Source organism: Dasypus novemcinctus, chromosome 23 (genome assembly GCF_030445035.2).
Source record: "Dasypus novemcinctus isolate mDasNov1 chromosome 23, mDasNov1.1.hap2, whole genome shotgun sequence".
NCBI classification, from domain to species: domain Eukaryota; kingdom Metazoa; phylum Chordata; class Mammalia; order Cingulata; family Dasypodidae; genus Dasypus; species Dasypus novemcinctus.
The window spans coordinates 38,298,567-38,442,745 of NC_080695.1; the positions used below are offsets into that span (position 1 = coordinate 38,298,567).

The window sequence follows — 144,179 nt, forward strand, 5'->3', positions numbered from 1 at the left end:
GAAACAGCTTGAGCCCAGTTGTCTGGATCGAAATGCCTGAGGCTATGGAGAGAAGAACCAGAAGTTCAGTAAAGCTAAATTGTAAGTGGAGACTGGAGGACCCAACTCCCCACTCAAGGAATTTGGGAGAGAATCCTGTTTACTGGAGTCTGGGGACTGGTGAAGCCACCCTTCTGGATTGCTGCTTAAGTATACCAGTTATATCTTGGATTTCAGTTACATGCTGGTAGGAAAGGGCAGAAGCTGCAACAAGTTAGTATTGGGTGAGGGGAAGGCATTCAAAAGGATGGGGCGAGCCCTCTTTTGACACTGTCTGGTGGGGTTCAGTCAAGGGAGTCATGCATGGTGATGGGCTCAGTTCTAATTTCTCTGATACACATAACAGCAACTTGACTGTCTTGCTTGCAGAGAAGGACCCTGATCAATGGGGCCATATTCAGGCTGAGATTCCAGTACAGAGAAGAAAAGCAGGGAGGCCAGCTTTCCATTGGACTTGGATTCTGAAAAGCACCCAGAAGGACAGTCATGTGGATATGCCTATTGGTGGAGAAGGATTACTGGTGAAAGTGAGGATGGAACCAGATCTGGACTAATTCCAGATCTGCTGAGGTTTTGAATTTCCCAGTTCTCACTAAAGTAGCTCAGTATCTTAGTTTGGGTTCCCTTAAATCAGAGCCTGAGACCAAGGATCTGGGTGCAGCTTATTTGAGTGTTGATCCTTAGAAAAAGGAGTGAGGAGCAGGGAAGCTTGGGACAGAAAAGGAAGGAAATCCAGAAAAGGTTGCGTTATTGAAATGATTATCATGGAGGGCAAGAAGGGCTCAATCCTGCTGGACTTTGGAGGCTGGGGGTTTGTCCACTGGCTCTTCCTTCCTACTGGTTGGGTGTTGCCCCTGGATGGCAGGGGTTAGGGTAGGTGAGTTGTTAATTAACTTTATCCAGTGAGTTCTCTGGCTTTGGAGGAAACCCTCAGGCAGAAAAGCAGAGACCAACAGGAGGTATTGGACACAGGGGCTGTCACAAAGCATGGAACTGTCCATCCCAGCTGTAGCTGAAATTAGATGGTGGGCTCAGGACAAAACACTTTTACCATGCTCAAATTCCCTCTATTTTTTCATTCAACTAGATATTTATTAGAACTGTGGTCTGTGTTGGGCATCATGTTCAGCAAAACAGGTCTAGTTCCTGCCTTAGAAGCTGGCAGTCTTCTGCAGAATATTTTAAGCAAGTGTGATGGGTGCTATGGACATGTGAGTCCAAAATGGAGAAAAAGGGGAACAAAAAGGAGCAGCAGCTTGCAGAAGCTAACCTCGGGGACTAATTTCCAAATTAGCGTGACATCAGGAGAGATCAGGGCTGGAAGCTTACTTCAACCTCCTAAAAACAAGCAAACTTTTAATATCCTGCCTGGATATTTAACATTTGTTGTTAAACTGCCTAAAATTCCACCAAAATCTATTCACTTTTTGTCCCCCTCCCTTCCACCATGATTTTCATATTTGAAAAACTCAAACAGTGTCTATAAAGGTTGAGGGCAATTGCATTCACACTTTAGTATTAATTATCAGATTGCTTTCTTCCTGATTTCCAGAAAACTCAAGGTGCAGTGAGGAATGAATATTTTCACTAGGAGGTGAAGTGGAGGTGACTTGGGGGCTAGTGCAGAGCACCCTGGGGCATCACCATAAGGTCCTTGATTATTATGGGTGAGAAACAAAAGCCATGCTTTGTAAAGGGAAAGGGCTCTCCCTTCCCGAATTTCTCCCTTCTACAATAATCAGAATTTAGGCTAGTCCTGATAGATGAAAAGGAGAATTGTACAGAGAAGAGGCCACAAACCAGTGGCAGCCCACAGATGGAGTCTGTGTGTGTTGTTTCTTTTTAAAATTGAACTCAACATTTAAAAATAGGATTTCCACCTTTTCCTGAAAAATCAGATCTGACAATATTGGGTCCTCATTCCTGCAAGTGAACTGAGGGCAGAAGCTGAGTGGCAGCCAACTCCATTAGAACAACATTGATTTGCAATTTGCCGTGGTTCCCATCATTCCTTATATTCTCCTCAACACTGAAAGCCAAGTCACTTGAAGTTTTAGTGGGTACATAGGATTCTTTACTCACTGATATGACCTGTCTGGTTTCTGTGACATTTGTGGGTCTGTGACCTCAGGTTTAGGGGTCAAATCTAGAGGCTTTGAATCAGACTTGCTTTTGAATCCTATTACCGCCAATTCTTAGTTGTGTGATCTTAGGAAATTATTTAACCTCTCTAAATCCTGGTTTTCTAATCTGTAAAATGGGTTAAGAGGCATATCAGTGTCAAAGGGGGATGAGTTACATAGCAGCTATTATCTGCATCCACTAGGAGTGTAAGGGCAGGAGGGGAGGCAGAAATCATATTAGTTTCATTCTTTGTAGCGTCCCCAGTGCCTAGTACCATGCCTGGTATAGAGCAGGTGCCCAGCAGCTATTTGTTGAGTGGATGAATGAATGAATGAATAAGCTATGGGTGATCTCAGTGGGGTTTGGTAATTCTGTAAGGTAATTCTGATGACACCGTCTAGCTAGGACTCCAGGTGATCCTCGGGCCGCTTGTTTGCTGGGAAGACACACCCCACCAGAACATGCCAGACACTATGAGGGCGTGCCCTGGTCAGTGGTTGGGACTTGCAAGGTCCCTCGGGAGCAGGGCAGGGCTGGTTTGCCCAGGACCATTCAGGGCCATGTCCACCATCTCTTCAAGGGTCTTCTAAAGGGCGGCATACTGATACCTGCGCATCTCCAAGGTCTTCGCCAGCAGATCAGAAAGACCGGGACCCTGCCCTGGGAGTCCATCACCCCGCGCCAGTCCAGCGCTGGGCGCCAGGCCTGGACCATGCCCACACTAGACATGGCCTTCTCTCGTGCTTCACGCAGGAGGACCGCTCCCGGGCGCGACTTACCGCGGTGGGTGGGAGAGGCAGCTGCGTTCCCATAGTCAACATGGCGGCGGCGGCGGCGTCAGCGAAGGGCTGGCGGCGCCTGGAAGCAGGTCACGTGAGTGGCCTAGCTGGCTGGCTAGCGCGCGCGCGCGCGCCCGTCTGTCTGCCGGTCGCTTCTCGCTCGCTCGCTCCGCGGCGCTTTGAGGTGTGTGGGGCGCGGAGCGCCCCGGCGGGGTGAGGCGCGGTGGGGCGCGGCGCGGCGGTATGCGGCGGCGGCCGTGGCGGGGCCCCTGGCCAGGCGGGCGGGCGCGGTGATGAGCGTCGGCGGCCGCCGCCATGTCCAAGGTAACGGCGCCCGAGCCCGGGCCGCCAGTGGCGGCGGCGGCGGGCGGGAAGGAGAAGCGCTCCTTCAGCAAGCGGCTGTTCCGGAGCGGCCGCGCGGGCGGCGGCGGCGCAGGGGGCCCCGGGGGGCCCGGGCCGGCCGCTCCCGCCTCGCCCTCCTCAGCGCGCTCGGTGGGCAGCTTCATGAGCCGCGTCCTCAAGACGCTTTCCACGCTCTCGCACCTTAGCTCGGAGGGCGCCGCCCCGGAGCGCGGCGGCCTCCGCAGCTGCTTCCCGCCCGGGCCGGCCGCCGCCCCCACGCCGCCGCCCTGCCCGCCGCCGCCCGCCTCGCCCGCGCCGCCCGCCTGCGCCGCCGAGCCGGTGCCTGGGGTGGCGGGGCTCCGCAACCACGGCAACACGTGCTTCATGAACGCCACGCTGCAGTGCCTCAGCAACACCGAGCTGTTCGCCGAGTACCTGGCGCTGGGCCAGTACCGGGCGGGGCGGCCCGAGCCCGAGTCCGAGCCCGAGCCGTCCGCGGGCCGCGGCGCGCAGGGCCGGGGCGAGGTCACCGAGCAGCTGGCGCACCTGGTGCGGGCCCTCTGGACCCTGGAGTACACCCCGCAGCACAGCCGCGACTTCAAGGTGAGCCCCGCGGCGCCGCCCACTCGGCGCGGGGACTCCCGCCCGAGTCCCTGGAGCGGCCGTCTGCCCGAGGCCTCTTTGCCTCCTCCCCTCCCGGCCGGGCAGACCTCCACGTTGGGGCCCGAATCTGGGACAGCACTGATCGAAAGGCGGTTCGTGGGTTCGTTCACTCACGCGTTTGTTCAACGAGTATTTATTGATAGCTTACTACGTGCTAGATTGTGTGATGGGCCCAGGGAGTGAGCAAGTTCGTATGCCTTCACGGAGAGAGATTCTTGGGGTCGCGAGTGTTGAGCCTGGGTTCAAATCCCGGCTCTGCCAGTTGTTCGCAGCGTGACCTCCGGCAAGTTACAACCTCTCTATGCCACCGTTTCCTCGTCTGGTACCCATGTCTCAGGTTTGGTGAGCTTCGAACAAGTTGATCAGTTAGGTTGAATCCTATGACCCAGTTATGACTTGTTTTTGACTTAAAAATCGGCACTTTTATAGGGTTAAGCTAGTATGTAAAATGCTACCACTGTTTGGTACCATGTGGATTTGCTATTATGATTATAATTAACTTAAATGTGTTAACAAAATATTGTCAGTGGCTTGAAGAAAATAAAGCCTGATGATACGATTGATGTGCTGGCAGGCTACTTTAGATTGGTGGAGAGGGGCTGGTGACCTCTCAGCAGAGGGGACATCAGAAATGAGACTTGAGTGACCACAGAACCAGCCTTGGGGAGGATCTGTAGGGAACATTAAGTGAGAAGGCTCTAAGATAGGGATGAGTCTGGTGCACTTGAAGAATAGTGTAGCTCTGGGATGGCAAACTTTTTCTGTAAAGGGCAGGAGAGTAACTGCTTATGGCTTTGCTGGCCGAAGTGCAAAATTGGGAATGTTGTACATTCTTAGATAAGGAGAAGGAAAATACATTTCTACAGGTTTTTTTTACTAAATTCAAAATAGAGTAATTGCATACAATATTTTATAATACAGGTGTACTAATGAGAAGATTGGAATTCTTGTTTTGGGGAGGATAACATTTAGCTTAAATGGGGTTCAAAATTAGTCTTTCTTATCAAGTCGGTTGCAAATATTCATCTGGACAAGTCATTTTTAGCTCTTGGGTCATAGAGAACCGGTGATGGGCTTATATGGCCCTTGGATGGGTTTTTGCTGTTGGCAGGTGTGGCTAGAAGTGTAGTGAGAAGGTGAGAGGGGGAGTGCTGTACTAAAGAATTGGGCTTTTATTGGAAGCAAAAGGGGGAAATGATTTGAGATGGGATGAGAGTTACTTTTAGGTGGGATGTGGATATGGTATTAAATAGAATAAAATCATACAGAGAGATTGTTTTTCTGTCCTGATCATGCTCAGGAGAAAGCCTCACTCAGCTTGGCGTTTTTCTGTCTTCAACATCTTATGTTCAGCATACCCTCACCCTCCCTTTTTTAAACAAAGAACAAGCTTCAAGCCCAAAGGCTTTGGCAGGCAGTGGTAGCTAGACTTTAATAGGGTTGTTATGGTTTTCATGGGATTTGTCTTCTATTTATGGCAATGGTACTTGTTTTCCATAGGTGCTATAAAGTTTCTTTCTAAAATACATTTGTTTAAGTAAACGGAGGTACTTTGATTTAAGTGTAAATCGTTGTCTAGCTGAACAGTGCACTTGGTAAAGGTTCTGCTTTCTTTGCTGAGGAACAACACTGCCAAGGTGCACCCTTCCTTTTAAATACATTTTGTTTGTATTTTATTTATATTGCAGGGTAAGGGTTTTAAGGCTCGACCGTATTTTTCTGAAAAAGGAAAAAAGCTTGCTCTTTAATCACTTGGAAATTTGCATGGGAATACTTGACTGGGATAGGGACTGGAAAAAATTCACATCCACGTCAGAAATCTCAAAATAAGAAAGCAGGAGGAGAATGGCAACCAACTGACTACCAGGAGTCATGTTTTCTCTTTGCTTATAGTTACCTTTAAATTAGCTACAACAACTGCACACTTTTCAAGATTAGAGAATAGTGTTTTAAGTCTCTTTTCCACAATGCAAAAATCAGTTTCTCCAGCATGTTTGTATGTGGACATTTCTATTGCTTTTTAAGAGGTTGGTTCACTTTTTAAAAATCCATTAAGAGACTGTAAACAGAAATGGATCCGTAATTCTAGAGGAGCACAGACTGATTTATATTTTGGCAAAGTTGAACAGATTCTTAGAGGCCCTGTTTTTAAAGAATATAGTCTTCTGTATCTTTAGTAGATTTCATTCTGCATTCTTTTTATTGAAGATTTACTCTATCAGATAGGAATGCATGCAGGTCCAGGAGAAAACTGTCTAATGACAGTGTTGACAGAGAAGGTTCTTGTTCAATAACAGGAAAGAATTCAAAGGACTGAACAAAGCAACTAGACTGTTTATTGAACAGTTAAAGGAAGGAAAACGGGGAGCAAGTGGGTGGGACATGTGCTGAGAAGCACTTGGGTAACCTCCCACTGTAGAGCTACCTCCAGGGGTTGTTAGTTGACATCTTTTAAGTCCTTGGGCAAGGGGTGGGTTACTAGAGAAGTTGAGCCTAACTTGAGGCTTCTGTTTTTTTTGCCCGCAGTCAGATGTCTTTCCCCAAAGGCACATGTCTTTCCCCAAAGGCACGTAGGGGGTCTCTAGATAATTGACTGTCCATCTGCCCTAGGACATGTGATATTTCACATGCCCCAGGTTCCCTGTTCTCCTACCTCAACAGTGCCTTAAGCAGTGATGTTGAATTAACTCACTTGAGTCTAGAGGTAGGCGGTTCTGGGGTGATGCAGTGGTTTGATGAGCCCAGCAAGGACCAAGACCCTTTCTCTGTTTTCCGTGTCTACATGTGTGTCACCTCATGGTTGCCTGCTGATGGCAGCTGCAGCACCAGGCATTCTACTCTGTCAAGTCAAGATTCAGTAGGTAAATAAAAGTTCTTCCAGAAGCCCCTTGTATTAGCCAAAGGGGTGCTGATGCAAAACACCAGAAATTGCTTGGTTTTTATAAAGGGTATTTGGGGTAGGAGCTTACATATACCAGACCATAAAGCATGTTACTTACCTCACCAAAGTCTGTTTTCACGTGTTGGAGCAAGATGGCTGCCGACATCTGTGAGGGTTTGGGCTTCCTTGGTTCCTCTGGGCTCAGCGCCTCAGTTTTCTCGACAAAGTCAGCTGTAGACTATGAGGCTCTCTAGACTTTGCCTTCCTCCACAAGGTCAGCTGTAGCCTATCAGGTGAACGGCTCTGTCTCTCTCCCCGGGTTTCTACTGTGACTAAGGAGCCATCTCTATTCCTCTGTGTTCTTCTCCTGGCTCAAGTCCTCTCTTCCTGGGGCTTGCTTCTTTTTTCCTCTGCATGCTGACTTCTTGGGGCTCAAGCTTAAGACTTCAGCATCAAAACTCCAACATCAGAAAACCCCAACTCTGTCCTTTGCCATGGGTGGGGACTCAGTGCCCTAATGACATGGCCCAATCAAAGCCTTGATCATAACTTAATCATGCCCAGGTATAGATCAGATTACAAACATAATCCAATATCTATTTTTGACATTCATAACCATGTCAAAGTGCTACACCCTTCAATAGGCTTCTGCTTATGTTTTATTGACTATAACCATGTTAGTTTGCCACTTCTGCCATGAAGGCTGGAAGGTGGGTATTTGGGTTTTCTGGCCTTAATAGAGGAGATCAGTGAAGAAGAAGGGGTTTGGGGCCTGCTGTTAGGCAGCCTGCCAACAGTTTATCTCTCCTACCATATGTCAGGCACTTTGCTGCCATGCTGGGGATTCATTTGGGAAAGGCACTGGACCTGCCTCAGAAGAGCTCAGAATTTAGTAGGGAAAACAGAAATGTAAACAAAACTAAACTTGTAAATTTCCTAAGCCTGACTTCTAGTGCTTTAATCATAACTTAATCACCCCCAGGTACAGACCACTGGGGGATTACACAGTAACTCTGGAAGGGCTGGTGTGGTGACTGCGGTTTTATATTTCTAACAAACTCAGGTAATGCTGATGCTCCTGGTCCAAGGACCACACTTTGAATAGCAAGCTCCAAGGGACAAGTACAGCATCACAGAAAAAGGTGACTTTTGAGCCATGTTCAGAAGGATGTATAGAAATTTGTCAGGCAGAGAAGAGGTGGGAGTGGCATGAGAGGACATGTGATTTTGGGGAAATAATGAAACTTTTAGCGGCTGGTTGCAGTGGAGAGCTTTGGGGATGCGAAAACCTGGCAGAAGTTTGTTATAGTTGGATTGTGAAGGGCTTTGTAGACTATGCTGCTTTGGACTTTATTCTCTGGAACTTTAGAATCCTGAGCTGATTTTTAAGCAAGAGAGTGATCACATTTTCTTTTTTCTTCCAATTAGGTAAGCCTTCGGGCATTGTGGAAGACTGCACCCTCCCCCCCCAAAAAAAAACGTTTTATCACAGATGATGGGAATTATTTTGTGCATACTGCAAGTCTACCACCAAGAAGGTGGATTCGAAGCACACTTGTCCCCCATGCCTCTTCACCTGTTTTTTTTTTTTTTTTGCCAGCATTGGGTATTTGATGCCCATACTTTTCTCCTGAGCGTAGATTTAGTCTCCAGATCCTGCCCTATTCTCGTTTCCAGGCAGCCATTACCAGTTGATTGGAGTTGGCAGAGGATATAAAACCCATTTGCCAGCTTGACATAGTTTGCCTTAAGGTCTAGAAGAGCACTTAGTGTATCTTTGAATGTGCTTTCATCTTCTTAAAAATTCCTTAAGTTGCTAATGACTTATAGAAATATAAGTTTTACAATTAGAACTCTTTCTCTTTCAACAACCACATTGATTTGAGCGTTAGGAACTTGCTAAGTAAACAGTTTTTGGTTTTGGATGGGCTAGGTGGTTGTTAAAGATGGATTTTCATTTCAGAATGAAAGTGGCTGACTTGCCCAGCCTTGTTATGCAAGAAATTTCTCTAGATGCTTCTTTTATACTTTCCTCTTTTAACCCATATGCTTTTCTTGTGTTTTTAGAACAGTGGTTCTCAACTAGGGTGATTTTGCTCCCCCAGGGGACATTTGGCAATGTCTGGTTTTCACTCCTGGGGCCAGAGGAATTGCTGCTGGCATCTAGTGGGCAGAGCTCAAGGATGCCGCTAAACGCGATACGTCACATAGGACAACCCCCTATAGCAAAGGATTATCTGGTCCAAAATATTAATAGAATGGAGGGTGAGAAACTCTGTCTTGGAAGAACATTTTGAAACTGTTCAGCCTCAAGTAAAGTTTCTCTTATGTTCCTAACCTTTAGAATGGTTACCTTGTTACTTCATCTCTCTGTGGATTTGTGTCTGCAGTGACCTCTAGGGTAAAAGAAGGACTTCATTGGCAGGACTCTTTCTTCATAAAACAATAAATTGTTTTGAAACCTGAAGGCTCAATGTGCTCTTTTAAGGAGAAATCAGCATAATGCTTTAACTTCAGTAGGACACTACCCTGGGAATTCCAGGTTCCTACAGATACTCTCTGATTTCTAGAACTCTGTGCTCTTTTGCAATAAGTAAAAGACGGCAATCTTTCAAATAAGAAAGATAACTTTTAGAGCAGCAGTTTTAAAAATGTGCTCCCAAAGAAGAGGGTGATCCACTGATAAAAGGGATGTGGGGTTTCCTTCTGTATTTTTAGTAAAATAAAAAGTGACTAATGAATAGAATATTCTCTCCCATGCTTTTTTTTCCCTTTCTTTTCCTTTAACTTTGGTACCAGGTGGTGCTTATTTATTAGTGAGGTTCTCAGGTTACAAAAGGAGAAAAATGTGTTTAAATGAATAAGGGTAAACATCTGAGCATTCAGGGGATTAGGCTTGGTTACTTTTTCGTGAACTCATGCTGGGACATCTGATTTTATGCTATAGACCTATGATACAAGTTTTTCTGCTTTATATGAAGCTGTTTAGTATATTCATATTTCACAGTGTTTTCCATGAAGAGGGTGTCCCTTGAATCCAGTTGAAAAGTAGAAAATGAAATTTTGTAGGTTGCATTTAGATTTATGACAAAGCATTAAGTGGAAAGTAAGTTTCTTCCTGGTCAATTCCTTTGTCTGCCAACACTTTTACTTGATTTTGAGTGAAGTTTCAAATCTCATAAGGAGAAAGGAGGTGACAGAATTAGGAAATTTTGGACTTGAAAGGAGATGTTGCTGTGATCTAGGATAATCCTCAGCCTTCTTGTACAAGGTCACTGAGGTTCTCCCGGTGGCTACAGCCTGAGAGACTTCCTACTCTTTGTCACTGCTCTCTCTCACCACTGCCTTGCTGGTGCACACATTGAGTCCTGGTTCTGTGGCTGCCTTATCAGGACAGTCACTGAAATGACAGGTCTCAACGTAAAGCACAAGCAGTCAGTATGGACATGTTGAAACTTGAAGTATTTTTCTCCTCTGAGATTATGGTGCAGAGTTGTAGTGCAAATAAGGTCAACTATAGCTAGCTTCCCGTATGTGCCATTGCTCCTCAGGCTTAGGGAGTTTTGGAAGTCTTCTTTAAAAAACAGTTCTTTTAGACTGTTCAAATGCCTTTATATACAGATATACCTATTGTACATTGAGGGTTCATACTCTACATATAGTTCTATAACTTACTCCTCCCCCATCCCTGTACTCCCAGTCTTAAAATATGTCATAGGTAGCATAGCTTTCTTTGTTTCTTTTGTTCATCTATCCAAGTCCACCTTATCCTTTTAAATGCCCTATTGATGGATATTTAGGTTGTTTTTAAACTGTTCTTTAACCATTATAGCCTGTGCTGCAGTGAACAGTCTTCAATGTACATCAATTATTTTCTGAAGAATGAGTCTTAGAAGTGGCATTGCTGAGTTAAAATGTTGCTATACCTTGCCAGATTGCTTCTGTGAAAAGTTGCAAGATTTTCTGACCCATTCATGATGTGTGCTAGAGTCTCTCACTCCTTACATTGTGCTCTTAATAGTACTGTCCTTGTTCTACATTTTTCGAACTTAATATTCTTTCAGGTAGGTCAGTTTTGTTTCATCTCTATATGCCTACTTTCCATTCATATATGGATCTCCAGTAAGTGTTGAACCTTTACTGATGTATACAGCTTCTTATTAGGGATAAGGGGAATCAAAAGAGTGTTAAGAAATTGTCCATGAGTGCTAGCTGGGCAATGCAAGTACTCAGGCCAATATGGAACTCTTACGTGTACCTCCCTAAATCACATTTAATGAGGTTTTTTTTTTTTTAAACTTTATTTTGTACATTTAATTGAAAAGATAATAATTAAAAAAGAAAAAATATGGTTGAAAAAACATGCATTTCTCAATTAAATGTACTGGGCACATAGACATTTTATTTGATCCATACAGTATGTTCACAATATATTTGGTTCATAGGAACGCACTCATACAGTATTTGTACTTTTGTGTCTGGCCTGCTCTGCTCAGTATAACGTCCTCCAGGTTCATCCATGTTGTCACATGCTTTACAACTTTATTTCTTCTTACAGCTGCACAACACTCCATCATGTGAATATACCATAGTTTGTCTATCCATTCATCAGCAGATGGGTACCTGGGTTGTTTCCAGTTTTTGGCCATTGTTAGTAATGCTGCTATGAACATTGATGTGCAGGTGTCTGTTTGTGTCACTGCTCTCAGTTCTGGGTATATACCCAGTAGTGGTATAACCAGGTCATGTGGCAAATCTATATTCAACTTTGTTAGGAACTGCCAAACAGCCCTCCACAGTGGCTACACCATTCCACATTCCCACCAACAGTGAATAAGTGTTCCCGTCTCTTCACATTTCCAACACTTATAGTTCCCTGCCTCTTCAGTAGTGGCCATTCTGATGATACCTCACTGCAATTCTGACCTTCACTTCCCCAGTCATTAGTGATGTTGAGCATCTTTTCATGTGTCCCTTTGCCATTTATATTTCTTCTCTGGACAAATGTCCACCCAAGTCTTTTGCCCATTCTTCAGTTGGGTTGCCCATCTTCCTATTGTTGATTGTAACAACTTTTTATATATCTGGATATTAAACCCCTGTCGGACATGCAATTTTCAAATATTTTCTCCCATTGAGTCGGTTGCCCTCTCTTTTGACAAAGTCCTGTGAGGAATAAAAGTGTTTAATTTTGAGGAAGTCCCACTTACCCATCTTCTCTGTTGTGCATGCCCTGGGCATAAATTCTAAGAAACTGCCACCCACCACAAGGTCCTGAAGATGTTTCCCTACACCTCCTTCTCACAGTTTTATGGTCCTGGCTTTTATATTTAGGGCTTCGATTCATTTTGAATCAATTCTTGCACATGGAGTAAGATAGGGGTCCTCCTTTAATCTTTTGGCTGTTGTTATTCGGCTCTCCCAGCACCATTCGCTGAAGAGACAGTTTTGTCCTATTAACATGGACTTCGTAGGTTTGTCAAAAACCAGTTGATTGTATAGGTAAGGGTTATTTTCTGGATTTTCAACTCCATTTCACTGATCGATGTGTCTGTCTTTATGCCAGTACCATGCTATTTTGATCACTGTAGTATTGCAATGTATTTTTAATGAGTTCTTATTGTGTACAAAGGGGTTAGGTAAGGTGAAGGGTTGGGAATGGAGGATTAAGTATGAAGATTTTAGGACAAAGTTCTCAGAGAATTTACCTGCTCTTAAGGAAGCTACTTTAAACTGGACTAGGAAAGTTCAGTGAATGTTCACAGCAGGGTGAGATTATTTGAGCTGAAGCATTAAGAGAAGGTTGTTTCTTTGACCCTCTCTCATTCATTTGCTTCAGATTTATTGACCTAACACCATCGCAGATGTTCTTCTAGTCATGGGGTATAGAACAAAACAGGCCATGTGGTCCCTTCCCTCAGGGAACTTTAATTGCTGTGGTAGAGACAGATATTAGCCAATAAACACTGATAATTAGAAAGTTAAAAATTGTAAGAGAAGGAAAGAGAAGCAACAGATAAACTGTGTGACAGTAAGTAATTTGTGTAGTGGATAGGGGAAGAACATGCTATATTAGTTTCCCAAGGCTGCTATAACAAATTACCATAAATTTGGTGATTTAAGCAACCTCTGGAGGCCAGAAGTTTCAAGGTCTAAACAGGGCTGCTCTCCCTCTGGAGGCTCTAGGGAGATTCCATCCCTTGCCTGTTTAGCTTCTGGTGGCTGTCAGTGTTTGCTGACTTGTGGCGTATTAGTCCAGTCTCTGATCCTGTCTTCACCTGGCCTTGCTCTCTTTCTATGTTTCTCTCTCCTTTTTGTCTCTTATAAGGACCTTGGCATTTTCCGAACTTAATATTCTTTCAGGTAGAAAGAATATTACTACCTGAAAGAATAATAATATTCTATACTAGAATATTACTATTATAATAGTAATATATTACTATTACTATTATATGGCCCAGTTAGATAATCCAAGATCATCTCATCTCAAGAACTTTAACTAAATTACATCTGCAAAGACCCTTTCGCCATATAGTGTCACATTCACAGTTTCTGGTGTATAAGGCATGAATTTACCTTTTTGTGAGTCCTTTTCAACCCACTACATATATGAAAGGCCCTGTGGTGGGAAAGAGCTAGGGGCATATTTGAAGGCCTGAAAGCTAGGAGGAGAATGGGACAAATGAGGCTGGAGACTGGAGCAGGGGCCAGATAGGCAATGACTGGGTTATACTGGGCCTTGTAGGCTGGGATAAGGAGGTTGGATTTTATTCTAAGATCAATAAGAGCTGTTCCAGGTTTTAAGCCTGATTCTGGCATGATCACATTAAAATATAAAATGATCATTTTGTGTGCTGTGTAGTGAGTAGAATGGAAGCAGGATACCCAGCTAGAAGGCTTTTGCAATAGACCAGGTAAGAATGCTGGTGGATGGAGATGGATAACTGAATGGATTAAAGATATATCTGGGAGGTAGAATGAACAGAACTTGCTAATGAGTTGATGTGGGGGAAGATGCTGAGGAAGAGGGAAGCATTAATAACTGGAACTGTAAGATGGCTCATGCTATACTTATTTGGGGAGGAGAAGCCAGGAGTGGTGGTGGTGATTAATCAGGAGTTCAATTGCAGATGTATTAAATAGGATACTCAAGAGATGTCTAGTGGGCAGTTGGATAAGGGGAGTCTGGGAGTTCTGTAGATGGGTACTGGCTGGAGATAAACTGTTGAGAATCATCAGCCTGTAGATAGCATTTAAAATCATGAGTTGCAGACTTAGAATGGGATTTGAAGATAAATAAGACTGGATAATTAAGGGGAAGAGAGATGTCATTCCAGGTTGTTGGGAAAATATTCTGAGCAAAGGCACAAAGATGATGTCATGGTCTAGGGCCAGGGAGTTTCCTGGGCTATCTGCCGTGGAGGCTTGATTTGGAGTAGGGCTTTTCAACCCCTGTTGACAGTTCAGTCCAGATGATTGTTGTGTGTTCTGTCCTGAGCATTTAAAGATATTTAGCAGCATCCTGGACTACCCACTAGATGTCAGTAGCACCTTCCCCTTCTCACACAGATATGACAAGAAAGATTGTCTTCAGATATTATGAAATGTCCCTTGGGTGACAAAATTACCATGGCTGAAAATCATTGATTTGGAGGGAATGGGGAGTAAATGTAGATGGCTGGGGAGAAGGAGAGGAAGCAGATTACAGATGGCCTTGAAAATCTGACAAACATTCTGATCTTGAGTCTGCAATCAGTAGTGATCCAATTGAGGCTTCTTGAACTGTGCAGATTGATGTGACAAAAATGATGTTTTAGAAAAATGGATCTGACTGTGAGCAGAAATGAATCAGGCAGGGAGAGTAAATGCGGTGGCACTCTTCAAGACGAGAAGCACAGAATGGAAAACTGTTTTGGAGGTGGGTGGGATAAGATCAGTTTTGGTAGGCCCACAGTATTTGAAAAATAACAGTCTTAGAAAAGCTTTTATTTTGAAGTTATATTTGTTGACTGTATCACTTATCAGATACTGTACAAAACCAGTCATTTATGTTTTGGTGACCCAGGTAGAAAGGACCTGATCTGGTCTAAACGTGGAAATATCTCTTGATATAGATGTAATAATACAATTGTTTGTCCTGAATTAGTTGTTTCACATCTTTCATTGGGTGGCTTAATGTTTTGCGTTAGATTCTGCCACTTTTGTTCTGCTATTAATGTGCAGTTTGATGGATTTTTCTTGTCCCCATCTTATATACTTGTCACAGTAAGAGGAGTACTAAATAAGGACACTGTTCTCTAGTTGTGTAGTTCTCACAGCTGTTTCCTATAGTAAAGGCTCTGGAAAACAATGACCTCATAGTTTCCGCAAAAGCAAAGCAAAACAAACAAAAAAACCCCACAAGAAACAAAATTAAAATGACAAAAAACTTTTATATATAGTGGTGGAAAAGCATTAAAAATGAGTAATTAAGAGTACTGTCCTCTGTTGCTTCTTCTTCAAAAAATATTGTTTGCTCTTCTAATTAGTTGTTCATTGGTGGTTCCTCAAATGGTCTTTTATGTTTAACAAACAACATTTTTGTAGTGGAGCACATTGAGATATCTTTCTTTCATTTCATTGTGATCTCTTTCTATTTAGAAAGCCTTGTTTTACATTCCCGACTCTGGCACTTCCTAGAGAAATTGGCCAGTCACCCAACATCTGTTGCTTCTTCCCTCCATTGTTGGACTTGGAAGGTAGCAAACAATGCACTGACAAACAAACATTTCACCTTGTAGAAGATTTCATATGACTAGTTAGGAAATACTTTGTTGATGTCTGATTCTACTGTAAGGAAACTTTGTAACCTCATCACCAGCTCATTAGTTTGTTTGACTTTAACTCTTGGTAGTCTTCTGATATTTAAGAGCAATTCAGAGCCATCTGATTCTCAGTAGATTTAAGAAATGGTAATAATCATAATAATGAAAATACCATTTTTGCATGTGGAGCAAGATCATTTACAATTTCATATAGAGAAGCGGACTTGGCCCAATGAATAGGGTGTCTGCCTACCACATGGGAGGTCCATGGTTCAAATCCTGGGTCTCCTTGACCCGTGTGGAGCTGGCCCATGTGCAGTGCTGATGCACGCAAGGAGTGCCCTGCCACGCAGGGGTGTCCCCTGCGTAGGGAAGCCCCACGTGCAAGGAGTGCGCCCTGTAAGGAGATCTGCCCAGCATAAAAGAATGTTCAGCCTGCCCAAGAATAGTGCCGCACACACGGAGAGCTGACACAAGATGACCTAACAAAAGAGAGACACAGATTCCCGGTGCTGCTGATAAGGATAGAAGCGGTCACAGAAGAACACACAGCGAATGGACACACAGAGAGCAGACAACTGGGGGGTGGGGGGGAAGGGGAGAGAAATAAATAAAAAATAAATCAAAAAAAAAAAAAAAGGAAGAACACACAGCAAATGGACACAGAGCAGACAACGGGAGTGGGAGTGGGGGTTGGGGGGAGGGAGAGGAGAGAAATAAATTTTTAAAAAATCCACAATTTCATATACAATTGTTTTCATTTATTCTTCACTATGTTCTGTGAAAAAGGCATTAGCATGCCATTTTTTATACTGACATTAGGATTCAGTGCTAGTAAATAACAGAGCTAGGACTCCAACTGTCTATGGTTTTTGTGAGGATTAAGTGAGGAGATGTAAGGAAAGGTTTAGCATAGAAACTAGCCCATAGTAAGTATTTAAGAAATGGTACGTTGTGATAATAAAATGCTGCTGCTTTAAACCTATGTGTATTTGAATATTCTCCACCTTACCCAGAAGAGCCAAAGCCCAGAGCAAGAAGCAAGCAGTTGATGGCATGTTCCTTGTGAACCAAATGATTCTACAGAGTTCTTTGGCTTTGATACCCTGCCATTCGTTGATGCACATATTTTACTGAACTGCTTGTTTTAGTCCTGTAGTCTAGTGACACTACAGGTTTTGATACTGCCAAGATTTTTTATCTAATGTGCACAGAAGCCAGAACTGAGTCACCAGGATTTCAAGAAAAGGAAGAGTTTATTGCATAGCCAACCAGCAAGGAGACTGGGAGGCAAGCCTCAAATCAGTCTTCCTGAACAAAATGGGTGCTGGGGTTTTATACCATCTGGGGAAGGTCGGCTTAAGGAAATGGGTAAGGATGGGGTGAGATGAGCTGGGCCAGTTCAGTTTGAGAAAGGCAGTTGAGTGGCTTGGTTAAGGATGATGTGGGCCAATCCAGTTTGGAAAGGCAGAGTTAACCAGAGCATGCTCAGTTGCTTGGTCTCAAAATGGAGGCCCACCATGCTCAGTTGGAGCCCAACTTTAGTAGGTACTGCAAAGGGAAGAAGAAAGAGTAACTTTATCTTCAGAGGCAGCAAGCCTCTTATGAATAAACATGAGGAGGTTGGCATTTGGAAAAACGGGAACTAGAAACTTCTAGAAGCTTCTACAAACCAGTAAGGAAAGGGCTACTCTGAAACTGGGTTCGTAAGTGGTGGTTTCAGTTTCATGTTTGGTTTTGTCCCCAACATGTCAATGAATTGGATGAGAATCTAGAAGGCAAATTAATTAAATTTGTGGTTGTCTTGAAGCATACAGTATATATTCTGAGTTACAGAATCCAGATCCATGAAGATCTTTAATTAAAATTAAATAGCTGAAGTTTAACAGAAACTAACATCTTGCATTGGGGTTTGGAAAATGAGCTACCCAGTAGCACATATGTGAAAGATCTAAAGTGTGTTAGTGGCATGTGGGCTCACTTTGATTTAGGCTGATGAAGCATCCAAAAGTGCTTAAGGTTTTATGCTACCTTAAACTAAGTGTCAAGATCCAGGGAAGAGACAGTTCTGTTCCCAGTCAGACCCACACCTAGATTTTATGTTTCTTTCTGGGGACCTAGGGTATTGAATTTTTGGGACACTGACAAACTGGAGTGTCTGGAACTGGTGGTGGGAAGGAGAAAGGACAGGTCCGCTAGAGGAGCCTTTCCATAGAGGTAAGGGGGTTCCTTTCAAAAAGCATCTGATAGCTTCATTGGACACAATTCCAACTCCTCTAGTTCCAGCCCTCTTTATGTCTCAGATAGACAGTTGAAGTAGCCTCTCATGCCCCTCTGCCTATTCTTTCTCTTCCAGTTGATAGTTTTTATTGCTGCTACATTAATTTTCTTAAAGTTTGTCTGCAGTTCTCTTCTCAATCACTCTTACCTTTTCTTTTGTATAAGAAATGTGGTGTAAATTTTTTAGCTTGGTATTTAAACTTTTCCATTTTTTAGTGTAGGGAAGTGGATATGGCTCTATTTTTTAGTGTTTCCTGGAAAGGCAGAACACAGGGGAGAAGCTTTAGAGTCAGAGACTTTTGGTTCAGATCCTGAAGTCTGAGGCAAATAACTTACTTTCTCAGCCACATTTCCTCTTTTATGACATTGGGGTAATAATGCTTTCCTCGTAGGGTTGATATCAGGAATAGATGAAAAATATATGTGAAGTGCCTGGCACAACAGCATCTACTAGTGTTCTTTTTTAAACATTTATTTTTTTTTTTTCTTCTCCTCTCCCTCCCCCACCCTGCTTTTTTTGCTGACTCTGTCCATTTGCTGTGTGATCTTCTGTATCTATTTCTCTTTTTGTCTTCTCTTCTTTCTCCTCTAGGTTTCACCGGAATTCGATCCTGGAGACATCTTACGTGGAGAGAGGTTCCCTGTCAATACTTCAGTTCCTGGTCTCTACTGCACTTCACCTTGACTCTCCTCTTTGTCTCTCTTTTGTTGCATCATCTGTTGCATGACTCACTTGTGCCGGCACCGGCTCGCCACGCGGGCAATGGCTTGCCACGTGGACACTTGGCTCGCTACATGGGGACTTGTGTGGGTACTGGGCTCACCACATGGACACTTGGCTCGTCACCTGGGCACTTGACTCACTGTGTGGGCACTTAGATCACTGCACATGCAGTCAGTCACACGCGGGCACTGACTTGTTGTGCAGGCACGCTTTCTCTTCTTTCTCACTAGGAGGCCCCAGGGATTGAACCCCAGGTCCTTCCATATGGTCGGCAGAGGCCTTATCACTTGAGCCATATCCACTTCCCTACTAGTGTTCTTGTTTCTGTTTTTTCACAGTCACCTGACTTCCTTGCTGTTTCTTATTCAAGCACCATACTTTCCTGCCTGTCTTACTTTTTCTCTTCTCTCTTTCTTGGGTCTGGAGTATGTTCATTCTTCAAGACCCACCTTAAAAGCTACTCTTTTGTTAAAAGCCCCCTTGACCCCTATAGTTGGAAGTAATTGCTCCCTGCTTCCTTTGAACACCTTGTATTAGTCATCCAAAAGGGTGCTGATGCAAAGTACCAGAAATCTTTTGGCTTTTATAAAGGGTGTTTATTTGGGATAGAAGCTTACAGTTACAGGGCCCTAAAGAGTCCAACTCAAGGTACCATAGGAGATACTTTCCTACCCAAAGTCTCTTGCCACGTGTTGACACAAGATGGCGGGTGTCTGTGAGGTATTTGTGAGGGTTCAGCCTTCTTCTTCCCTCTTAAGTCTCCATGGGTCCAGCTTCTTCCTGTCTCTGCTGTAGGCTGACATAGGGCTCATCTGTCTTCCTGGGGCTCCTGTCTTTCTGGACTCACCTGTTTTGTTCTCTTCACAAGGTGTAAAATTATCAGGCATATGTCTCAACTCTACCCAGGGCTTCAGTGTCAAAATCCTCTGCTGTGTCTTTTTTTGCGTATCTACTTCTGTCTTCTCCCTGAGCAAGTGTCCATATATATAGCCCACAGAGGTGCGGCGGGGCGGGGGGACAGGACGGGATGGGACACGGAGGGGAACTCAAATTGAGTTGCCCTACTGATGTGGTCAAATCAAACATAACATTTAATCAAAGGCATCTCAGCTGAATCTAATACAGTCAAAGGGTATCACACCCAGATAAATGAACCAGTTTACAAACATTATCTATATCTCTTTTTGGAATTCATAAATAACATCAAACTTCTACACATCTTTTAAAAAGTTTTGTTTTACTAACTATAGTTGGAGAAAAATCTTAGATTGAATTGAAACATATCAAGAGACCAAAAATAAGACATCCTTGAGTTACTTAATTGGATACATAAGCACATTTTGGTCACTGGAGCCAACTTTCAACTTGGAGCCCACCAGGTTTAGCCCTTTACAGTGTTGCTGGGACAGGTGAAGGTCAGGATTAGTTTCCACCAGCAAAACAGCCTGAGAATGATAAGATGAAGAACCTTCCTCCCTTTACATTACTGAGGAGAGACACATATGGTTCTCCAAAGCCAGATCTTTGTCTTACTTGCTTTTTCTAGATTCCTGGGACACTCAGGCTACCACACAGTCTTTCACATGCAGCAACTTGATCTTCTGATAGTCTGAATTCCTCCTTTTTCCTCAAATAATAGCATCTCAATTAGATAAACTGCATTTTTGTCCCAGGGCCACATTTCAGTCATAGGGAAAAAATTCAAATTACAGAAAAACAAAAGCAGATTAATGGGGATTTATTTAAAAGCAAATAAACTCCCAGGACTTCAGGATTGGTGCAGTTGTAGTTCAATCACCAACACGTTTTATGTCTGTATTGAGAATAGATGTTCAGATTGAAGACTATATAAGGCAAAAAGTTGTTTTAAGAAATTTTATTTATTGAAGAAGAGTTATGGTAAAAAAAAGTTTTAAAATTATTTTAATCAAAGAGATTGAAGAATACTGGTGACTTTGGATGTTATTAATACTTCACTTCTTTGAGCCCAAGGTTTTTCATCTGTAAATAATAATACCTATGGCATAGGGAATTTTGTAAGGGCTAATTTGATTGGAAGTGTAGTGCCTTTAAACAGTCAGTATAATGCCTGGTACATTACAGGCACTCAATAAATATTAACTGTTGTTATTGCTGTTCTTTGTGCCAGGTATTGTGTTGACTAGGTACTGCAGAAATAATACTGAGTAAGACCTTATTTTTGATCTCTGTTTAGTGGAAGATTATATGTCATGGTGATATGAATAAAACACATTGTAATAAAGGATATAATACAATTATGACAAAAGAGCCTCCTCTAAGTTAGTGTTTTTGGAAGCAAAACTTCAGAGCGCTTCCAATTTTGTCATTGGTCTTCAGTCCTGGTTTCACATTAGAAATAAAATAATTTTTAAAAAATCACTTAAAAAAACGTTCATGATGCTCAGTTCCCACTGATTAATTAAATCAGCATCTCAGGGCCCTGCCAGGACAGGGTTTTTATTGTTTTAAATCTTCCCCAGGTGATTCTAATGTCCAGCCACCGTTGAGAGTCAATGTTTTAGATATTTGATCCTTCTCTCTTTGACATTTTTTCTAGACTTTTTGAAACTTACATAAAAGGGTTTTAGAAGTTATCAAATGTTTTTGTGATCTCATTAAAACCACATTGTCATCCTTTTAAAAAAGTAGTATTGTCCCCATTTTGCAGAAAAGATAACCGAGGCTCAGAGAAAATACACATTAGAAATAGGTGGTTGAAAGAGAACTTGAGCCCAGGTATTCGTAATCTAGTCTTTGTCTCTACTACATTTCTAGCAGAAAACTTTCAAACACAGTTTAAATGCTTTGAGGACTTCTCTTGTTACTGTACTTTCCCCTATTTAGCTTTTTGATCTTTTGGGAAAGCTTTGCTCATATTGTTCATCTGGCCAAACAGCCTGTGGTTTATTTTCCTTATTATTTCTCCCTTTTATCCTGGCTCTAATGCTCCCCATTACACTTCCACTTTTAGTTTTACAGTTTTCCATATTGGTTGTAATCTCTAAATACGTGGTAAACATTTCTTATCCCCTTTTATTAAAGTGTTCTCTTTATATAAGATATATATTTCAGCAGTGTTCCTCCTTCCAAGTCATGGTGGTACTACGATTTTGTTAAAATCCAAACTTAGTATTAGTGCACATATCCCTTTACTATCCAAATCTGTTTGGTTCCTCAGTTTGGGTCTGGAAAACTTGGATAGGGAGAACTTGGATACAAGGGACACCTTTACTTGAGTAACCCTATGTTAAGCCCTTCTGTCTGGAAAGATCAGGGACCTCTGTCTACCAGAAATAACTTACTTTTACTTATGACCCAACAAGAACACAAGAGTCTGGTGGTTGTGATAATCTTTACTATTCCCAATAGATTATCCTTGCATCCTGGATGGGCACTTCTTTCCCGTTGCCTCCTTCATTTTCAGTTTTTTTTTCCTTTCCCACCAGGGTCCCATCTTTATTTGCTGAGGATGGAAGGCATTCCATTTACAGGGAAAGTAAGCCTGAAAGTCTGTAGGCCAAATAGTCTCTTTGAAGGGCCCATTGTTGCTAAGGTTTACAAAGTCCACTTCTCTGGCTATCTCTTGCTAATACCGAGGTACTCTAACAGCTTAATTTTGTAGGAAAAAGACTTCCCAACCAGAGGTGATGGAAGAGAAAAGAATGAAGCATCATCTGGCCATGGCTGCATTCTGTACCCTTTTATGGCATACTATTGTATAGATACTTTCTCTAATACAGTTTTTTTATGGGTCATATCTGTTTACACAGTATCCCTGCTATGTAAAAATTTCATCCACTACATTTTAGATTCTTCATCAACTTATGTTTCCTTTAGGACAGATTCTTCTAGATTTCAAAAGTTGACCCTTTCAAAAGTGCTTATTTCCAGCAGCAGTTTGGAAATCACATTTCGCTTTTAGATACTATTTTAGTTTCCTAGCTGCTTAAGGTAGATACCATGAAATTGATTAGCTTGAACAATGGGAATTTTTTAGTTTACAGTTCGAGACCCTGAAAATGTCCTGATGCATGGCGATGTTTGTTGGTCTCTCCCTTCTCTTCCGGGTTTCACTGATTTCATCTTCTTCCTTTGTGGCTCTCTCTCTCTCAGTAATCATTCTGTTTATAAAGCTCTCTAGTAGTAGGATTAAAACCCATCCTGAATGAGGTGGGTCATACCATAACTGAAGTAGCCTTATCAAAAGTTCCTTCTTAGACTGGGTTTACACCCACGGGAATGGATTCACTACAAGAACATGTTTTTCTGGGGGTACATAGAACTCCATACTACCATCTGTGAACCGAGTTGTTCACATCTCACCTATTTCTTTCTCTTAAAATGTAAATTCTGATGTCTACTCAGGTTCTTCTGTTCATTACCCACGATCACTGGAAATAAATTGTTTCTTCTGGCATAGAATCAAGGCTAGTGGTAGATGAGTGAGTCTGATGAATTTTGACAAGCTACCCTCTCTCTAAAAGAGTAGCACAACTTCCAGTTCCCTTTGTCTGACTAATATTGTCATGTCCATCCCGTGGGAGGAAATCACATGACCATTATTTTGTTGTCTTCTTCTGTGTTCAGGAACAAGCTGTCTTGAACCAGCTAGTCTTAGAGCTTTGTATGCTGCTGCCTTTTTACCAAGTGTGTTAGGAACAAAGAACCTCATTTCTAATTTTATAGTTTTGGTAGTGTAGAATTCATTTTTTCCCCCCTTTTCTTTTCTGGGTCATGGCTCCAACTCTTTTTTTTTTTTTTTCTTTAATGGAAAACACTTTCTGTTGTAGCTCTAGGCTTTATTTGGAGAGTGTCTTAGTTTGCCAGGGTTGCTATAACAAAATACCACAAACTGATTGGCTTAAACAATAGGAATTTTTTGGTCACAGTTTGGAGGCTGAAAAGACCAAAATTGAGGTATTGGTGGGCCATGCCTTCTCCAAAGTCTATAGCATTCAGGTGTGGATTGCTGGTGATCAACCTCTGCCTCCTTCATATGGTCAGCTGTCTCTTTCTGTCTCCTTCTGTGGCTTCGGTTTCTGTGTCCAAATTTCCTTTGCTTATAAGGGCACCAGTCATACTGGATTAAGGCACACTCATTCAATTTGACCTCATCCAGATAGGATCTTCAAATATCCTATTTACAGTTGAGTCTGTATCCATAAATCAGGGGGTTAGTACTTGAACATGTCTTTGTGGGAGTCATAACTTAATCTGCCACAAAGTGTAAGTAGAAATTTTAAACTAGAAAGCCCTGTAAGTGTGTTTTGGCTTTTACTTTATTATTTAGTAACTGAATTTTAGGGATCACCCTGAGGGGAAAATTGGAACGATGGCCAAATTTATTTATAGTAGGATATAGAGGATTTAAGTCAATAAAAAGTCAGTTTAATATTTTCCCAAGCAGAAATACCATACCCAGATTCACACAACTCAAGTATGTAAGGCTGGTTTTAAGAAGGTTCACATTTTATTTTTCACAGAAGTGGCAAATAATCAGATTGTATCAGTGGCTCTATTTATAGGTGATATTCCCATGATAATGAGCTTAAAAATATTTTTTTATTAGAGAAGTGAATATACAAAATAATCATGCATAATGTGCAGAATTCCCATACATCACCCCTCCACCAATACCTTACATTGTGGAACATTTGTTACAGATTATGAAAGAACATGATCAGAGACTATTAGCACTAACTGTAGTCCATAGCAGACGCTTGGTATATTTTTTCCATACACTCCCTATTATTAACACTATTTATTAGTGTTGTATATTTGTTATAGTTCATGAGAGAACACTCTCATACTTGTACTGCTAATCACAGTCCGCCTTTTACCACATGGTTCACTGTGTATACAGACCCATGCCTTGTACATTCTATCCAAAGTGGTTCTCATTTTCATCACAGAGTTGTGCAGTCATCACTCCAGTAAGCCTTTGAATGTTTTCTTTAGTCCAAAAGAAAGAAATCCCATAACCCTCTTATTATTGATCCTTAGCATTAATGTAGTACCTTCTTTTTCATTGATGCAAGAATATTACAATATTGTTGTTAACTATAGTCCATAAGTTACATTAATTGTATTTTCCCCATGCATCAGTATATTCTTACCACCTTTTCATAGTGATGTACATTTGTTCTGGTTCATAGAAGAACATTTTGTATTTGTACTATTAACCACATTCCTCATCTACCACTGGGTTCACTATGTTATTCAGTCCTTAGATAATTGATAATGAACTTTATATAAATACATAAAATTTTGTCTCTCTTATGGAAGTACTGGAGATTGAACCTGGGACCTTGTACATGTGAAACAGTGGTCAATCACTGAAGTTACACCTGCCTGCTCCATGGTAATGAACTTTTTTTTTTAGATTTATTTTATTTATTTCTCTGCCCTTCCCCACCGTTGTCTGCTTTGTGTGTCTATTCGCTGTGTGTTCTTCTGTGTCCACCTGCATTCTTGTTATGTGGTACTGGGAAACTGTGTCACTTTTTAAAATTGTTGCATCATCTTGCTGCGTCAGCTCTGCATGTGTACAGCACCACTCCTGGGCAAGCTGCACTTTTTTTGCATGGGGCAGCTCTCCTTACGGGGCGCACTCCTTGTGCGTGGGGCACCCCTACGTGGGGGACACCCCTGCATGGCATGGCACTCCTTGTGTGCAGCAACACTGTGCATGGTCCGGCTCCCCACACAGGTCAGGAGGCCCAGGGTATTGAACCCTGAACCCTCCATATGGTAGGCGGACACTCTATCAGTTGAGCCACAACCACTTCCTGGTAATGAACTTTTAAAAACTGTAAAATTACAGGATTAATTTTAGAATATCCAAGTAAATTAAAGTTTACTAATTTACAAATTAAACTATGAAAAAAATTGTAAAAAAGCAGGTCAGAGTTTTCTGATGTGGTCTTAAACAAAAACTGAAGCACTAGCTAGATGTCGAGAGGAAGAGCTTGGGTTAAAATTTGGGGAGCCAGCGACCCTATTGATGGCCTAACCTACCCGCTTCATTTTATAAACTAGGACTTGCAAGTTGAGTGACTTGCCTAAAATAACCAATATTTTGTGGAGAGCCAGGGCTTGAACTCTGGGTTTTTGACTCCCACTTGTTTTACTCCTGTGACATGAAAGAATTGGTTATTAGATTATTCTTTGTTTTGTTTGTGTGGGGAAGAGGTAAATATGTATGATCCCTGGAGATCTACAGTGGGAAGTCACATATAAAGGGTGGTTTTAGGCAGAGAGAGGAAGTTCACTTTTGTGAAGGGGTGAAAAGAGGCAGAAAGGGAAGCGGACTTGGCACAGTGGTTAGGGCGTCCGTCTACCACATGGGAGGTCCGCGGTTCAAACCCTGGGCCTCCTTGACTGGTGTGCAGCTGGCCCATACGCAGTGCTGATGCGTGCAAGGAGTGCCCTGCCACACGGGTGTCCCCGCGTAGGGGAACCCTACGTGCAAGGAGTGTGCCCCATAAGGAGAGCCGCACAGGGCGAAAGAAAGTGCAGCCTGCCCAGGAATGGTGGCCGCACGCACGGAGAGCTGACACAACAAGATGATGCAACAAAGAGAGACACGGATTCCTGTGCCGCTGACAACAACAGAAGTGGACAAAGAAGACTCAGTAAATAGACACAGAGAACAGACAGCTGGGGTGGGGGGGAAGGGAAGAGAAATAAATAAAATAAACCTTAAAAAAAAAAGAGGCAGAAAGAAGAGGTTCTGTGTTTGCGTATGTTGTGCACTGGGCTTTTCTTTTCTGTATAATTTCCTTTAGTTTGTGATGTAGTGATTTTGGGTGGGGCTGACCCAGAGTAGTTCTTGCCCTAGTTATGGAAACCCTGTTGCTTGTTTAGTTGTGCCCAACAAAAATCTTGTTGAGCAGCCTTAGCACAATGCCTTGTACATGGTGACTGGTGGATAAATGCTGGATGAGTTGAAGTGATAGTGTCAGGAAGTATAAGTCAAATTTATGTAACCCTAATAAAGAAGTGACTATTGTCTGCACCCTGAAATTTGAATGGACATTGTGTATAAAATATCTGCTTGGACACATAATGAAGGATTTGATTTCAGTTAATTTGTTTACTGGATGCCAGTGCTGAAAATTCCACCCCTCACCCTCCCACTGGATGTAAATAAGAGAGAAGATCTGGAACAGAGCTTGTTTGGCTGGCACTTTGAGTAACCCAACTGTGTGCCATGAAATTTGTCATTACCCCTGCCTAGACTTCCTCTTGGCAGTTGACCCTTACTTCCTCTGCAAAATAAACAATATAGAACAAACAGGATCCCCTGCCTTCTGGTCTGCTACTTAACCTGAATCCATAACTACCTTCTCTTCTTTCCCTCCTCCTACCTTTTGTTTAAGGCTAATTCCTCTGCCTCTTTTTCTGAACCCCTCCTTCTTCAGGTATTTCCTTTCTCTTAGCTCCTTCTCTCAGCACATAAATATGTACAGGCCTCCCTCTGCTTTGTAAGTCCTCCGATCAGAGAATTACAGCTTATTTCCTCCTTCCTTTTATAGCTAAGCTTCTTGGATAAGAATGGTCTTGCATCATTCCACTTCTTTACATTTTTTTCTCTCAGCCCCTTTCTGATCAGGATTCTACTTTCTGAAATTACATGGGCAATCAGCTTCTTGATTGGCTGCTCCAAACGACCTGTCTCAGTGTCTGCTTTGCTTGACCTTTCAGCAGTTAAAGTTTACATTTTAGCTCCCTTCTTTTTGGGTTCTCCTTCCCCAGCTTGTATTCTGGCTCTGCTCCCCACTCTTATCTCTTTCATGGGCTTCTTTTCATGACCTGTGCCTTTTATGCGAGTGTTCTTCAAGCTTCTGTTCCCAGCTGCATTCCTGTCTCCCTAGATATTTTCTGGTTATCTCTTCCATGCTCATATGATAGGCATGTGCCATTCTGATTTAAATTTCCAGGCCAGAGCTATTTCCTTAGCATCAGATTTAATACCACCTGGGATCATGTAGGCACGTCAAACTCAGCATTTTCAAAACTCCACAGTTCCCCAGTCTGTTCCTCTGTTCCTAAGTCAGAGAAGTTAAATTGTCATCCTTGATTTTCTCTTTCTATCCCCCATATCGTATCACCAGCCACCTCAGTGCTGCTTCTCTTCACCTGAGAGTCAGCCACAGATTTATCTGCTACTGTTCATGGTGCTTTTTATTGTTCCATTTTTCTCTTTGGAAATCTCTTCCTTCTGTAATGTAAATCCTTCTCCTGTACCCCTGATTTGATTCTCCTAAATGAGAACATAAGGCCACAAGCCACACTGTTTCAAGATGAAGTAAGATGTCAACTACATGAAATGCTACAGGAGATTGAAGAAGGTGAATACTGAGAAAGAAGAAATAGAATCTAGCAATTAGAGTGGCATCTGACCACAGAGGGAAGTTCTGTAGTGGAGACTTTTTCCCAAACCTGTTCCTCCTTTTGTGTACCTGTGTCTAAGATGGCACCCAAGTATAACCTTCCTGTCACTTGAAGCCTTGTTTGTTTTGAGGGTCCCTCCACTCCCTTGTTCACTTTATTCATTTAGCAAGTTTCGCCTCCATACTCTGTCTCATATTTCCCTTTGATTTTTCCCACAAATCTAAATCTGAGGGACTTTTATAAATAATTTTATTTGGTTATCATTCACATCCAATTGATCATCAAGATATGATTTTTTATAATTGAATTGCAAATTACTCCCCTTTCATCACTGTTTTAGTTTCCTAGACTGCTCATAGCAGATACCATGGAATGGATTGGCTTCAGCAATGAGAATTTCTTAACTTAGTTTTGAGGCCAAGAAAATGTCCAAATTAAGGTATCATTAATTTGGTCTTGTTTTCTTCCCCAAGACCAGCTGTTGGTGATCCTTGACTCCTCTCTCTCTTGGAAGGTACATGACTGACTGCATGTGCTCATCTTTCCCCTCTCTTCTGGGTTTCACTGATTACAGCTTCTTGTTTCGTGGCTTTCTCTCTGTCTCTTTATTAATTCTGTTTATAAAGGATTCCAGTAATATGGTTAAAACATCCTGAATGAGGTAGAGGTAGCCCCATCAAGAGGGTCCTACTTATAATGGGCTTATACCCATAGGAATGGATTATTTTTAAGAACATGCTTTCCTGTGATATATGCAGCTTCAAACTACCAGTCTTTTTTATCATTATCTTAATTGGAAAATACAGTGGACAGTTTTTAGTTCTTTGGCCTACTTTATCATTCTACATTTAACACTGTTGATCACTCTCTTATTCATGAAACTTTCTTCTTTTGACTCTTGGGACTCCATTCTCCTCATGTTTCTTGTAACTCTTTTATGGAATTTTCTTGGTTTCCTTTGGGGACCTCCTAAATGTAGTGTCCTCTGGATTCTGTCCTCGAACTTGATCTTCCATGTATTATATTTGGGCAATCTTAGCTGTATACCTGATTTCTACTATCACCTACTTGTTGACTCCCAAATCTTTGTCCTTAGCACAGACTCTTCCCTTGCACCCCAGATCTGTATTTTTGGTTGTTTACTAGATAATACCACTGGGAGGTTCCACAGAACTTCTAGTGCAGTAGATTTGAAAGGGAACTCATCATCCTCTTTCTGGGCTTCTTCCTTTTTTATTTTCTATTTTGATGAAGGGCACTATTTTGCCGTCATCCTCATAAGACATCTGGGTGGCATTGGCGCTTCCTTACTCTCCATATTCATTAGGTCACAAATTCTATTGACTCTACTGCCTCAGTCTTTCTCAAATCCACCATCATGTTTCTGTTCTCACTGCTGTAGCCCATACCCTTATTATTTCTTGCCTCATTCCATTTTATTTGTCTCTTAACTGCTCTCCTTTTGTGTATTTGTTACCCCGTTCTCCCTTCCTACATCCAAACACAAAGCTAATGGGTAGTATTTATTGAGTGCTTGTTATGTATCACATTTACATGTGAAATGTTTTGCATGCATTCTTAATCATCACACAATCATAATCCTTTTTGCTTTGGAGGGGAGTATGCCCAGGTGTCACAAGTGTTGAATCAGAGATTTGAACCAAGAACCCATGATGTTAAATTAACCACTTCACTTACAAACCCCTCATTGGATCCCTGTGTCATCTTTGAATGGCATTTAAAATTTTTGCTGAGCTGACCCCTCCTCTCTCTACTATTTTATCTCTTCCTACTTTTATAGACCCAGAATTTCAGGCCTAGTGAAATTCCTGATTTTCCTTGAAGGTTTTCTACTTTCTTACACCTTGTGTCTTTATACATATTTCTTTCACAGTCATGAATCCCTGCCTTTGTCCTTCAACCCTCTTGGGAAGGTTCCTTGACTATTATTTTAATACCACTGTCCTTCTCCAATAGGCACAACTGCCCCATTTACATTTATTAGATAAATTTATAAGTTTATTTATGTTTATAAATGTATTTGTAAATGTGTATATTTAAATAAATGTTTTAACTTAGTGTTACATTTACAGAAAAGTTGCAGTGATAGTACAGAGAATCACCGTGTACTCCACGCTCAGGTCCCCTTTTGTTAACATCACCATAGTATATTTGTCACAACTAAGAAACTAATTCTGGTATGTTACTCTTAACTAAACTTGACGCTTTATTTGGATTTCACCAGTTTTCCCCAATGTCCTTTTTCTGTTCCAGGATCTTATTCAGATACCACATTACATATAGTTGCCATGTCTCATTTGTTCCTTTGGTCTCTGACAGTTTCTCAGACTTTCCTTGTACTTGATGACCTTGACAATTTTGAGAAGCACTTGTTGGAGTTTTTGCAAAATGTCCCTCAGTTTGGATTTTGTTTGATGTTTTTCTTGTGGATACCCTGAGATGATGGGTTTTGGGAAGGAAGGTCACAGAGGTTTAGTACCAGTGTCATCATATCATGTTATGGGTATATGTCATCATGATTTATCAGATGTTCACAGTGATCACCTGGCTGAGGTAGTGTTACCCAGGTTTCTTCACTATCAATTTTCTTTCCACCCTGCTTTCCATAGTCCATGTTTTGGAAGCAAGTCATTAAGCTTAGCCCATACTCTAGGGTTGAGGAGAGGGCTAAGTGTTGCCTCCTGGAGAGGGGAGTATCAATGTAAATTATTTGAAATTCTTCTTCTGTAAGGGAGATTTGTATCTTTCCCCCCACTTATTTATGTGTTTATTCAATTATTTATTTCATACTTTGGGTTATAATCCAGTACTCTGTTATTTATTTATTTTTGCTCAAATTAGTCCAGCTTGGACCTTTGACATGTTCCATTCTTTTTTTTTTTTTAATCACTTGCTTTCTGTCATTATAAGATTCTCCATGTTTATCATACATAGCCTGTCTAGCCCTAGAATCAGGCATTTCTCCAAGCAGCCCTTCTTCATTTTGTTGGGAGAATGGTATTTAGGAACCAAGATCTGGGCTTGGGGTGTGCACCTTGTTACTGGAGTGTCACTGCTTCTAGGCCCTCCCACTGGACAGAGCTAGGAAATACTTATATTTGTTAATCCATATATCTATACATATCTATAATTATTTCTATATCCATCTTTATATTACACTGAACATGAGTTTATACTGACATCTCCAACTCTAATTCATTCTGACTTTCTCTCCTTATCTAGAAATCCCTTCTCTGACAGTAAGAAACCTGACTCCTACCACCCCTGTCCCTACCCATCATGCTGCATTTTAAGCATTGATTTTTTTGGGGGGTGGGGGATGGGGTGGGATTCAGTGGGGTGGGTCTGTCTCCCTCACTGTACATTAGTACATTAGGCACTTATTAAATCTTTGTTGAATGAATAAGGAATGTTGGAGTTACAAAGCATCTTACATAAAAATTGAGCATTTTAGCAAAATCAATTTAAATAAATCTTACCGCAAAGTTTGAAACAAAGCTATTTTAGTTATTATAATTGTTATCTGTTTACTGTAGACAATTTGGAAAAGAAGAAATGAAAAAAACTTATCTCTAATTCCATTACCCAAGATAACATTTAGTATTTTGGTAGAAATCATTTTAGAGCTTTTTCTTTGTATGTATATGTCTACATACACATGCAGTTTTTTTTACAAGGATTCGCACTGATTTACAACTTTTTTTCTCACTTCATATAGCTATATATTTTAGAATGGCTATGTTGTGTAGTTGTTTTATAATTTATTGAACCAATTTCCATTTTTTAAAATGTTCAAGTTATTACCAATTTTTTTGCTATTATAAACCCTGATAACTGTCATTTTAAAAGTCTTGGCATACTGTTCTGATGTTTCCTTTATAAATATATATATAAGTAGGATTGCTGGGTAGGTGCATTTTAAGATTTTTGGTACACATTATGGGGGTGGGGTTTTTACAGCACCTGTCTTTGCATTGCTGTCTTTCAAGGAAAGACTCTCTCATACCTTTGAGAGTTTGCATCCCTCTTTGGGGGTTATGAATAAATAGTTTATCTTTAAAGCCAGCAAATCACAACTGTTCATGCTGATTTATTTACCTGCATAGAGTATTGTGTCAAAGAACGCACTGCAATATCGGGGAAATTCCCAGCATGATGCCCAGGAGTTTCTGCTGTGGCTTTTGGACCGAGTTCATGAAGACCTCAATCATGCTGTGAAGCAGAGCGGCCAGCCTCCTCTGAAGGTGAGGGCAAACTCAGCCAGGCAGTCAGAGAGCAGCCTCTGCTCTGGGATGTTCAGTAAAAGGAAGGAGAGTGCAGATTGTTCTCCCAAACCTCCTCCACCAAGGAGTGGTGGTAGCTTGGATTTAGTTAGGTTAATATGATGAAATTGACTAAGCTCTCTGGTGAGTATAAAATTCAAGATACTTAAAGGATGGATATTTCACCTTGTTCACTTACCACTGTGCCTTAGTGTGAGAGACAAGAGGCATGTCCCCAAGAAGCTTACAGTCTAGTGAGAGAGGAGACATTTTACATGTATGACTAGCTTCAGGCTAAAATTAAGAGATTCCCACAAATTGCTTTTAAAGCAGAAATTTACTCCCTATTCTAATAAGGCACACGGTTTGTAGATCCCTGGAATAGACACTCAGTCAACAGGTAAATATTTATAACCTACAATTTATTTAATAAAAAATAATTGCAAATAAAAGGTAAACATATGGATGTCTCTGATATTAAGATTGGATTTGAGTGTAGGAACTGAACCACCAAAATATTCTTATTGAGAAATAGTGATTCAGGTTTGTTTTTTGTGCATGTAACTTTAATATGATGGGTAAAATTATTTGTAAAATGGAAATAATTAAGCCTAAAGAGTTGTCTCCCTCATACAGCTTTTACTGTTTTTGATCATTCTGCTCTATATTTCAAATGTTAAATTTCTAGTTTTAAATTTCTAGTTTTGATAACTTGTTATATTACTCTTATCCAAGGCTTGCACTCTGCACAGTGATATGACTTTCATTTTACTATCTGGTGATCACGTGGTTGTTGCTCACTCTCCCACCAAATTGAGATCATCTTAGAGTCAGACACTGTATCTTTTTTATCTTTGTATCCTTAATGCCCCGCACAATGTTCTCCGCATATAATAGCAGATTCTTAGTAAATCGTTCTTTTATGGAGGGACCTGAGAAGGCTAAATAAAATACACAAGAGAGTGTGACTCCAGAATAAGCAGCATAGCTTAAAGGTGCTAGAGAATTTAGGTGTGGGAGGACTCGGTACTCTTGAGGTGGTTGGGGATTACATCCTGGGCTCCAGTTTGGAGGGGGTTTAAGAATTGGAGGGAAAATGTAGCCTCCTGGGGAAAGAGAGCTGCATAGCTGCCTGAATACAGGTTCCTAGCTGGGAGCCTTTGAGGTGGATAAGTCCATATGACCCACATCTTGTCAGCACATCTGAAGCATCTGGACTTGATGTATGCTTCTAGAGGGAGTAGAGGGCATTTGTAACTTTTAAAGTTTCATCTTAAATCAAGAATAGGTATTTCTAGTCTGTGAAATTGTAGTATCTTTTCTTTTAGCCACCATCAGAGACTGATATGATGCCTGAGGGACCTTCCTTTCCTGTCTGTAGCACTTTTGTACAAGAACTTTTTCAAGCCCAGTACAGGTATGAGTAAATGAAATTTTCTGTCTTATTTTATCTGCTTGATGCGGTTCCAGGTGATCGTAACCTGAGTGTCTTATATTTTGTTTTTGAAGATCTTCTTTGACATGTCCCCATTGCCAGAAACAGAGCAACACTTTTGACCCTTTCCTCTGCATTTCTTTGCCAATTCCTCTACCCCACACAAGGTAAGAACAGATTTAGTAAAATAAAGACTGCACATCCCTGAAGTATTCCTTTTCTTCTGAAGAGTCCTACAAGGCCTTCATAATGATTTAGACAAGTTATACGATTACTAATAAATTGAATGAATGAAACGTGGCAGAAATAAATGCCTGTTTGAGTTTGCAGGGTGAGCAGGTACATGAGACAAGTGTGAAAGGTGCCTTGGTGTCTGGTTCAGTTAGTCATCCATTGGCAGGAACTGTGGGAGGGGATAGGTTGTTGACTCCTTTTAGATTCTCCAGAGACCTTACATTGTACTTTTAATGCTTTAGTTATTTGCACTTTTGGTTACATTATTTTGAACTGTTTCTCAACATTTCCAAGAGTTATGTGGTTTTTAAGAAAATATAAAACACAAAACTAAGTATAAATATGTCATAATTTTGTTCTCTGAAGATCGTTTTTTCCAAAGATCTCTTGATTATTGTTTGGTACTTTTATTTGGGTCCAAATGAAGTTTTTCTCTTTGGCTTCCAAATAAAGGTGTGAATTAGCTTCAGTTTTACATTGATTTCAGATCACATCTGTGTTGCAGTTTCTGTGTTTTAATTGAAATAAGTGGTTAATGAGAAGCTCTGACTTTAATCCATACAGGCCTCTCTATGTTACCATAGTGTATCAAGGGAAATGCTCTCACTGCATGAGGATTGGTGTGGCTGTGCCTCTGTCTGGAAGTGTCGCTAGACTTCGGGAAGCAGTGTCTATGGAAACAAAGATCCCTACTGATCAGGTAATGAGCCTGCTAAAACCCATTACACAGGAGCCACAAAAATGTTGGTTGCTACTTTCCTGAAATTTTTAAACAGTTCTGTGCCAAATATGGTTAGATAGAAATTTAAGACCAGTTGCTTCTAGTGTTGAGAGAAAAAAATGAAGACTTACAAAGAAAAAATTGTGTACACTTTTTATGCTTCTTTTAATTATATACATATTTTTAAAAGGAAAAGCTGTGACTTTATATCAAGACCTTCTTATAGCTTTGTATGTAAAGTAACCCATCTTAAATCATTCTGATGGATGTTTATGTGGGCAATAGAAAGTGCATCCCTGTGGTATTTGAAGGTTTAGAAAACACAGTTACTCAAGAAAACCCCTTTCCATATGGTGGTAAAATAGATCTTTTTGTAGTGCAGGGTTCTATACATTCAGATACTCAGGGCATTTTGTTTTGCAATTAAAGCTGGACCAGAGTCTCTTGCCTTGTATAGCTAGGCGCTTAAAGGAAAGTTGTACTCCCCCACCTTTCCCCCACCCCCTGAGTAAGTCTTTGGTAAGAAGTTATATGTAAATTGGCCAGCCTCACCTCCCTCCCCAATCTTTTGGCCTGTTGGTGACCTGACATATTTTTGGTTACCGTTTTTACTTAATTCACTATTAGGATTTTTGTTTTTAAACATTCCCATTTTAAGACTTACTGAGGAAAGATTATTAAGTAGCTAAATAGCTTTTCCTTCGATAGCTTCTGGAAGCCTCTGTGTAGTGATCTTTATTATTCAGGTCATTCTGTGTAATCACTTGAATAATAAAGGTATTTTGTACTTTGGCTTCATGTGACCTCATTTGGGAAGCTACCACAGTAAAATAAATATAACAGGCAGTCTTGCCCTAACATAGCAAATGTCTCATATTTTCATAGGGCAAGTACTGGCACACTGATAAAACATTCATATTCTTCCTTATTCTGAAGAACTCATTTCTACCCCCATACCCCTTTCAGGTTGAGAGGAAGGACAAAAAGAGGGAGGGAGGCTTAGGTATGTGTCCAAGGCAATCTGATTGTATCTTTAAAGCTTCCAGTGGTGTCTGGTTTTTTTTGCACATGGATTAAACTGGTGAAATGAATTACAACTTTGCTTTTGACTTCAGCTTACTGGAGAAAGTGAATTATATTTGCATGTTCACTGGCAGAAAAATGACATGGTCATTAAAATCATCAAAAGGAAAAATGTGTCAGGAATATTTTTCCTGGACTATTTGTGGAATATGCCACCAGCCTCTTTCATTTTACAGACTCTAGATGTTAGTGCCAATAGAGAGGACCTTTGGGGTCCATTTTAACCCACTCATTTGACAGACTCAAAGGAACCATGTGACTTGTTCAGGGTCACAGGGCTGGTTGGTGGCAGGCTGAGACTGGAACCTCCTCATGCCGAATCTAATGCTTTTTTCACTAGACAGTGCTGCTGAGCATGTAATTAAGTCTGTAAATGTCTCCATTGTCTTTTATCCCTTCTTTTCTTTTCTGTTGCTTTGTAAAATAACCATTTTAGAAATAAAACTTAGAAAGTGAAAATATCTCGTACTAAGTATTTTAGTACTAATTGTTAAAATTTGTTATATATTAATTCAAATTTTTTTCTGTACATGTAATATTATATTTTATAAAAATGGAATCATTTTACAGTATTCTCTCTTTCTTTTTTATTTACTTAGAGTTTTCCTTCTCAGTGCAAATGTATGTAACTTATTCTTTTTAATAGCTTTGTAGTTCCAGTATGACTTTAATATTCTTAACTCTTGTTTCCATTACTGATCATATGCATTGATTTCATTTTATTTCCAACACAAATATCCATGGTTATTTGGCATTTTTTAACTTGAAAAGAAGAAAATTTAGTGATATGGGAGAAGTCTCTGTGAGTCAGGTATGGGCTCTGTTCTTGCTTTGACACTGAATAGGTGTGGCACCCAACCTCTCTTTAATTTCTTCCCCTCTGAAATGAAGAGGTGAGATTTTATAATTTCCTGGGTGTTTTCTAGTTCACAACTTAGAGGAACTCTCTATTTCTGATCCAACATTCTGAAATTAGGGTATATTGCTATGTAATTGTAGAGGATGTTGTGCTTTCAAGATTCTCTCATTAAAGACAAGTAACAATGGGCTCTCTCAGATGTTTCAAAGCCCACTCGGATCACTGCAGTCTTGATGGTCTGACGAAGTTCATGGTAGAATTGGGATATCAATGCTTATTGACTTTACAGTTACCTAGTTAATTGCATATTTCCCATTTTTAGATTGTGTTAACGGAAATGTACTATGATGGGTTCCACCGTTCCTTCTGTGACACAGACGACCTGGAAACGGTCCATGAAAGTGACTGCATTTTTGCCTTTGAGACTCCAGAAATATTTAGGCCTGAAGGAATTCTCAGTCAAAGAGGTAAATGAGTACCTGTCTCCATAATATCACCTGGGTTGAAGGTTTAACAACTGTCTACCCCTTTGGGTGTCTATTAGATGATGGTATTAATTTGATGGTAACAGAGTTCCCCGGAAGAAGGCAGTTTTTACGTTGTAATCCTTAATTTCTAACTTTTCCTGCAGTAACCCCCTCCTGAGGCTCAAGACTATGTTCTTTTAAGTAGCCTCTTTGGTTTCTAATGATACTACTGAGGAAGATGTACTATGCCATAGCTGCTGTTTTTTAAATTTTTTATATTTTTTATTTTACTGACAGCTCTAGTGCTTAATTCCTAAATTCTGAAATATTTGGTATAGAATGTTTTTCTGATTTGTGCATTTAAGAAATATGCATGAAACTCTTTGTTGATAGGCAGCAAAATAGCAAAAAATTCTGGACAGTGCTGCTCCTTTTACTGCAGCTTGGACTGTGATTTGGAACTTATCCTATCTCTTCACTGTCCTTGGAAGATTTTGGGGCCATGTTTTATTTTTTCTTCCATTCTTCCTGCCTCTCCTCCCCTCCCTTTTTTCTTTACTTCTAAAAACAAACTTTCCCATTTAAACTACTCCCAAGCATACCATTTAGTGTGAATGGAATTAATCACATTCGCAGTGTTATGGTATCCTTTCGACCTTCCATTAGTAAAATTTTTCCATCTACTCAAACAGAAACCCTACAGCCATTATGCATTAACTCCCCATTTCCCCTGCCCTCTGCCCTTGGCATCCTGTATTCTACTTTCTGTTTCTGTGAGCTTCCAATTCTCTAATAATTTTCTCTGTAGTTACTATGGGGCTTAAATTTAACGTCCTAAATCTATTATAGTCTTGGTTGGTTTAATACCAACTCAACTTCAGTAATATACAGACTATGTTCTTGTACTCCTAGTTCCCCCCACTTTTATGCTGTTCTTGTCACAAATACCGTGTTTATACATTATGAGTCATTACATTTTATGACTTTTCCTTTTAGGTCATGTAGGTAATAAAAAGTGAAGTTACAAAAAATACAGTAGCCCTGACATTTTATTTATTGGTGTCATTACTCTTACTGGAGACCTTTATTTCTTAATGCAGCTTTGATCTATTGTCTATTGTCCTTTCCTTTCAACCTTTAGAACTCTCTTTAGCATTTCTTGTAGGGCTGGTCTATTGGTGATGAACTTACTCAGCCATTGTTTATCTGGGAAAGAGATTTTGCCAGATATGGAATTCTAGATTGGCAGTTTTTTGCTTTCAGCATTTTAAATCTTCCCACTGCCTTCTTGTCTCCATAGTTTCCTGTGAAGAATCTGCATTTAATCTTATTGAGGCTTCCTTGTACATGATGTGTTTCTTTCTTGCAGCTTTCAGAATTCTCTTTATCTTTGGCATTTGATGGTCTGATTATATTAATAATATATTTTGGTGTGAGTCTGTTTGGGTTTATCCTGTTTGGAGTTCATTGAGAATTTTGAATATGTATAATCATGTTTTTTTGTTAAGTTTGGGAACCTGTCAGCCATTATTTCTTTGAGTGTTCTCTCTGCCCCTTTATTCTCCTTCTGGGATTCCCACTATGCATATGTTGGTATGTTTGATGGTATCCCATGATTCCTCAGACTCTGTTCACTTTTCTTTCTGCTTCTCAGATGGGGTTAGGATTGTTTCAATTTTCTTACCTTCAGATTCACTGTTTGTTTCTTCTGCCAGCCCCCGTCTGGCTGTTGAATGCCTCTAGGAAGTTTTTAATGTCTGTTACTGTGGTCTTCAGCTCTGTTTGAGTCTTTTTCATAAGTTCCGTCTCTCTATTGATATTCTGTTTGTGTTCATCTATCATTTTTTTGATTTTCTTTATTTCTTTGTCCATGTTTTCCTTTAACTCTTTGAGCATATTTACAACCATTTTTAAAAATTCTTAGTCTGAAATGTCCCAGGTCTGATCCTCTTTATTGATGGTTTCTAACACTTTAATCTTCTCCTTTGCCTGGCCCATTGCTTCCTGTTTCTTTGTATGTTTTGTAACCTTTTGAAACCTGGACATATTGATATTTTAATGCATCATTGCTGGAATTTAGACTCTGAAGCATCTGTTTCTTAAGCCTGTACCCAGCTAGTGTTGTGACAGAACTTTCCTTGACTTACCTTTACTGCCAGGAGTTAGCAACAGCAACAAAAAATGTTAAAAGAAAGCACCTTTCCCAGTCTTTGCAGATTGATCTGTGCCAGTGCTCTCCTTCAGAGCATATCCATACAATGAGTTTAGAGACTAAGTTGAGACCAAAGCATGGGGGCCTCCCTGATCCTTTCTGTGCATGTGTCTTGTCTTGGGTGTGTGGGTATGGTCTTAGGAATTCTCCTCAGATATGAATGCCCCCTCTTCCTTAGCAAATAGTTTCCTTACAGTTCTGGGCACTGTACTGTGTGTCCTTTAGCTAGCAATCCCTTGCCCAGCAGCCATGACAAGACTATATTTCCACAGCATTCTGTGAGCTGCTTTCTTTATGCAGTGCAAGTTCAGAAATGCTGAGTCCCTCTGGACATCACCAGAGAGATTCAGCCTCACATCCATACTCCCAGTATGTGCATGAAGGTACTTTGCTTACTGCAGAACCGGGACCAGGGACATGTTCTAGGAGTGCGAACCAGCTCCTTGCTAAGCCAATAAGAGAATGGGAGGGGCTAACCAGATTGCCAGGGTATCTTACTGCTTTTAAGTTGCCTTTATCTTGATTCAGCAATCCTATTACTGCAATTCTTTAACTGTTTTCTTGAGCTTTGAGGAAGATGTTTCTGCCTGTTCTTGCTGGTTTTTCAAAGCTTGTGTGGGCGTGGGGGCAGGGAATGGAGTCCTGAAACTTCTCATTCTGCCATCTGGATTGGGATGGGTCACAGTTTCTGATTTTGAGAGATGCCAAGCAACTGTGACTTTGTTTCTGGGAAATCTTTGATGTTTTCAAGATTCTTCCCCAGGACTCCTGTTCTTCTTTCTTGACTCCAGTGGTTGTTAAGGCATTAGTGTCATCTATTAGAAATGCATATTTGTACCCCCCCCCCCACTTCCACTGAATCTGAAGCTCTCCAGGTGATTCTGAAGCATGTTCAGTTTTCAGAACTGCTGCTCTACTCAGTTGTATCAGTATTTTCTGCTGTCATGATTTAGAGCTAGGTTCCCCCACAAACCTCCACTCTTCTCCAGGTTCCATTCCCTGTCTTCCCTTTGTCTATTGGAATCTCTGCTTAGAAGTCATGCAGGCATCTTATACTCAGCATTTCTTTCTTGGACCACCTCATGGGTTTCTTCTATGTAATGATGGTACCACCATCTCTCTTCACCCAAGCTGGAGCCAAGCTCAGTGACCTCTCCCCTAAGAATTCATATAGAACTAATCACATATTCGGTTCATTTTTCTTCTTTGTTCTACTGTCACTGACTTAGTTCAGCCCAGTCTCAACTGGGTTGTTCCAGTAGATTTATGACTAATCTGTTTACCCTTAGGCTCTGTTATCCAGTTATTTCTCTGTAGTACCACCAGGCTTGTTCTGACTATGCTGTATGCTTATTGATTTGCCATTAGTTCCCCTTTGTCTAAGTATAAACCCAAACACCTTGAAAGAATGCCTGGCCCGTTGTGATTTGGTCCTTACCTTTCTTTGCAGCCTCTTTTCTGTATTTAATCTCCTTTCCTTGTACCCTATTCCAAGTTAGTCTTTATTTTTCAAGCATGCCATGTGCTTTTATACTTTACCTACTCTTCGCTGTCCTGGGAATTTCCTTCATCTGCTGTCTGATGAATTAATACTTCATTTCTGACCAGGCTTAGCCTTTCCCTAGCTGTATGCAGGGGTTTCTGTTCACCTCAGTGTCCATTAGAAGGCCCATTAAGAAAACAGTAGCTCTTTCCTTACCAGTCAATGGCCTCTGCTATTTTCTCAGTGCTGTTGATGGCAGAGACTAATTTTCTAGCCTGTCTGATGCTCTAGAGTCTGGGTCTCATGGGTATTTGGAGTTTCATCACCCTCACCTTTCTCTTGCCCCATTTTCACTGGCTTCCAGTGGGAGCTTTGGGTGCATTTTAGTCTAGTTGGTAGGGCCTTGCTTTCTAGAATGTTCTTATAGTACACTTTCCCCAAGGTTATGAGGCAGAGTAGGGGCTTTGAAGTTGGGCCCATCAGGCTAAGTTGGAATCTTGCTTAATATTGGTGTGACATCAGGTAACTTATTTCTTTCTATAAGTCTCAGTTTTCCCATTTGCAAAATTTGGCTAATACTTGCCTCAGAGTGTAAGCATATACCTTAAATGAGACAGTGCATAGCAGATGTGTAGTTGTATACAGTCAATTTCAGTGTTTTCCCTTTCTTTGGCCCTGCTCTGCTCTGGTGAATTTCTTCAAATGACCCCTTTTCAGTCTCTTACCTCTTTGGTCCTCGAATGATGATCCTTCCTTCATGCCTCCTTATCATAATTGCATTATGCTCCAACACACTCCTGGAATTAGACTGGATGCCAGATTTACTATGCCCTTCTTTGCTTTGCTTAACCCTCCCAGGCTTTCTCAGAGCCACTTTTCTTGCCAGATACCCTTCCTGTGACTGGCCTCTCTCCCATTTCCAGTTGTGTCTTTATTCTTTGCTTCTAGTGTGTCTGTATTGTAATCCCATCTTGCAGACTGGCTCAGTGCATTTTATGTGAAGATTTATTCAGCCCCCACCAGTTCGTTTTCCCTCTGGTCCCCCATGAGAGCGCTAGTCACTGTATGTTTTGGTATGGGCTATGCGTGTTACCCATCTCTCCAATGAGATTTTGAGTCCTTGGGCAGGGACCTTGGCCTAGGCATCTTTGTATTTCTGGTGCCTGGTGTAATACCTGTTAGATCTTAGGTGCTCATTAAATGTTCGTGGATGGACCACCTATTTTCTGGCAAACAAAAAACTTGCTACAAACTGTTAGTATGATCATTTGTATAGTAAACATGAGAATATTAGAGTTGAGTTTGAGGCCTCCCGAGGCCAGGACTCTGTCTCTGATGAAACTTCTAAGATTTGTGTTATTCTTGCCACTTCCATTGCAAAGCACAGAACTCTGCTGCAAACTGTCAGTTTCCCTTTAGTAACTCATTATGTGCCTGTACTTGTGTACTTAGCATTTCTTTTAAAAGGAGATGTATTGGTGTTTTTGCCATATGGTTGGTGAATTCCATTAACTTGCTCCTGGTGTGTGGAGTAGTTTTGTTGTTTTTTTTTTTCTGTTCATAAATCCTAAATATCTCTTTCCTATTTCAGATGATTTCTTTCAAGTAGTATTTGATGAACAAATCTGTGCATACTTTAAACAAACTGTTTGTTTGCTAGAATTTGGTATTTCCTCTTCAGCCCTTGGTTTTTTAAACTTTGGAATTGTCACTATTCCTTTTTAATCTCATATGACAACCTCCTTGATCTTCATAATTTTAATTGTCTCTCTCTGAGCCTTCTCAATCAGTCTTTCAAGATATTTGTTAAGTAGTAATGGATCCTGTGGGCATAGGGGGAGATTGTGAGTGATGATGGATATATTTAAGATGGAGCAGAGGGAAAGTGGGGTAGATTGGATATAGAACTTGATCTCAGCAAAGTAGGAGACACGGTTGTGTGCTGAGGGTCAAGGGTGAGTGGTCATGTATTTGGGCACTTGAACAGAATGGAGAAGCTTTGGAGCTGGGAGGATTGCAGCTACTGCTTCTAGACTGGGTTGGTACCACCTTATACTCAGACAGTGACCTGACCCTCCTCTCTCAGTGTTTTTCCTGGTACTTTTTTCTGTCCTTAAGGGCTAGAATTCCAGAATGTTCTGTTTTCATCCCTTACTTTGGTTTTGACTGTCTCCCTACACTGTTTATGTCCCCTCTCATGGTTTTAACTGCCACCCATTTTTCATGTGTATTTCTATGCCAGACATACATCCTGACTTTAGACCTCTATGCCCAAACACTAAGTATCTCTACCTAGATGGCCCACAGAGACCTCAAGCTTTGCCTAAAACATAGTTTTATTTTTTTCTCTTGAAATTGGCTCCTTTCTCATATTCCTTATTCTGGTTAACAACATGTTCATCTTGTCTCCCAAGATGCGTGAGAATCAAACTTCTCTCTCTCTCATCCTGTATATTCTCCTAACCCCTATTATTTATTTGTCTTCTAAATATTTTTCATACCCATCCCATCTACTTCACTTGCATGGCTATTTTTATTTTAGACTTTATTTCTTCCTTGTAGTAGAGTAGCAGCCTCTTTCCTGCACTCATCTCTCCCCATCTTCAAGTCCATCAAGAATGGTATAGCAGATTCCAGTGGTTAAGAGTTCAGGTACAGTCAAAAGATCAGTAGGACCTACCCCCAGAGTTGTTCTGAGGATTGTAAGCAGTCACAGCTGCAGGGCTTTTTCTACGTATGGATTCCTCTTTCTGAAATGCCCCTCCCCCTTGTGTTTGTGTGTGTGTGCGTGCGCATGTGGGTGTACTACAATTTATTTAACCATTTATCTGTTGGTGGACTCTTGGGTTGTTTTCCAAAACCTTTTGGCTATTGTGAATAGTGTTGCTTTGAACAATGGTCTACAAGTATCTCTTGCAGTCAGTGTTTTCAATTTCTTTGGCTATGTACCTAGAAGTGGGATTGTTGGGTCACATGGTAATTCTGTACTTAACTTTCTGTTTTTCAAAGATTTATCTATTTATTTATCACCTCCCCCCACCCCCATTTGTCTGCTCTTTGTATCCATTCACTGTTCTTCTGTGTCTGCTTATCTTCTCTTTAGGTGGCATGGGGAAACAGTCCTGGGACCTTCTAGAGTGGGAGAGAGGTGCTCACTTTCTTGCGCCATCTCAGTTCCCTGGTCTTCTGTGTCCCTTAGTGTCTCTCCTCTGTGTCTCTTTTTATTGCATCATCTTGCGCCAGCTTTCTCCTGGGGCCAGCTTGCTGTGCAGGCTGGCACTCCTGTGAGGGCCAGCCCTCTGCATGGGCCAGCTTGCCTTCACCAGGAGGCCCCAGAATTCAAACCCTGGACCTCCCATATGGTAGACAGGAACCCTGTTGCTTGAGCCACATCTGCTTCCCTGTACTTAACTCTCTGAAAATAGCCCAGCTGTTTTCCAGAGAGGCTCACTGCTTTACATTCCCACCAAGAACAAATAAGTGGTCCTGTTTTTCCACATCCTCTCCAAAACTTATTTCCATTTTTTTAAAATAACAGCCACGCTAGTGGGTATGAGATGATATCTCATGGCTTTGATTTGCATTTCCCTGATGACTAAAGACGTTGCTCATCTTTTCATGTGCTTATTGGCCATTTGTATATCTTTTTTGGAGAAATTTCTGTTCACATCCTTTGCCCATTCAAGTCCTCTATTTCCTTATTGATCTTTTGTCTAGATGTTCAATCCTTTATTGAAGGATAAGTATTTAAGTCTCCTACTTTCAATGTCGAGTCATTTATTTCTCCCTTCAAATCTGTCAATATTTGTTTCATATGTTTTTTGGGCTTTGGCATCAGGTGCATATGTATTTTTAATTGTTATGTCTTGTTATTGAATTGGCCCTTTTATAGTGATCTTTTTTGTCCTTTGCAAAAATTTTTTTTTTAAAGTGTATTTTATCTGATATAAGTACAGCTACTCCAGTTCTCTTTTTTCTTCTTCTTTTTATCCCATTTTCCAAATGGTCTGCAAATGAACAAATATTCATCTTATAATAATTTTTTTTAAAAGCTTAAGTTATTTTTTAGGGGGGAAAAGGTTGATGAAGTGTAAAAGACCATTGATCCAGGTTTTGCACCTCTCATTCCTGGGCTAGCGGGGGTCCAAGAGGTTACTAATGCTCTGGAAGCCTTCAGGGAGAATGAGACCACTTGTACATTGCCATTTTTTCCCCCCAGTTCTCTTTTGTTTACTAATAGCATTGGTATATTTTTCCATCCTTTTACTTTCAACTTACTTATGTCTTTGCATTTAGATGAGTATTGTAAATAGCATGTAGTTGGGACATGCTTTTTTAGCCATCCTTCAAATCTCTGTCTTTTGATTGGAGAGTTTAACCCATTTACATTTAAAGCAACTACTGATGATCATGACTTACTTTTGCCATTTTGCACTTTGGTTTTTGTAAGTCTTATAGCTTTTTTGCCCCTGAATTCTTCTATTAGCACTTAATTTTGTATTTAGTTGATTTTTCATAGTGAACCCTTTAGAATCCCTTCTCATTTATTTCTGTGCACACCATTCTGATATTTTCTTTGTTGTAACCATGTGGCTTAAATTCACCATCCTAAATCTATAATAATCTTATTTTATCTGATACTTTACTTAAATTGTATATACAAACTATATACAATTCCATATACAAACTATATACAGTTCTATTCCCCTACATCCCCTACATCCTCCCATATTCATACATTATGCATCCCAAACCATAGGTTATCATTACTTTTTAAAATAAAATTTTATTGAAGTATATAATTTATATATGAATATACATAAACAATAAGTGTATTGGAAAGGTGAATTTAAGACAAACATGTGTCTCATCATACAGAGGTTCCCATACATCACCCACCACCACTACTTTGCATTCTTGTGAAACTTTTGTTACAAACTATGAAAGAACATTGTCAAAATACTACTACTAACTATAGCTCATATCTTACTTTTTGTGTATTCCTTCTACTCCCACCCAATTACTAACATCCTTTATAGGTATTATACATTTGTTATAGTTCATGAGAGAACATGCTCATATTTGTCCTGTTAACCAAAGTCCATCTTCCACTACTGGATTCCCTGTGTTATATAACCCCATACTTTGTACAGTCCATTCAGAATTATACTCAACAACTCTCATTTAATCACAGAGTTGTGCTGTCATCCTTTCAGTCAATTTTACAATGTTTTCATTACTCCGAAAGGAAAAATCCCATGCCCCGTTATACTACCCTATAACTGTCCCTTACTATTGAAATGATATCTTCTTGCCATTGCTGCAAAATATTACAATATTACTGTTAACTGTCACCCATTAGTTACATTAGTTGTAATTTTCTCATGTATCATCATATTGTTAGCACTTTGTAAGAAAGGAGCATTCTAACCACAATCTTCATCTACCACCAAAATTACTGTTATTCATTCCTTAGATTATTCTCTAGTTTCCTTTCAATTGAAATTTATGTCCACAGACTACCCATTTCAACCGCAATCACATTTATAAATCAGCAGTATTAGTTATATTCATTATTTGTTACTCTCAACTACATTCATTTCTACATTTTCACAGTTAACCTCATTAATAATGCTACGTACATTAAGCACCAGCTTCCATTTTCAACCCATTTTCTATTTCCTAGTAACCTAAATTCTAGGGTTTACCTGCATGAGGTTACTCATCCCGTATTTAGTTCATAGTAGTGAGACCATAGAATATTTGTCCTTTCAACCTCCGCTTAACCTGTGATTCTAGTTCCCTTACCCCTTTAGGCCCAGGGAATTCCTTTCTCTTTTCCCTTGAGCCTTGGAATCTTCTGTGACTATTACTCACAGATGTGGGTACGTCATTTTCTGATTCAAACCCTCTGTGCATGCTAATATTATCATGACATTTATCACATAACTCTCAATATTTACTTATGTCTCTCTGCTAGGCTTAGAAGACCAAGGATTGTATTTATTTTTTCTTTCTTTTTTTTATTTAAAAATTTAAAGAACACTCATGCATACCGTACAGGATTCCCATACATCACCCCACCACCAACACTTTACATTATTGTGGCACATTTCTTACAAATGATGAAAGAATATTGTCACAATATTACTGCTATATATAGTCTATAGCTTATATTTGGTGTGTTTTTCCCACAAGCCATCTTATTATTTAACTCTGTGGTTGGTGTTGTATATTTGTTGAAGTTCACGAGAGAATTTTCTCTTATTTGTGCTGTTAACCAGAATCATTCACTTCTGGGTTCACTATGTTATATGGTCCCCTGTCTTGTACCAAAGTGTACATTCTTTGGCTTTCAGTTTTATCACAGGGTTGTGTAGTTACCAGCTAAGTCCATTTCAGAATGTTTTCTTTACTCCAAAAGGAAAAAATCCCAAACCTCCTTATAACCCTCTATTGTTGACCCTTAGCATTGATGTACCTTCTTTGCCACTGTTGTAAAAGTATTACTGTTAACTGTAGTCTATATGTTACATTAGTTATATTTTCCCAGTTATATTCATATTATTAACACCTTGTAATAGAGGACCATTCTTTTTTAATACTGTTAACCACAATTTTCAACCATACTAAAATCACTGTTATACAGTCCATATATTATCCTCTAGCTTTCTTTCAATTGACATTAACCTCCCTAGATTACCCCTTTCAGCCAAATTCACATTTATAAATCAGCAGTTAAACTCTCTATAATATGTTACCATCACTCTATCCATTTCCACTCATTTATAATCCACTTTATTAAGCATTCTCTCCCTTCCCAACCCACATTATATCTCCTAGTAACCTATATTCTAAAGTTTAACTCCATGAGTTTATTTATTGTATTTAGTTCATGTTAGTGAGACCAAACAATGTTTGTCCTTTTGTGTCTGGCTTACTTCATTCAAAATGAACAAGGTTCATCCATGTCATATTCATTCCGTCTTCATTTCTTGTTACAGCAGAATGGAATATCATTGTGTATATATATACCACGTTTTGTTTATTAATTCACTGGTTGATGGGTTATTTCCATCTTTTTAGCAATTGTGAATGATGCTGCTATAAACATTGGTGTACAAATGTCTGTTCATGTCCTTGCTTTCAGTTCTTCTGAATATATTCCTAGTAGTGGGATTTCCTGATCACAAAGCTTCCTGAGGAACAGCCAAACTCTCTTCCACAGAGGCTGCACCATTTTACATTCCCACCAACAATGAAAGGATGTTCCTATTTCTCTGCGTACTCTCCAACACTTGTAGTTTTCTGTTTTTTCAATAGTGGTTATTCTATAAGGTATGAAATGAAATCTTACTGCAGTTTTAATTTGCATTTCTCTAATAGTGTAGCGATGTTGACCATTTTTTCATGTGCTTTTTGGGTATTTATACTTCTTTGGAAAAATGTCTGCTCAAGTCTTTTGCCCATATTTAATTGGGTTGTTTGTCTTTTTATCAATGAGTTGTATGATCTCTTTATATAACATGAATATCAAACCATTACCAGATATGTGGTTTCCCAAAAGTTTTCTGCTGTTGAGTAGGCTGCCTTTTCACCTTCTTAACAAAGTCATTTTGAAGCACAAAAGTTTAATTTAGAGGTGGTCCCATTTATCAATTTTTTCTTTTGCTGCCTGTGCTTTGAGTGTAAGGTTTAAGAAACCACTGCCTACCACAAGATCTGTAAGATGTTTCCTTACATTATCTTCAAGGAGTTTTATGGTTGTAGCTTTTATATTTAGGTCCTTGATCCATTTTGAGTTAATTTTTGTATAAGGTGTGAGATAGAGGTCCTCTTTCTTTGGGATATGGATATCCAGTTCTCAGAGCACCATATTTTGAATAGTCTACTCTGACTTAGCTGTGTGGGTTTGACATCCTTGTCAAAAATCAGTTGACCTTTGATGTGAGGGTCTATTACTAAATTCTCAATTGATTCCATTGGTCAATATGTCTGTCTTTATGCCCGTACCATGCTGTTTTTACCATTGTAGCTAAATAATATGCTTTAAAGTCAGGAACTAAAAGTCCTCCAACTTTGTCCTTTTTTTTTTTTTTTTTTTTTCATTTCTCTCCCCTCTCCACCCCACAAATTGTCTGTTCTCTGTATCTATTCACTCTGTGTTCTTCTGTTTCTGCTTATATTCTTGTCAGCGGTACCTGGAATCTTGTGTCTCCTTTTGTTGCGTCATCTTGCTGCATCAGCTCTCCGTGTGTGTGGCGCCATTCCTGGGCAGGCTGCACTTTTTTTGTGCTGGGTGGCTCTCTTTACGGGGCACAGTCCTTGCGGGGGGGACACCCCTGCGTGGCATGGCACTCCTTGCATGCATCAGCACTGCGCGTGGGCCAGCTCATCACACAGCTCAGGAGGCCCTGGGTTTGGACCTTGGGCCTCCCATGTGATAGGTGGATGCCCTATCCGTTGGTCCAAATCCGCTTCCCAACTTTGTTCTTTTTTAAGGCACTGTTGACTACTCAGGGCCCCTTCCCCTTTGAAATAAATTTGATAATTGTGTTTTCCATGTGTTTAAAAAATGCTCGTGGGGGAAGCGGACTTGGCCCAGTGCATAGGGCATCTGTCTACCACGTGGGAGGTCCGTGGTTCAAACCCCGGGCCTCCTTGACTCGTGTGGAGCTGGCACCCCGTAAGGAGAGCTGCCTAGCGTGAAAGAAAGTACAGCCTGCCCAGGAATGGCACCGCACACACAGAATTGATGTAGCAAGATGACGCAACAAAAAAGAAACACAGATTCCCGTGCTGCTGACAACAACAGAAGCGAACAAAAACAAGAACAAGCAGGAAATGGACACAGAGAACAGACAACTGGGTGGGGGGGAAGGGTAGAGAAATAAAAAAAAATGCTGGTGAAACTTTTATTGGGATTACATTGAATCTGTTAATCAGATTTGGGTAGAATTGGGTAGAATTGACATGTTAATGATTAGTCTTCCAATCCAAGAATATGGAATGTTCTTCCATTTATTTAGGTTTTCTTCAGTTTCTTTTAGGAATGTTTTCTAGTGTTCTGAATACAGGTCCTTTATGTCCTTGGTTAAGTTTATTCCTAAGTATTTGAGTCTTTTAGTCACTGTTGTAAATGAAATTTTTTTTTACTTCCTCTTGAGATTGCTCATCAGTAATGTATAAAAATGCTACGGATTTTTGCATATTAAACTTGTACCCTGCCAGTTTGCTGAACTCGCCTATTAGTTCTAATAGCTATGTTGTGGAATTTTCAGGATTTTCCAGCTGTAGGAGAATATCATCAGTGAGTAGCAAAGGTTTTACTTTTTCCTTTCCTATTTGTATGCCTTTTATTTCTTTTTCTTGCATAATTGCTCTAGGTAGAACTTATAGCACAGTTCTGAATAACAGTGTTGAGAATGGGCATGCCTGTCTTGTTAATGATCTCAGCATGAAAGCGTTCAGTCTTTCATTGTTGAGCACAGTATTAGCTATGGGTTTTTATATATGCACTTTACCATGTTGAGAATGTTGCCTTCTATTCCTATTTTTTTGCCTTCTATTCCTATCTTTTATTTTTTTTAAGAAAGGATGCCTTATTTTGTCAAATAAATGCCTTCCCTTTTTTTGTGTGTGTGTTTTAAAAATTATTATATTGAGAGAAGCTTTAGACTGCAAAAATGTTACATTGGAGATATAGGGGGTTCCTGTATACCCCATCCTCCCACCCCCCACTTTCCTCCATTAACAACAGCTTTCATTAGTGTGGTACATTTGTTAAAACTGATGAACACATATTGAAGCGTATAGTAGCATATAGTAGCATTGCTACTAACCATGGTCTATAGTTTACATTATGGTTTACACTTTGCACTGCACAATTTTATAGGTTTTGACAAAATGTATGTATAATGGCCTTTTCTGTCATTGCAATGCCATGAAGGACAATTCCAAGTCCAAAGAATGCCCTGCGTTAAACCTATTCTCTCTCCTTCCCCTCAGAACCTGTAGTGGCCACTGCCCTCGTATCAATGCCACAAGTTCTTCCATTGCTAGAATAATAGTAACTCTTCTTTAGTCCATAGTTGCCTTCCTTCCTTAAGTTTTTTTTGTCTCCTCAATCTTGAGGATTTTGAGATGGTGATGCCTACCCTCTTTCTGATAGGGGGCAAATGCCTTTTCTGTGTCAATCAAGATTATCATATACTTTTTCTTATTCAATTCATTAATGTGGTATTTTACACTAATTGATTTTCTTGTGTTGAACCATCCTTGCATAACAGGGATAAAACCCATTTGATCGTGGTGTATAATTTTTTAAACATGCTTTTGTATTTTGTTTCCAAATATTTTTTAAGGATTTATATATCTGTATTAGTCAGTCAAAGGGGTGCTGATGCAAAGTACCAGAAATCTGTTGGTATTTATAAAGAGTATTTATTTGGGGTAAAAGCTTGCAGTTACAAGGCTGTAAAGAAACCAGCTCAGGGCTGCTTTCTCACCAAAGTCAGTGTCCATGTGTTGAAGCAAGATGGCAGGCTATCTCTGCCTGATTTCTAAGGGCTTCTCTATCAGTATCTGGCATAGGGCTTCTTTCTTTCCAGGCTGCTCAGTTGCTCTGTTCTCAAATTGTTCGCAAATTGTCAGGTGAATGGTTTATCTTTCCCTGGGAATTTAGCTGTTGGAGACTTCTCCTTTATGTCACATAACAGGACTGAAATAATCAAATTCTCTCTTCTTCTGTGTCATCTTCTGTGAGTCGTCTTGGGTGAGTGTTTCTGTCATCCCACCAAAGTGGTAGGGACTCAGCTCTGAGTCACACCCTACTGCCCTGGTTGAATCAAACCCCTAATCTTAAAGTTAATTTAAACAAGACATGTCAGCTGAATCTAATGCATTCAAAGGGTGTACTCAGAAGAACAGACCAGTTTATAAACATCACCTTTTTCTTTTATTGGGCTCATAAATAATATCAAACTACCACAGCATGTATATTCATTAGTGAAATTGGTCTGTAATTTAATTTTTTCTTAGTATCTTTATCTGACTTTGTTATTAGGTTGATTTTTGGCTTCATAAAGTGAGTTTGGTAGTGTTCCCTCTTCTTCAATTTTTTGGAAGTGTTAGAGCAATATTTGTATTAGATCTTCTTTTAGTCATTGGTAGAATTCACCTGTGAAGCCATCTGGTCCTAGGCTTTTCATTTTAGGGAAGTTTTTGATGAGTAATTAAATTTCTTGTGATTGGTTTGTTGAGGTCTTCTATTTCTTCTAGGGTCAGTATAGGTTGTTTGTGTGTTTCTAGGAATTTGTCCATTTTGTCTACATTGTCTGCTTTGTTGGTGTACAGTCATTCATAGGATTCTCTTACAGTCTCATTTATTTCTGTGGGGTTAGTGGTAATATCTGGTAAGGTCCCTCCCCTCATTTCTGATTTTATTTATTTGCATCTTCTCTCTTTTTTTCTTTGTCAGTCTAGCTAAAATTCTGTTGATTTTGATGATCTTTTCAAAGAACCATGTTTTGGTTTTGTTGATTCTGTCTCTTTTTTTTGGTCTCAATTTCATTCATTTCTGCTCTGATTTTTACTATTTCATTCCTTCTCCTTGCTTTGGGATTGGTATGCTGTTCTTTTTCTATTTCCTCCTGTATGCAGTTAATGCTTTAATTTTTAGCTCTGTTATTTTTTATAACGTAAGCATTGAGGGTTCTAAATTTCCCTTTCAGTTCTGCCTTTGGTGTATACCAAAGGTTTTTTTTTTTTAAGAATGTACCAGAGACTGAACCCTGGATCTCGTACATGGGAGGCAGGCACTCAACCACTGAGCTACATCCACACCCTCCCGTAGGTTTTTTTTTTTTAAATATACTTTTTAATGTTTTAAAACAAGATACTTAGGTTACATAAATGTTACATTGAAAAATAAGGGACTCATATGCCTGGTTCTCTACCCCTTGTACATTTTCCCACATTAACAGCATCCTTCATTGGTCTGGTACATTTATTATAATTGATGAACACATTTTGAAGCATTGCCACTAAGTGTGGATTAAAGTTTACATTGTAGTTTGCACACTCTCCCACACAATTTTCTAAATTATCACACGATATCTGTATCTGTCATTGCAGTGTCATTCAGGACAATTCTTATGTCCCAAAAATGCCCCCATATTACATGTATTTTTCTCTCTCTCCCCTCAGAACCTCCAGTGGCCACAGTCTCCACATCAATGATAAAAGTTCTTCCATTGTTAGAATCGCAGTGAATCTATAGTAGAATACCAGTAAGTCTACTTTAGTCTATCATTCATTCCCCAGTCCTGAGGATTCTGGGACAGTGATGCCCACTCCACCTCTAATTGAGAGGGGGCTAAGATCTCATGGGGCAGATGGATGGGGCTATCTTACTTGCAGTTGCAGACTCTCTCTGTTCCTTGGATGGTCGTGGTCTGTCATCATCTTTTTAGTTGTCCTGGGTGAATCCAGTGAACTGGAAAGTAGGTGTTGCAATTCTGTTGAGATTCAGGGCTCAGCTGGTACATGGATGAACCAAAGATTCAAATTTCTTGGACATACATCTATCACCTCTAATACTAACTGTATGTAGAAGGGGCAGAAGAGCCATGTGTTGGGAAACAACTGAGTCCAACTCTGTCACACTGGGGAGCATAAATTCCCAAGTAGGGCCCACTGGCAGGGCACCACACTCCTGAGCTATCTGCCCTGTCTGTAGTTTCTGGGTGTCTCCAGAGCTCTCAGGAGCCCCACTTTTTGGGGTAGTATTTACTTTGGCAGTCAATTAGCTCTTGCTGAGACATGCATAAGCCTAACCTCTGGAGTGAACCCCTGACTCACTTTGAAGTCTCTTAGCCATATAAACTCATTTGCCTTTACCCTTTACCCCTTTTGGTCAAGGTCTTTTTCTAGTTGCACTGCTAGTTGGTGCTCTTTAGTAATCCCTCAGTGTCAGGGAGGCTCATCCCCAGGAGTCATGTCCCATGTTGGGGGGAAGGTAATGCATTTATGTGCTGAGTTTGGCTTAGAAAGAGACCACATTTGAGCATCATGGAAGCTCTTGGTAACTTCGACACCCTGTAATGCTAGGCTGTTTAAATTTCAAAAGTAAAGGTTCATAAGTACAGTCATTAATATCAAGGGCCTGTTAGTGGTCCATCCTCCTTTACTAGTCACTGCCCCTGTAGTTGGTGGATTCCTGCTGTTCTCTTAGAGAATGTGGCAGAGCTTCCCAGGATGGGAATTCGATATTCTTTTGGTTATTGTGTGAATCTCCACCCACCATGACAGTGTCCCATGACACTTGAACACTTTTATATGCCCTATAAGTATGCCCCAGGTGACCCTCCTCCACACATCCCATATCTTTGACACCTGCACCAATGATCCTCCCCTGCCACAGTAGTAACCCTTCTGTGATCCAAAACTTCTTCAAAAATGAAGCCAACAGGGGACACGGACATGGCTCAACTGGTAGAGTAGCCGCCTACCATCTGGGAGGTTCCAGGGTTCAAGACCCAGGGCCTCCTGACCTGTGTGGTGAGCTGGCCCATGCGCAGAGGTGCTGCGAGCAAGGAGTGCTGTGTCATGCAGGGGTGCTCCTGTATGGGGGTACCCCATGCACAAGGATTGTGCCCTGCAAAAGAGCCACCCCGCGCAAAAAAGCATAGCCCACCCAGGAGTTGCCGCGGCACATACGGAAAGCTGATGAAGCAAGATGACGCAACGAAAAAAAGTGTAGCCCGCCCAGGAGTTGGCGCAGCACACATGGAAAGCTGACATAGCAAGATGATGCAACAAAAAAGACAGGCAGTTTCCTGGTGCCACCAAGGGTGCAAGCGAAAACAACACACAGTGAATGGACACAGAGAGCAGGTGACGGGAGGAAGGGGAGAGAAATAAATTAAAAAAAAAAACGCCAACAAAATAACCAAATTAATAAGAAAATGAAATAATAATGTAATTTAAAAAATAACAAATAACATACAAAAATTGAAAAAAGTTGAAATAAAAAAGTAATAAAAATATAAAATAATTTTTTTGACATTGTCTTTCATCACTGTAAGATCTATTTTCTTGTATGTACAGTGACATTTCTTCCATTTATTCCCATGTCTTTTTTTTTTGTCTTCAAAGAAGCTTTAGGTTACAGAAAAATGACATGCAAAATATGGGGGTTTCCCATATGCCCGATATCCTTCCCCTTTTCCCCTTTCCCCTATTAATAATAGATGCATTTTACATGTAGACAGTAGTTACATGTAGACATTTGTTACAATTGATGTACAACTATTGAAGCATTGCTACTAACCATGGACAATGATTTACATTATGGTTTATGTTTTGGACCGTACACTTGTATAAAATTTGATGAGATTTAACATGGCCTGTATCCATCATTGCAAGTCTCTTGCCCTTCTCTCTTACTTTTGGGCTTTTGTAGCACTCTCTTTAGTGTATCTTGTAAATCTGGTCCATTGGTAACAATTCTCTCAGTTTTTGTTTGTCTTTGAAGACTTTAAACTCATCCTTATTTTTGGAGGACAGTTTTACCCGATAAAGAATTCTTGACTGACAGTTTTTCTCTTTCAGCCTCCATTGCTTCTGATGAGAGATTGGCTCTTAGTTTTATTGAGCTCCTGTTGTATGACTGCATTGCTTTTCTCTTGCTGCTTTCAGAATCTTTTCTTTATATCTGACATTTGACATTCTGAATAGTAGGTGTCTTAGAGTTGGTCTATTTAGATTTATTTAGTTTGAGGGTACATTGTCTTTTTTGCATAGTGATACTTATTTATATCTTTCGTAAGGGTTGGAAAATTTTCAGTTACGATTTCCTCAAATATTCTTTCTGCCCCTTTTCTGTTCTGTTCTTCTTGAATCTCTATAATCTGTATATTTTTTAGTTTTGCCTTGTTAATTGGTTCCCTGAGACCCTGTTCAATTTTTTCTATTTTTTTCTCCTTCTTTTCTCCTGTCTTTTCAGGTACAGGTACTCCGTCTTCTAATTCACTAATTCTGTCTTCAACCAATTCAAATCTGCTATTATATGCCTCTAATGTACTTTTAATCTCATCCATTGCTTCTTTCATTCCCATAAGCTCTGCTGCTTTTCTTCCCAGGCTTTATAATTGTTCTTTATGTTCCCCCAGTATCTTCTTAATGTCCTTTATCTTTTAGCCATATTTTCCTTCAGTCTCTTGAATTGATTGAGGAGATTTGCATGAACATTATTGATTTGTTGTCTTAAATCTTGTACCATATGAGGATTCTTGCCTTTTTTTTTCTGTGGCTGGGCCATCTCTTCCTCTTTCTTAGTATGGTTTGTAATTTTTTGCTGATGTCCCAGCATATGACATATTGGTGAATTTATTCTGATTGCCAGTTTTTCTCTCTTGCCTGGTGGTTTTGTTTCAAGGCTCATTGATTTTTGGTTCAGCTTAGTTTAAATCATTACAATTGCCCAGCTTAAGTTAACAAAGCAAGGCTAGGATTCCACTAATGGAGCACAAACCTAATCCCCAAGGGTCCTGGGATGCTAGAGACTCCCAAAAGCTTGCTTCCTTCTTGAAGTTTTCTGATCCGCCAGCAGTTAGTGCTCTTTGTAGAACCTCTCCATGAAGTTGTCTCTTTCATCCCCCACTTGCTGGGCTGGTTATGGTTGAGATTCAGAGTAGGCTTTGCTGGCTAAACTCACTGAAGAGAAAACTACTCTTGCCTTCTACTGCATCCTCCCTCCTCCGTGGGTGAAAGATATCCGTTCTCCTCTCTGTTGCTTTGGTGAGCCATGAATTTTATTTATGTTGTGTGCCTTCATGGTGAGGTTGTGTGCCTTCACGGCAGATCCCCAGAGCAGCTCCCTTGAACAGCTTTTTGCCCCTCTTCCACTGTTTTATAAGACAGTTGAGTCCTGCTGACCTACTGTGATATCATCTTCCCATAAAGTCCTATCTGTGTATTGTATTTCTTTCATCTTTGATTAGCTTCCTTAGTACCTGGCATATAGTAGCACCTTAATAAACATTAATCAAATCAATGAATAACCATCCTGGCAAGGAGATCAGTAAATTATAACAAAAGGAAAGCACAGTTTTCCTTATTAACTTGGCAAAGATGATAAAAATATTATTGAAAAGCTTTTATACATATTATAAAATTTTTAGCTTGAAATAATGTCAGACTAGGAGAAAAATTGTAAAAACTGTACATGAATTTCCATGTGCACTTTACTTAGAATCCCAAAGTGCTGACATTTTACTGCATTTGCTTTATTATCTTCTCTTTCTATGTATATATTATGTGTGTGTATCATTTTTCCTAACCATTTGTAAGTAAACTGAAAACATAATGAACTTTTACACTAAATACTTCTCTGTATGTGCAGTAATAAGGACATCATCTTACCATAACTAAAGTATAGTCATCCAGATCAGTAAATTAAAATTGATGTAATACCATAATTTATTTTTCGACTAATAATTTTTCATTGGTTGGGAAGTTGTTGGTGTATGATCTACTTTTACAATGTAATGGCCATCAGAAATATATTAGATATGTTGGTTATTTTATCCTGGAGTTCTCTCTCATGAATTCCAGACTTGCAGTAATGTAAACTTTTCTGCAAACTTTATTTGCATCTTGCCAGTTGTCCCACTTTGTCCTTTATTGCAAAAGAAAAATTTTTGCATTTAGTTGTTATGTCTCTTTACATCTTCTTGAATGTGTAAGGAACAGTTCTTTAGTAGTTCATGCCCTTGGCACTTTTGAAGAGTACAGGCCATTTCTTTTGTAGAACATCCCTCAATTTGTATTTGTCTGACATTTCTTCACCATTAGATTCAGGTTATATATTTTCGACAGGAATACAATGGGATTATATAAAGTATAATTATATTTACTTATGTTTAGCATTTACTTTAGCATTTTATTTAATACTAAATTATAAAAAGTATGACTTGAGAGTATCAAGAAATTATATATTGATAATGGTTCTAATAATAATGAAATACTTTGTAAACTGAATAGCAGCAGCAAAATACATAAATTAAAAAAACAAAAAAATTGAGATATGTTGAGTGAAGCAAGCCAGAAACAAAGGCACAAATACTGTATGATTGTGTTACTATGAACTAAATATATTGTATAACATATTGTATGAGTCCATTTATATAAAATGCAAACAATAATTTATAAAGATGAAAAAAAATATTGGTGGGTTTATTTGTTTTTAGCCTGCAATTGTTAGCCTGTTAGTGATGAAAATTAAAGACATAAAAGATATGAATAATATTATAGTAATATAATTAAGTTAGAAAGGTAAAATTATTAGTTAAGTGAACCAGGGTTAAACTAGGCAATAAAGAAATTCTGAATAAATTTTTGAAAAGCTGTAAGTTTAGAGGATAAATAAATCACAATATGATAATGAACAGAAATATATAAATGTAAGGAAAAGGAAAGGAAATTTTAAAATAGTTTCCAAGAATAAATAAAAAAATATAAAAGCTATTTTAAGGAACATAAAAATTACATGTAAAAACCTCTGGAAGGCAGCCCAAGTAGTGCTATTAAGAGAAAAGAGAACCTTAACTTAGCATGCAATTTCTGATTATGGGGAGGGAAAGACAACAAAGAAAAACGAGAAAAGGGGAAAATTTTCTCATTCTTAACCCAGTTTTGGTGGCTGTTTGTTGACAAAACTACCTCCTTAACCTTCTTAACCATTTTCTACTAGTGTTTGTCAGACCCCCATCATTTTTTATTTTAACAAGTTATTTTTCTTCCTTCCTTATTGCCAATAGTGATCTTTCTGAAATGAGTCCCCCTCTTTATAACATCTGACTCCTTCCTACTTGTGGCATCAAGTTTCCATACTTGTTGGTATGGTGTTGATGCCTTTGTGGCCTGGTCCTTTCCTTTCATACCTCACCAGTTTCTTTTCTCACAACTGGTCAGGCTTACCTTAAAGCTACTTGCAGTCTCTAGTCATGTGTACGTGTGTGTTGTCTGAATATTTCTATGCTATTATTCCTTGCTTTGCCCTCCAAGACTGTTTTTAGTACCTTTAAAGGAATCTCTCCCTAACTTACTCAAAGAGCAAACTTGATCACTTTCTAGTACATATTTCTATTACCATACTTAATTCCTTTGTTTGTTTACTTGTTTCTCCCATTGCAACAAAAATTTGTATTCCTAATACTTAGCACTTAACATGTTCAATGAAGAATAAAATGAATAAAGTATTAAACATTTAAAGACAATAGAATGGGTAAATTAAAGCTGCTAATTTGAAGTAAAAAAAACTACAATGATAAGGCAGCCAATGAAAAATTAAAAAGGCATTTGCCCTGGATGCAAGGCACTGGGTAAGGTACTGAGGGTGCAAAGATAAATAAGAGGATGTCTGCCTATAAGGAGGTCATGCCCTAAGTTCTAAGATTTAATAATAAGATACTTCAGTTGACAAAAATAATTTAAGAGCCAAAATTGTACTTAAATGATACATATAAAAACAATTTAAAGTCATAAAATAAAAAAGGCTTTCTGATATATTATCATTATTTAATATTGTTTATAGGCTATTCTGGCCAATGGTGTAAGAAAAGAAAGGCAATGAGGAATCAATATTGACTCATGATGGACATTATCAAGCCAATAGCTGGGAAGTCTGCCTCATTTGCTTAGATATGAAACAGACTCGGTTTCCATTTAAAACCAGTTCATTGGTAAGAGATTGTAGAAAGAGCGATGTGGTTTCTTTCTTTTTGGGAGACTTGACAGGATTCAGATCAAAGGAAATTACTGGTTGAATTTAGAAATCCTTTGCCTCAATTTCTTAAATTTTAATTTGACCAGTCATAAGTGTAGTGGCTTAGAGACCTCTTTGTCAAGGGTTGTTCTTAACCCAGACTGCACATTAGAATCATCTGAGAAGTTTAAAAACAAGAAAAGACAGATGCCTGGGACCCATTTTAGAGAAATTAATTCAATATTTCTGGAGAATGGGGCTTGGGCTTTGGCCTTAAAAAAATAAATAAATAAAGACTCCCCAGGTGATTTTAATGTGCTGCAAGGATTGTTATCAGCTGGCTTAGGAGATTACTTTCAACACACTCCTTCCTACCATTATTCAGTTTCTTTCTTCTTTTTAAAGATTATTCCTAGGTGTTTTGTTGCTGTTGTGAATGGACCCCTTTCCCCCACTATATGTTTTGTCCCAATACTACTGATATCTAGAAAGTTACTGATTTTTGTAGAGTTACTTCTTTTTTTTAAAGATTTATTTTGATTAATTCTCCTCCTCTACCCGCCGTTGTTTGTGCTTGCCATCAGCTCTCTGTGTGTGTTTGTTGTGTGCTCATCTTCCTTTCAGGAGGTATCAGGAACTGAACCTTGGACCTACATGTGGTAGGTGGGCACCCAACTGCTTGACTCACATCTGCTTCCCTGTATATTTTTAAATTGAGAATCATACCAAATTCTCTTCTATTAAGATTTGTTGGTAATCTTAGTTTTTCTAGGAAATCATATCCTCTATAAATAATGATAACTTTATCTCTTCTAGTATGTATTAGTATCCTGGTTAAAATACCATACCATGTCTTGGTTTAACAACAGGAATTTATTGGCTTATGGTTTCAGAGATTAAGGGGCTTGCTTCCTTCTGGGCTTGGTATTCTTCTGGCTGGCTGACATTCTTGCTGTTAGCTGTAGTCCATAGGTTACATTAATTGTATTTTTCCCATGCTTCTCCACATTCCTACCACTCTGCAATAGTGATGATGTACATCTGTTATAGTTCACAGAAGGATATTCTTGCATTTGTACTATAAACCACAGTTCTCATCCACCTCTGGATTTACTGTGTTATTCAGTCCCTAGATTATTCTCTAGCTTTCTTTTGGCTGACATTTACATCCCTAGACTATCCTTGTCAACCACAATACTATTTATAAACCAGCTGCTACTCACTATAATGCATTACCATCAACTCTATCCCTTTCCACACTTTTACAGACAAATTAATTCAAACATCCACGTACATTAAGCATCAGTACCCCTTTGCAGCCCCCCTTTTATCTCCTAATAACTAAGTTTTAACTCCATGTGTTTACTCTTTGTATTTAGTTCATATTTTTGAGACCATGCTTTATTTGTCTTTGTCTTTTGCCCATTTTTTAATCGTATTGCTTATTGAGTTGTATGATCTCTTTATATAGAATGGAAATTAAATCCTTATCAGATAGATGATTTCCAAATATTTTCTCCCATTGAGTGGGCTTCCTTTTCACTTTCTTGATGAAGTCCTTTGAATCAAAAAAGTATTTAAGTTTGAGGAGGTCCATGTTTGCTACAGGTACTAATTTATCTGTTTTCTTTTGTTGCTTGTGCTTTCAGTGTAAGGCTTAAGAATATACAACCCACCACCAGGTCTTGAAGATGTTTCCCTACATTTTTTCTGAGGAGCTTTATGGTTCTAGCTTTTATGTTTAGGTATTTGATCCATTTTGAGTTAATTTTTTATAAGGTGTGAGATTGGGTCCTCTGTCTTTCTTTTGGCTGTGGATATCCATTCTCCCATCACTCTTTGTTGAATATACTGTTCTGCCCCAACTGGGTGAGTTTGACAGGCTTGTAAAAAATCACTTGACCATAGATGTGAGGGTCTGTTTTTGAACCATCAATTCTGTTCCATTGCTTTACGGGTATATTTTTATGCTAGGACCATGCTGTTTTTACCATGGTAGCTAGATAATGTTTTAAAATCCAGAAGTGAGAGTCCTCCCACTTCACTTCCTTTTTAAGATGTTTCTGGCTATCCAGGGCTCCTTACCCTTCCAAATAAATTTGATAATTGTATTTTTCATTTCTTTAAAAAATGCTAGTGGAATTTCTATCGAGATCGCATTCAATTTGTATATCAATTTTTGTAGAATTGACATCTTAATGATATTTAGTCTTCCAGTTCATGAGCATGAAATGTTCTTCCAATTATTTAGGTACTTTTTGATTTCTTTTAGCAGTACAGTATAGTTTTCTGAATACAGTTGCTTCACATCCTTGGTTAAGTTTATTTCTAAATATTTGACTATTTTAGCTGCTATTATAAATGAAATTTTCTTACTGACTTTCTCTTCAGATTGTTTATTAGTGGTGTATAAAGAAACCACATATTTTTGCGCATTGATCTCATATCCTGACATTCTACTGAAATCATTTATTGTAGATTTTTTGAGACTTTCTAAGTTATAGGTATCATCATCTGGTAATAGCGAAAGTTTTACTTCTTCGTTTCCTATCTGGATGCCTTTTGTTTCTTTTTCTTCCCTGATTGCTCTAGTTAGAACATATAGTACTATATTGAACAGCAATGGTGATGTGGGCATCCTTGTTTCTAATCTCAATGGGAAATCTTTCAGTCTTCACTATTGAGTACAGTGTTAGCTATGGGTTTTTCATACGGTCTTTGTCATGTTGAGAAAGTTTTCTTCAATTCCTATCTTTTGTAGTATTTTTATCAAGACAGAATGATCTTATTTTGTCAAAGGCCTTTTCTACATCAAGCAATAGGATCATGTGATTTTCCTTCTTTGATTCATTAATGTGGCTGATTGATTTTCTTGGGCTGAACCACCCTTGCATGCCTGGTATAAAATCCACTTGGGTCATGATGAATAATTCTGTTTTTTGATTTTTTAATTAATTTGTTTGTTTTTATTTTTAAGATAAATAGATATGAGTAATTCTTTTAATGTGTTGTTGGATTCAATCAGTTGAGTATTTTGTTGAGGATTTTTGCATCTGTATTCATTAGGGAAATTGGTCTCTAATTTTTTTTTTCATAATGTATCTTAATCTGGCTTTGGTATTAGGGTGATATTGGCTTCACAGAATGAGTTTGGTAGCATTCCTTCTTGTTCAAGATTTTGGAAGAGTTTGAGTAATTGGTATTAAATCTTTGAATGCTTAGTAAATACTCATGAAACAATCTGGTCTTGGGCTTTTCATTTTGGGAGTAGTTTGATGACTGTTTCAATCTCTACTTGTTTTATTTATTTATTTAAACATTTATTTATTTATTTTTTATTTCTCTCCCCTTCCACACCACCCCTCCTGGGTTGTCTGCTCTCTGTGTCCATTCGCTGTGTGATCTTCTGTGTCTGCTTGTGTTCTTGTCAGTGGCACCTGGAATCTGTGTCTCGTTTTGTTGTGTCATCTTGCTGAGTCAACTCTCCATGTGTGCGGTGCCATTCCTGGGCAGGCTGCACTTTTTTCACGCTGGGCAGCTCTCCCTATGGGGTGTACTCCTTACGCGTGGGGCTCCATTATGCAGGGGACACTCCTGCGTGACTTGACACTCCTTGGCGCACATCAGCACTACATGTGGGCCAGCTCATCACATGGGTGAGGAGGCCCTGGGTTTGAACTTTGGAACTCTCATGTGGTAGGTGAACGCCCTATCCATTGGGCCAAATCCACTTCCCTTCAAGCTCTACTTGTGATTGGTTTGTTGAGGTCTTCTGTTTTGTTTTGGGTCAGTGTAGGTTGTTCATACATTACTAGGAATTTTTTCATTTCATTTACATTGTCTAGTTTGTTGGCATACAGTTGTTCATAATATCCTTTTATGATCTCTTTTATTTCTGTGGAGTCAATAGTATTATCCCTCTTTTCATTTTTTATTTTGTGGGTTTTTTTTGCACTTTCTTATTTTCTTTGTCAGTCTAGCTAAGGTTATATCAATTTTGTTAGTCTTTTCAAAGAACCAACTTTTAGTTTTGTTAATTCTCTTGTTCTCAATTTCATTTATTTCTGCTCTGATCTATCGTATTTCATTCTTTCTACTCTCTTTGGAAATAGTTTGCTTTTCTTTCTCTAGTTTCTCCAGCTGTGTTGTAAGGTCATTGAATTTTGCTCTTTTTTAATGTAAGCATTTAGGACTATAAAATTTCTCTTGCAGCACTGCTTTCAATACATCCCATAGGTTTTGATATGTTATATTCACATTTTCATTTGTCTTGAGATATTTATTGATTTCTCTCGCAGTTTCTTCCTTGACCCACCGATTATTTAAGAGTATGTTACTTGATCTCCATATATTTGTGAATTTCCCCTTTTTCTGCCTCTTGTTGATTTCCAACTTTATTCCATTATGATCAGAGAAAGTGCTTCCATTATGATCAGAGAAAGTGCTTTTTATAATTTCGATCTTGTTGAATGTATTGAGATGTGCTTTGTGACCCAACATGATTTATCCTGAAGAAAGTTCCATTAGCACTTGAGAAGTATATATATCCTGCTGTTTTGAGGTATAATGTTCTGTATATGTTTATTTGGTTTATTACATTTATCATATTATTCAGTCTCTCTGTTTCTTTTTTGATCCTATCCCCAGATGTTCTATCCAGTGCTGAGAGTGGTATATTGAGGTCTCCAACTATGATGTAGAGACGTCTATTTCTCCCATCAGTTTTGCCAGTGTTTGCTTCATGTAATTTGGGCATCCTGGTTAGTTGCATATACATTTATGATTGTAATTTCTTCCTGGCAATTTGCCCCTTTTTTCATATGTAATGTTCTTCCTTGTCTCTAATAACAGTTTTGCTTTTAAGTCTCTTTCATCCAATATAAGTATAGCTAGTCCAGCTTTTTTTGGTTACTGCATGTGAGGAATATCTTTTTCCAGTCTTTTACTTTCAATCTGTTGGTCTCCTTGGGACTAAGGTGAGTTTCTTGTAGACAGCATATAGATGACTCATATTTTCTTATCCATTTCGCCAGTCTGAGTCTTTTGATTTGGGAGTTTAACTCATTAACATGCAATGTTATTACTGTAAAGGCAGTTCTTATTTCACCCATTTTGACCTTTGGGTTTTATCTGTCATATTTTATTTTCATCACTCTTTTTACACATTCAGTTATTTTTATTGATAAAAATCTTCATTTCTAGACTCTCTTCCAAGCCTCTCTCCTGTCTTTTCTTTTTGGGCTATAGCACTTCCTTTAGTATTTCCTGCAAAGCTGGTCTTTTGGTTACAGACTCTCTCAGTTTCTGTTTATCTATGAATATTCTACACTTGCCCTCATTTTTGAGAAACAATCTTGCCAGATATAAGATTCTTGGCTGGAAGGCTTTCTCCTGCAGTGTCTTAAATACGTTATACCACTGCTTTCTTGCCTCCATGGTTTTTGATGAGAAATTGGTACTTAATCTTATTAGATATTCTTTGTATGTAATGTGTTGCTTTTCTCTTTCTGCTCTCAGAATTCTCTCCTTGTCTTTGACATTTGACATTCTAATTAGTAAGTGTCTTGGAGTTTGTCTATTTGGATTTGTTTGGGTGGGAATATGTTGTGCTTCTAGGACATGGATATCTATATCCTTCAGTAGGGTTGGGAAAATTTCTACCATTTCTTTAAATATTCCTTCTGCCACTTTTCCTTTCTCTTCTTCTGGGGCACCCATGGCACGTATGTTGGCACATCTCTTGCCCTCATTTAGTTCCCTGAAGTCTTCAAATTTTTCCATTCTTTTCTTCATCTCTTCTTTTGTATGCCCTCTTTTGGAGGCCCTGTCTTCAAGCTCATTGATCCTTTCTTCTGCCTCCTTGGTGTTACATGCCTTGTAAAGTTTTTTTTTTTTAAGATTTATTTTATTTGTCCCCTCCCCTTGTTGTTTGGACTCGCTGTCTGCTCACTGTGTCTGTTTGTTGTGTTCTCATCTTTTTTTAGGAGCCACTGGGAACTGAACCTGGGACATCCCATTTGGGAGGGAGGTGCCTAATTGTTTGAGCCACCTCCGACTCCTGCTTGATGTGTCTTTCATTGTGTTTCCTCAGTGTGTCTCTTTGTTGCTTCATCCTGTTGTGTCAATTCGCCTCACCAGCCTGTTGCAACAGCTCGCTGTCTTGCTCATCTTCTTTAGGAGGCACTGGGAACTGAATCTGGGACCTCCCATGTAGTAGGCAGACCCCCAACTGCTTGAGCCACATCTGCATCACCCTATTGTATTTTTAATTTAATTTCATTTATTGTGCCTTTCATTCCCATAAGATCTGCAATTTTTCTATGTATGCTTTCATAGTGCTTCTTCTTGGTGCTAACCCAGTGTTGTCTTAATATCATTAATTTCTTTTGCCATCTCATTGAAATTATTAAGGAGATTTGTTTGAACATCTATGATTAGTTGTCTCAACTCCTTTATGTCATCCGAAAGCGTATCTTGTTTCTTTGACTAGACTTTATCTTCCTGTTTCCTGCATGGATTGTAATTTTTTGTTGGTGTCTTGGCATCTGGCTTACTAGATGTTTTACACTTCAGTCCCTGTAGGCCAAAAGTGTCTGCTATTCCCTGGATCAGCTTAGGAGCAGCTTAAGAAACCCCAGTCCCTCCTATCCTGTTAGGGGTTGGGGGTGGATCCATAGGCTCCCAGCCTATGGCCCGGAGTACCTGCTATTGACTGCAAAGGCTGAGGAACCACAGCTCCCCTCCTGTCCTACTTGGGGGCAGGGATGGAGCTACAGATGTCTGACTTTTCATTCTGTGTGGTCTAAAAGCACCTGCAGTTATGCAGAGATGCTGATGAAACACTGTTCCCTTTTTGTCCTATTGGGTGGGGGAGGAGCCACAGGTGCTCAGTAGTTACGTTTGTTCAGGCCAAAAATACCTGTAATTGCCCTGAGAGGCTAAGGAAACAACAGCCCCCTTCTATCCTGTGATGGTGGGAGGCAGGGGTGGAGGTGGAATTGCAGATGCTCAATAAACCAGTTTGTGCAGGCTGAAAGCGCCTACAGTAGCTCAGTGAGGCTGAGGAAATACAGCTCACCTCCCTATCCTATTGGGATGTGGGCAAGGAGCCCTGGATGTCCAACTGTTTGATCTGGGTGGGCTGAAAGCACCTGCAGTGGAGAATGGGTGCTGGCCTCCATGGTGTGGAGTGCTGTACTCACAAATCTTCACTGCAGATGGGCAGTCTTCTCTTCTTTTAAGGATGTTGCAGGATGCTCTTCTGGTCTCCTGGGCCCCCCAAACAATTGCTTTAGGTAGCTCTGTTCAGAATATTAACTGCCCTGTAGGATGAACTGACTCTTAGGATGCCTTACCCAGCCACCATCTTGCCCTGCCTCCCTGGTGCATTTTTAAGTATGGTGTGTGCTGTAGGTTTGAAATAGGTATTTATTTATGGTAGTTGTTTTTTTCTCTTTTTAGTTTACTGGGTCTGAATGTTAGATTCTGAACAGACATTTGATTAAATATTTCAAGATAATAATTATGACATTTACTGTGTACTTTCTGGGTGCCAGGAAGTCTTAAATGATATTCTTACTTTTTGATTTCTTGGTTTTAGGTTTTATTTATTGACTTCTTACTCTGGAAGATGAGATTTAGCCTGTTTCTCCTCCTACTCCCACCATATCACATGTTCCTACCCGTGTAGCCCCCCAGCATAGCTCCATCATGAATAGAATGGCTTCAGACTTCTTAACCAGTAAAGTCTCGAAGAAAATTATTTGCAATTTAGAATGTTAGTCCCATCCGAATTGCCATTCTGGTATGAGGGAGATTATAGGGTTTTTCAAATTCTCAAACAATTGACAGCCCTATCTCAGGAAAGCTATTGGAGGATGTGTTCAACCAAAACAAGAAAAACAAGAAACAAAGATCCAGCACAGAAGAGAGAAGATAGGAATCCCCTGAAGGATGCTTATATAACAGGAACAGAGGACAACCAGTTGAGACCACACAAATCAGAAAATTCAAAGAAATGAAATTAACAAAGTAGTTAATGCCTTGCATGTCTTAAGGCATTAAATGTCTAAGGCAACTAACGGTGAAGTTTGGGAATAAATTAGTAAAAATGGGACAGAAAAATAAAGCAGATAAACACACAAGAAAAATGTTAACTACAGGAAAAACAAAAAGTTGGATGGGAATGAAAGCTTTTTACATAAAAATATCAACACTAGGTATTGCTCCAATCACTTATTTTGTTGATGGTTTCTTCTGTTTCCCTTTGAAACTCCAGTCATTTACAAGATAGAATTCAGGCATTGTTCCTCTAATTTTCTTATCTTTTCCCCCACTTACTTTCCATTTCTGTCACTTTGCTTCAGTTTCTCAGAGATTTATTCAAGCCCTTCTACTGGGGTTTTGAAAAATGTCTTCTCTCATATTTGTAAATTCTGAGAACTTTTTTCCTTTTATTTCATAGTAGCATCTTCTTCCTGTTTCCTAGTTGTATATTATCTTTTTGAGGGTCTTAATGGTGGTATTACAAAGGTTTTCATCTGTAGTTTCCCCTACCTCCCACCACCAGCCCCACCTGTCCTTTTTGCTTTAGTCTCTGTCATTCATGTTGGGAGCTTTTCTTAGTTCATAACCAATCTAAGCCCTGATTGTCTGTTCCTGTGAAGTGTTGGCTCCTAAAAGGTTAAGAGGACACTGTAGTGCTTGGGTGGGACTTCTTCCCTGCAGGATACTCTGGCTGAACCATATGTTCCTTCTTGAGCTGGTTAGACTTCTGGAGGACACTCTTCTCTCCTTGTTGGAGGGGGATGGCCTAGTTGCAGCTCTCTAGGAGCTGAGTGGGCCAGAAGGGCTGAGGAGTCCTCCTATCCCCATTTTCAGTGCACTAACCTCAGCTTCAGCTGTGTATGGTGGCATCCAGTCCAGAGATCCCTGCTTTGCCTTCTTTAGTCTTTGCTGGGTTGGAAGGGGTAATTTGGCTGCCATGTGTCAGGGAAGAAATCTGGGTGTTTGCTTTTTAAATAGATTTTCAGCCAGTCCTTATTTAACCCTTGTTTTCCTTCACCCCCTACTTCCAGAGGCATCTGGTCCCTCTAATTTCTGAATTTTTTGGAGATTTTTTATATTGGACTGCTCACTGCCAGCTTAGGTTTCAGTTTTCTCTGGTCTACTCACATTTTCATTATTATTTTCCAAATAGTATGTTATTTTTAGTTTTGGTTCTTCTTAGACCCAGGTATTCTTTTGTTTTCCAGTCATCTGTATATTTTTGCCTATTTAAATTATTTTACAATTTTCTTGCCTTACAGTCAGAAATACCCAATCACCACTTTTTCTAGAAAGCCTTTCTTCACCCCTTCCCCCCCCCAACTCACCCCCTTGGGACTGGCCGGCTGACTGACTCTTGCTCTTCTCTGCTGGCCGCAGCTCTTGCTGATCTCTGACACTGTCATGTTGTGTAGAACTGATGTATTTTCTCCTTTATCCCTTCCCACTACATTGAATTTGTCTGGAGTTGTGACCACATTTTATTTCATCAGTATAGTACCTCATAGGTGGCAAGCACCCAATTAATATTTGCTCAACTGAAAATTTCCCAAAATGCCCCTTCCCACCCCAGTTGCGAAGGGTTAACACTGAGATTCTTTCTGTAATTGAATTTGGTCAAGTCCAAAAGTTACCAAATTCTAGCCAGAGAGTGTTCCTGTTGGAAGACTGTACCACTTACTGAGTATCTGTGCTAAAGGCCTTACAAATAAGCTACTACTTTCCCCACTTTACAAATGAGGGAGCTGAGGTTCAGAGAGGTTAACTGGCCCAGGGTCAGTTAACTGATCCACAGTTTAAACGCAGAGCTTAATTTCTGGGCATTAGATGGCATCCTCTATTGCATTAGTGATCCTGGTCATTTCTAGAACAGGTCTCCCCACACTTATGTCTGCCAAGATTAGGAAGTGAGGTCATTCATTGTCTCAAATTCAAGTTTGTATTACTTTTATTTTCTCATACCCAAATTTAAAATAGTTATAAAGTGAAATCTGCTCTTTCTTTTGTGATTTCTTTATGGTATTTAAGCTTTAAAAGTTTTCCTTTGCAATTTATTTTAACTATTTTTTTAAACAAATCAATTTTATTGATACATATTAATAAAGCATACAATTTATCCAAAGTGTATGAACAGTGGTATTTCGTATAATCACAGTTGTGTATATATCCCTTCAATCATTCTTAAAGCATTTTCATTATTTTCAATAATAAAAAACAGACAAGAAAATTTCTCACCTCTCAATCTCTGTTTCCCCTGCTGTACATAGCTGCTATTTCTGGCTATTATTAAGCAGTTTTATTGAGATATAGTCACATACCATATGATCTATCCAAAGTGTATAATCAGTGGCTGTTGTTTTTTTTTTTTTTTACTATTAATAAGTCCTTTATTGTAAAATGGTAAAATAAATAGAAAAATAGATTGAAAGAAATTACAAACTTTAAAAGAGAGTGCAAGGCTAGGATGGATTTAATATATAATCAATTATAAAAAATAGCATAGCAACAAGCATTTATAAATGTAAATAATAATTCAAATATAATAGAAATTAATCACAACATAATTCTAATTTTTATATTACATTTCTAGCTATTGGATATAATAATCTGTAAGAATGAAATAAATTATTGGTTTAGTTATTTAATTTCTTTTAGGCCACAATCCTTTCTAGATAATCAAATTCCTATTTGGGAATTCTTCACATCTTACTGTATTGAATTATAGCAGATAACAGTTTGTCAACTCATAATTTTATGAGGCAGAAAAACTCAAAATCTTGTTCATGCTAAATCATTATTGATCCAGATAGATTATTTTTATTAAAGAATATGAGTAAGAAAGAGTTAAAGAAAAATAAAGTATCCAAAAATAGATCTCTTCAGCCCTCCTCAATTAAAAGCAATTGTTTATTTTGTATGAAAAAAATTACAGAATACTGACCACAGGAACAATTTGCCAGCTGCACTGAATAATTATTCATATACTGTAATGTTACTTTACATTTATCTGGTCTACTCCAGCTTTTTTTTTTTGGTTACTGTTTGCATGGAATACCTTTGTCCAACCTTTCATTTTTAACCTGGTTATGTCCTTACGTCTGAGTTAGGTCTCTTGTAGACAAGATATAGATGGCTCATAATTTTTTTATCCATTCTATTAGTCTGTATTTTTAGATTGGGGAGTTCAATCCATTAACATTCAGTATTATTACTGTAAAGGCATTACTTACTTCATCCATTTTGTCCTTCAGCTCTCTGTTGTCATATTGTTCTGTTGTCTCTCTTCTTATCCTTTAATTTACCTTTCCTAATAACCTTCATTTCTAAACTCTTCTCCAAATGTCTTGCCTTTGTTTTTTTCTTGCAGGCTGCAGCACCCACTTTAGTAACTCTTGTAAATCTTTTGGTCTTTTGGTATCATATTCTATTAGTTTTTGTTTGTCTGTGAAGACTTTGAACTCACTCTCATTTTTGAAGGACAGCTTTGCCAGATAGGGAATTCCTGACTGGCAGTGTTTCTCTTTCAGTACCTTAAATACATCTTACCACTTACTTCTCTCCTCCATAGTTTCTAATGAGAGGTCAGCACTTAATACTATCGAGTTTCCCTTGTGTGTGATGTTTTTCTTTTCTCTTGCTGCTTTCAGAATCCTTTCTTTATCTTGGATATTTGTCATTCTGAATCGTAGGTATCTCAGTGTAGGTCTATTTGGATTTATTCTGTTTGGGATGCATTGATCCTTCTTGGATATTGATATTTATGTCCTTCATAAGGGTTGGGAAGTTTCCAGTCATTATTTCCTCAAATGTTCTTTCTGCCCCTTTTCCATTCTCTTCTCCTTCTAGGACACCAATAATGTGAATGTTTGTGTGTTTCACATTGTCATTCAGTTCCCTGAGACTCTGTTCCATTTTTTCCATTCTCTTCTCTTTCTCTTCTCTTGTCTTTTCCAGTTCAGATGTTCTTTCTCTGAAATCACTAACTCTGTCTTCAAGCAATTCAAATCTACTCTTATGTGCCTCTAATGTATTTTTAATCTCATCCATTATGTCTTTCGTTCCCATAAGGTCCATTGCTTTTCTTAGCAAGCTTTCAAATTGTTCTTTATGCTCTCCCAGTGTCTTCTTAATATCCTTTATTTCTTCAGTCAGATTTTTAAAAAATTCTTTGAAGCTATTTAGGAGAGTTGTGTGATTATCACTGATTAATTGTATTAAATCCTCTATCTCTTCAGGATATTTGGTTTGCTCTTTTGGCTGGGCTGTCTCTTCCTGTTTCCTAGTATGACTTGTAACTTTGGTGATATCTAGGCATCTGAATATGTTAGTGAATTTACTAATGGGTAATTTCTCATTCTTGCCTTTTGTTTTATTTTTTCCACAGCTCTTCTTTGATATTTGGTTCAACTTATTCTCAGTCTTTGAAATTGCGCAGCTTAAGTTTTCAAGATCAGCCAGGGATTCATTAGTAGGGTGCAGAATTTCTCCCAGGGGTTGGATACAGAATGTGACAGTTTTGGTCCATGCAATTTCCAGACCTGCCAGCAGATGGAGCTAGTCAATGCACCTTCCCATGGAGGTGTTTCAACCTAAGCTTTCCTGTGTTCCTGGGTTGACTCTCTAGATAGGAGAGTCAAAGTGGGTTCTGCTGGCCAAATTCACTGAAGAAAAGCACTCTGACCTCCCCTCCCTTTTCCCCTGAAACAGCTGAGAAGGAGGAAGATGTCTGTACTTTTCTCAGTCGGCTTCAGTGAGCCATCTGTTTTACCCAGCTTAATATATTGGGATATTAAGCCACCACTGGGACTTGGTAACTCAAGATTGTTATTTCAGCTTGTCTCTCTCTTCCTCACCCTCCTGGGGAGTTGTGTAAGTACTCCTGGCCTGCTGACCCCTAAAGCTGGTCCCTCAGATAGCTTCTGGCTCTTTCTCTCTTGTTTTTGTGAGAGCATTCAGCTCTGCCTGGTAGTCTTTCACCATTTTCCTACAATCTGCAATTTATTTTGATGTTAATTTTGTATTGGTTATTTTAAATTGCTCTAATGCTTATGTACCTTAATAGGGGCAACACGTCTTTTATTGGTGAATATTTAAGTTATTGCTAGAATTCTGCTGTGAATACTTTTGTGTAAGAGCTATTTTTTATCTTATTCTCCATTGGATGGTGGCATTATTTTTTATGGTGGTGGGTTAGGTGTGGAGGGAAGAAATTTCCTTTTTCTGTTCTCCTTTTGGGATATCATTTCCTTAGGCTACACTTCCAGATCTGTAATTCCTGCATGTGAGGAAGAATAAGTATTTATTCAAGCATTTTTGAGTTGTTACTAAGTGGGGGTGGAGGGGATGGGGGGCGTTGTTGTGCTACGTGCTGAATTGCTGGGCACCTCTGATTAAAGGTTGATAGGTAGCTCTGCTTTGGGGTATTTCTGAAGAGCTAGTTTTCAGCAACCTGATACTTGCCAAACTCATATTCTTGGTCATTTTAATGCAGGTTGATCCAATCTAGTTGATAGTATTAAAGTTGACATGTACTTATAATGACTCTGGGTTTGTTAAGGCATTAATTTATTTTTTGTTTCTTTTAAGTATGGCTCTTTAATCATGGAGAAGAAACTGCCGTTGGAACACTGCAGATCATTTCACATGTACTTATCTTTATTTTTCAGTTAAAAAAATCATTTTTTAGCAAATCAGTTTTATTGATACATATTTGTAAAGCATACAATCCATCCATAGTGTATAATCAGCGTTATCTGGCATAATCACTTAGTTGTGCATTTATCAGTTCATTCATTTTTAGAGCATTTTCATTATTTCAATAATAATAAACAAAAAGGCAAACAAAAATTCATCACCTTTTCTGGCTATTCTTGCTTGCTTATTTATCTATTTATTTAAAATATTTGTTTTATTTATTTCTCTCCCCTTCCCCCCATTGTCTGCTCTCTGTGTCCATTCAGGGCACCCCTACACGGGGGTGCCCCTGTGTGGCATGGCACTCCTTGCATGGGGCAGCACTGTGCATGGGCCAGCTTACCACATGGGTTAGGAGGCCCTGGGAATTGAACCCTGGACCCTCCTTATGGTAGATGGTGCTCTATCAGTTGAGCCATGTCTGCTTCCTGTATTTGTTTATTTTAAAGCACTTTTATTGAGATATATTCACATGCCATATAGTCTATCCAAAGTGTATAAGCAGTGCCTCTTAGTATAATCCCAATGTTGTGCATTCATCACCAAAAATTTTTTTAGAAGTTTCATTACTCCAAAAAAGAAAAACTGCACCCCTTAGCAGTCATCTCTCAATCCCTCTATCCTTCCCCAGCCCTACATTAATCTAATTTCATTTTTATAAATTGATTTATATTTGCATATTAAATAAATGGAATCATACAATATGAAGTACTTTGTGCCTAGTTTCTTTCACTTATCAAAAAATTTTTTTTGTCTGATATTAAGGTCTTGTAACATTAACATTATTTGTTCAGTTTTAAAGAAAAAGTCATATATGGAGTATCACCCATATTTATATTTTCACATGAGGCTTTACTATGCACATTCCCTTGTTAAAATTTTTAGCATTCCTTTTACTAATTTACATGACCTTAGACTTTTCCATTTCAGCCTCTGTCATATCCATATAATAGCACTGCTAGTTACAAACATTATGTTGTGCTCTCACCATTTCTATTCTTTTCCAAAGATGAATACTCATCCTTTTTTACCAATTCTGCCCTCAGCTTTCCATTCTCTAAACTCATTCTATTTTCTGGTGACCCATATTCATGTTATTAATTCCATAAGATTACACAATATATTTAGTTCAAACTAGTGCATACAGTGTTTGTCCTTTTGTGTCTGTCTTTCTTCACTCAACATAATGTCCTCCAGGTTCATCCGTGTTGTCATATCCTTCACAACTGCATTTCATCTTACAGCTGTATAATATTCCGTCATGTGTATCAGTTTGTTTATTCATTCATCTATTGATAGACACTGGGTTGTTTCCATCTTTTGGCAATTGTGAATAATGCCACAATGAACATCTGTTTGTGATACCCAGTAGTGGTATTGCCAGGTCATGTGGCAAGTCTATATTCAACTTCTTTAGGGACTGCCAAACAGTCCTCCATGGTGGCTGTACCATTTTACATTTTCTAAATAAAGGATCATGTCATCTGTGAATTGTGGGTGTTTTACTTCCTCTTTTCCAATTTAGATGCCCTTTTTTTCTTCCTTAACTGCTCTAGCTAGAACCTTCTAGCACAATGTTGAATAACAGTGATGACAGTGGGCATCCTTGTCTTGTTACTAATCATAGAGGGAAAGCTTTCAACCTTTCGCCATTGAGTATGTTGGCTGTGAGTTTCTCATATATGCCTTTTATCATACTGAGGAACTTTTCTTCTCTTCTTACTTTTTGAAGTGTTTTTATCAAGAAAGCAAAATGGATTTTGGCGAATGCCTTTTCTGCATTGATTGAGATGAGCATGTGTTTTTTTCCCCCTTCAATTTGTTAATGTGGTATATTATGTTTATTTTCTTAAGTTGAACCACTTTTGTGGTGTATAATTCTTTTGATATGCTGTTGGAGTCTATTTGCAAGTATTTTGTTGAGAATTTTTGCATCTGTGTTTATTAGAGAGATTGGTCTGTAATTTTCTTATAGTATCTTTCTAGCTTTGGTATTCAGGTGCTGTTGGCATCATAAAATGTGTTGGGTAATTTTCTCTCTTCAGTTTTTTGGAAGAGTTTAAACAGGACTGGTGTAAATTCTTGAAATGCTTGGTAGAATTCATCTGTGAAGCCATATGGTCCTGGACTTTTTTTTCTTGGGAAATTTTGATGACTGATTTAGTCTCTTTAAATGTGATTGTTTTGCTAAAGTCTTGTATTTCTTGTAGGGGTCAGTGTAGGTTGTTTGTGTGTTTCTAGGTAATGGTCCATTTCATCTAGGTTGTCTGGTTTGTTGGCATATGATTTCTCATAATATCCTCTTATGATCCTTTTTATTTCTGTTGGATCAGTTGTAACTTCCCCGTTTCATTTCTGATTTTATTTATTTGCATTTTATCTCCATTTCTTTGTTAGTCTAGCTAAGGCTTTGTCACTTTTATTGGTCTTCACTAAGAACCAGTTTTTTGTTTTGTTGATTTTCTTTATTTTTTGTTTTCAATTTCATTTATTTCTGCTCTAATCTTTATTATTTCTTTCCTTCTACTTGTTTTGGGAATGGTTTGTTCTTTTTTTCTAGTTTCTCCAGTTGTTCATTTAGATCTTTGATTTTAGCTCTTTCTTCTTTTTTTAATATACTTGTTTAGGGCTATAAATTTCCCTCTCAGCACTGCCTTCACTGTATCCTGTAAGTTTTGATTCTCTGTGTTCTCATTTTCATTCGTCTCAATATATTTACTAATTTCACTTAAAATTTTTTCTTTTACCCACTGATTGTTCAGGAGAGTATTGTTCAGCCTCCACAGATTTGTGAATTTTCCCCTTTCCTGTCTATTATTGATTCCCAATTTCATTCCATTATAATCTGAGAAAGTGCTTTGTATAATTTCTTCTTATGTTTATTGAGACCTGCCTTATTGCCTAACATGTGGTCTGTCCTGGAGAAAGATCCATGAGCACTTGAGGAGAAAGTATAATCCACTGATTTGGTTTGCCATGTTCTGTATATGTCTGTTAGGTCTAGCTTATTTATCATATTGTTCAAGTTCTCTGTTTACTTGTTGATCATCTGTCTAATGATGTGAGTGGTGTGTTGAAGTCTCCAACTATGATTGTAGAGATTTCTTTCTATTTCTCCCTTCAGTTTTGCTAGAGTTTACCTCATTGTATTTTGGGGCACCACTGTCAGGTTCATTAACGTTTATGACTTATTTCTTCTTGGCAGATTATCCCTTTTGTTAATATAATTGCCTTCTGTATTTCTTTTAACTTCTTTACATTTAAGGTCTATTTTGTCTGATAGTAGTATAGGCTACCCCCTACTCTTTTTTGGTTGCTGTTGTGAGAAGTACTTTTTTTTCCAACCTTTCACTTTCAGCCAATTTGTATTCCTGGGTCTAAGGTGAGTCTCTTGTAGGCCACATATGGATGGCTCATATTATTTTTTTATACATTCTGTCAACCTATATGTTTTGATTGGGGAGTTTAATCCATTCACATTCAGTGATATTAATGTAAATACATTATTCCCCCATTTTATTCTTTGGTTTTTGTATGTCATTTCTTATTTTTGTCTTTTTATTTTTTTTTGTTATCCTTTCGCTATTCTTGCCTTCTACCCTCTACTCCAGGACTCTCTCTCCTGCCTTTCTTTCAACTGTAAGGCTCCCTTTAATAATTCCTACAAAGTATGTTCTTTTTTATGAACTTTCGTAGTTTCTGTTTGTTTTTAATATTTTAAACTCACATTCATATTTGAAGGACAGTATTGCCAGATAAAGAATTTGTGGCTGGCAATTTTTCTCTTTCAATATCCTAATTGTATCATACCACTGTCTTCTTGCTTCCCTGGTTTCTTATGAGAAATCCACACTAAGTCTTACTGGGCATCCCTTGTATGTGATGGTTTGTTTCTTTTTTGCTGCTCTCAGAATTTTACATTATTGTTGATGTTTTATATTCTGAGTAGTATGTGTCTTAGAGTACGTCTGTTTGGATTTATTCTTATTGGGGTATGCTCTGCTGCTTGGATGTAGAAGTTTATTTCTTAAATGAGTTTTGGGAAATTTTTATCCATTATTTCCTCAAAGACTCTGTGCCTTCTCAGTTCTCTTCTCCCTCTGAAACTCTCATGACGTGTATGTTGTTGTGCTTTTTGTTATCATTCAACTCTCAGCCCCTGCTCAATTTTTTTCCATTCTTTTCTGTGTTCTTCTCTCTCTTCAACTTCAGCTTTCTGTCTTCTGTATCACTTATTCTTTCTTCTAACATTTCGCTCTGCTATTATATGCCTCTAATGTATTTTTTATCTCATCTGTTGTGTCTTTCATTCCCATGAGCTCAGTTACTTTTCTGTTCAGGTTTTAAGATTCTTCTTTGTGCTATCTCAGTGTCATGTTGATGTCCTTTCTCGCTTTAGCCATATTGTCTTTCATCTCATTAATTTGATTTTGAAAATTTGTGTGTATTTCTTTGATTAGTTGTCTCAAATCCTGCTTGGGCCATTTCTTCCATTTACTTTGTATAGCTTGTATTTTTTTTCCCCCTGATGTCTAGGTACTTAATTATGATGGTAAGTTTACTCTTTTGCTCATTTTCTCTCTTTTGTAGGGATTTAGTGGCAGGAGACTGTTATTGCGGTTCTTTGATTCTTGGAACAACCTGTTCTACGTCTTCAGGATTGTCCCTGTTAGTTGCCCAAATCTGGTCCCTGGACCTAGTAATGGGTTGCTGGCTTGCTTCAAATGGCCTTGGGGAGGGAAGCCTTTCTTATTTATTTATTTTTAATTCCCTCACATGCACTTCCTTGGTTGGCCAGCAGATAGCACCCTTAGGTGGGCCTGTCATTTCAAAGCTGAGTTTCGGTTTGTTTGCTGCTACAAGGACTGGATGGTTATGACAGAGGTTCCTGCCTGGAGGCTAAGAGCCTTGCATATTAAACTTTCTCAAAGACAGTTCAACCTTTGCTGGCAGCCCTCTTTCTTTCCAGGGGTAGGAAATAATTCCACTCCCCTCTGTGTCTTCAGCAACCAGTCCTGGTCCGTAGGGAGGGTGTTTGAGAAGACTGGATCTCTTTAGTCCTTCAGTGGTGGAGCCCCACTTGGCCTGGAAGGGTTCCTAGGACATGGCAGACCAAATTTGTGGGTCAATAGCTGAGTCATCCTTAGGCTGTGTCCCTCTTTTTCCAGTTTCCTGGGGAGGTGGATCCTCTTTGTCTATAACTGCAGATCCGAGGCTGGAGAATGCAATGCTTTTTCCTTGGGCGGGGGCGGTCGGCAGCTTTACTCTACTCGTGGTCTTAAGATTGAGGTTCCTTTCCTTTGCCTCTCTCTTGTTGGGTGGTGTCCAGCCTTCCCCTGGTATCCACCACCCTAGAGCTTCTTTTTCCCAGGTCATTTCTGCTTGTCCTTTATTTTTTGTGTGAAGAGAGAGTTCTGTATCTTTCTAATCCACCATCTTACTGGAAGTTTTCTAAAGAATTCTTTTTGATTGTTGGTTGCATGTCCTTGTGGATCATTTCAGCAAACTTGCTCTTTCAAAACTGTATGTAGGGGAGCAAGTGTAGCTCAGTAGTTGAGCACCTGCTTTGTATGTACAAGGCCCCAGGTCAATCCCTAGTATTTCCTAGGGAAAAAAACAACAACTGTATCTAATATTCACTAAAGTGAAGAGTTTTAATTTTTGCTTTTAAGATGTATAAGAAACCTAAGTAAGGCTAGTTAAAAAAACTGCTGAAGACAGGGAGAGGGAAAAAGAGGTGTGATATTGGGGCATTTTCAGGATTTAGAGTTGTCGTCTATGATATTGCCGGGACAGATGCAGGACATATATCCTGCCATGACCCACTGAATGGACTGGGAGAGAGTGTAAACTACAATGTAAACTGTAATCCATGCTGTGTAGCAATGTTCCAAAATGTACTCATTAAATGCAAGGAATGTACCACACTAATGAAAGAAGTTGTCAAGGTGGGAGGAGTGGGGGGGGGTGGGGAGTGGGGTATATGGGAACCTCTTATATTTTTTAATGTAGCATTTTGTGTGATCTATGTATCTTTAAAAAAATAATAAAAAAATGAAAAAAGGCTAATGGCTGCTCAAGAAATTATCTTACTATCTTTGTGGCTAGATGGGTAATTTCAGAGTAGAGCATTTGTTCCTTTTTTTTTCCCCCCAGTTACAGTTTAAATTTATAATGACAATCTAATTTTTTCTGTTGGGTAAATTTCTTTGTAATGAATGAATAAAAAGAATTTGGAAGAGATAAGATGAGTTCTTTTCATTGTATTTCAGGAATTCACTTAAATAACAATCTAAACCACTTGAAATTTGGCTTGGATCACCATAGGCTGTCTTCTACACAATCAGCTGTAAAGCAAGGAAAAACGGATTTGCCCCCTACAAGAGCAGGAAGTGACAAGATTGTTCTGTTGGTGTGTAACCGGGCCTGTACTGGGCAGCAAGGGAAAAGGTACAAACCAGTGCATTTTCTGATAACTACTGAGGCTTTTGAAGTCTAATATTTTTAAATGTTTTTAAAAAGTAAGGGGTGAATAATCCTTACTTTTTAAAATAGTTAACTTTTGATTCTAATATTTAGGAGGAATATATGTATAAGTTGGCCTGGTTTGAGGGGAAGGTATAAAATTAGAATGATTTTTCGAATCTAGTTTAAAGGCCCATTTTACATATATATATATATATATATATAAATATATATATATATATATTTCAAGGGCCTCTAGACCCTATATCTAGCTGCTTTCTTAACAGCTTTTTTGGTCAGTTCTTAACATATCTAGTTGAATGGTACCGGCATTTCAAATTTATGTCCCAAACATCTTATTATCTTGCCCTATAAACATGGCCATCCAATATTTCCTGCCTTGACAAATGACACCACTATTCATTCATCTGCACGAGCTGGAAACTTGGAGTCAGAAATCTGTCTCATTCCCTCTGTAAGAATTTATAGGGGTTTTAGACTATTGTTTTTTTAAAGACTTATTTATTTCTCTCCCCTTCCCCCATCAGTTGTCTGTTCTCTGTGTCCATTTGCTGCGTGTTCTTCTTTGTACGCTTCTGTTGTTGTCAGTGGCACGGGAATCTGCGTTTCTTTTTGTTGCGTAATCTTGCTGCATCAGCTCTCCGTGTGTGCGGCGCCGTTCCTGGGCAGGCTGAACTTTCTTTCACGCTGGATGGCTCTCCTTACGGGGTGCACTCTTTGCGCATGGGGCTTCCCTACATGGGGGGCACCCCTGCGTGTCATGGCACTCCTTGAATGCATCAGCACTGCGCATGGGCCAGCTCCACACTGGTCAAGGAGGCTTGGGGTTTTAACTGTGCACCTCCCATGTGGTAGACGGATGCCCTATCCGTTGGGCCAAGTCTGCTTCCCTATACTATTTTTTAAATCAGCCTTATCACAGTAGTAATGTATCCTGAGTAACAACAAAGGTAGGGATGTGTCAGAGTGAAAAGGCTGTTTTCTAATATTTGTCAGGGCAGTCTTTATTATAGTCTTTTAAAATTTTGCTTTGAAATATTTAAGGGTGGTAAATGACATCAATGCAAATGTGCTGATTTGTATATTTATGATATTCACCCATAAATATTTTACAATTGCACTGTTCTAAACACAGGATACAGCATTGAACAAAACAGTAACTATAAAACTATAAAAAACTATAAAACTATAAAACTAACTATAAAACTAACTATAAAAAAGTAGATCCATTACCTTCAGGTAGAAATCACCACTTTTAAAACATTAAAAAAGGTTAATGTGATAGTGTGTCACAGTGGGAAGACTGTCAAAATTGCCTTAGAGAGGGAAGTCAGGGAAAGCCTCTGAGGAGATAGATGGCTGCTGAGTTGAGCTCAGTTGCTGAGTGCTATGCAGACATCTAGGGAGGAACAGCTCTGGCAGAGGGAACAAGACTAAATGGAGCCTGGAATGTTTAAGAGAGAGTTCATTTAAGAACCCATGGACTCCTCTTTATGACGCTAACATCTTAAGAGTGAAAACATTACCCTGTGAAAAGTTTGGCTAGATGATTTATATGTGCTTCTGACTTACTTCATTCATAGCACATTAGTTTTTAAGCAGAAGGTTCACTGTTGAGTATTATTTTGAATAAACTGATGGTGGTTAGGAGTGGTTTTCTTGGTGCCTCAGCACCTTAGCTCCAGCCTGAGTCAGGGTTCATATTTCGGTTTGTTCATTTGTTCATTCACTCATTTACTCATTCATTCAACATTTATTAAGTAGCTACTGTTTTTAAGGCATTGGCTATGGTGCTTGGGCTACTAAGATAAGTAAGTTACTGTTCCTGCTATCAAATGACTCAGTCTATGATTGGAAGGAGACAAATAAGCTGGCAACCCTTATAGCACAGTGTAGTTAGTACTGTGGTGTGAATGGCACAGGGAACAAACCCAACAGGGTACTTCCTGGGAGAGAAGATTCTCTTCACTGGGTTTTGATGCAGACGAATAGTAACTAGCCTAGAAGAGGGGTTGGAAGTGAGGGAGTACCTGAACAAAGATATGGATGTGTGAGAGGAAGACACATGCAGAGAACACTGAATAGGTCTGAATGGCTGGGACCTGGGTAAGAGTTTAGACTAGGTCAGTAGTGCTCAACTTGGCTGCATATTAGAGCCACTTGGGGCTCTCCTAAAAACATCTCAGCACTCACGCCACTTACCAGACTGATTGTATCAGAATCTTTGGGTGCTAGATTTTGGCATCAGTGCCTTTTAAAGCTCCTTAGGGGATTTTAATGTACAGCCAAGATTGAGAACCATCTGCCTCAGCATAGTAGCTGACATTCACTGTTACTTGCTTACCAGTGCCTTTCTTGTTGTCAGAGACAACCAAGACATGGCAGCTTGCTTGCCAGACCTTCCAACCCTGTTTTTCCCTCTGGCATGTATCCCCTGGCTTCTTTGACCCATGCTGTTTTTGTTGTTGTTTTTAAAGATTTATTTATTTACGTTATTATTTTTAAAAATTTAACTCCCCCCCCCGCCCAAATGGTTCTTTTGTCTGTCTGCTTATTTTTTGCTTGCCTTCTCTAGGCAGCACCAGGAGCCAAACTTGGGACCTCCCACATGGGAAGCAAGTGTCCAATAGCCTGAGCCATGTCCACTCCCCGCCATGCTGTTTTTTAGACTCATCCACTCCCACTTCTCTTTCTTTACCATCTCCACTAATCCTGCCCCATATCCTAGCATCATACTCCCCTAGAAGCCATTTTGATATATGAGTTGTTAAATTTCATTTAGAAATCTAAACTTTTCTTCTGACTTGTTTATTTACATATGAGATAAATTTCCTCTTTGTTTTATTTGAGAATTATCTAAAGCCAGTAATATTATGATTCCATTTTTAAAAGGTCAAGAATAAGGAATTAAACTATTAAAGGAATTGCCATACTTTAAAGGCTATTACAGTATTTATCTGTGTTAGGTTTGGACTGCCTTTTGTTCTACACTTAGAGAAGACAATAGCATGGGACCTTCTGCAGAAGGAGATCTTGGAGAAGATGAAGTATTTCTTGAGGCCCACAGTTTGCATTCAGGTTTGTAAGTATTTTGATACTCCTGCATAGCATACTTGTGCATCCAGTGAAGAAAGTAATTGAAATGAAATTTAAAATTCAGACCTTGGCACTGGGGAGGACCAGAAACCAAGCTGAAATGCTGGAAAGCCTGGTAAAAAGCTGTTTAGTAAAATCAGCTGTGTTCATATTTTTGTAACTGAGGACTTATCCTTCATTTTATGAAGGGTACTTGGAAAGGTTTTCTTTGAATTGCTGTTTATAATATTTGTGTAATGAAGTTTTGTACATGATCAGCTTAGAAAGCTTTTGGTAAAATATTTATCTGTATATTTTTAAATTTGTGATTTTGAGAGTACCCGTGGAAGACAACAATGTTAATGTTCAGCAGCTACAGCAATATACTAACTTGTCTTGTATAACATATTTGATATGTAAATTGCATTTGGGAAAATCATATTTAAAGTATATTAGCTTAGTTTAACAGCCTTCATTTTGCAAAATGAACAAGTTACTATCCCTCTAATCTTTTTTGCAAATCCTACTGTGAAACAATAGGCTTTTGAAGAGGAATTCAGCATAACTCACATTTAACATTCGATGCAGGTGTGTCCATTCAGTTTGCGTGTGGTCAGTGTTGTGGGAATAACATACTTGCTGCCCCAGGAGGAACAGCCCTTGTGTCACCCAACAGTAGAAAGGTAAAAAAATAATCACCTATAATTTCATTTATGCCCATGTATGATTTTAAGAGATATCTGGTACAATTCCCATATAAATGTGGGCAAGTCCTTTAGCCTCATTTAGAAATTAAGTATGTATTTTACCTTTGATTCATATTTGAGGATATGTTTTATGATCTTTCTTGAACTAAAAAAAGCCATGGAGTACTCATATTAGGAAAGCAAATTAAAATATGTCCTAGGACTAAAGATAACTTACACATTCACCAGGATTAAAGGTTTCTAAAGTAGAACTCTAATCATACCATTTTCTTCCTAGAAATCTTTAAATGGTACCCTGTGACCTAAAAGACAAAACCCAAGTTTCACAGTACATGAGGTTCTTCACAGTGTGCACCTTTGTTACCTCCCTTCTGTTATGCCTTGCTATTCCTCAATCCATGTATTAGTCAGCGTTTTCCAGGGAAACAGAACTAATACAATATGTAAATATTATGAGATTTATTATAGGAATTGGCTTATGTGACTGTGGGAATTGACAAGTCAAAATTCCATAGGACAGGCCACAAGCTGGAAATGCTGATGAATTCCCCAGGAAAAACTGACTGGTTGAAGTAGAGATGGAAATTCTTCCTTCTTACTGCTGAAATCATCACTTATCCCTTTAAGATCTTCAGATGATTGGATAAGACTTCTCTCATTGCTGAAGGCAGTCTGATTTATTGATTGTAGATGTAATCAAGCATACATGCAATCAAATGACTAATGATTTAAATTCATAAAATATCCTCACAGTAGCAATCCAGGCCAGTGCTTGTGTCACCAAACTATTGGATACCCATAATCTTATCTAGCTGATGCATGAACTTAACCATTATACTCCACCTGAAACCTTCAGCAGTGTCAAAGTTCTGATGATTGTTTGAACATACAGTACATTTTATGCATGTAAAAGTTTTTTAAAATTGTACCTCTTTTTGTAATTTGAGAGGTTGTAAGTTTACTGCAAAATCATGCATAAAATGCAGAGTTCCCATCTACCACACTGTTATTAACACCTTGCATTAGTGTGTTAAATTTGTTAATATTCTCAGTATAGCGAGGAACTGTATAAAATGACAGCTTCCTACCAAACTGAGAGGGATATGTCAAAGCGAAGAATGACACACACATATCCAGCTTGGCGAGTAAATGAGCGTTTATTAGGGGGCTTGCATGGGATCCTTGTCCTTGGCAGTGGGAGGAAAGAGAATAGTTCTGAGCTTGATCATGTGCCTACTAAGAACTTGCTGGGTCTTTTTTATCGTTGTTGCTATGTGCAAGTGAGGCATAAGCATAACTAAAAGAATGCAGCACTTTGCGCAAAATTAAAGGTACATACTTTTAAAGATGTTTATCCAGGCGTGCAGGGCTGTGTGTGACTTCTACAGAATGCTTTGATTATGATCAAAGAAGCAGATGTTCATATTGCTTACATAAGGAGGGAAAGGTCAGATAGAGTTTACTGACTTTTAAATCTACTTATTCTCAGGCAGTTGTTTCTTGAGGCATGTCTTATAACTAGCTGAATCTAGCTCTGCAGTTTAATTTAAGGAAAGGGCAGTAAGCATTGGGGGATGCTAAGTTACCTAGGCCACAGTTAACAGTTCACGAAAGCACATTTTTATAATTGTACTGTTAACTCTAGTCCATTGTTTTTGATAGAGTTCACTGTTCACTCATTCAATTATTTAATTCAGTGCTATTAATTACATTCACAATGGTATGCTATCACCATCTAATATCAAAACTTTATGATCAATCCAGATAAAAACTCTGTACAATTTTAGCATTAATTCCCCATTCCCTACCCCTACCCATCCCCTGATAACCTATATTCTAGATTTTGACTCTGAGTTTGTTTATTCTAATTATTTCATATCAGTGAGATCATACAATATTTTTCCTTTTTATATTTGCCGTATTTCACTCAACATGATGTCTTCAAGGTTCATCCATGTTGTCACATATATCAGGACTTCATTCCTTTTTATGGCTGAATAATACTCCATTGCATGTATATACCACATTTTATTTATCCATTCATCAGTTGATGGAACACTTGGGTTGCTTCCATCTTTGGCCAATTGTGAATAATGCTGCTATGAACATTGGTGTACAAATATCTGTTTGTACACCAGAGTGGGATTGCTGGATCATATGTTAATTCTATACTTAATTAACTTTCTGAGGAACTGACAAACTGTCTTGCACAGTGGAATTCCCTGTTTCTCTATATCCTCTCTAACACTTATCATTCTAGTGGGTATGAAATGGTATTTTGTGGTTTTGGTTTGCATTTTCCTAATATCTAACGATGTTGCTCATCTTTTCATGTGCTTTTGGCCATTTCTGTATCTTCTTTGGAGAAATGTCTATACAGATCTTTTCCCACTTTTTAAATGCATTGTTTCTCTTTTTATTGTTGAGTATAGAATTTCTTTTTATTTTCTGCATATTAAACCTTTATCAAACATGTGGTTTCCAAACATTTTCTCCTATTGAGTAGATTGACTTTTTACTTTCATGATGAAGTCCTTCGATGTGCAAAAGTTTTTAATTTTGATAAGGTCCCATTTATCTATTTTCCCTTTCATAGCTTGTGCTTTGGGTGTGAAGTCTAAGATACCATTGCCTAACACAAGATCCTGAAGATGCTTCCTTACATTTTCATCTGGGAGTTTCATATTTCTGGTTCTTATATTTAGGTCTATGATCCATTTTGAGATGGTTTTTGTTTATGATGTGAGGTAAGTTTCCACCTTCATGCTATTGCAGTGGACCTCCAGTTTTCCCAACACCATCTGTTGAAGAGACTATTCTTTCCTCATTGAGTGGACTTGGCACCCTTGTCAAAAATCAGTTGTCCATTTATGTGAGGGTATATTTCTGAACTCTCAATTTGATTCCGCTGGCCTTTATGTCTTTCCTTGGGCCATTGTGTTTTGATTATTGTAGCTTTGTAATAAGTTTTAAGATTGGGAACTGTGACTCCTCCAACTTTATTCTTTTTCGAGATGGCTTTGGCTATTTGGAGCCCTTACACTTACATATAAATTTCATGATTGGTTTTTCCATTTCTGCAGAGAATGCTATTGGAATTTTGATTGGGATTGCAATGAATTTGTAAATTGCTTTGTGTAGAATTGACATCTTAATAGTAGGTATTTGAATCCATGAACATGAATACATTTTTTTTGTGGGAGAGGGAGGAATTCCAGGGATTGAATCTGGGGCCTCGTATTTGGGAAGCTGGCGCTTAACCACTGAGCCACATAAGCCCCCCTAAGTTGGTTTCCTCCCTCCCTCCCTCCCCATTATCTGCTCTTCTGTGTCCATTTGCTGTGTGTCTTCTGTGACCACTTCTATTCTTATCAGTGGCACCGGGAATCTGTGTTTCTTTTTGTTGCATCATCTTGTTGTGTCAGCTCTCCATGTGTGCGGTGCCATTGTCGGGCAGGCTGCACTTTCTTTTGCTCTGGGCGACTCTCCTCACGGGGCGCACTCCTTGCGCATGGGGCTCCCCTATGTGGGGGACACCCATGTGTGGCACGGCACTCCTTGTGTACATGAGCACTGAGCATGGGCCAACTCCACACGGATCAAGGAGGCCCGGGGTTTGAACCGTAGACCTCCCGTGTGGTAGGCAGATGCCCTATCCATTGGGCCAAGTCTGCTTCCCCTAAGTTGGTTTCTTTCATTTGTTATGCTTGTTTTGGTTTTTTTCTTAGGAGCTCTGGGAACTGAGCTATGGGAAGAGGTTCTCAACCAGCTGAGCCACCTCCGTGTCCTCTTTTTATTTATTTAGGTCTTCTTTAATTTCTTTTAGCAATGTCTTGTAGTCTTGTGTGTCCATGACATCTTTGGTTAGACTTATTCGTAGATATTTGATACTTTCAGTTACTATTGTAAATGGAAATTTTTTTCTTAATTTCTTCTTCAGATTGTTCATTACAAGTGTATAGAGACATTACTGAGTTTCACATTGTTGATCTTAACACCCTTCCACTTTGCTAGACTCATTTGTTTGTTCCAGTACCTTTGTTGTGGAATTTTCAGTATTTTCTGTGGATAAGTTCATGCCATCTGCAAATAGGTAAAGTTTTACGTCTGTCTTTCCAGTTTGGTTGCCTTTTATTTCTTTCTCTTTCCTAATTGTTCTAGGTAGAACTTCCAGGCGTGACAGTGGACATCCTTATTTTGTGTCTGATCATCAAATGAAAGCTTTCAATCTTTCACCATTAAGTATGATGTTAACTATGAGTTTTTCATATATATATACCCTTTATCACGTGAGAAAGTTTCCTTCTTTCCCTAGTTTTCTAAGTGTTTGTATTGAGAACAGGTGCTGGATTTTGTCAAATACCTTTTCTGCATCAATTGAGATGCTCATTTGGTTTTCTCCTTTGTTCTTTTAATGTGTATTACATTTATTGATATCCTTATGTTGAACCACTTTTGCATGGGATGCATCATACTTGATCATGATGTGTGATTTTTCTGATGTACTGCTGGATTTGATGTCCAAGTATCTTGTTGAGATTTTCGTGTCTATATTCATAAGGGATATTAGTCTCTAGTTTTTTTCCTTCTGATATCTTTATCTGGCATTTGTGTGAGGGTGATGGGGGCCTGATTGAATGTGTTAGGGAGTGTTCCCTCGTCTTCAGTTTTTTGGTAAGATATTGAGGAGGATAGGTGTAATTCTTCTTGGAATGTTTGGTAAAATCCTCCTGGGAGGCCATCTGGTCCTGGGCTTTTCTTTTTTGGGGGATTTTGATTATTTATTCAGTCTTTTTTTTTTTTTTAATTATTCAGTGTTTTTATTAATTATTGGTTTGTTTTATCTTCTTTTTGAGTTAGTGCAGATAGTTTTGTGTGTTCCTAGGAATTTATCCATTTCATCTAGGTTCTCCAACTTGTTGGCATACAGTTGTTCATAGTATACTCTTACAATCCTTTCTGTTTCTGTGAGGCAACTATTAATGTCTCCCATTTCATTTATGATTTTAGTTACTTAAATATACTTATATCCTCTCTTTTTTTCCCTTTGTAAATCTAGAAGTTTCATTGATTTTATTGGTCTTTTCATAGAATTACTTTTAGTTTTCTTGATGCTCTGTTGTTGTTGTTGTTGTTTGTTCTCTCTCTCCTTTAACTCCAGTCTAATCTTTGTTATTTCTGCTTGCATTAAGTTTAGTTTTTTCTTTTTTTTGGTCTTCTAGTTTTGGGGTAAGGTCTCTAATTTGAGAGATCATTCTTTTAAAAACAAAAACAAAAACAAAAACGTAAGCATGTGGAGTTATAAATTCCCCTCTCAGCACAGCTTTTGCTACATTTTGTAAGTTTTGGTATGTTATGTTTTCATCTTCATTTGCCTCAAGATATTTCCTAATTTTCCTTGTGATTTCCTCTTTAACCCATTGGTTCTTTAAGAGTACATTGTTTAATTTCCATAAATTTGTGAATTTTCCATTTCTCCTTCTGTTATTGGTTTCTAGCTTCATGCCATTGTGATTGCTGAAGATACATTTATGATTTCAATATTTTTTAATTTATTGAGTCTTGTTTTATGACTTACCGTATTGTTTGTCCTGGAGAATGATTCATGTATATTAGAGAAGAATGTGTATTCTGCTGCTCTTGGTCCTAGCAGACCTAAAAACAACTTGTTGATAGTTGTTGTTTTTTTTTCCAGCTCTTTAAATATTTCATGTCACTACCTTTTTGCTTCCATGGTTTCTGATGAGAAATTGGTACTTAATATTATTGAGATTCCCTTGTGTATAACTCATTGCTTTTCTTGTGCAGCTTTCAAAACTTTTCTCCTTGGCATTGGACAATTTGATTACTATGTGTCTGGGCATGTTTCTTTTTGAGTTTATCCTGTTTGGAATTGGTTAGACTTCTTGAATATGTATATTCATGTCTTTTGTTAGATTTGGGAAGTTTTCTGTCATTATTTCTTTGACTATTGTTTCTGCTCCTTTCTATCTCTCTCCTCTCCTCCTGGGCCTCCCATAATGCGTATATTGATATATTTGTGATTGTGTCCCAAAAGTCTCTTAGACTCTGGTTTCCTTTCTATTCCTCAGAATCATTTCAGTTTTCTTGTCTTTGAGTTCACTGATTCTTTCTTCTGCCACCGCTAATCTGCTGTTGAAAGTATCTAGGGAATTTTTCATTTCAATTATTTTGTTTTTTAACTCCAATATTTCTCTGGGGAGATTCCCATATTGTTCATTCATTGTCTTCCTCATATCCTTCAGTGCTTTCTCTGTGTTTTCATTTATCTTCTGGTGCATATTGAGGATCATTTTTTTTTTAAGTCTCTGTCCAGTAATTCCAAAGTCTGGTCCTTTTTCATTGATGGTTTCTGAATCTTCATCTTGTTCCTTTGGATGAACCATCATTTCCTGTTTCTTTGTCTTGTGATTTTTTTTTTTGCATACTATATATTTTCAAGTTTTAAGGTATTAACTTTGGGATTTAGTCCCTTGGGCTGTATTTCAGGTTTGTATCAGCTAGTGATATGATGTATTCTCTTGAATGCCAGGAGCTAACCAAAACCAACACATCAAAGCAGAAAGCACCTTTCACTGTTTTTGCAAATGGGCTTTGATTAGCCTAGTGGTTTCCATCAGAACTTAGCCTTCCTCTCAAGCAGCTGGAGGCAAATGGGAAGTGCAGGGTCTTCACCATCCTGTGTCCTGTCTGAGCCTATGAGTGCAGATAGTCCTTTGCCCCAGGCCATTTCAACATAACTGTTTCTCAGATTCTCCTCAGCTATTAGAAGACAGTGTCTCTGCCTTCGGGACAAACTCTCAAAGAGAGCTCTGGAGAAGTTTCCTGGTTCAGTCTCTTAGACTCCCACCCAGTTGATTGGCCTAGATTTATATGTACTCCATGTGCACACGGGCCTTTCTGCTCCCTCTGGAACAGGGCCAGCATCCACAAGAGCCCAAGCTCGCTCTTCTTTGTGTTGTTGAGAAGTTGAGGAGGAGCCAGTAAGGGTACCAAAAGTGTCTTTAGTTTTGAGGACAGTTACTGTCTTTAATATTCTTCTGCTACCTTTGCCCTTGGGGGGTTGGAACAGTTGCCACCCTCAGAGCAGGGGTCTCTAGCAATTTGAGGTAGCTGATCAGAGCTAGAGATTTGAGATCACCACGTGGAGTTTGGAGGACTAGTTCTTTATGTCCCACCCTAGCAACAGCAAGCTGAGCCGGGAGGTAGAGCTACAATCGCCACTGCTGCCTGCCAGGAGGCTGGGGGAGAGGGGATGGTAGCTGCTGCAGAGAGAGTGAAACCCATTGATCTTTATCACAATTAACTAGCCTCTTCTTTCTGCTCCTCCCTGGATGCTGCACAGTGTTCCCCTAGACTCTGGACTTTAAAGTGATTAATTCAGACAGTTCCTGCCAGTTCAATAGTTGTTTTGGTGGAGGGACTGATTCCTGGAGCTTCCTACTTTGCCGTCTTCCCACTATACATGTGCCTTTGCATATTGAATTTTCTCTGTCCATAATTACTTTCAAGGCCTTTTTTCACACTGTCCCTCCTTTCTTCCTAGTAAAATGAACCTTCCTCCTACTCTGCTACGGCTGTACTTCTAAATATTTATGTTGTGTTTATAGTACCTTATCATGTTAATAAAATAATAGCAATATGTATGTTTACACTATACATATCTGGATACATAAGCAGAGAAACTCACATTGTTTTTGTTATAACATTTTTTTCCCAGTAAATATTGTAGTGCCTGCATTTCAGGATTCCAGAAATGAATAAATTTGGTCATTGTTTTGGAGATGAGACTTAATAGGGTAGATAATGTTTCAGAGCATTGCAAAGGATGAAAAATGTTACATGAGTAATATTGATTGTGAATGGTGAAAGAGTTTCTTAGGAGATTACAATGAGCTTAGAAACTCAAGGAGACTTTATGAAGGAAGGAGGTAGAATTTGAATGGTTCCACAGAAAGGGCATTATTTAGGTCTGAGAGGGAACAGTCCAGTGCATTGGCATGGGGTATTGGGAGGAGATGGAGAGGTACTGTCCAGTCTCTGGGTTGGTGAGAAATTGGGCAAAAGTTGGGAAGGTCATAAGGAACATCGAGAGTGATTATTGATAGCCTTATAATATATTCCTAACTTTCTTACAGTCTCTCCATTTCTTTATTGGATGTTTTAATTTAAAAGTTTCCCAGTCCAGTTGTAACCTAGTTGTTAATTTGAGGTTTTAATGGTCTCACTAGAAACTTTACCTGATGGGAAATGATGATGATTTTCAGTAACCATAGTGTGACTTCAGGCAAAACATAATCACATTTAAATAAAATCATATATGTAGAAAAAACAATGTGTGGCTTTTCTCTCTCTTCCTATAGGGCGTTAAAATCTTGTGGACCAGGTGGCACTGCTCATGTGAAATTAGTAGTAGAATGGGACAAGGAGACAAAAGATTTGTAAGTTGTTTTTGTTGTTGTTGTTGTTGTTGTTAGAATCTTTAGTTAAAGATTCTAAGTCATTTTAGTAGCCTACCTTTAAATTTTGATATTTAAAATGAGCTGAAACACAGATCTGTCTCTCTTTACATAAACATTCAAGTGTTTTGCTAAGTCTTTATTTAAGCAGTTTATTATTCCTTTCCTTTCCATTCTGTCTCCCTGGCCCTGAAATCCAGGGTCCAGTCCAGTTGCTTTGATTTTTACTGTAAGCCCATTAGGTCTAGTAAAAAGTGAGACAGATGTATGTTCTTTGATACAAGAGCAAGAGTATATGGATTAATCAGCATGTTTCACAGCCAGTCCCAGAAAAACTAACTCTAAGTCATTTCTGGAAAATGACTTTGAAAATAGAGATCTTTTCAAGAACGTATTGGAACACAGAAAAGATTCTTTTGCTTTTTTACACTTTGATCTTTTTGGTTATAAATGTATAACCACTTTATAAAGCTGTAATTGTATTTTTGTGTCAAATTTGCAAGACATTCTTTGATAAATCCTTTTTCCCCCCAATTGCAGCTTGTTTGTAAATACCGAAGATGAGTATATCCCCGATGCAGAAAGTGTTCGTCTGCAAAGGGAGCGTCATCATCAGCCTCAGACTTGCACTTTATCCCAGTGTTTCCAACTCTACACCAAAGAGGAACGGGTAAGAGGATGGGCAGCACTTCTTGGGGTGTGAGGAAAGTGGGGACTAGGGCAATGGCAAGATGACAATGAAGAAACAAATTATATCCAGAGAACTGTCATGGATTTTTGTACTATATATATGCTCTATCATTCTATGTACCTAATGAGCATCTTTTTTTTTTTTTTTTTAAAGAGACTCGCTTTATTTTTATTTATTTATTTTTTTAAGATTTATTTCTCCCTTTCCCCGCCCCACTTATCTGCTCTCTGTGTCCATTCGCTGTGTGTTCTTCTTTGTCCACATGTATTCTGGTCAGTGGCACCTGGAATCTGTGTCTCTTTTTGTTGCGTCATCTTGCTGCATCAGCTCTCCCTGTGTGTGGCGCCATTCCTGGGTAGGCTGCACTTTTTTCGCACTGGGTGGCTCTCCTTATGGGGTACACTCCCTGCGTGGCACAGCACTCCTTGTGCGCATCAGCACTGTGTGTGGGCCAGCTCATCACACGTGTCAGGAGGTCCTGGGTTTGAACCCTGGACCTTCCATGTGGTAGGCGGACACCCTATCCATTGGGCCAAATCCGCTTCCCTTAATGAGCATCTTAGTGCTGTTCCTTCTAGAAGCTCAGCAAAGAATATTTTAAATTTCCAGACATCTTGATTAATTGAAATGCAGTAGAACTGAACCTTTGTACTTAATTTTTTTCTTTTAATGCTTAGTGATTAAGTTAATTTTTTGTTTCAATTTAGGAATCGAATTATTTTCCTTAGTGACTAGAACAGTATTTCTCAATTTTTTGGTTACTCTCTAAGAACATAGACTCCAGGACCTATTTAAATTTAAATTGATTAAAATTAAATAACAAAAAATTCAGTGTCCTAGTTGCATTAGCCACATTTCAAGTGCTCAGAGTGATGTGTGACTGGTGGCTTCTGTATTGGACAGCATAGGCATAGACCAGAGATTCTGTTGGATTGGATGGTGGTGCTTTTGATGATTTAGCACAGCACTTTGCAAATAGTGGGTGCTCAGTAAATATTGAATGAATGGCTGAACAGATAGATGCAGAAATATATCTCTGTGGGTAGGGCCTGGACTTGTGTTGTTTTTAATCCTCTCTAGGTAATTCTGATATTGTGTATCTTAAGATATCTTGGCTAGAGCACTTAGAGTTCATCTTATTTGTGTTGATGCTTAGGATCATGATTTTGATTACTTGATGTTATTGTTCCCTCTTGTATATAGGTACTCATGCAATTTCAGGGTTGGAGAGAACTTGGAAAATCCTCTTTTCTGATGGTTGGGCTCTTGTGCCTACTTTCAAATGGGTGATTGTAGCCACTCTTTGAATACCATTAGTTAAGAGGTGTTTGCCTGCTCAAGAGGCATGCCATTTCATCTCTGTATGGCTTTGATTGTGACTGAAGTTAACCTGAAATTTGTCCTTGGGTTACTACAGCCAGTAGGTGTTAGTTCTGTCTTTTGAGTTCATTAAGAACAGCTGAGGACAAATCTTACATTTCTTACTTGTCTATTCTTCACATATTTAAAAATAGTTTTCATATTCTCACTGATTCTTCTTTTGCCCAGGCTGTTCATAGCTATTCTTTAATACTAGTTTTTCACTGGACTTGCCTTTCAATTTTGGGCTTGATTTTAAAATAGTTAATTGGCTTTGAAACTGGTTGGTTGCAGTGTGGGACCCTGTCCTATTTAGCTCTTCTGCTGCTGCCTCCTCCTCCTCCTCCTGTTCCTTCTTTTTTAGGAGATACTAGGGATCGAACCTGGGACCTTGTACATGGGAAGCAGGTGCTCAACCACTGAGCTATATCTGCTCCCCCATATCAGTCTATAAGTTCCCTGTCACAAGGTGCTAGCTGGATGCATGACAACCTGCTGGATCACTTTTCAGGTCCCTTCTCTTAAGCAGTATGAGGAATTGAACCAGGGATATAGTATATGTGAGGCAGGTGTTCGTCCACTGAGCTTCACCCACTCCTTTTTTAATTGACTTGGGAGATGTTTGGGAATGGCACAAAGCTTAGAGGTGAGCAAACTGAGAAGATGACAGCATTGCTATTCTATGAAGCATCTTGCTGATCTAGAATGACAAGTTCAAGATAGAAAGGTACATTTTAATAAGGAATTATTCATTCAGTAAAAGTTTATTGAGTGCATACTATGTGCTTGGCACTGTGCTTGTTGCTGGAGATATAGCAGAGAACAAGACAGATGAGGTTGCCACCCTCATGCCATTTACATTCTAGTGGGGCAACAACAGTAAACAAAGAAAGGAAGCAAAGGTATTGGTGAAGGAAGGAACTTGCATATTGACGAACAGAAATGAGGCCAGTGCTGCTGTAGCACAGAGGTAGAGGAGAGAATTAAGAGAATATAAGCTGTATGAGAGCAATAACTCCATCTCTCTTGGTCACTAAATAATCCTGGCATCTAGAGCAGTACCTGGCACGTAGAAGGCATTCAATAAATATGTAGGAACGAATGAATAAATACTGTTATTTGGGAAGTTCAGTCACAGGGTCCAAAAATAACCATACAAATACAGAAGAGGAGAGGTGAGATTTAGCGGTAATCTGTGTGACAGTAACTTTGGGATCTAGTTGTCTGCAAGCTCAGTATTCATCAGCAGTGTTATGTGTCATGTTGTCATACAGTCATGCTGCCTTTGGAGGTTTTAGAAACTGTGTCCCAAATTCAGGTGGTGATAGTACCTTGCTTTTCATTACCTTAAATGTTAATTGTTGAGAGAATGGACAACTGGGGCATATTCAGAGAGGCAGTGGTGCCTCTGGAGATCATGACATGGCTGACTTTATTTTGATAAAGGAGGGTTTAGTGGGGGCTCTAATAGTTATTTTTCAGGTTCTTCAATCTTAATTATATCTAAAAGCAGAACTTAGTGGTTAAAAATTACAGGGAGATTGATTTTGCCTTGAAATGAAGAACTTTGTGACTGACTTTAAGAGTGGAGTAGGCTGCCTGCTGAGATAGCTCCCTTCTCCCCCTTCCTTTGCTGGGCAGGGCCTGCTGGCCTGGGATACTCAGAGTGTGGCTTGCAACCCAGTGCTGGGCCCAGAGCTCTTGTGAGCAGTTCATAGTTCACCATGAGATGAGTAAATCAGAGAAGCATTTTGGAAACTTCTTAGCACTAGTGCCACATCAATTTTTTAAAAAATCAATTTTATTGATACATATTAATAAAGCATGCAGTCTCTCCAAAGGGCACATTCAATGGTATTTGGTATAATCATGTAGAGCCAAAATATTCTTATTATTGTATTTTATAAAAATTTTAGTTTCTAATGGGTTGAAATTTCAAATGAAACAAAAACCTGTTTTGTTTTTATTTTATTTTATTTTTTACAAGCTCTGGGCTAGATGGCCATTTGTGTGGTATATTAATATGTCATACAGAGTTGTGGACCTAACAAATGATGGTTTAGGTCTTGTATTAGCCAAAGGAATGCAGACGCAAAGTACCAGATATCTGTTGGCCTTTATAAAGGATATTTGTTTGGGTAAAATCTTATAGTTACAAGGCCCTAAAGGGTCCAGTTCAAGGTACCATAAGAGGTACTTTCTCACCCAAGTCAGTTCCCACATATTGAAGTAACATGGCTGGCAGTCTCTGTCTGGTGTCTTGGGCCTTACCTGCTTAGCTGCTCTGTTCTCTTTGGCTGCAAACTACCAGGTGAATGCCTCATCTCTCCCTAGGGCCACAGCATCAAAGTTCTCTCCTCTTCTGTGTCTATAAAGCTCTCTCTCTTTTCTCGTGTCATCTTGAGTGAGCATCCATTTATATAGCCCACTGAGGGGAAAGGGACTCAATCCTGAATCACACCCTACTGATGTAGCCGAATCAAAGCCCTAATTTTTATTTAATCAAGTAAATGTAAAACCTTTAAATTTAATACAATCAAAAGGTATCATAGCCCAGAAGAAGAGACCAGTTTACAAACATAGTATCTTTTTTGGAATTCATAAATAATAACAAACTTCTACAGGTCCCTTCCTTTCTGGCTTTCTGATTCACTTCCATTCAGTCAAACTTCTTCCCTTTCCATCTTTCCTGTTAACATAGTTGGGTTTCTCAATCATGAAAACAAAAAATATCCTCTGTTCTGCTTCCCTTTCAAGTTACCGTGCCAGTCTTCCTTTTCCTCTTTTCTTAGCCTAACTTCTCCTTTAATGGCTGCTGCTCTTTCATTCATTCCAAAACCTTTTGGTATCTGACAGATGACAGCATTTCTTACACTGGTCTCTAGAGTTCTTGATGGCCCCTTATTTGCTCAATTCAATGACCTTTGTGAAGTCTTCACTTGACCTTTCATTCTTGCTACTGAATATCACCCCATTCTTGCTACTCTCTTTTCTTGGTTTGCATAAAAAAGAATACTTCGGCTTTGCAGGTTTCTCTGTGTATTCTCAAGCTCTGGTGGGTTTTCAATTTTTGTGTTTCCCCTAAAAATATGTATTCCCCAAGATTCTGCCCTTGGCTCCTCTCTTCCCTCTCTGTGAATAGTTTTATCTATTCCCTTACCACATCAGGCCAATGATCCCAGACCTGATGTGTCTTCTGAACTCCTGAATAGATCTTTAAAATCTTGTCCTAGGCATCCCTATTGGCACCTCTTACTGTGCCCCCATCTCTGAATCCTGTTGCCTGCAGAGATGGCATATGTAGTTTGAGGGCTCAGGTTGACCACCAGAAAAATCTTTTTGGTAGCATAGGGAAATGATTGTTTGGAGAAGTTTAGTATTTGGGAGGGAGAGGACAGGAATTAGGAAGAAATCCAGGTGAGAGAATGAGTAGGGACTTTATAAATGAAGGTCATGTTAATGGGGATGGAAAGGAGGAACTGGTGTGAGAAATTATAGAAAGAATTTCTGTGGATGGATGTGGGGGCATGAAGAAGAGGGAAGGATTTGAGATACCCCCCATGTTCTGCCTTTGTTGGATAATTGGTGGTATCAGCTGAGCTGGGCCATCAGGACGAGAAAGAGGAACTATGGTGGATAGAAAGTTGCTAAATTGAGTTTGGGGATATGCTGAGTTTGAGGTGCTTCTGTGATTTCTAACATCCTCCATATAGTATATACTTCTGCAGTTGTTCATTTTTGAGGTGTCACTTTTGATTGTGTTTTTCCATTGACTTCTATCATATATCATCATTATCTCATTCTGTCATATCCTATCATTTCATATAATATCATCATCCAATTTCCAAAGAGATTTTGAGTTTTACCATGCTCTGGCTAAGACATTTAATCCAGCTCTCTCCTATAAGAAGTCTTACATTAAGTGAGCTTAACACAAATCCTGCTGCTTGTTTTCAGCTTGCCCCAGATGATGCCTGGCGTTGTCCGCACTGTAAGCAGCTACAGCAGGGGAGCATTACTTTAAGCCTGTGGACTCTGCCTGATGTGCTTATTATCCACCTAAAGAGATTTCGACAGGTAAGAAAATCCTCTGACATGGGAAAAAGAAGCCCAGGACCAAGTTTCCTACGTCCCCTACTGGTAGGCTTTGGGGGGTTCTTTGGTGTCCCAGTTTGACCCAGTGGTCCTGTCTGTATACATTACAGACTTAGATCTGCATCTCTGTTTTAGGTGATGTTTTGTTCCTTCCCAAAGCAAAATTTGAGAATTCTTCAACTCTTTAAATACTAAACATTTAAGTTCATATTGCAGGTATTTTGCTTTATTCTTGAGGGTTTCCTTTAGGTTTATAAATGTTGTGCTTGAATTTTGGTATGTGTACTTTGGAATTAAAAAAAAATAGATAGGAAAAGAAATAGGTAGGGATCCTATCTAGGGGAGACAGAATTCTATTTCTACCTAAATAATGGGTGTTGTCCTGCTCCAGAGGGTGGGGAAGAAGGATGTGAATTAGGTGGGACAGGTGGGCAGGGGCTGATCATCCAAGCAGACCCTAATTATCCTTGCTCTGAATGTGATCCCAGTGAAGGGTTACAAGCAGAGAAGAAACAGGGCCAGACTGTGTTTTGTAAAGGCCATTGTATAGAAAGCAGATTAGAGACTAGCAAGAATGAAGACAGGGAAACCAGAGGGATGCTATCACAGTCATACAGGGGAGGGAGATAATGGCTTGGAACACAGCTGTGACAGTTTGGAGAAAAGTGAATAGATTCAAGAAATGTTTTGAACTCACTGATGAATTGGAGGCATCAAGGTGACACACACAAGATCTCCAGGGCTGGGGTTTCACACAGAGGTAGGTAGGGTTTCAGCTCCTGTGGTAGTGAAGAGTGAACATTTGCTTTGAGTATTCCCAACTGATTATTTTCACTGGGCTCTGCAGGTAGATAGCTGGTTCGGGGTTTGGATCGCAGCCTTCTTTGATCCTTCTGCACACACAAGGCTAGATTCTTTTTTTTAAACCTCCCGTAGACCTGGGAAACAGTCTATATATATATATATTCAACCGATGGATTTCGAGGGATTTCCATATGGGCTTAATGAAAGTACAGATTGCCCAAGATTGTCAGTTTAATGACTGTATTAAGCTAGTTTGGTTTTAACAACTTACAATGTACTTGCTGGAAGAGGTGAGGAGGAAAGGGACACCACTTACTGAACAGTAGTTCTGATGGGAATGGTGCTTTGCCTTTCACATATATAATCACTCTCTTAACTTTTATGCCTTTGTGACAGAGGTATCTGGCTTGAACCACTGGAAATTGTCATTTTTGTAAAGTCAAAAACCTGATAGTATTAGCACTTTAACAAATCAGAAAATGAAGATTCAGAGAGGCTCATTAACACAATATATGAATGTATATAATCACTGATTCCACTTTTAATTCTACATAATTAAACTTCTAAAATTCTACATAATTAAAACTATTGGTATGTTTCCTATTTTGTATGTGTCTTGGGACATATCAGGCAAAACCAGCCATTTTAGCTGGTAAGTCCACATTTCACGCTAAACTGATCTACCATCTGCCTGCATTAAAATATCAGAATTTATTTTTCTTCTTGCAACAGGAAGGAGACAAGCGTATGAAACTTCAGAACATGGTCAAGTTCCCTTTGACTGGCCTGGACATGACGCCTCATGTGGTGAAGAGAAGCCAGAGCAGCTGGAGTTTGCCATCCCATTGGTCCCCATGGAGACGGCCCTATGGACTCGGGAGGGACCCTGAGGACTACATCTATGACCTGTATGCTGTGTGCAATCATCATGGCACCATGCAAGGGGGGCACTACACAGGTCTGCAATGCCAGATGGTGCTGTCTGTTCTGATGATTCCTTCAATTGGGCTTTGCTTGTGATAAAGTTCCTTTGCTTTAGAACTATTCTTCTTGCTCACTTCTCTTCCACTAGGTAATATACCAAATGTGAAGGCAGTTTCCCTCATCTGGATTTCTCTCCAAGAGCAAATAAACTAAAATTCGTTCTCCTTTTCCTGTGTTGGGTCATCCAGTAGTCATCTGATATGATTCAGGAGTGGTATACATAGAGATAGCATTGTCAGCTTTACCAAGGATTAACTCTTTGTTTACCTATCTTGTACTCCTAATTTAAAGCTTGACTCTTGCATGAGGTTCTAGGTTCTTCCTTTTACTTGGACTGATAGTGAACTGTTGTATAATGTCTTTAAAGTGACTTTTTGAAAGGGTTTTTCTTTTGTTTTACAGTTAGTATATTTTTAAAAACTTTTATTTTGAAATAATTTGAAACAAGACTGTTGCAATAATACTGTAAAACCCAGAGAACTCCAACATACCCCCACCCAGATACCATATTCACCAACTTTTAACATTTTACCACATTTGTGATATCATTTATTATCCATCTATCCACCCATCTGTCGGCCCATCCATCTATAGTATCTTCCATCTATTTTCTAAACATTTGAGAGTAGGTTGCATACATCATGCTTCTTGAACACTTGATACTTCCATGTATATTTCCTAAGAACAAGGGTTTGAAATTATGTAACCACCTTAAGTACATGTACATTAGTAAGTTCAGGAAATTTAGCACTGATATAAAGCTTACGGTCTATAAATTCAGTTGTTTTCTTATGTCCCAGTAATGTCCTTTTGAACATTTTCTTCTCCATTATTAGATCCCATTGAGGGTTGTGTTTTGCATTTCTTGTCATTGTCTTTTTTTTTTTTAATTTTTAAATTTATTTCTCTCCCTCCCCCCCACCCCAGTTGTCTGTTCTCTGTGTCCATTTGCTGTGTGTTCTTCTTTGTCTGCTTCTGTTGTTGTCAGCGTCATGGGAATCTTGTGTCTCTTTTTTTTGTTGCGTCATCTTGTTGTGTCAGTTCTCCATGTGTGCGGCGCCATTCCTGGGCAGGCTGCACTTTCTTTCACGCTGGGTGGCTCTCCTTACGGGGCGCACTCCTTGCGCATGGGGCTCCCCTGCGCGGGGGCACCCCTGCACGGCACGGCACTCCTTGCGCACATCAGCACAGTGCGTGGGCCAGCTCCACACGGGTCAAGGAGGCCTGGGGTTTGAACCGCGGACCTCCCATGCGGTAGGCAGACGCCCTATCCACTGAGCCAAGTCTGCTTCCCTCTTTTTGTTTTTAAATGTTACATTAAAAAAACATGAGGTCCCCATATACCCCCCACCCCCCTCACCCCATTCCTAATCTCACATCAATAACCTCTTGTCATTGTGGGACATTAATTGCATTTGATGAATACATTTTGGAGCACTGCTGTACCAAATGGATAATGGTTTACATTGTAGTTTACACTCTCCCCCAGTCCACCCAGTGGGCCATGGCAGGACATACAGTGTCCACCATCTGTCCCTGCAGTACCACCCAGGACAACTCCAAGTCCTGAAAATGCCCATTGTCTCTTTAGTGTCTTCTCTTTTTTTGAATTATGGAAACATGTATACAACATAAAATTTCCCATCTCAGCCACTCCTAAGAATATATTCAGTGGGATTAATCACATTCATAATGTTGTGCTACCTTCACCACCATCCATTACCAAAGCTTCTCCATCACTCCAAGCAGAGACCCTGTGCCAATTGTGTATTCACTTTCCTATCCTCCCCACCACCCATGGTAACCTGTACTCCTACTTTGTGTCTCTGTGAATTTGCATATCTAGTTATTTCATGTAAGTGAAATCATGCAATATTTGTCCCTTATTGTCTGACTTTTTTCACTCAATATAATGTTGTATTAGTCTGCCAAAGTGTTGCTGATGAAAAGTACCAGAAAGCTGTTGGTTTTTATAAAGGTTATGTATTTGGGGTGAAAGCTTATAGTTACAAGGCCCTAAAACAGGGGTTCTTAACAAGGGGTCTGTCAACTTGAATTGAAATTCAGAAAAACATTATTCTTGTGGAGATGTGTTGGTGTAAGTGTGATATATTTATTAAAGAATACCCAATATATTTAATAATAAATAAGTTCAAACACTATAGTGTGGACTTAGTAAGTTCTGTGGTTTTTACCTGACTGGCAAAGGGGTCTTTGGAACAAAAAAAGATTAAGAACCCCTGCCCCTAGATTCCAATTCAAGATTGCTCTCACCGAAGTCACATTGAAGCAAGGTGTTCACTGATCTCTGCCTGGTGTCTCCTTCCTGGGCTTCCTCTTCCTCTTGAGGCTCCATGGGCCCAGCTTCTTCCGAGTCTCAGTTGTAGGCTGGCATAGGGCTTGTCTCTCAGTGTTTCCTCTCTCTCAGTTTAAACTACCATCTCTCTCCAGGGCCCCAGGATCAAAAATGGTAGAGCGCTCTCTCTTCCCACATATTCTTTTTTTTTTTTAAATTTATTTATTTTTAAAAATTACATTAAAAAAATATGAGATCCCATTCAACCCCACCGCCCCCACCCCCCGCTCCCCCCACAGCAACACTGTCTCCCATCATCGTGACACATCCATTGCACCTGGTAAGTACATCTCTGAGCATCACTGCACCCCATAGTCAATGGTCCACATCATAGCCCACACTCTCCCACGTTCCATCCAGTGGGCCCTGGGGGGATCTACAATGTCCCGTAATTGTCCGTGAAGCACCACCCAGGACATCTCCTCGTCCAGAAAACGCCTCCACATCTCATCTCTTCCTCCCATTCCCCAAACCCAGCAGCCACCATGGCTACCCTTCCCACACCCATTCCACATTTTCTCTGTGGACATTGGATTGGTTGTCCCACATATTCTTGAGTGAGTGTCCATTTATATCAGCCCTCCAAAGAGGCAGACTCAACCTGAGTTAGGCGTTACTGAAATAGCCCAGTTAGAAGCCCTAAATTGATTTTATCAAGCACACTTAATCAGAAGCCCCTCATTAAATTTAATATAATCAAAGTGTGTCATACCCAGAGGAATAGATTAGTTTACAAACATAACCTCTTTTCTTTTTGGGATTCATAAATAATCTCAGACTGCCACAAGTGTCTTCAAGGTTCATCTGTGTTATAGCATATGTCAGAGCTTCATTCCTTTTTATGGTTGAGTAATATCCCATTGTATGTATATACCATATTTTATTTATCCATTCATCTCTTGGTGGACTTTTGGGTAAAAGCTATTCTAGTGGATGTAAAGTTGTATCATAGTGTGCTTTTGATTTGCTTTTCCATAGTGGCTAGTGATATTAAGCATCTTTTCATGTGTTTATTGGCCATTTGTATATTTTCTTTGTAGAAATACCTATTCAAGTTCTTTGCCCATTTTTTAAAATGGGCTTTGTCTTAGTTTGCCACAGGATTGCCAGTGCAAAGTGCCAGAAATAGGTTGGCTTTTATAATGGGAAATTTACTAGTGTAAAGGTTTACAGTTCCATGTCTGAAAAAATGTCCAAATCAAGATACTATCAGAGATGCTTTTTCACCAAATTCACCTTTGGTGATCCTGGCATCCTGCCACCTGGTGAGGCAAGATGACAGCCGATCTCTATGAAGGTCCCTCAAGGCTCACCATCCCTAGGAGTTCAGCTATGGGCAGTCAGACATATGGCTTGTCTCTTCAGCCTTGTGCTGCTCCATGAGCTCAGCCTCTTGGCTTCGTGCCTCAGCTTTGGCTGTTGGTGATCCTTGAGACCTCTCTTTCTCATGGGTGGGTCAAATTGGCAGAGCTTCCTTTTCTGTGTGTTTTCTTTTTCTCTATGTCTCCATTTTATATATAATACTCCAGTAAGAAGGCAGAGACCCAACCTGAGTCATGCCTCACTGATTTAGTTGATTCAAAAGTGATTTAATTAAGTGAACTAATCAAGGTCCTTTAACAGAATCTAATGTAAAGGGTCTCACACCTATAGGAATGGATAAGTTCAAAAACAACCTTTTTGGAATTCACCAAATTCAGACTGTCACAGGGTTGTCTTTTTATTACTGATAAGGTTTAAGTTTACTTTTTTCATATATAAAAGCAGTTTTTTCATTTTAAAAGTTAAGGGGAGTGAATGTAGCTCAGTGGTTGAGCACCCGCTTCCCATGTGCCAGGTTCAATCTCTGGTACTGCCTAAACAAAAATTAATCATATGCTTCTACTTTCTGAATAGGCTGCTGTCTGATTCATGAATTGTTCAATAAAGCTGAGATCTTTTAGAAAAAAAAGTTCATCATGAAATTTGGAGACTAGAGAGGTAGACAGAAGATGCTATTGTTAACATCTTAATTTATAGTATTTCCTTCCAGTGCTTTATTTTGTGCTGTTGTAATTAAACTGGTATGTTCTGTCCAGATGAACATTTATTGAACACATCCTATAGAAGAGCTTGCACTGGACTAGGCATTAGGGATACAGAAATGAATAGGTCCCAACCCCCATCTTTGGCAGTGTAATCTAGTAGGGAAGACCTAGGCACAACTAGTAGAGTGTAATGCATTTGCAATGGAAAAATGAATGGGGGTGTATCAGGGGGCCAGAGGCAAGACTGGTCAGAGTGTCCAAGAGGGACAGGAAAAGCTTACTAGCATTATTAACCTACTGTTTGCTCTTTTTTTGTTGTTGTTTAAGATATTTAGATACATAAATGTTACAGAAAAAAATATAGGGGATTCCCATATGCCCTGCTCCTCACACCGCCCACATTTACCCACATTAACAACATCCTTCATTAGTGTGGTGTATTCTTTGCAATTGGTGAACCCATTTTGGAGCATTGCCACTAAGCATGGATTATAGTTTACATTGTAGTTTACACTTTCTGCCACACAATTCTGTAGGTTATGGCAAGATATATAATGGCCTATATCTGTCGTTGCAATGTCATTCAGGACAATTCCCAAGTCCCGTAATTGCCCCCTTATTAAACCTGTTTTCCTCCTCCCTGACCTCAGAAACCAATGTCATGCAGGACAATTCCCAAGTCCCGTAATTGCCCCCTTATTAAAACTGTTTTCCTCCTCCCTGACCTCAGAAACTCCAGTGGCCACTGCCTCCACATCAATGATATAAGTTCTTCCATTGCTAGAGGACCTTTGTGGGCTAAATGGGGGAGACAGGTACAGAGAATGGTGCAATATGCACTTTTACATCCTGATCTTCATACTTAGCATTGTAACATAAGCATTCTGATGTTGATGCTTAATTTAAACACTGTTTTTAGTGACTGCAGAACATTCTATTGCTAAAACTCTAATTTTATATAACCATTCCCCATTGTTGGACATATGCATTGTTTCTGGATTTTTTACTTTTAATATTTCTAATGAACATATTTTAGTTTTGTATTTCCTTGAGACCAAGACTCAGAAATAGAATCGTTGTGTCAAGGCCATGTGTGAACAATGTGGAGGCCTGGCAGAGTTTTGGGCTCCTTGCTTGGACTCTGTATGTGAGAGGTGATATGAGGGTAATACTCTTAGTTTGGTTATCTGTGTGGGTGGGTCAAGGACTTGGACTTCTGAATTTTTCACACCAATGTCATCTGGCTTGTATATTTCACTGCTCAAGGACTTTCTTCATTAATTCGTTGCCTTCTTCAACAAGACTCCCTAGGGTGCTAGTGCTGACCATTGATTCATATACAGATAGTGGGAAGGTAGAGGAAGGCTGTGCTCTGTCAGTTGGTATTTTAAATCTCTGAGGCTCATTCCATAGCAGTTAGCCCTAAACCTTCTTCCATATCAATAAGGTAAAGGAGTATGTGGGCCCACCCTAGCCCTTGCACACTTATCTTTCAACCTGTTCTTTGCTCATTTCTTTTCCCCCCTCAGGAGGGCAGGGAGTAGGGGAAGATAACTGGGTGCAATACTCTTTTATTCTTGAAACTCTTTTAGTTCAAGTTCTTTAAATATTTAGATGCTGCAAGTATCAATTGTGAGGAAATGATCCCAACTCTGAGTGTAACTCATAATGGAATGGCTTGGATTGCCTCTACTTGCCCTAGGAATCCCTTTCAAGGAGAGAAAGATGATTTAAAAGTTCAAAAGATACTCTGAATTCATAGAAGCCAAAAGTTGGTATTAATTAAATGTTTAAATATATTTTATTTTGTATTTTGGTGTAAAACCAAATTTAAATTATAATCCTATATACTATGTCTTGCATATTTTATATGTATATTTTCTTAGGGCCCCTCATATAATGTGTTTCAACATGGCTCTTTGCTTTTGTGGCATTACTAGTCTTTATACTAAGTTCTTTATACTGAGTCATAGCATTTTACACTCTTGAATGCTTAGAATTGAAAGGGACTTAGAGATCACTTAATTTCACTAATTACCTGGTTTAGTAACTCCTTTATCAGCAGCCCTGATTGCTGTTCATCTCCCCTCAGCTTTAGTAAAGAATGCATCTACCATTTAAAATACTTTCTCTGGAAAATGTGGACTGATTTGTTATGCAAGACATTCTATGAAATGTCTAACAACATTTCTATGAAAAATAGGATGGTGCTAGATTGTAGCATATGTCATGTTTCTCTTTATATAGAACAAAGTTTGGAAAATGCCTGAAACCTCAAGGAGTTTGGGTTAGGAGCCAGAAACATCCTCTTGGTTCTGTGGCCTTAGGCAAGTGTCCTTCCTCTAACTTGGTTACCATCTTAGTGGACCAGAATTGCCCAAGCCTCTCTCTCGGGCCTCCTACCCAGGAGCTGCTCGGATTCTCTTGCATTATTTCCCCTTTCCCATGCTCAGGTGATAACCTGTAATTTCTGGTTATAAAATGTTAGGGTCTTAGTTTAGAGAACATTTTAAATGCCCTCAACATTATTGAATTAAATACATCCTGCTTTTAAGTTTTTTCTTGGAATGCTTATTTTAATATGTTCTTTTATTTTACACTAGTCCTAGCTGTAATTACTTAGTGTGTATTCATCCAGCTTGTACACGGGTTCTACAACAATGTGACAAAGAATTCTTTTGTTTTTCTTTTTTAAAAACATTTCCAGTCCATCATGAACTGGTACTTTTGTAAAAAAAAAAATATATGGTTAAATTATCATGGCAGTATCAGATTGCTATAAAAATTTCTAAATGCCTACTGTTTTGGTACTTAACTTTTTTTGGACCAATAATCAATTTGCAGACTGACACTCTGTGTACTGCAGTTTGAATAGCACTGGTCTAGAAAACACTTCAGAAAATAAGTTTTAGGAAGAAAAGCAAGTAGAATTATTTTATAAATATATCATTTACCCATCAATGAGCTACTGTGCCGCCTAGTTTCCATACTCTGAGAATTCTGAAGAGAAACAGGTTGGAAGTAGTAGAGTTACTCTGCCACCTTCCCTTGGGCATGTTGTTCCTCATAGAACCATCCCTACTCAGCACACCAGAGTAGCAATCACCTTACCAGCCGGGCCATTTATACCTCAAGCATGACACCACTGACCAAAAAGTTCTGTTTTTTTCGTTCATTTGTTACTTCTATTTCCATTTCTCTTCCCTTTTGGTTATAGTGAATCCATAGCTGCAAATGAATTCCTTCCCTGCAGTCATAGAGTCTTGTTCTTCTCTTCTTATTTTTGGGTGCCTGAGTTCTAACCCTTCTTCGCCTGGGTCCTTTTCATCTTTCGAGGTCCCGTACTTGCAGAGTGGTGGTGGCCTACTGAGGGAGACTTGCTTGGTGCCTCTTAGGATCTTACATGCCCTGCCTGCCCCTGTGGCCAAACTTGAGTCTATGTCAGCATTCGGCTGAATACTCCAACACTAATTTATTCTAACCCCATTAAGTGGGTATTTTTAAGAAGTGTGATGATAGCGTATCTTTTTGTCTCAAGCTTATAACACTTTATATCCTTACAAGATGACTCAGCCTCATGAACACTAAATTTCTGTCTGTTCTTGCTGGTACTTGAATGCTCTTTATTTCTATTTTAGGCTTAGAATTTGAACAGGAGAGAAGGCTTTGTGTGTTCATGAGCTCAAGTGTCCTCAATTTGCCTGGGGACCTTTTGCGGGACATTGTTAGTATTAGCCCCCTGAGGGAGGCAGAGTAGTGCCAGGGTTTAAGTGCAAACTCAGGGATTAGGTAAGTCTGGAATGAACAGGACTTTGCCCTTTACCAACTGCATGACTTTGAGCAGGCTATTTCATTTTGAGCCATAATGGAGTCATAGTAAAGCAAATCTCATAGGAGTAAATGAGGTACTTAGCACACAGTAAGTGCTACACAAATATTTGCTATGGCTATTAGTAATATCATTTCTATTTGTATTACTTTCCATCTTTAACAAACACTAAAATGTTACGTGTTTTAAGTCAGGGTTTCTCAGTTTTGATGGGATAGTCCTTTGTTGTGGGGGCTGCCCTGTGCATTGTATGATGTTTAGCAGCATCCCTGGCCTCTTCCCTCTAAATGCTAGTAGCAGTTGCCCCACTTGTGACAATCAAAAATGTTTCCACTCATTGCCACATGTTCCCTGGGGGAACTTTGTTGAGAATCCCTGGTGTAAATCAAGTAAAATGTATTTTCTGAGATGAAATAGAATTTCATATATTTGGAATAATTTGGAATTTCTCAAAACATCTTGCTTGAGTGTGACATGGAATTTGGCTTTTTTTTTTTTTTTTAACCATTATATGTTACTACTTGCAGCCTTAGGAAGTTCTTAGATTAAGCATATGAACCAGAAAGCTGGTGTCTGTATGGTTAAAGTAGATGACAGTACAGCCACACCTGGTACTGATGACAGGCTCTTTTTGGCAGCATACTGTAAGAACTCTGTGGATGGTCTCTGGTACTGCTTTGATGACAGTGATGTGCAGCAGTTGTCAGAAGATGAGGTCTGCACACAGACGGCATACATCTTGTTCTACCAGAGGCGGACGGCTATACCTTCATGGTCTGCAAACAGCTCAGTGGCAGGTAAGGCCCACTCTATTCCTGCCAGCTTTTTCTACAACAGAAGTCTATAATTAATGGTCCAGAGAACCATCCAGAAGGATATGATATGATAGATTCTGTAAGTCTAATGTGATTAATTCTCACATTTACATTTAATTCGGATAACAAAATGCTCACAGTCAAGGAAATGGGGGTTGACATGTGAGAGCAACTGCATTCCAGCTCAGTTCATGTGGAGATGGAAATACAGCATGCATCCAAGGAAGCTCTCAGCAGTTACTTGTGGAATAAGTGAACGAATGAGCTAAAAAGCAGCATGACATACTGCTCTCATAGGAGTGAGTCTAGGGGATTTAGAAGTAGAACTGAGACTTGGTTTTGTCACTCTTTGATTGGGTTGTCTTTAGGCATATCCCATCTGAGCCACATGTTTGTCATCTGAAGTATGGGTGCAATGATAATACCTACCTCATTGGAGTCACTGTATGCATCAAATTAGGTAAATATATGCCAAAATATTCTAGAAAGTGTAAAGCACCATTTTAGAGTTATTTTTTCCAATAAGAAGATTGGCCTATTCTGTTAGGGGAATAATTGATATGAAATGACTTGGGTTTAGCTTGACAGGATCTAGCCCGTTGTGTTTAATAAATATAGGAGCCAATACCCATGCACGATATGGATGCAGCCACATATGATGCAAACAAGGGGATGCATGCTTAATGCAGTGGCTGAGTTTAAGAGAATATAACCGAGGACTGGAACATGATCATCTGTGACCAACTTAGGAAATATTAACCCCTGCTCCTCTTTGAGCTTGTGAGGCTAAGTTTGAAGCAGCTAAAAGGAAGCATCACTCACACAGAGCCACCCCATTGCTAAAGTCAAGTCCCACTTAGTGCACCTGACTCTTTAACTGCTCACTTACTTAACAGAAAGTGGAAACTCCAGTGCTCTTCCACCTTCCCTCAGTGCTTTTCAGAATCTAAGATGTGCTCAGAAACCCTGTTGAGGTGTGCTGAAGATAGCCATGCAGCCTCCTGTACTCAATTTCAAGAGCAGGCTCTGTTGCCCTAATATTACAGAGCATCTGCGAAACAGGCAGAACAGATTGACATATAGCTATATAAATTGTGTGTGTATGTGATATGTTTGTGTATTAATATTGTGAAAATGGTTAACCACAAAACAGTGAGGCTAAGATAAAAATATACTCTCTCTGTCCTTTTCTTCTCTCTTTCTGTTTTGGTAAGAAATATTACTGCAAGTGTTTAGACCAGTGCCTGGCAAGTAGGTGTAAATATTTGTAGGATGGATGAATATATGAATGATTGTCTATATTCTTTGTGAAGACTTGGACAGACTTTGCATTATGAAGTAGTCATCCCCATACTTGAGTTTTGCTACTGTAAACGTCATGTGTACAGGAACCTGTTCTTCTTGCTTTCGTCGTAGCTGGTGATACTTCAGCAAGTGTGATGTGGGATCTGGTAGTTAAAGCTGCCTTTGGTGAGAACATCAGCCTCCCTGGCTGGCCACAGTATTCTGGCCTGATCCCTGTGCCTGCTTTCTTTTCTGCAGGTTCCACAAGTTCATCCCTGTGTGAACACTGGGTGAGCCGGCTCCCCGGGAGCAAGCAAGCCAGCGTGACCTCTGCAGCTTCCTCTAGACGCACCTCCCTGGCCTCACTGTCGGAGTCCATGGAGATGACTGGAGAAAGGAGTGAAGATGATGGTGGGTGTGGGTTCTGGCAACAAATTTCAAAAATGGCAACTCATGGACATAGTACAGGGCCTCTTTTATTTAGGAACTAAATCCTGAGAAGATTGTGGGAGAATTCAAAAGGAATTGTAGGAAGTGTGACTGCTTAGCTGTGGTTATGATCATAATAAGTAACATTTGTAGAAGCAGGGTCTTTGCTTTTTTCTCCAAGACCTAAGACTTCCTTCCACTTCTAAAGTCTAATATGGAGGCTGGAGCTTTTACCCCATATAACAATGTATACATATTTTTTCAAAGTGCATTTTAAAATCCTCCAAATAGTTCTGAATGGCCTCAGAGAGGGTTATTTGATTTGTGCAGGGCCTGTGATGAGAAGTCACAGAGATCCCAGACTCTTTGTCCAACATGCTTCTTACCTTCCCACCACACTGTTGCCCATAGAGGAATTTGTGGCATGTTCTTTTCAGTACAGAAGCACAAACAAAAACTGTTGTCTCTGCATAAAGGTAGTTTTTTTGATTTCTGAAGATTGTCACAATATAAAAACTTGGAAAATCTAAAAATTGAACTCTGTTTTTTTTCCCCCCTTCACTTACCACTCAAGCAACATTAATAGGCAGACAGACCTTGGTTCTAACGGGGACCCAGGTGGTATGGGAAGTATCAGCCAGCCAGAGTACTGAGAGTTGGAAGGAGGAGAGAGTGAACTCAGTTTCTATAATGAGGATGGTGACTCATCTTCCAGCAAGTCTCATTCTGCAGCCAGCATTTCAATCACTATAATCTGTTTCTTGTGATGATGGATAATTCTGAGAAAATGAAATGGAGGAAAAATTGCAGGAGGTGGGAAGAAGAATGGTAGACTAGGGGACTTTCATTATACTCTAGGTTTGCCACCTCTTCTGCTTGTTTGTTTATTTGTAAAATAAGAATATTGGACCATAATTGCTAATGTCCTTCCTAGCTCTTGACATTCTATGAAAAATTACTAGTGAATCTTTGTTTGGGTAGAAGTTACTTTCAAGGCAGCATTTAAACTTAGAATCGCAGTAGTTTTAATAATAAGCCTCTGTGGTTTGCCCCTACTCTGTTTTTTCAACAGTGTAGTTGATGAAATCAATATTCTTTTAAGAATATCGTGTAGTAGTGGTGTGTGGTGTCCATAGAACAAGGCCTATCCCTTAGGATCTTATATATCCAGAGTTTTGTATTTACCACAGTTACAGTATCAAATGTGTATAGAATTTCATTTTTAATATTTCTTTTGAAACTTTTAAGTCACTCAGGATTGGAATGTAGTATCTAAGTCTCTAGTTTTTTCCACTGATCCACTTTAATAATCTACAATAACAGGCTAACCTACGTGTGATAGAAAGTGGGGGTCAAGGGATTGTGAGTTCTGACATCAATTCTGCCTCTATTTGTATTTAATCCTGGGCAAGACACTTCACTTCTGTGAGCCCCAGATAGATGAAGCAGCAGAATCAGCAGCTCACATTTATTGAACATCTGTGGAGTGCCAAGTGTTCTGATGGGCATAGGACTGCTACAATTTTATTTATTTCTCACAGTAGCCCTATGAGTTAGACTGGGGTCAGATAGCCCACAGGCAGATTTGGTATGCTTTCTTTTCTTTTTTTTTTTTTTTTGTAAATCAAGTTTTATTGGAACATAGCCATGCTCATTTGTTTATGTGTCATCTATGGCTGCATTTGTGCTTTGATGGCAGAGTTGAGTAGTAGTTGGCCTGAAAATCCTGAAGTATTTACTGTCTGGGTCTTTACAGGAAAAGTTTGCTGACTGCTGATAGAGAGCAAGAAGGTAAGGTAAAGGGACTAGTTTGCTAACCTCTGAGTTAGACTATCCTTGTTTAATAGATGAGGGAACTGGGACTCAGAAAAGTTATGGTCATATGGCTGGTTCACTAAGAACCCAGACATATTGACTTCACAGGTCATGCTTCCCCATTCTATGAGGCTTGTCTTCCTCCAGCTTCATTATCTTAAGATGTGACTAGAACTTTTTTGTTTGTTTGATTAATGGTGTTCTCTTTGCTATGTTCAGGAGGCTTCTCAACACGGCCATTCGTGAGAAGTGTCCAGCGCCAAAGCTTGTCATCCAGATCATCTGTCACCAGCCCCTTGGCTGTCAATGAAAATTGCATCAGACCTTCTTGGTCCCTTTCTGCTAAGCTGCAGATGCGTTCCAATTCCCCTTCCCGATTCTCAGGGGACTCTCCAATTCACACATCTGCTTCCACCTTGGAGAAGATTGGGGAGGCGGTGGATGACAAGGTCTCCATCTCTTGCTTTGGTAGCTTGAGGAACCTTGCTAGTAGTTACCAGGAACCAAGCGATAGTCACAGTCAACGTGAGCACAAGACTTTGGGTCGAGCCCCTCTTGCTGTCATGGAAGGTGTGTTCAGAGATGAATCAGACACTCGCAAATTGAAATCCAGTCTTGTAGACATCCAGAGCAAAAACTTAGCACAAGGGGATCGTTTGCCCCCCATTTCTGATCCATTTGATAACAATAACCAGATTGCTTATGTGGATCAGAGTGATTCTGTAGACAGCTCTCCAGTCAAAGAGGTGAAACCTCCGAGCCTCGCAGGCTCACTTGCAAAGAAACCAGAGAGCACAACCAAGAGATCTCCAAGCTCCAAAGGCACTTCTGAGCCAGATAAAAGCTTGCGGAAGGGGAGATCAGTCTTGGCAAGCCAGGAATCATCTCTTTCAAGTACATCCCCTTCTTCTCCTGTTTCTGTCAAAGTTTCTTTAAAGCCCTCCCGCTCCCGAAGTAAAGCAGACTCTTCTTCCAGGGCCAGTAGACGTCATTCATCCCCAGCCCCTGCCCAACCCAAAAAGGAGTCATCACCTAAATCCCAGGACCTTACGTCATCTCCTTCACCACAGAAGCAGAAGCCCACTTCTTCTCTTGCTTACACAGCTTCCTCCACATCTGCCAAAAAAGCCCCAGGGGCCACAAGGGGGCCCTTTCCTCCTGGGAAGAGCAGGACTTCGGACAGAAGCCTAAGTAGGGAGGGCTCCAGACAAAGCCTGGGTTCTGACAGAACCAGTGTCACCTCCATCTCCAAACCCAACTCCCCTCGGGTGGGTCAGGGCAGAGTTGGGGAGACCAAAGGGGATGGAAAGCATGTCAGGAGCTCTTCCATGGCCAGTCTGCGGTCCCCTAACACAGGTGTGAAGTCTGGTCTAAAGAGGGACAGCAAGTCTGAGGACAAGGGACTGTCCTTCTTCAAATCAGCCTTGAGACAGAAGGAAACTCGGCGGTCAACAGATCTTGGCAAGACAACCTTGCTCTCCAAAAAGGCAGGCGGGAGTTCTGTCAAGTTGGTCTGTAAGGGTGCGGTGGATGATAAGTCAGAGAAAGGCCACCAGCCTCCAGGTTCCCAGCCGCCAAATCCAAATGCAATTGGAAAAGAGCAGCTTATTTCCAAGGATCCTGCTTCTGCTAAACATTCCCTTTTGTCTGCTCATAGATCCAAGTCATCCCAGCTAGATTCTGGAGTTCCCTCATCTCCTGGTGGCAGGCAGTCTGCTGAGAAATCCTCAAAAAAGTTATCTTCTAGCATGCAAACTTCTGCACGGCCTTCTCAAAAACCTCAGTGATACTTCTGCAATCCAAGTGATTTATCTGTAAAGATGTTTATTTATTTAGAATCCCTCCCCCTCTCACCAAAGCCCTCTCTGCTTTCGTTTTGTATTTTTTGGGTCATGTGCCTGATGTGTGCACACGCACGTGCGTGTGTGTAAGTGTGTGTGTGAAGAGAATTCAATTGCAAATTGTTAAAATGCGTCGCCTTATTCTGCCATTGAACCAAATAACAGCCATAGGCAAAGTATTGATACCAAGCTAACTGGAATAACTGTAGATGATTCCCTGGACAGTCCCTTTAATAATTGTACATATTTCTTTCTAGAGAACTCTAATGACTTTTGTCGGACACTAGGGTTTTGAAACCTGTGATCCAGTCACGCTATCATTAGTGTGGTCTGTAGGAGGATGACTTCTTTGATTTGGGTCTCATCTGGGCAGGATTTGTCCTCATTGTGGATTGTCTTGTGGTACCGGGAGCTCTAAAAACTGTGACATTAACAATGAAACAATGGAAAACTGTTGCTTTCTGCACTTTTGCCCCATCTGCCAGTCTTTGTAAAGGGCAATATTTTAACACTAATGTTTCTCAGGTATATACTCAGCTAGTCTAGGATGGATGTGCATCAGTGAATGGGTTAAAGAGGAGGGTGACATGATGTATGGGTTACTGTGTCATTTCTCCTACTGCCACAGATAGAAGATTCTAGAGGTAGGAATGAATTGTTTACCTAGGTTCACATCTGCAAAGATGTGTGTGCTGTAAGCTGTCTTGACATTCAGGAGATGTCTCGGAGGTGGCAAATTGGATAGCCAGAAAACCAGTCACTAGTGGTTAAGTTTTTTTCCCTTTTAAATTTGCTAGCCAAGGCCATTGGGGTTTTGAAATGTGGTAGAGTAGTTGACATCTTTAAAAGACTCCTGGAAAAAAAATGGATTCTAAACTGGATGCATGCATCTCTGCACCATTTTCCTTTTCTGGTATTGCTTTTTGACATGTTAACAGTTGAAAACTCCATGCTGCCCTGTGTTTGCATGCTTATGTTTCCTTGTCTTATAACTTGAAGAAAGAAGTTGCCTAATGCCTAAGTCTTTAATGGTATGTTGAAGCAATTTGTGACAAAGTATTACACGTCCACCTCTGAGTCTACCTTTTAGTCTTAGGACTGTTTCTAATAACTCATTCATTTCTTCTTTGTAATTCATTTATTTCTTCTTTGTGCTGAAGATTTAGTCTTGTAATCCAGAACTCACAAGCAGAATTGGAGTATGTTCCATCTCTGGCAGGATCAGTGCATATTGTGTATCTTACTTAGGAAAAAAAACTCACAAAAATTTCACACCCAAAAGAGATACGTGGTTTTTCAGGCTTTTTGGTGGTATCCTGATAATGGTTTCCTGGTCAGTTTTTAGTTTTATTTTATTTTTAATCTTAAAGAGAGTCAGGGCCCTAATTCTCCTTGAATAGCACTTGTTATTTTGCCAAGAAACACATCAGGCTAAGCCTGAGTTTGTTCAGATATTCGAGTTTTTGTGTTTTTGTTTGTTTTTTCCAGACATAGACTCCTCACCTTCTTCCTGAACTCTTGGTATACAGATCCATTTATAATTTTCCTTTTCAGTATTGCTGTGGATGAAGTAACTGGAACATATATCTACATGCATAGCTGTGAATTCTGCACTGCCTTTTTTTTCTTTTCCTTTTTTATTCCATAGACACTTCTTCAGAAATATTCCCTGTTGGTGACATTATTTTGCTGTTGATTACAGCATTATGTTAAGGGTAGTGGAATTTCAGACCCTTGCAAGATTTAAGAATATTCAGCCTTGTGAAAAGTTACCCTAGTGTTTGAGGTAGTTGTTTACCATGAGCCTTTTGCCCATTGCACTCTGTCCTTACATACCACATCTCTGGATTTCCTTGTGTTATTGTGCAGACTTTTGAGGGATCCCACAGCAGCAGGCTCTCCTCTGCTCTGGTGCGACTCCTAGATGACTGCCTTCGACATTATTGCTTCCAAGAGCACATTGGCAGCCCAATCCATGTTTAGCCCCTGCTAGTTTTCCTGTGTCACTTTTATTTCCTGAAAAAGATGTACTACATATGGGAATTGGCAATATCAGGAATTGAATGCTTGTCTAATTTAAATCTGTCATCTTTCTATAGGTAGATCTCATTTGAAATCTCTCGAGTCTCTGAAGCAGCCCTAGAAATATAGTTTGATTAGACAAAGGGTTTTAATAACACATTTTTTTAAACTATAATAGTTAAACATTAATAGAAACTAATTTAATTTTCACAGTAGTAAATATTAATTTTTATTCTCTAGGAATGGATTTTTCCATTATGTCTAATGTATTAAAAAAAAGAGTCTCCACAGATCCATTTACTTTTCCATGGGATCTCAGAAATAAAATTTCCGTTTCTGTTAACTGTCTATGGAATTAGTCCTTGTGTCAGATTTAATTAAATACAAAAAAAAATCAAGAGTTATTACAGCATTGTTTAGGCATCTTTAGGTTATTATATTTCTGTGGCTAATAAAACAATGAACATTTCATTGTCTCTAACTGCAAGGTACAGCTTTCAGCCACAGAAGAGGAGATGCTCTTTAAGATGGGAAGTGTCTTGGAAAATTGTTGGTTTAGTTCACTTCCTTGGTAGGGATTAGGGATTTGGTGCTTGTGTTTTGTTATTGTTGTTTTCCCAATGATACTTGGCACAGCAAGCAGGTATGTTTTGCTAAGGATGGTAGGCCTGCATTTATGGTTGACCTCTAGGTGGGCCTGGTTAGAGCAATTATTTCCTGGTGGGCAAAAAATAACCACCAATAGTAATGTTGTATGTAGTAATTGTATTTGCTTTAATTTTTAAAAAATGTTTTATTTCTCTTCTTATAGACATGCAGAGTACACTGAGGCCATACCATTCCTTAAGACAGCCGTACACCTTGCCTTTGTCTTTATGTAAGGTGGAAAGAAACACAGAGAAACCATTAAGCTCACATCATCTTAGATCATCTTCCACCCCTTTTGTATTTTCTCTTCCTAAAAGCAGCCAGACTGAAAGTAAGTAAGAATATGCTAGACCAATAGTATTTGTGTTATACCATAAAATATTGCAGTTATTTCTGAGGCTGCCTTAAATGCTTCTTTGATCATTCTTTCATCATTTATTCATTCCGCAAACATTCATTGAGGGCCTACTTTGTTTATAAAGGTGAGCTGAAAGCTTCAGGAATTTGCTATAGCTGAGGAGAACTGGAAACACAATTTACCAGGGGATGCGGATGATGTCCTAAGTGGAATGACAGTCCTGAACAAAATGATCAGAGAGATTCTTGTGAATCAGCTAAGGCTTATGGTCCTCTTGAGCAAGTCTGTTCTGTCCTGGGAACCGAAAGTAACTATCTTTACCTTTGGACACATTTTACTCTTAACATTTACTTTTTTAGACTGAGCTATCTCTACTACTTAGGGATTGAAAATCTGTTAACCAATCTACTTTACGTTGGAATTTGGCCATCTAAATTTGTATGAAATGAAAGTGGGGCTATCAGGGGAGGGGGGCAGATAGAATTGTCAACCCTCTAAAATAACTATCATGGAAAGAAAAAAAGGAACAGTATGTAAAGGCAACGGTAGTGGTGGCAGCCTTTAGGAAAAATGTAGCAGAGAAGAGCTGTGAGCAAAGCTCATTTATTTCTAATAAATGTATTTTTAAAAGTGGATTGATTTAAAAAAAACAAAAAAAAAGTGGATTGACATCTGATGTTATTTTTCATTCTAAGAAATTATTAAACAGTTGAAGATAATTAACCTGTGTAGGTTCTTATAATTATTGGATACAAAGATAAGTGTTTCTGGGTTGGATTTTTGAGATAGTATGAAAATTGTAAGCACAGTTTCAATAAAACATATACTCTGTGAGGCACGTTGAACTTTGTATTATTTGGAATTGAGAAGGACAAAATATGCTGACAAACCAGTGCCTATATCATAAACATAAACACAAAAAATAGCCGTTACTCTGTGGCTGGCTTTGTCTTTTTAATTTCATAAAGAATAGAGTATTGCTAAATTTGATGACATATTTTAGAAGGAAATGCAATGATTTCATTTAAATAAAATTCAGTGTCTCCCACTGTCTTTTGACCAACTTTCAAAGTGTTTGTTTTTGCAGCTGCATTTTGAGCATGACCAGTCATTTTTTGCTCAAGTATTAAAACCAATTTTGCATGGCCTCCATCTAATACAGAAAGCATGTTTTTACTATCTATGCAAGCATCTAATAAAAATACAGACTGCACTAAATGTAAGGCTTTTTTTTAAATGCAACTCTTAGATTATGGAGCTCTATTTTTGAATTTATAATTTTTTAAATGTGGCTTCAGCATCAATATAGAAGAGCACGAATGTGATATCTCAGTTTGCTTTGCACATATTGTTTCTCTTTGTTGTATTTGTTTCTTATCATTGGCAAGATTGTATGTAAAATAATTTGCAAGCAGGAGTAGAATTGCATAAGTGGAACACAAACTGGTTTCTATACTGTATTTAGCCTGAAGCCTTTCCTAAAGTATTTTGTTCTAAAAATAACCTGCCATTTTCTATAGATTTTAATTTTTTATATCTTCTAGGGTTCTATTGTGGTCACAAAGAAAGAATGTGGCTTCTAACCGTGCTAACAATTTTAAAATGCTTTTGTAGACTTAGAGCCGTTTCGGAAAGCTTTGGAGCTTCCCAGCCACTGGTCACAAGAAAACTAAGCCCATGGAATTTATCGTAGTATACACAGTGAGTTAGATTCTAGACTCGTATCCCGTTCATTGAATACCAGTGTTTCCCAATTTGGGGAAGAAGAGACATCTACAGTCAACTGGGGAGGCTTTCTCAAGTCTAACATACTTATCTCTCCCCAAGATTCTGATACGCCTCTTCTGAATGACTTGTCTGAGATTCTAAACTCCAGTGTTCACTAGAATCGTCTGGGGAACTTTTAAACGTACAGTGTCTGGGACCCACTCCTGGCAATTGAGCTAATTAATATAGGGGTAGGGCCCAGGAATGACCGTATATTTAAAATTCCTAGGTGTTTCTAATTTGCAATCAGAGTGAGAACCACTGTGATACGCCATCCCTTTGCTGAGCAATATGGCAAGAATCACTGCCACGTGAAATACTCCTGAGTGAGTCAGGTTCCTCAGTTGTGTTAGAGAGGAAAAGAAAAAATGATCGAGAACCACTGGTAACCTCCTGTTTGAAGTGCGGGGAGGGGTGTCTTTCCTATTAAAGGCCTGATGTGGGGGCTTGGAGCATTTTATGGGTAGCCCAGCACTTGCCAGTCTGGTGGGAATTTGTGGTCTTCATTTCCTGAGACAGGCAAAGTGCCCTGTGAGGTTCCTCTTTTTCTCCAGACCCTCATTCCTGGAGGCCACAGCTGGGCTGAGACCCATGAGGGAGTAGGGAAGTCACTTTGAGTCAGACAATGCCAGAGAATAAACCAGAAAACATTTTTAGCCTTGGAAAACCTGTCTCTGCTTTTGATGGGAGAACGATTGCCTTTTGTAGTAATTATAATAGCATCCCTCAGGCTGCCACTGAACTTCCTGTTTAGCACATTCTCTACTATAGTTCTTACTTATCCAGAAAGTAGTTTCAGGAATTATTTTCAGTTTAAAACTGAGTGTAAAGAGTTTTATTTGGAGTCTTTTTTTTTCTTCGCTACTCTTATTGCTGGGTTTTCATGTAATTTTTAAAAAATCAAATAATACTCATCCAAACATTTTTCAGTGTACGTTGCTTATGGAGGCAAACAAAATTTGGTTTTAATCTCTGGTGAGCTGAACGCACTACAACATCTTCAAAATAATCTGCTGTGCTTCTCAGGTGGTTTCATCCTGTTGAGCATTATGCTTCCTAGAAAAAAAATAATACAATTCACCTGGTGTTTTCAACATTTAAAGGAATAAAGATATAAATAAACAACCTAAGTTAGAAATGCTTCTTTAGAAAGGCCACCCAGAGTAGTGATACCTGTTGTAATAGTGAAAATGCAATATGAAATTTTCCTAGGTGCTATTCTAAATGGTATGGTGTCATTATACCAAATTGGGAAGGCAGTTTCAGTATTTCTGAAGTTGAAATTCTCTTTGTAGGCCTTTCAGATATTTATTTATATTCCCTATAGATTTGCTTACCAACTGTGCCTCTCACCACTGGTTAAAACTGAATTCTAGCCCCATTACAAAAGTTGTTCTTGATCGAACTCTTCAGTTTTTACACTGGAATTTCTATAGTTGTTATAAAAGCTGCATGTCATATCACTGTACACAAAATGCTTTGCTGTTCATGCACCATTGATAGGGATATCTGTATAATTTTCCTCTTTAGTTGTACAGTAAGATGAAAGGCAGACTGTCTTTCCTTGAGGCTGGAAGGAAAGTGTATCATACATTTTAAATTATTTTAGAACAAATGCATGAGATGTGTCACTGATGTCTGTTATTTATTTGTGTGTTTTGTTACTCAAGGTGTATGCACTTTTAATAAGCAGAATTTATATTTTTATGTTTAAAACGTTTTATTTCTGAAACAGCAGTTGATTATATAGTATATAGTTGGAATTAAGAGAAAAGTGGAAAATGTAACAAAATATAATAAATTTATTACATGATGACCTCTTCAAGCCATATTCCTCTTTTCTCCTTGCCAAACAAGATCTTGTTGGTGTTGACTAATATTATATTCATATTGCATTGATCTACACAAAGCACTTCAAAATCTCATTAAGTGCAAAAGCAAATTACAAAAGGATACATTCTTTATATATAAAAGTGTAAAACAAACCACCACATCCATGCTTATTTAATTTTCACAATCAGGGCTTATACTCCCATTTTCCCCATGACAGATCAGAGGCACTTTGTCCTGGGCCATGGAACTAGATGAGAACTCATATTCTGACTTAAGTGCGAAGCATTCTCCACATTTCACATGGTTTCTCTCCTTTACCAAACTCTTATAATGGGAGGAAATAGCAGTCTAAAAGGAACCATTGTTTTCTCACCAGCTTTTTCCTCGATGCTTTGTATCTGTGTTTTTACGCACTCTGTTCTGAGAATACATTTCCAGCAGTCTTTCACACCCTCAGCACGAATGACTCCCTAGTGAGGATGTCACATCACTTAGGGCCACTTGGGGGCACCAAAGAACTCTGCCATTATCCAATGTTAGTTTAAGACAGATGTGCCTGTTCTTAGCCTGTTTTTGAGTAGAAATGCTTATTCAATATGAGTTGAGGGAGTGGAGGTAGCTCAGTGGTTGAGCATTTGTTCCCCATGTATGAGGTCCTGGGTTCAATCCCCAGTACCTCCAAAAAAGAAAAGATGCGAGTTGAGGACAGTGTCATTGAGCAGAGGTTTCAGTGTGGAAGAGTTTTGTTTCTAGAAACTGTTGAATCCAGATCATAGAGCAACCTTGTTTTCCTAAAGCACAGCCTTATGGTTTAGGATTGGGGCAGGGAGACTGTATTCCTAACTAAGGACCAGTGTCAGGTATGCCTTATACCTAAAGGATCTAGGCCACTCCAGTGGCCTTGGCTCCATGCCCTCCAGGAACCACAGGAAGGCATACTGCACTCCAGTCCATCTGTCATTCCACGTGCCTCTCCTGTTTTTAGGAAATATTTATAGAGGCCCCAGTTCTAGGGATTCAGGAATGGGGCTGTCAGGTATATATCTTTCCTCTTAAAGAGTGGGGGTTGAGATTGTGCAGTGTAGACTGAGGATGGAACGGGCCAGGCTTCAGGTTCCAAACCTGTAAAAGATTGTGATGGATAAGGTGCCACTTTAATCTCTTACTCAAAATTGAAGTCCAAGTTCTTCATTTAGCAATTCCTCCTAAGTACCTAAATGCCAGGGTTATCAGAGGTGCTCACTCTTTAGTCAGGTGGTCAAGTTGGTTATTAAATAAACGAACAGTTCGCTGAGTGCTGCCATTTACTCCTTGCTCTCCCCTCAACTCATTGGCCACATTTCCACTACACTTCCATTGTACATCCAGTTCTCCCTAGAATGCTTTTCTCTGAGAATCACATATGGCTCATTCCCTCACATCCTTCATACCTTCACTCAGTGTCACCCTCTCAGCAAGGCCTTCCCTGAGCATCCTTTTAAAACATTGCAACCTGCCTCACACCCTCTTCTCCCTCCTTGCCTCCTTTATTTTGCTTCATGGGAATTATCCCAACTCACATGGTATATCTTTTATTTGTTTTGTTTGTGGTCTATGTCCCCCTTCTGGAGTGTGTACTCACAGGAGAGTAGAGATTTTTGCCTGTTTTGTTCACTCCTGTCTTTCCAGCACCCATGAGGGCGTCAGCACACAGCTATTACTTTAAAAGGAATATTTATCAACTGAATTAATAGATTTACTTGGGCAATCTACCTAACAATTCTGAATCTGCCTGCACACCTAGAAGATGGAGAATAGTACCTGCATTGCAGAAATGTGAGGGTTAAAAAGGAATAGTGTGGATAAAGCATGCAGCACAGTTCCTGGTAGATAAGGTGTACAGTAAATGGTACCCTTTATAATAATGACAAATAGTGGAGGGGAAGAGGGGCTGGCCCTCATGAGAATTTTACTGAAGAGGGGATATTGGAGCATATCCGCATTCCAGGTGGGAGAAACTGCTTCCACTTCCTGAAACCCCAGGAGTCCAATCTTCCTGGAATGTAGGGCAGGAAATCAGGAATCAGTGAATGAAATTGGGGGTTGAGGAGAGGGAGGCATCGTCTAGAAGGACCTTTTATGATCTGCTGCATTTGTCCTGAAGAAAATGAGAATCCAAGAAGTTTTAGTTTAGGAAAGATATGAGATCTAGTTTATGCCTTAGCATGGTCACCATGGCGACCAGGTGGTTCCAGCGAGCCAGGGTTAGGAGCTTATTGCAGGAATCTGGGTGCAGTTTGTAGAATGACTGAGCTAAAGCAGTGCTGGGTGGGCAGAGAGGAGGGGAACACTTGGAGAGGTCATATGCTCAGGTCCGGGAGACAGAGTGCTAGGTTTGATTTGGTGCTATGACTTTTTGGCTGGACAACCGTGAGAAGGTTAACTTCTCTGTGCCGCCTCTAATCTTCACCAGTAAAATGTGGGTAATATCTACATGATCATTATGAGGATTAATTGAGGTACTTAGTTTATTTACATTTAACAGAAGTACTGAGGCATTTGGTTTGTATCTTCTTTCTTTTCTATTTGTCCCACCTGTGGTGTTTCATTTTCCCTTCTCATTATCTTTCTTTCAGATCAATCAAATATTTTTAAATTCCAGTTTTCAACTTTATTAGCTTGTTATTCAGTCTTTTACTGGTTATCCTTGGGATTTCAACGTGCATTCTTGACTTATAACAGTCTAATAAAAATTAATTTTTACCCCTTCAGGGCCTGAGAACACTTTAATTCCATGAACCCTCTTACACTATTTGCTATTGTCATACGTTCTAATTATATGTCTATTAACCTCTTTTTTTAAAATTTTAAACTTTTAATGTTGAAATAGTTTCAAACTTACAGGATAGAACTTTTATTACAAGAGTAAAACAAACCATCTACAGAGAATTCAAATACACCTCTATCCCCCCAGATACCCAGATCCACCAATTTTGACATTTTGCCACATTTCTGTGTCATTCTATCCATAAATTTATCTTTCTGTTTGTATATCTATCAATCAATTTTCTGGACACTGAAGTGTAGGTGGTATACATCATGCTCCTTGAACACTTAATGCTGCTGTGTACGTTTCATAACAACAAGGATATTCACTTATGTATTCACCTTAAGGGCAGTAATGGTCAAGAAATTTAACATAGATATAAAAATAACAGTCTGTATTCTAATTTTTCATGTGTCTCAATGTTTTCCTTTGGTGCCTTCTCCCTTGTTAAATCCTATCCAGTATCATGTATTGCCTTTAAGTGTGGTTGTCCTTTGCTTTTTAAAAAAAAATTGTGGGAACATATATACAACATAAACTTTCCCATCTCAACCACTCCCAAGGATACCATTCAGTGGGACTCACACTCATCATGTTATGGTACCCTCATCATGTTTCATGACTAAAATTTCCCATCTCTTCAAACACAATCCTTTACCCATTTTGCATTAATTCCCCATTCCCCTTGCTCCCTGCCTCTGGCACCTTGTACTCAGTCACTATGAGTACTTGTATTTCTGTCTCTATGAGCTTGCATATTCTCCAGTATTTTCATTAGCCTGTTCTAATGATGCAGTCTCTTAGCTTTTATTTGATTGGAAATGTCATTATTTTGCCTTCAGCTTTGAAGGGTATTTTCCCTGGAAATAGAAATCTTCATTGGTCATTTCATTCATTATCATTCCATGGTCTCCTTGCTTTCTTTGTTTTTATTGAGAAGTCAGCTATTACTCTCATTGCTGTTCCATTGAAAATAATGTTTTTCTGTTTTTCTTTCTGAATGCTTTGAAGATGTTTCTCTTTGATTTTCACCAGTTTTATTATTTTGGGCATTGATGTGGGTTTTTCATTCATTTTGTTTTGTTTTTTGCTGATACTCCCTGAATCAGACTTGAAGACTCCTCATCTTTTATCTCTTTAAATATTGTATTCGGATCCACTTTTCTATCCTCTTCTAGGAGCCCAACTTCATATATTTTAGACCTTTTTACCATGTCTCAGATGTCTCTTACTCTCCTTTTTGTGTTTATCAACCTTTTTGGTCTTCATGCTTCAGTCTGGGTATTTTCTACTAAATTAATCCTCTTTTCAGCTGCGTCTATGCCTATCAGACAAAATACAAGACACCCATTTAAATTTGAGTTTCACAGAGTGTAGCAGTTTGGTATTTATGAATTCCAAAAAGACATTAATTATGTTTGTAAACTGGCCTTTTCCTTTGTGTGTGATATCCCTTTGATTGTATTAAATTCAGAGGCTTCACTTTTACTTTATTAAATCAAGATTAGGGCTTTGATTCAACCACATCATTAGGGTATGTAGTGCTGAATCCCCTCCCCTTTGGGCTGATAAAACAGACTCTCACACAGAAGTAGACACATAGAGAAGAACACAGAGGAATAGAGATAGCTCATTAGACACAGCAGAGGCCCCAGGAAGAGAGATGATCCTGATAGTCTATAGCTGACCTTGTGAAGAGACCAGAGCCACTGAGCTTGGAAAGAAATGAGCCCCAGGGAGAAAGACTGGCCTTATGCCTGCCTACAGTTGAGGTTGGAAGAAGCTGGGGCCATGGAGCCTTAAGAGGAAGAAGGAAGGCTGAACCTTTGCAGACATTGCCTGCCATCTTCAACACTTGGCCAATGTCAAAGGGTGAGAAAATACCTCTTATGGTACCTTGAATTGGGCTCTTTAGGGCCTTGTGACTGTAAACTTCTACCCCAAATAAATACCCTTTATAAAAGCCAACAGAGTTCTAGTACTTTGCTTCATCACCCCTTTGGCTGACTAATATACAGTGATTTTTTTAGAATAGGTATGTTCAGAAATAACACAGGGCAATTTTATACTAAAAATATTATTTTTCTGAAGTTCAAACTTAACTGGGTGTCCTGTATTTTCAGTTGCTTGATCTGACAATCCTAGTGATGTCAAATCTATTAAATCCATTCACCTATGCCCTTAATTTTAGTTATATTGTTTTTCAGTCCTAGTATTTACATGGGATTCCTTAGAGATTCTAGGTCTCTGGTGAAGTTCTCCATTTTGTCAAATCAATTAATTATTTAAAGCCTATATCTTATTACCCCAGGATCTGGTCACCTGTGGGTTTTTTCTATTGTCCAATTATTTTCTTTTGCTTCTACTTCTTGGTATGCTTTTTGACTGAATGTTGGGTCACCATATATAATGTTGTTCTCCCACTCTTTCATTCTTTATCCCATTCTTTATTTCAGTTTTATGTATATTCAAACTGAAGCTCAGAGTAAATAGCTCACTTAAAAATACTGCATTAGAACCTAGCCCTATTTGATTTCAAAGCTTGTGGATTTTTCCCCCCACCTTATACTCTGTTGCCCTACACTATTTTAAACAGGGTAATTTAATAATTAACATATACAAATGCATTTAGTAAGGAAAATCCTTCTGGATTGTACAAAATCTTTGTAGACCTGGAGTAAGTTTTAGTACAGCAAATCTAGAAAGTGAAGAAATCCCTACTTTTTGGTCATAGAATTTGGGAGCACCTCCTAGGGTAAATTGTATAAGCACATTAAAAAAATTTTATACGTACAGAAAAGTTGCAAATAGTTCTACATTCCCCTAATGTTGGCATTTTGCATAGCCATGGTACAGTTATCAAAATCAGAAATTAACATTGGTTAATACTATTGGTACAATACTACTAACTAAACTGCAGACTTTATTTGGCTTTCCCCAATTTTTGCGCTAATGTGTTTTCTGTTTGAGGATCGAATCCAGAATCCCATGTTATATATATTTTTTTATTTTTAAAGATTTATTTTTATTTATTTCTCTCCCCTTCCCCCCACCCTGGTTGTCTGTTCTCTGTGTCCATTTGCTGCGTGTTCTTTTTTGTCCTCTTCTGTTGTCAGCAGCACGGGAATCTGTGTCTCTTTTAGTTGCGTCATCTTGCTGCGTCAGTTCTCCGTGTGGGCGGCGCCATTCCTGGGCAGGGTGCACTTTCTTTCACGCTGGGCGGCTCTCCTTATGGGGTGCACTCCTGCGCATGAGACTGCCCTACGCGGGGAACACCCCTGCGTGGCACGGCACTCCTTGCACGCATCAGCACTGCGTGTGGGCCAGCTCCACACGGGTCAAGGAGGCCCAGGGTTTGAACTGCAGACCTCCCATGTGGTAGACAGACGCCTTAACCACTGGGCCAAGTCTGCTTCCCACCCCCATGTTACATCTTGTTGTCATATCTCAGACCATTCCAACCTGTGACAGTTCCTCGGTTTTTCCTTATCTTTCATGACCTTGACATTTTTGAAGAGTACTGCTTGCTCAGTAATTTTATAGAATGTCCACCAATTTGGGTTTGTCTGTTGTTTTCTCATGCATTTTTGAGGTTATGCATTTTTGGCAAGAAACCATGGAAGGGATGACCCCTTCTCAGTGCATCCTATCATAGGGTTCTTGATATTGGTATGTCTTATTACTGGTGATGTTAACCTTGATCCCTTCATTAAGGTAGTGCTTGCTGGGTTTCTCCATTGTAAAGTTGCTACTTTTCCTTTTGCAATTCATATATATCTTGAGGGAGATGCTTTAGACTATGCAAATAGCCTGTTTCTTTTCAAACTTTGGCCCCCTAATTTTAGTGTCCATCGGTAGATCTTGTATGCAACAATTTTATTACTGTGGTATTCTAATGGTGAAAGGAAGCTCCCTTAACAAGAAGCCTAGAGGTAGGTTAGTTGCAAGGTTTAGCTTGGTGCCTTAGTGTCGTCAGGGACTCAGGCTCTTCTTACTCTTCTGCTCGGCCATTCTTAGCCTTCATCATTGGAGTCGTCCTTCAGTGGCTGCCACTGTTCTCTAAAGATCAACATCCAGGTGAGGAAGGCAAAGCCTTCCTCGAAAAGGTCTCTCGACCAGAGAGGAAGATATTTCTCAGAACGATCCCTGCTCTTTGAAAACCTTCCTTCAAATCCCATTGGCCAGGAGTGGATCACCTGCCTCTGACCTAATTGCAAGGAAGTGGGTGTGGCATTTTCAACCAGTGTTTGGGGGCGGGGGAGGTGGAAGTGCAGAGGGCTCTGGCCCTGAAGAAATGTGGGGGATGACTTGGGTTTATCACCCCCTCATAAGCTCCTAAGGGCAGCACCCTGCACTGGCAGGTGCTCCATAAGTCTTCGTTGAGCAAATGAGGTTCCTTGTGTCTTACCTGGAGACATAATCTGCATTATTTGGAAGTATCAGAATTCTTGACTATGGAGCTCCAGAAAGATGAGAGTGACTTGGAAAGGGGACAACCACTCAACAACACCCTTGGCTTCTTCGTGCTTTGGTCTCCCTCTACCAGGGTTCTGCATCAAAGCCTGGAGAAACCTTACAGAGGCATTTCTTAAGGAAGTCAGAGAAACCTGCCTGCTAGGCCCAACTGCCTCAACTAAAAAGGTTCTCCAGAGGAAGAGGGGACATCCCTGTTCTGCACTTTGGAATCTTGCTCGGGGGTCCTAAGGCCTAGCCTGGTGACTTGTTTGGTAAATAATGACATTGTTATAAATATTTAATAAGTCAAGGGACTGGCGCACATGAAAAATTGATAAAACCTCTGTGTGGGAAATGTGGGCTTTTTTCTACGTCCGCTCTGCAAGGAGGCAGTTTAAGTCTGACGTCTGTTCTGGCTGGCACCTCTGTTTGTAGTTGGGCTGATGAATAGCTGAAGAAATGTTCACCATGTTTGGGAAGCATCAATCCATCATGCGTGAGTTTAAGCTGAGGGAAGAATTTGCAGCCATCAATATCCTCCGAGTTTATTAAGCGCTGTGTGTTGCATGAGACAGTGCATCTTACATGGATCTTGGGAGCAGCGCCTCTGGAAAGGGCACAATGGCTCCTTGATGAATGACTTTAATAAGAAGCAGCTTGGAAGTACCTTCAAGTAAGAAACTAATAACAATAATTAGATGTTTCTTAATCATTTATTTATTTTATAATTTATGCCCTGCCTGCTTCTGGAAAAAGAATGGAAGTGGCTTGCAATTAAAACACATCTCCCCAGGATGGTTCAAATGAAGATAAACATGAGATCAGAAAACATATTGAGGGAGTGAATTTTTCTTAATCAACTCCCCTGCTACTAGCTGAGAATACTGTATTTCCTCTCCTCGACAGTTCCCTTTTGCCTCATGGAGCCACACAACAGATATAAAGCATTGGCCAAAGGTGTCGGGACAGAAGGACGAGGCGGGAGCATGATGTGACCTGCAGCCTCAGCTCCTTGGCACTGAGCTTCTAGCCACGTTTGCAATTTGCATTTCATTTATCATTTCTCCAAATAAATCTGTGTGGCTGCGGCAGGACAGCATGAAAAATTAATGCCCCTGTGTCAAGCAGAGCTTGTCAGAGTGACATTGCAAAAAGGGACTAACAAAGGGGCAACACACATGGCACTTTCTACTTAACAACTGCTCTTCTGAAGCCTTCTCCCGAGTCTGCCTGTCGTTGCTAATGGGGTGTCAGCAGCCAGACCTCCTTGAGGGCTGAGGACAGACAGCCTGTCTCATTGTAGTAGCTCATTTGGTGTGTTTGGAGTGTGCTTGACTCTAGCCAGGGAGATCAGGAGAGATTGCTGTGGTCATAGCTGGGTGACAAGTGTTTGCTGAACTGGTCTGGTCAAAGAGGAAGAGAAGGAAGGCAACCCCCTAAAGAGTGCTCAGAGAGCAGGCTGGGCAGAGATGTCTAGAGGAGCTCCAGTGTGAGATACCTGGGTAACAGGTAGATAAGAGGCTGGGGAGAGGAGGAGGAAAAAGCGTGAGGTTCTTTTCCTTCAAACCCCTTGAAATGTGGTATGGAAATTTATCAGCATAGTTAGTTGTTCAGCTGATTTTTGGTTGATCTGAATCTCATGTTAGCCTCTTTTGACCTGAGGTCATATCAGTGAAGATAGCCACTTCTTGCAACAGGATAGTCTAGTGTAGTACCTAAGATCATGGACCTCTGGAGCCAGAGTACCTGGGTTCAAATTCCAGCTCTGCCACTTCCTAACGTTGTGACCTTGGACAAATTAACTATCTTGTACCTGAGTTTCATATATGTAAAGCACTTAAGAAAATGCCAAGTACATGTTGTTATTTGTATTAGCTATTATTATTGCCCTGATCTTCAACCAAGGTGAGAGGATGAGGCAGGGCTCATGGAACTCAGTGAGCCTTCAGCCATATATAGTGGGTGTTAGGAGCTTGTTGATTTGCTGAATGGCCTTAGGAAAATACATACCTTCTTCTATCTGGTTAACCACTGGTAAAAAGGAATCCCTCTGTTTTAGTTTGCTGAAAGCTTCCAGGCAATATACCAGAAATGGGTTGGCCTTTACAGTGGGCATTTATTAGGTTGCAAGCATGCAGTTCTGAGGTCATGAAAGTGTCCAAACCCATCTCTCTTCTCCTCCGGGTCTCATTGCTTTCAGCTTCCTTGTTTCTGTGGCTTCCTCTCTCAGCTTCCAGGGGTTTTTCTACGTGCCTCTTTGCTACACTGATTCCAGATTCTGGCCTCTAGGACACCCTTTCTCAGCCTCTGAGGGTTTCTCTCTGTCTGTGTGGCCCCTCTTTCAACATTCATCTGTTTATAAAGGACTCCTTTAAAAGAATTAAGACCCACCCTAGGTCACGCCTTACTGGAATTATCTAAACAAATAATCTCACTTAAAATAGGTTCACACTCTCAGGAATGGACCAGTTTTTAAGAACATGATTTTCTGGTGTACATACAGTCTCAAACTACCACACCCTCCTGTCTTACTTCGCCACCAAGGATGAGAATAAATATGAGGTTATGTTTCTAAGATAAACCATCCCTACCCAAACCAGGGCTGAGCAAGGCATTATCTTCTTATGAAGTAGAAATAAACCAACATTTTCTGCCCTTGCTGGAAATTTAGTTGTAGTTTTGAATATTAAAGCACTAGATCTCTTCCCTAGATGCACATTATAATCCTCTGAGGAGTTTTTAAAATTACTAAAGTCCAAACCCCTCACCTAGAGATTCTGATTGGATTGGCCTAGATGAAGTCTGTGCAAAGTATTTTGATGGCTCCCCAGGTGGTTGTAATGCACAGCCAGGTAGAGAACCTCTGATTTAAGGTACTCTGATTATTGCAATATATAATCCTGGAATATATTTCCTCATGAAACAAGGGATGAGGTGGTGAATGAGTCAGGATAATCTGGAAGACACATGGGACTCATCAGATAAGAGATAAGATAAGAGCAGGAAGGGTGTGCACATATCTGGTATAAGGACTGCAATGTGATTTTGCATGGGACATATATAAAAAATATGGCAAAAAAATGTGAAGGTACTACAAATTGGTAATAAAATGGCTAGAGTTGGGAAAAAGATCATTCACTAGTTTGGGGGCTAGGTGAGCCATTAGATTTCCTACTTTAGCCTGTGAAATAGGAAATTTTGTTAACACTTAGGCAAGTGGTAAAAGGTGTTGAGAAATAAAGTTGTATCTCATTTTAGTGGTCTTGTCCTCTTTGGTAGAAACTTCTAGTTGTCCTCCATAATCCCTTCCTTGCCCTGCTAGAGTTATATTTCTTCGCCTTTCTAAAAGTAGGCATGGTCATGTGACTAAATTCTGGCCAGGAGGGTGTAAGAGGAAGTGTGTGTCCATCTTCTGGATCACATATTTTAAAATGTTTCCTTCATGCTGCCTGGGAAATGGGAACACCTGGAGCAACTACCTTGGACTCAGAGATGAAAGTTACATGTTGGAGAGCACAAGGCAATCCTGTAACCCTGGGCTGTTTGCTATGTAAGAGAAAATAAAACCCTATCATTTTATTTAAGCCACTATATTGTTTTAACAATATAGCCTGTACCCTAATTAACATAATCTTCATTTGGCACTAATTTTGGCATTTACTGGAATTCTAGGAAGCAGATAGTTTTTTTCTACTGTGAAAGGGGAAGGAGAACTGGGAAGAAGGGAAGAGTAAGATTATTTTTCTCTCTCTTCATACCTAGCTAATCTATACTCATCTCTTCTCAAGTACCAGAAATGTCTTCCCTGACTTTCTGACCAGGTCATTCCCCATCCCAACACCACTAACAAATGCTTCTTTATTTCCATGCACTCCTGATTTATAGCACAGGTCACATTAACAACTTTACGCTTTACTTTGTCTCTTGTGTCACCTGCAGTTTTACTTAAGAAATGCTCCCTCGGCCCCTGATCTTCTCAACTGGTTCAAGTTATAGGTTTATTGTCCAGAGTCTGCCAGGGTAAGGGAAACAGGAGTAGTATTAGGAAGCAATGATCTGCAACCAGACTCCAAGTTCCTTGGACTAAAACATGGAGCTGCAGGTCCAGTTGCAGCCTTATACTTTGTAGATTCCACCTGGCTACCTGAAGTTATGCTGCAGATATGCTCATTCACTCAACAAATATTTTTGAATACCTACTATGTGTCAGCCACAGTATGCTGAGCACTGGGGATATTGAATAAAAGTGGCATATTCTTTACATTCACAGAGCTTATAGTCAAGTGGGGGATAGATGTTAATTAAATCACCCTATTTGGCCCCTATTCACAGAGAAACATTTGTGGTTTTTTTTGTTTTTTTTTTTATTTGCTCAAGTCTATTAAGGAGCAAAGAACAATATAGCCATCAATAGCTTTTCTTTGGTAGCAGTGAAGACCATTAGTATCATTTTTATTCTTGTGTTTTACGTTTTATCTGATGGGATGACCCAAGAAATAAGCTGGACAAAGGGGTTTCACAGACCATGAGGGAAATTTAAAGCCAGAGGTCTGCTTCTTTCTTCCAGTATCCCATTGGAATGTCTTAGCTTAAGAGGAAAAGCTCTTAGCCACTACTAGAAATTAAAATGGAATCCCTCCAACACACCTGAAACCTCAAAAATGGTCAATGGAGAGCTCAGTGTGGGAAAAGGGAGTGGCCCATTATAACTCATTTCCAGGAAAGTGGCAAAGATCCCCCATTACCACCTACAATCTCCTTAAACCCCATAGCATCTGTCCATCTATGCACCCATCTCTCTTTTATCTATCAGTCAGGTGGTATAGACAAGGACCAGTTAGTGAAGAACAGAGATAAGTCCTGAGTTTCCAACCATAGGTTGATATTCTATGGAGTGGGGATTCAATAGTGCTGCTGGAGCTGGCACTCCCAAACTGTAGGGGTAGAGAGTGTGAGACCCTGCTATGATCAGCACTTGCCAGGTAGCCAAGCAGAGAGGTGATTATGAGTTACTCATAGTTAAGAATAAAACAGGGAAGAATTATGAGATTGATAGTGCCAGCACCTACCAGATGACCGTAACTGTCTTTGGGTTGCAAGGTCAGAATTTGAGGTGAGATATTAATCTGGCTATAGCCCCAGATGAAGTTTGATCCTTACTGTGCTTAAAACAGATCTCTGACCTGCCAAAGAAGAAAGATGATGAATCACTCATTTGCCTTCAGAGCCATGCACAAAGATGTTGTGGTAGTGGGAAGTTGAAGGCAACCTGGAGACAATATGTAAAAGAATGGATGAGTACAACATGGTGGACACATGCTATGGATTAGGTTACCTCAGTTAAGGTGTGGTCCAGGATGGGTCTTAATACTCTGACTGGATTCCTTTCTAAGAGAATGAAATTCAGGCAAAGAAAAAGAAAGCCATGGAAGCAAGAAGCTGAAGAGAGGGGAAGGACCAGCAGATGCCATCATGTACCTTACCATGTGACAGAAGATTCCAAGATTGCCAGCACCTGGGCTTCAGGAAGAAAGCAACACCTTGATGGTGCCTTGACTTGGACATTCTCATGGATTCAAAACTGTAAACTTGTAAGCTAATCAATTCCTGTTGTTAAAAGCCAACCCAGGAAAGCAGATGTGGTTTAAGCAGTTGGGTGCCACATGTGAGGTCTTGAGTTCAGTTTCCAGACAGCGAGCTGACGTGATGGGCTGGCACAGCGAGCTGATACAATAAGATGAAGCAATGAAGAGACACAATGAGGAAATACAATGAGAGACACAACAAGCAGGGAATGGAGGTGGTTCAAGTGAGTAGGTGACTCCCTTCCACATGGGAGGTCCCAGATTCAGTTCCCAGTGCCTCCTAAAAAGAAGATGAACACACAACGAACAGACACAGAGTGCAGGCAGTGAATGCAAACAACTGGGTGGGGAGAAATAAATATTTTTAAAAACAATTTCTTGGTATATTGCTGTAAGCAATTTAGCCAACTAAAACTATCAAAACTGACTTAAGAAGAAATAGAACATATGAATAGACTTATAACAAGCAAAGAGATTGAATTAGTAATAGTAATAATAACTACCCACAAAGAAAAAGCCCAGGTGGCTTCATTGCATTTAAAGCGGGATTAATAGTCATTCTTTACAAACTCTTGCTAAAAGTAGGAAAGGAGGGAACTATTACCAATTCATTCAATTCATTCAATTTATTATCCTGACACCCAAACCAGACATCTCAAGAAAAATAAAATTACAGACCAATATCTCATGGATATAGGCACAAATATCTTCATCTATATATTAACAAATGGATCCAACAATATATAAAAATGTTATACCATGACCAAGTGGGATTTTCCTAGGAATACAAGTTTGGTTTATCATCCAAAAATCAATTAATGTGGAAAAAAATAATAAAAAATAAACTAAATCAATGTAGCACACCATGTCAATAGAATTAAGAACAAAAACCACATTATCATCTCAATAGACACAGAAAAAGCATTTAACAAAATACAATATCCTTTCATGATAAAAACACTCAACAAATTAAGATTAGAAATGAACATCCTCAATAAGATAAAGGATATCTACAAAAAACCCACAGCTACTGTCATACTTTTGTTAAAAAATGGAATACTTTCACCTTAAGATGAAGAACAAGACAAGAATATCTGCTTTTGCACTTCTATTCAAAATTACACTGGAGGTTCTAGCCAGGGAAATTAAACAAGAAGAAGGAAAAAAAGGCATCCAAATTGGAAAGGAAGAAGTGAAGTTATTTTTATTTGCACATGTCATGATCTCAAATGTAGAAAGTTCTAAGGAACTCAATAAGAAAATACCTCTAATAAAGGAGTTCAGTAACGTTGCAGAACACAAGCTCAATGTACAAATTCAATTGTTTTTCTGTACAATAGCAATGAATGACCTAAGAATGAAATTAATAGAACAATCTCGTAAGAGCATAAAAAAGGGTAAAATGCTTAAGAATGGATACATAATAATAAAGGAAATCAAAAGTTGTACAATGAAAAAATATAAAGCATCACTGAAAGAAATTAAATGGAAAGAAATCTGTGTTCATAGAGAAGTCTTAATGTTGTTAAGATGCATTACTTGCTGTATTAGTCAGTCAAAGGGGTGCTGATGCAGAATACCAGAAATCCATTGGTTTTTATAAAGGGTAATTATTTGGGTAGAAACTTACAGTTACTTCCCTCACCAAAGTCTATTGTCATGTGTTGAAGCAAGATGGCCGCCGATATCTGCCAGGGTTCAGGCTTCCTGGGTTCCTCTCTTTCTGGGGCTCATTTCTTTCTAGGCTCAGCTCCTTGGTTTTCTCGATAAGGCCAGTTGTAGACTATCAGGTGACTGGCTCTGTCTCTCTCCCTGGGGCTTGATTCTTGCTGGGCTCAGCTTCTCTGCTCCTCTGTGTTCTTACTTCCTGGGCTCCAGCTCAAAAACTCCCAACTTTGTCTTTTGCTATGTCTTTTATCTGTGAGTCCCCACCGACCAAGGGCCCCACTGATGTGGCCCAATCAAAGCTGTAATCATAATTTAATTGGGTAAAAGTAAAACTTCAGACAGACCAGTTTACAAACATAATCCAATATCTATTTTTGGAATTCATAAATAATATCAAACTGCTACACTTGCCAAATTTATCAACAGATTCCATGCAATCCTTTTCAAAATCCCAGCTGTCTTTTTTGATCTTAAAATTCAAGGGGGAATGCAAGAGACACAAAATAGCCAAAACAATTTAAAAAAAGAACGAAGTTGGAGAATCATACTTCCTGAGTTCAAAACATACTTCAAAACTACAGTAATCAAGACAGTGTGATACTGGCATAAGGATAGACATATAGATCAATGGAATAAAAGTCCAGAAATAAACCTTCATATTTAAGTCAACTGATTTTTGATAAGGGTGCGCAAACCATTAAGTAGAAAAAAGAATAGCCTTTCCAATAAACAGTTCTGGGACTAGATAACCACATGCAAAAGAATGAGTTTGGAGCACTTCTTTACACTACATACAAAAATTAACCCCAAGTGAATGAAAGACCCCAAAATGAATGTAAAGGCTAAAATTATTAACACCTTACAAGAAAGCACAGACATTAATCTTTGTAGATATATCACCAAAGGCACAAGCAAGAAAAGAAGAAAACATAGATAAATTGGATATGTCAAAATTAAAATCTTTTATGTTTTAAAATACACCATCAAGGGGAAGCTGATTTGGCTCAACTGATAGAGCATCCCCCTACCACATAGAAGGTCCAGTGTTCAAACCCAGGGTCTCCTGGCCCATGTGGTGAGCTAGCCCCATGAGCATTGCTGATGTGGGCAAGGAGTGCCATGCCATGCAGGGTGTCCCCTACATAGGGGAGCCCCATGCACAAGGAGTATGCCCCTCAAGGAGAGCTGCCCCATGCAAAAAAAGCACAGCCTGCCAGGAGTGGTGCCACACACATGGAGAGCTGACGCAGTAAGATGATGCAACAAATAGAGACACAGGGAAGCGGACTTGGCCCAATGGATAGGGCGTCTCTCTACCACATGGGAAGTCCGTGGTTCAAACCCTGGACCTCCTTGACTCATGTGGAGCTGGCCCATGTGCAGTGCTGATGCATGCAAGGAGTGCCATGCCACACAGGGGTGTCTCCCACGTAGGGGAGCCCCACACACAAGGAGTGTGCCCTGTAAGGAGAGCTGTCCAGCATGAAAGAAAGTTCGGTCTACCCAGGAATGGCTCCACACACACGGAGAACTGATGCAGCAAGATAACACAACAAAATGAGACACAGATTCCCATGCCGCTGACAACAACAGAAGCAGACAAGAACATGCAGCAAATAGACACAGAACAGACAACTGAGAGGGGGAAAGGGGAGAGAAATAAATAAATAAATAAAATCTTTTAAAAAAAAGAGACAGTTTCCTGTACCACTGACAAGAATGCAGGCGGACACAGAAGAACACGCAGCAAATGGACAGAGAGCAGACAATGGGGGTGGGGGGAGATAAATAAATAAAAAATAAATCTTAAAAAAAAAATTCACCAAGGAAATGAAAAGACAAACCAAAAAATGGTAGATAATTTTAGCAAATCATATTTTTTATAATGGACTTGTATTACTATATAAAAAGAACTTTAAAAGAGATAAATTGTAACAAATGTACTACATTAATGAAGGATGTTGTTAATGTGAGATAGTGAGGAAGGGGTTGGGGTGCAATATATGGGAACTCCCTATTTTTTTTATGTAACATTTATATAATCTGAAGCATTAAAAAAAAATTTTTTTTTCTGCTTCTCAGCCTGACTCATTTCAAGTGTCTTGTCTTCAAGTTCACTGATTCTTTCTTCTACCAGCTCCATTCTGCTCTTGAAACACTCCTGAGGCATTTTTTCATTTCAGTTATTGTGTTCTTCAACTCCAGTAGTTCTCTTTGGTTCCTTTTCGAAATTTCTATCTCTTTACTTAGACTCTTATATTATTTATTCATTGTTTTGCTGATATCCTTCAGTTCTTTCTCTATACTTTCCTTTATCTCCTTAAGTATTTTTAAGATAACTTTTGTACAGGCTTTGTTTGGTATGTCCATATTTTTGTATTTTCATTGGTGTTTTATATATTTTTACCCTCTTCTTTGGATGGGCTAGCATTTATTTTCTTCGTCTTGTACTCTTTTGTTGCACACTGTGCATTTTAATATTTTAAAATGTTAACTCTGGGATTTATTCTCTGGATTATCTGTTTCCTGGCTTTGTCTTATCAGTTTGTGATAAGACAGAGATTTTCTTTAACTTCAGCCTTTCTGTCAGGAAGGTCTAATCAAGTCAATTGCACTGTACAGGGTTTCCCCTGTCTTACTGGACCTCTGTCTTGTGCTTTTGCTTGACAGTTGTTTTGTAGTTCTCTTGTTTACAGAAGTTTGGTTGATCCCTCTGTTTCTCAGGCAAGAAACTTCCCTTTCCTGGGAATCTGAATCTTGCAGGCCTTTGTCCCAGATTGTCCCTATCTATGTTTTTTATACTCCTTTCATTGTCTCATGCTGCTTTTGCCTGGAGGACAAATTCTGGGAGGAGGGTCATTCCAGAGAGGGCTTTTCCAATTTGGTCTTTTTCTTCCAAACAGGGACCCACAAAGGGGATGCAGACCAACTCCAAAGTACCCTGTGGAGGGGGTCAGGAAAAGCACCAAAAGTTTATCTGATCCTTCCCAAAAATGAGCTTTCCTGGTCTTCCCAGCAAATATAGCCCTTCAGCTAACTTACCCCTGCAGCCCTGAGGAAGTGCTGCATCTTTAAATATTTACTGCTCTGCCCTGTCTAGGGAGGGTTGAAGCAATGGCTGTCACTGCCTTTGTCCGGGGCAGATTGAACCAAAATCTACCCTCAGAGCTGTGTCCTAGCAATCTGAATGAGCTAATCAAAAGCCATGATCAGTGATCGGCTGGATACACCCCTGTTCTTGGGGAAGAGTATTTTTATGTGCCTTTCTGCCAGCAGCAGCTAGCTAGGGACTAGACTCTGTGGCAGGTTTCCACAAGAGTAGAAGATGGGTGCCAGTAACCACTGCCCAGGCAGAGCAATTTATAATTCTTTACCATAATTTATCAGCCTCTTCTTCCTGCTCTTCCCTGGATGCTGTAGTTTGGTCTTCTGGCCTCTGGAATCCCAAAATAGGTACCTCAGACAGTTCCTGCCTATTTACTGTTTTGGTGAAAGGACTGAGTCCTGGAGTTCCCTATTCCACCATCTTTCCCTGAAGTCTTTGCATAAGGTATTTTTATTATGGAAATTTTCATGCAAAAAGTAGAGAGAAAATATAATAAAGTCCTATGCTCCCATCACTGTTTCATCAGTTATCGACATTTTGCCTGTCTTATTTCAAAGCATATTTTTAAAACATCAGTGCTCATTTAAGGCATAGAAACTCTAAAAATGCATGTTTAACATTCATTTCAATTGTCCATAGGATATTTCCAAAGAATTATTATGCACACTGAAGGTGGGAACTGTCTGCCTTGTTTACATGCTGAATTCTTTTATTACTCAAGAATGCTTGCAGGGGGAGCAGATGTTCCTCAAGTAGTTGGGCTGCCACCTCTCACATAGGAGGTCACAGGTTCAGTTCCTGGTGCCTCCTGGAGGAGCAAAAACATAAAATCAAGACAGACAAGTAGGCCACCTCAGGGAAGTCGATGTAGCTTGGTGGTTGAGCCTGTACAAGTGGATGTCCCGGCTATCCCACTTCTCTTCCCTTTCCAGAAATTTCTGCCATTTTGTTCTGGTGCTCTAATAAGTAAAATGACCCCCAGGAACCTGCAGTACCCACAAACTCTATCAGTGTTCACAGTGATACCCTTTCTGATCACCAAGCTATTCTCTTTCTCTCATGCCTTCAGGGAAGCTCCTTGGGTCAACCTGCTGCTTCTCATGCTGTAAACCAGGGCCCTTCTCTGAGCTCAGGCTCAAGCTCCCTTCCCATCTCTGTTAGAAGAATCAGCACTTATGGCTGGAGGGTTGGGTCTCACTCTGAGCTCTGGACCTCAGTTTGCCATTAGCATCTCCATCTTCAACGGAAAGACTTCTTTAATTCTGAGAACCCTAGAATGCAAAATGCAAAATCATGCAGGCTCCTGGTCTAGAGTAGAACTTGGCCATTGGAATTCATGCCTAGAAACAAATGACTGATCATTTATCCATTCATGCATGTTTACATTTCTTTATTCATTCATTTGCTCACTCAAAAGAGACTTATTTTCACACCTACTTTATGTGGGACATTTTTCTAGTCACTGGAGCTGTAAAACCAACAGATGAAGATCTTTCCATTACAGAGTGGACGTGGTACTAGGGAGAGACACACAATACGGAAAATAAATACATGACTTACATGTATGTCAGATAGTATTAAGATCTGGGAAAAAATAAGGTGGGAAAGGTGGATAGAGTGTGGGTAGTTGCAATTTTTTAAAAAAATATTTATTTCTCTTCCCCCTCATTGTTTGTGCTCACTATTTCCTCTTTTTCTTCTTTTTTTTTTTTTGGAAGGCACCAGGAACCAAACCTGGGACCTCCCATGTGGGAGAGAAGTGCCTAATTGCTTGAGCCACCTCTGCTCCCTGGTTGTTGCAATTTTAAACAGAGTTGTTAAGGAATGCCTCACTGAGAAGTGACATTTGAACAAAGATGTTAAGGATGTAAGGGAATACGCCATGAAGACTTCTGGGAGAGAAGTCTTCCATATTCCAGGTAGAGAAGCATGTGAGGAGAATTCAAAGAAACAGCAAGTTGGTCAGCGTAGCTAGAGCCTAATGTGCATAGGAGAGAGTACTAGGGAATGAGGTCAAAGGTAACAGTCAGGGAGAGGGCACTGTCAGGTCCTTGGCTTTTTTTCTGAGTGAGCTGGGAGCCATTGAAGGGCCCTGAGATGGGAGGAGCATGATCTGCCTATGACTGCTGTGTTGGGAATGGACTATAGTAAAGCACAGAAAAATGCAGAGAGGACCCTTAAGAGGTTTCTGCAATAATCTGGAGTGGAGGCACCTCGGACCTGGATGATAGAATGGAAGTGGCGAGAAGTGGCTGGATCCTGGAGATACTGAAGGCAATGCTGCTGAGATGCGGGGTGTGAGAGAAAGAGAGGGGCCTGCCATGACTTTGGTACCAGGTTTTTGGCACCATTTTTTCTATAGGAAACCCTCCAAGGTAATGTGATCTCTCATAACTCATCCTTCAGTTGCCCTTGTTTATTCTGAGAACCAGCACAAGATCATCTCCAAAAGCTGTTCTCTAGAACTTAGTGATTCTCCCTCCAGAGGGCTCTGTTTCCCATCATTGGGCCCAAAAATAAAAAGGATGAAAGCGTGAAGTGAGCTGGGGCTCATCTGAATTCTGCCTCGGTCCCCTTACTCTTTCAGTGACAGGAAAAAACATCACTGTATAACCTGCTCAGTGAAAAACAATATTTAATTAGGGCTGAGAGAGTTAGACAAGCAAACAATTAAATGTTTTATTACGATCATTCTTGAGCCATTTAAGCTTCAGTTCAATAGAGTCATTATAAAGGTTTAATAGAAATGAAAACATAAATAGCATAGTCTTGTGTTGCATTTCAACTGTTTCTTTGGCCTTATAGACCTAAAGTCACTTTCACCATGGTGGATGCAGGCAGCTGGCCACAAGGAGATTTAGCACAGATGGGAAGGAAATAGAAGATGAGCAAGGCCATCAGCTGGCTAGGGTGGAAGCAGTAACCTTTCAGCTAAACTGGTATAGAACAGCATGACAGGGGTTTTTCCATCTTATTTTTAATGTCTGAGAAGCAACAATTATGCCTGGGGGGAAAGCAGCTTAAAGATGCTCCTGGATATCTTGTGAGATGCTGGATTACAGAATAAATATATCTAATAAAATCCCCTGGTCACTCAGCTTTGAAGATTTGGAAATAACTCCAGACTTTCATGGAAGGATTGCAATTGGAAACAACCTGCACAGGAAACCACAATCTCAGCAGAGTGCTTTGGGGTAAAGGGCTACCCATCCCTGAGGTCTCGATCCACACAGCCAGGAGTCTTGTCTGTGCCTTGGGGGATGTAGAAGTGTAGAGTAACCTCAAGTCACCTGTTTCCCCTTATACCTTCACAACACCTCCCTCCCCTTCTCAGGGAGTTTTAATCTCCTCTCTGAAATGCATGCTGTGTCATGAGATTATGGTCTGGATATAGTCCCTGTATAAGTCAGGTTTCTTGGGTTGCAAATGACAGAAAATCCAACTCAAATTGGTTTAAGCCAACTGGGGAACCTGTTAACTCATGTAACTGAAAAGTCCAGGGCTAGACCAGCCTCAGGCATGACTGGATCCAGGTGCTGAAAAGATATCCAAAATGAGTCTGCCTGCTTTCCTATGTATTAGCATCAATCTCAGACAAGCTCTCTGTCTGTGGAGGTGAAGATGGCTCCTGGAAGCTCCAGGTTTATAAATCAGCCTTTCAACAATAGTAATAAGAAACTTTTTTTCTTTCCTAAGACCTGTGGTCAAAGACTGACTTGGGCTGTGTGCCCATCCCCCATCCAGTTATGGTGGCCAGAGAGCTGGTACATTTTGATGGGCCACAATGTGTCACATGCCCATCCTTGCATCCAGGGGTGGAATCAACCCCTATCCAAGTCACACAGTTGAGAATGGGAGAGGGATGGTTTCCCAAGGAAAAGCAGAGTGCTGTCACCAAAAGTGGAGTCTGTTTGGTGATCGATTACCCTGTATCATTGGCCTCCCAATTCTCACAGTCCTGGTCAAATACCTGTGAATCCCTTTAAGTCCAGACTCACTCTGACTGTGCTAAGTTGCTGGTGTCATTCATCGTGAAGGCAGTGGCCAGTGGGAGGAGGTGCTGCAGACAGGGTGAGATGATTCGGATTTTGCCCTTGACTTTCCGATGTCTTCTGGGCTCTGAACTTTGGACTTGGAGTCCCTTCATCCACTCCAGGCTCTTATTCAGGACCAGACAGAAGTCAGGGAAGAACATTTAAAATGAGGCATATTGTGCATTCCTCAGTCCCGTGGGCCAAGGCCATGAGGAGATACTCTGGTAAGTCTTTGATCGCCGTCAGAACTGTAATATCTAGAGCAGGGGTCAGCAAGCTTTTCCAGAAAGGACCAGATATTAACTATTTTGGGCTTTGCAGGCCATATGGTCTCTGTTGCAACTACTCATCCTGCTGTGGTGGTGCATAAGCATTCAATGAATACTTAAGTCAATGAATGGGCATGGCTGTGCTCCAATAAAACTTTATTTACTGAAACAGGCCATGGGCCAGGGTTGGGCCATGGGTTATCATTAGCTGACGCCCCATCTAGAGCACTGTGGCAGGTTGGGTTCTTCCAGATGCTGTGATGTAGAGTGCAAAAGGTTTCGGGGGGGAGTCACTTGTGAAAAGGAAATAGGAGAAAGTAGTTTGGGGCCAGAGTGGTGACTGACGTACCACATTGCAGACCCCAAAGACAAGATCTATGCCTGCCCAATAAAGTTACCCATGAGAGTGCCCTAGCACTGCTGTCTGGCTCAGCATTCACCAGGGGCCTCCCCTGGCAGAGTGTAACCTCAGTTCTAAAGCTGAGGACCCTGAAGGAGCTGCCAGGTGGAGGCTGTGAATTATTCACTTTCCTTGCTACTGGGCAGTGAATTTTCTTTCGGAGGGGGATTTGAGCAGTGCAGCTCCTTTTGTGCCACAGACCCCTAATTCAAGGGAAGGAGCCAGGGATGAAGTCTGGCTTGCTTTTGGAGTAGGATTTATACCTGCCTCTAGAAGGGACTAAAGGATTTAGATTGGGTGCGGTCACCCCTCGAGCTGAAGTGTGGTTTGCTGGCCTGGCGGGGGAGCGGCAGCGGTAGGCCTAATTCCACTGCCCCCATAATAGGGTGGTTGGTCGGGCCCACCGCCACCCCTGAAGGAAGCTCGGCATGGGCGCAGAGTGCCCTCGGGTCTCCCCTTCTCGGCAGCCATGCTTCCGCGGCCGCCCCTCCTCCCGGATGGCGCCACATGATGCCTGTGGGGCGGCACCCTTCTTCTTCTTTCTCCCTGTGCAGGCGCAGGGCGGAAAATTCCAGTCTGCCCTTTTCCCCTCCCCCGACAGCAGCAACAGCCAGGCGTGGGCGGGAAACTCAAGTCTGCCCTCTACCCCAGCAACAGCAGCCACCAATCACTAAACCCTGCCACTTCCCCCAGCAACAGCAACAGCCAATCCCTAATCACCACCCCTCCCCCGTCCAGTACCGCCCACTGACCTTTCTCCGGCAACCAATCAGAACAGGGCGTGGCTTCGACCAATCAGCCTTCCCCAGCCC

The 144,179-nt window shown here is 39.6% G+C and overlaps 1 protein-coding gene across 1 annotated transcript; it reads left to right on the forward strand.

The window, feature by feature from the left end:
- Positions 1-3,242: 3,242 nt before the first annotated feature.
- USP31 (ubiquitin specific peptidase 31) lies at positions 3,243-121,036 on the forward strand. Its single transcript, XM_058286281.2, has 16 exons — positions 3,243-3,887; positions 32,181-32,318; positions 33,665-33,753; positions 33,846-33,938; positions 34,570-34,705; positions 36,991-37,135; positions 79,612-79,789; positions 82,792-82,903; positions 83,489-83,583; positions 91,992-92,069; positions 92,628-92,757; positions 98,095-98,214; positions 99,769-99,994; positions 108,871-109,029; positions 110,590-110,742; positions 112,795-121,036. The coding sequence occupies exons 1-16, from the start codon at positions 3,258-3,260 to the stop codon at positions 114,360-114,362; spliced, it is 4,050 nt and encodes a 1,349-aa protein (XP_058142264.1). The 5' UTR covers positions 3,243-3,257; the 3' UTR covers positions 114,363-121,036.
- The last annotated feature ends 23,143 nt before the right edge of the window (positions 121,037-144,179 follow it).

Bases quoted from the DNA above. Each gene is read 5' to 3' on its own strand.
- USP31 (XM_058286281.2), top strand. From the start codon at position 3,258: ATGTCCAAGGTAACGGCGCCCGAGCCCGGGCCGCCAGTGGCGGCGGCG. The intron at 79,790-82,791 runs GTACAAACCAGT...TATCTGTGTTAG, and splicing joins ACTGGGCAGCAAGGGAAAAG to GTTTGGACTGCCTTTTGTTC. The intron at 99,995-108,870 runs GTCTGCAATGCC...TCTTTTTGGCAG, and splicing joins GCAAGGGGGGCACTACACAG to CATACTGTAAGAACTCTGTG.